This window comes from Xenopus tropicalis, chromosome 7, assembly GCF_000004195.4.
Source record: "Xenopus tropicalis strain Nigerian chromosome 7, UCB_Xtro_10.0, whole genome shotgun sequence".
Taxonomy (NCBI): Eukaryota; Metazoa; Chordata; class Amphibia; order Anura; family Pipidae; genus Xenopus; species Xenopus tropicalis.
The window spans coordinates 98,659,621-98,761,686 of record NC_030683.2 but is presented as its reverse complement, the minus strand read 5'-3'; the positions used below and the strand labels follow the sequence as shown (position 1 = coordinate 98,761,686).

The 102,066-nt window shown below is 40.4% G+C and overlaps 3 protein-coding genes across 3 annotated transcripts; 2 read left to right on the top strand and 1 right to left on the bottom strand.

Moving 5' to 3' along the window:
- The first annotated feature begins 1,964 nt into the window (after positions 1 to 1,964).
- Positions 1,965 to 11,755, top strand: icmt (isoprenylcysteine carboxyl methyltransferase). Its single transcript, XM_002933841.5, has 5 exons — positions 1,965 to 2,229; positions 3,732 to 3,820; positions 4,171 to 4,340; positions 4,991 to 5,208; positions 5,537 to 11,755. Exons 1-5 carry the CDS (start codon positions 2,017 to 2,019, stop codon positions 5,717 to 5,719), a joined length of 873 nt encoding a protein of 290 aa, XP_002933887.1. The 5' UTR covers positions 1,965 to 2,016; the 3' UTR covers positions 5,720 to 11,755.
- A 1,110-nt stretch (positions 11,756 to 12,865) lies between these two features.
- On the bottom strand, positions 12,866 to 71,457 carry rnf207 (ring finger protein 207). Its single transcript, XM_002937546.5, has 18 exons — positions 71,334 to 71,457; positions 66,115 to 66,305; positions 59,115 to 59,247; positions 57,601 to 57,745; positions 57,137 to 57,218; positions 54,494 to 54,569; positions 53,622 to 53,747; positions 51,062 to 51,108; positions 48,924 to 48,996; positions 48,761 to 48,829; positions 47,517 to 47,585; positions 31,017 to 31,138; positions 24,095 to 24,287; positions 22,542 to 22,727; positions 19,787 to 19,838; positions 19,416 to 19,533; positions 17,201 to 17,275; positions 12,866 to 14,748 (listed from the first exon to the last, which is right to left on the bottom strand). Exons 2-18 carry the CDS (start codon positions 66,303 to 66,305, stop codon positions 14,586 to 14,588), a joined length of 1,920 nt encoding a protein of 639 aa, XP_002937592.3. The 5' UTR covers positions 71,334 to 71,457; the 3' UTR covers positions 12,866 to 14,585.
- Positions 71,458 to 75,823: 4,366 nt separating this feature from the next.
- rpl22 (ribosomal protein L22) lies at positions 75,824 to 80,250 on the top strand. Its single transcript, NM_001016655.2, has 4 exons — positions 75,824 to 75,842; positions 77,615 to 77,719; positions 79,253 to 79,377; positions 80,052 to 80,250. Exons 1-4 carry the CDS (start codon positions 75,831 to 75,833, stop codon positions 80,194 to 80,196), a joined length of 387 nt encoding a protein of 128 aa, NP_001016655.1. The 5' UTR covers positions 75,824 to 75,830; the 3' UTR covers positions 80,197 to 80,250.
- Positions 80,251 to 102,066: the final 21,816 nt, after the last annotated feature.

The window sequence follows — 102,066 nt, the reverse complement described above, 5'->3', positions numbered from 1 at the left end:
ATATTTAATGGTAAGTGCTGAGAACTAATGAGCCCTGATGACGCTAAAAACTCCACAGAAGAACAAAGCCATGAGGCCATATTTAGCTTCCAACACAGCTATCCAATTACTAATATTGCTCATTTGTATAATGACAATATCTCCCACAGTATTAAGCAGAGTATAAGGTTTTTACAAAGTAACAAATGCAAACACATCAGAATAATAAAAACTAAAGGTATGGAAAAGAAGTGGGAGTGAGAACTCAGATGTGGTGAGGTAAGAAGTCTAAATCAGGGAAAATGCCCCATACGCCATCAACCATTGGAAATAATGAAATGCATATTCACAATATATCAACTTTCATAAGGCTCTGTGTTGTAATACCCACAGGAGCAATCCATAAGGTGTGACCTGGAAGAGCTATTATCATGAGAACAGAGAAGGGATGAAGGGAAGAAATTATCATGACATGAGTACCTATGGGCATGGTACAGTAAAAAGAAGAAGACTGTCAGCCTTTGTGAGATAAGAAAATACTTTGCTATGGATAAAATCTGAATATGCTTTTGTGCAGCAAACCAGAGGGGTCATTTAAACCTGTTGGGCCCACTTGTGCCCTGCATGCATGGAGGCCCCATACATTGGCATACCGCCCAGTGCCAGTTGCTCCACTATGGAGTACTCGTTACAGTCTTGCCATATGACTTTATAAATCTCACCCACAGCCAAGAAAGGCTGGGGAATGACTGATGAAAGAGACAGCGCGGGGCCTCGGGCTGTCACTGTATGTGTCGTAAAAGGCTTGTGACAGCATGTCATGAAAAGCACAGGGACCAATGGAACAAGGGAGAGGGGTGACAGGCAGCATTACTGCAGTGGTGAGGAGGAGAAAGGAAGAGGCAGGCACCATTTGCCCACCAGCTCTGAAGCCCCTTGATCTGCCAGCCAGTCCTACTATAATGGTGCAAATTGGGCCCTGCAGTTAATAAGATCAACCTTGTAACCCTTGATCTATCTGAGGCAAATGCAAACACTGCAGTCATATTCACAGCATGGTTGTGTTGTTAGGTGCACAAATACAAAGTTCAAATTAAATGTTCTTTTTTAACTTAATTGAGTTCTAGCCTTGCTCACATCCCAGGCTACAGTCTGACTGCAGCAGGACTACATGTAATGTAAATAATGGTACTTCATTGCAAAATCACACAAAAAGTTAAGCAATATGAGCAATTTTCAGTCTGAAAGATCCTGGGCATCTAAAGGCCTGGTTAGCCTATTGAGAACTGAAGGTACATAAAATTATTAAAAGCAACTCTCCAATATTTATTAAGTTATTCAATTATTCTATTGTTATTTATAAATTTACATGCCCATTCCCACACCTTGTGTCTCAACCCTTTTGGGCAGGGCTCTCTTCACCTCTTGTATCGGTTATTGATTGCTTTATATGTTACTCTGTATGTCCAATGTAGAATATGTTGGTGCTTTATAAATAAATGTTAATAATAATAATAATAATACTTACTAGACAAAGCAGTATGTCCCTCCCCTGCTATCCCCTGCACTGCTGATTCTGACTATTGAAGCCAGACTATTAATAGGGCTGTGTCTGGAGTAAAGCAGGCTTCTGCTACATTGTTTTAAAAGTTAGAACCAGAAATTAAGAAAAAAAACAAGGGACAGAAAGATGCAGGTTTCAACTGTAGTGACATACAGAAAGAAGTTTTCTGTAATAAACATGTATTGGAAAGTTGTTGGAAAGGTTTGTTTGGGGTTAACATACCATTAAGGAAATGAAAACTATATTATGCAAGCAGGGAAAAGAGACAAATACTTCACATTCAATACAAAAAATGTTTTTTATTTTGATGCTTACCTGTTCTCTTAATAGAATAGATAGAAACTTCCAGTGCAGTTCCCGCTCTCCACCAGCAGGTGTCCCACTAAGACAGCATCAAGTTGCTACATGCCAGCTGTTTGTGCTAGAAGCCGACAGGAAGCTCAAAGTTTTACTTCCTCTTTGCCTTCTCCAAGATGGCCGGTGCGCGGCTGATACTGGAGGGAAGAGTGAGCATAGTTAGCTTTATACTTGGAGCATCGGTGATATTTCTGCCGCTTCTCACTAGCAGGTTCACGGAGCCGGAACAGACTCTCCTTGCAGCCGCACCGGGACGAATAGCGCTTGTTATCTTCATAGCGGTGTTAAATGGGCTCCTGCTTGTGCTGTATAGGGCTCAGCTCTACCAGGTACAGCGCTTGTGAGAGGGGTACAGGCTTGCTATGGAGCCGGGCTTTTCTACCTGTAGCTTCGCAGGTGTCACTGAACTAGTCTCACTTTCCCTGACAGCCAGAGGGAGGGGGTGGTTGGACGTTGTAGTTCAGCAGCTTCAGTGTGAGTGGCTTGCCTGCATGGGAACCACATATGTTCTGAGAAACCTCAGCATCTCTATTATGTCTATTGTATATGGGTGGGAATGGGAATTCTGCCTCTATTCCAGCTCTGTATTGTATAGAATTCTTAGTTGTACTGCTAGCTTCTTATTCTATACTCTCCGCTTATATGTGTGTGTGTGTGTGTGTGTGTGTGTGTGTGTGTGTGTGCCTGATTTGTACATTAAAGGGGAGGTAAACCCAATTATGCTATAATCCTCAACTTATCAATATGCTTTTCTAAATTGAATTGCTATTGAAAGCAATGTCTGCCTTTCAATTTGTGTTCTCTGAACAGACGGATACTGCTTTCACTTGCAGTTACATTTACAAACACACATTTTACTGGCTTAACATATATTTAGTTAGGGCTGCATTTTCCTTCATGAGGCAAAATTTTATTTTGGGTTCTACATCACTTTTAGTTGGGTCCTGATAGTGTGTGGGTTAATGTGATATGGGCCTTAGACTGTAAGCGCCACAGAGGCAGGGTATGATGTGAATTATGTATACTGTAAAGTGCTATGTAATATGTCACTATATCAATATATATGATACATAAGCATATATCATTCCTTTTTATTATGTTGCATCCCTTTGCAGTGAGCAGTAGTGCTGACACAAAATGTTTCAGTATAACTGCCAATTATATATTTATTGTCTTCATATAAGTCATAATTAAAAGGCCCAATAGCTTTTTACCAGCAACAACAAAAAAAAATCATACATTTTCGACCACAACAACTACCCAGCATCAAGCAATATCCACTAATCTACTAAGCTAAGTGACAACCGTCTTATGGCTGTTTGTCTATCTAATTAGCATTCATTTAATATAATTATGTTTATAACAATGTGTACATAACAACCTTATTTATGTGTGTGTGTATGTGTATATATATATAATATATATATATATACACACACACATATATATATTTATTTTTCCAGTTACTGCTCTGTAATTCAGCTTTGCTGACCTTTTTTAAAGCCTCTTAAAAGGAAGCTTAAATCCTTTAGCCTTCTCCTCTGTGCTAGCTTAACTGGCAATCATATTTAAATCTTAGATTAGATCTTTACGTAGAATATGGTCTGCATCACAGTGATTAACCGTGACCTAAGTTGCCTCCAATAGTAAAACAAGCACTGGGCACCATATTACGATGCCCACTTACAGAATTTAATGTTACAAACACAGGGCCATTGGTGGCATTAAAATTGAAGCAGACTTTGAAAAACTATACTTAGATTTAAGTAGTATTATAGTAAATGTTATTACATTAATGACAAATTGACTCATAAATATTATTTGTTTGCAGGTAGCCATCAGGGCCAGCTTTCTAGGTTTTGCTTTCGGGTGTGGTTTGCTGTTGGGCATCACACAGTCACCATGGAAACCCTTTGGTTGGTGAGTAAGGGATGGTCATTAGATTAATCCAAGCTTAAAAATGCACCTTAAAGTAGTTTATGTATGTATGTGTATATATATATATATATGTTTTAATTCGTAATGTCAGTGGAATTGCAATGCTACCTCTAAATGTCTTTATATATTAAAATGGTGGAGTAAATATGTTTATAGTTCAAGTTATAGTTAAGTATGTAGCAGGTGAGACATCACCACCATTTATAACTGCTAACATTACATCAGCACTCTTTATAATGTTCTGTTGTACAGGTTATTCATGACTTTTCTTTATTATAAACTAGTAGTTTGACATTGGCCTCTTGTTAAGTGAACTCTTGTTTCATTTCTAGGTATGTTTGCTCCCTGTCATTTTTCCATTACTCCGAGTATTTGATAACAGCAGTGAACAATCCAAAAAGCTTGTCCCTTGATTCATTCCTCCTGAATCACAGCTTAGAATACACACTGGCTGCAGTGTCATCTTGGGTGGAATTTACTGTTGAGAAGACAATTTACCCAGGTAGGTAGTAGTAAAAAGGTACTACCGTGTGTATACTGTGTGTGGGTATCTTATATCAGTATACAAAATATCCAGATATACTCATATATTTGCAATCCATCTGCTGTTTTGGAACAGAGTAGGATTTAGCAGCATTTATAATTTTGTGATCTGTGTAGTCTGTGCTTTCTTGATATGTGTGATTCGTATTGTACAGAAAGATAAGGCATTAATTCTTAAATAACAAAAGTTTACATTGCTATTTTGCATCCCAGAATGACTTGTCTTTTATTGCTGCTTTGTATTTAGGACATGTTTGCTTGTATATCTTAAAAAACTACATTATTAAATTGAACAGCAGCCTTATTCTGCAAACATTCTAGACATCCATTACCTTCATTTTTTTTTTGTTTGCACCATAGTTATATGCTGCCTATGACCTTTTTACTCATGGCCAGTAGCACTGATGTGCCACTGCTGTATAGGCACAAAACTATATATGCAAGTAAAATAGGCAGAACAATAGACCCTGGCTATTTGAATTAGGAAGAGATTTTTATTCATTATTTATGTTATAAACGGTGCTAGTTTATTATATAAGGTTCTCTGTATCGATGCCTCGCTCTCTACTCATATTATCTCTTTGTCTCTTCTCTGATGGCAAATAACAGATCTGAAGCAGATAACATGGCTGAGTGTTATTGGCCTGATTATGGTTCTCTTTGGGGAGCTTCTTAGGAAATGTGCAATGCTCACAGCTGGCTCAAATTTCAACCACATTGTACAGAACGAGAAATCTGATTCCCACACATTAGTCACGTCTGGGGTATATTCCTGGTTCAGGCATCCGTCATATGTTGGTTGGTTTTACTGGAGCATTGGAACTCAGGTATGGTATTCATCTGGCATTCTTCCCTCATCATAGCAGAATGCACCTACTTTAGCTGTTGGTCCTATAAGTGGGCAGCCAGCCATCAGGGTAATTCTGTTGCATAGTTTCGTGAAATCCCAACCATAATAAAATAAAAAAAAATAAAAGCCCTACATATATAAAGGATAAATTTTACTGAGAGCAGAATTTTGTTATTTTTTTCTATATGTGCCAGAATGCTTTTACAACCATCCTTCCCATATCTGGATTTAAAAAGACTACTTGTTTTTTTACTTGTTAAAGTCTCATTTTACTGAACTAATATTTGTTTTTTCTTGCGGCCTAGGTTCTGCTTTGTAACCCATTGTGTTTATTTGGTTACACTTTTGCATCCTGGAGGTTTTTCCGTGAGCGGATCGAGGAGGAAGAGTTCTCACTAATCCACTTTTTTGGAGAAAACTATATGGAATATAAGAAGAAAGTTCCCACAGGCCTGCCCTTTATAAGGGGAGTAAAAGTGGAGCCCTAGCTGAATGGCAGAGAACATGATGAGAATACAGAACACATATCTAGTCCGGCTTGACTAAGCACATGGCATCGCTACTTTATGCTGTGAGGTAATAGCAGTAGAAGCCATTGTGCAGTCTTCTGTTGTGGTGCAAGGGGCTAGGAAGGTGCAGGAAAAAAATCAGGATTTTGAATGGATTGTGCATCTACACACCAGCCCTTATTGGCTTTGAAAATTTACAATCCTATTATGACTTATGAGGGTAGGATATGATGTAGACACTGACTTTAGGGTTACCGTTAATCCCTTTTCTATGGAACTTTTTATATTTATCACTCAAACAATCTTCTTCTTTATATGCATGAATGGTCAAAATAATTGAAAATGCAAGTCTGTAAATGACATTGGACAATGTGGGCTTGAATGGTACGCACTTTTGGAGCATAGCACTCGTTTTTGTCCTTAGCCTGGCTGTACAGGACATAGGGAGAGGCTGAAAAAAGCACTGTTCCCAGTGATATCTGTAGTACAAGAACACAGTGTTTAGGTCCCAGTATGGTAAAGGTCAGCAATGCTCTGGTTTAGGCAAACATGGTCACTTGTCAGGGTAATCACAAGGTCAGGTTAACTGCAAGGTATTTCCTATTCATGAAAGCATTTAGCATTAGAATAATTGTAATATGAATCAAGGATCAATATATATACATATAAACCTATATTTTGTGTGTTAGAACTATGTGTGTTCTCTGCGGCACTCAGTATCAGTATTGTTATGATACAGTTCTCTATTTGGAAATCTTTTTATTAGGGAATTAGAGGGAAAAGACTGCAGGTTTTCACAATATCAATTCATGGTCTCACACTGCTTTTCAGCATTACAGGTCTTATCATGCCCTGACAGCCACTTGGGTGACTACAAAAGGTGTAGTAGGTTGAGGGATATTAGCTGGCAGCCCTGTAATAATGCATGATCCCAGTGTAAGGCCATAGAGCAGTAATGGGCAACATTGGCATCTAGATGTTCCAAAACTACAATTTCTTGTATTCCTTGAGTTGCAGGGGCAGTGCAGGGAATTACAGTAAAGCAGCAAGTGTAGTGCTGAAGGTTCCCTAAACTTGTAATGGTTAATCAGAGTATTTATAATTGATACCTCATTTATTATTTTGTCTTTACTGTTATGCTGTAGTTTTTGGCTCTCTTCTTTAATATGGCAGATTGCTTATATACTAGCTCTGGTGTTAGCAGGCATATCAGTGGGTGGGTGTTTACATCATGCTTGCTTAGAGAATTTCGCTTTTTACAGAGAACTGTATGTATGTGTTAATAGAAAGATATTATGGGGTGCTGTGATTAAAAGGGGAAAAATATGGTATTTATTAGTTATTTTTGTATACATGGTCAGTAGAATATAAAGGCATATTTTGTTCAGAGAGCCTTATTTATCAGCATAATTTCTAAATTGCTTGGCCTGCCAAGGTCAATGTGATATTATCCATAGACTCCAAAACAGAGCACCCTCAGGGACCAAGAGTAGGATCATGTGTAGCGGTGGAATTGAGGCTTGGCTAACCTAGCAATAACTTTTCATTTGAGGATCTTCCAGCAATGGATGTACCTGTGTTAGCAAGAATAGCCAGAAAATATCCACATAAATCAGCAATGAGGAACTTGAGCAACAGGAAACATTATTCCAGTTAAAGAATAAGTAAATCTTTAAAATAAGTGAATGTAAAATTGATGAGAGTGCTATTCTAAGCACTTTTGCAATTTACATTCATTATTTTTACGATATTAAAGGATAGACATACTGATAATAGGAATAATGTGGTTACAACAGCACCACCTGCTGAGTTTGGTAGAAGAAAGCTAATCAGATATTCTTCTGGTTAGGAAAGAGGTCAGAAAAGTAATCTAAGGTTTTTAATATTTTCTATTGTTTTTCCTGACTCCTAGAACATCAGATCAGCGCCCCCCCCCCCCCCTTTTTTTTATTCTGACAACTTCTTCTACCACATCAAGGTCAGAAACTGACCAGCAGGTGGCGCTGTTGTAACCCAATTCATTCATATTAACTACAAATATCCCTTAAAATCTTCAAATCTTGGTTTACTTAACCTTTAAAGTTAGCGGTGACTCAAATATGTCTGTTTATCAGATGTTTCTGATGTATCTGAGACAAAACTAAAAATATTTTCTTTTACTAAATGTTCCCTTACCATAAGTATTAAGCCTCTATTTACTGGAACTTTTAAATTTGTGGATTAAAAGGCAGGGTATCAGGGTACAGAGACCAAAGACTTAATATATTGGGTTTCTCTCTGGGGAAATTCTAGATGTGACTCAGTGTACCTAGGTTCTTTGTATGCATCCTTAAATGTTCTTAAAAATATACACAATTGTTTCCTTAGAAAACTGTATGCTTGGTTGGATGGGTCTGTGGGGGTGCATCTGAGAAGCGGCTATGCATTCAGCCTTTATTGTACATAGTATGTATAAACACTTGCGAAGAATCACCTACGCTCAGCGCACCCACAACTAATGTGTCTGCCTGGGGGCTGGCACACATAGTGGATTTAGGTACAGAATTGCACAAGTATGCGTTTTGGTGCCAAAATCCATTCAGTGTGGCTGCACTTGGGCCAATGCAGAGGCTTTAGGTTCAGGCACATGTAAGGGCCCCATATGGCCATTGCTCCCTGGTAACTATACAGTCATACAGTACCAAGGCAAAATCCCCTTTTTAATAGACATCGAGTGGATCCGTTTCTGTATTCCTTCAACCAATCGAGGCAGAATCACCCTTTTGAAGCAATAATAGCCACAGGTCATTTAGGTTAAGTGCCTTACAAGTTTGCACAGTGAGAGCTTGTTCAGATCCAGTGGCGCAGATCTGCACAGAAAGATTCTCGTTCTTTGACTTCTAGTGATGGAGGCAAGGTCATGTTGGTGTGATTCAGTTTGGGCTTTCTTACCAAGCCCAGTACCACAGTGTGACCTTGCACTGAACGTACACTGAAGTCAATAAACGCAACATCTACTATACCAACCAAGTGTGATCAGAAAACTAATTGGAATGAGCCCTCAGATGGTGCAGTTTGTACCCATTCCTGGCAGAAGCCCAAGTTATATGGTTTTGGTACAGCCTTTGTCCCCAGATTTTCTGAATTTACCATACTAGCTCAGTTCAGCAGCCTTTATCCAGTTAATAAAGAATGTACTGATTTCTGCCATGTAATTAAAATCTAATTACTAATCCACTTCATACATTTTTTATTTTATAAATAGTTGGCCCCTAAGCTCCAGGTAACTGATATCCACTCAGAGCATGAGCTCTGCATAAAAGATGGGGAGTTAGTGAGGGGCAACTTTGGAGTTGCATATTTTTACTTCTAAAGGGCTGTGGGGCTTTGGCCTAGTATAGAAGCCCAAAACTTATTAGGGTCATTTACTTTACAGAACACAGTAGGGAAAGTGTAAAAAAAATAAGCTGGAATTGGGCTTTTTTGCACTTTGCATGCTGCATTCTGCTCTCCTTGCATTGCAACAGGGCTTTACACTGAGTTTTAGAGCACACTGCGGGAGAGGGGACACTTAGGTGCTACCCCCCCCAGACCCCTAACTTGCATGTCATTCAGATGTGTAGGTTATGAAGCACCAGAGGAAGCAATGGGGCCCTGTAGGTAGGACAAGGCTGGCCTGTGCCCCCTGACACTGCTCTCTGCAATGAGTACTCCATTTTGAAACCTCTCGCTCCTTTAATCACTGTAGCACTTCCCCTGTGTAGTCTTTCTAACCTGATTCTTTCTTTGCTAAGTCACAATCCCTACTAGCTCTACTGATTAAAATTAACACAAAACATAATGCGGCCCCTGCCATGGTTTGCAGTAATGATGGCATTGAAACATACGTTTGGCGTTCAGCCCCATGTCTATCAGCAGTTTGACTGGAAAGTTTCATTTAAGTTTCATACGGCGGCAAAGCTGTCTCTTGTTCATGAACCATCATTGACTTTTTGTGCTCTGAAGCTACTTTTCCAAAAATACACTGTTTCTTTAGTAGCAACTTCTGTTATTGTACTTATAATGCATAGCCCAGTGGCTCTGACATGGTTCCTGGATTTAAGAAACTCATGCCAGTAAGGTGTGTGCTTTATACTAGCATGTGTCTTTTGCATTGAAGGAACCGCCAGTCACTTTTGGATTGCAGTAGAATAGGGTGAATGAGTATTTGTTTAGTGGGTCGTCTGGACTTGGATAGGAATTGAGCTTAAGTGGCTACTTCCTTCTATAAACTGCCTTGGTATTTGGGGGAAAGAGTGGAGTGTGACACTGGTGTATGTGTTTCTTTCTGGGATCTGCATTTTCCATCAATATACATGACCCCACTTGGAACATGGCAGATTTGCTCTTTTGCACTCTAATTAAACAATTAAGTCCATTTTTGTAACATGGAAAGTTATTGACCACAGTTCATGTTGTTGCAGACAATCAAATCCTTAAATAAAATTTTTGGTTTAAACTTATTTCACATTGAAAAACACATAATGGATTATTTATGAAAGATCCTAGCAAAGCACTAAATATAGGCCGGGACCATGCGTTTTACAATTTAGTATTTTTTTCACGCCCAAAGTATCATGTGTATGATTTACTAGTGTGAACAAGTTGCAGCACCAGTAATTATTAGTTAATTTGCGTGTGATTGTATCGCAGCATGGCATCACCAAGCTACAAGTCAGTTGCTTGTGTAGGTACAACACTATAGGAAGCGCTTGAAGTAGAGCGACCATAAGAAAGGTGCTAATTCCCAGGCTCTCTTGCGTCCGGATGATATTTTTATTTGTTATTGGTAAAATTTGCCCTTTGGTTCTGTGTTTGCACTTTCCTTTTGGGCATCCTTTACCAGTCATGGCTGTTTTACAGTAAAGGATACAAGGGGAAAATAGAGATGGAATGAATATCTATGTATTACTCAAACAGCCATGCTTAAAGCCCCTGATTGGTTTATAGGAAATCATTTCCCCTTCTTATGGAACCCAAGGTGGCTTCTAATATCCTTACATTTTATAGTTATACATGATTCATGTTTCATAATACACAAGATTCAGTGAGGTATGTGACCCAAGTGACATGAAAAGCCACTGATAAGTGATAACATGACTATTCAACATACATATATATTTTACACGATTGCCGCTTATATGTAAGTAATGTTACAGACCTGCCATACCGCATAAAGGGCATTGAAGTAAATCCACTTTAAATTGTTTTTTGTGTCCAAACCTTGATGACTCATTTGCAGCCCCTTGCTTATTTATGTTTGGGTTTGTATAGCTCAGAACATATAATTGATGGCCTTCTCTTGAGCAATGCCGACAATTTCCCAGTCTGTACTATGGCCACCATAAGACCACCTCAACCACAGGATGAGTCACATAGAAAAAAGAACTGGAGAGAAACTGAAGGACTTGAAATATAAAGAGACAGAAGAGCAGAAGTTGTATTGCATAGGGCTTCTATATGACATGGTTGTGTTGAGACGTGTGTAAAAGGACAAAAAATATCACAACACAACTACTCCACATTCTATCTGAAAGTAGAACATGTGATACTTTTTCTTTCCATAGAATATCCAAAATGTATTTGTTTAATGTGAATATATTTGTTTTGTCCCTCAAAGCAAAGTGTTTATAATAAGATATAACTTATATGTAATAAAACATGCTAAGTTTGCCCAGAAGCAATAACCCATAGCAACCAATAAGAGGTTTGCTTTTAAACAGCTGCCTAGTAAATTCTACCTGATAATTGGCTGCTATTGGTTACTGCTCCTGGGCAAACTTAGTGCCTTTTATTATATAACCCCATGACATGACAACAGCCATGAGCAGGCACTTAGAGTATCCCATGCATCTCAATGCAGTTACAACCTTTATCATTTTGTACATTCAGCATATGAATACGATTTAAGGTTAATCAAGTATTGGCTTGTCTGTCATTGGCAAAAATACTGAATTATGTGTAAAATAAATCATTTTAATTTATTTTTTTAACCAAGCAAAGAGTTTCTTGTCCTTTGTTTTGGGTTGTGGCTAAGCGAGCTCAGTTCATCATTTTGGCAAAGCTTGTTGTGAAGAAGTGGCGACGGCCTCCTTACATAAAGTCTTACTTTATCCGGAAGCTTTTAACAGAGTGACTAATGAACAAAGTGCTTACTTGGGACATCAGTTTGGTTCTTGAAGCTCTAACCAAAGGGCACTTGGAAAAAGACACTTATTGGCCAGAAGAGTCAGGAAATTCAAGCCCCGAAAGCCTTAAAGGAACGGTTCAGTGTAAAAATGAAATTGGGTCAAATGCATAGACTGCACAAAATAGCAAATATTTGCAATATAGTTAGTTAGGCAAAAATGTAATCTATAAAGGCTGGAGTGGGCAGATGTCTAACATAATAGCCAGAACATTACTTCCCGCTTTTAGCTCTCTAACCTCTTAGTCAGTGACTTTAGGGGGGCACATGGGACAGAACTGTTCAGTTAGTTTGTGAGCATGCAGGTCAGATTCAAATGCAGAATAACTGAGCAGTTATGTCCCTTATGCTCAAGTCACTGATTGGTTGATTGATTGGCTACTGACTGCTAACAGCTTAGAGAGCTGAAAGCAGGAAGTAGTGTTCTGGCTATTATGTTAGACATCTGCCCACTACAACCTTTATAGATTGCATTTTTGCCTAACTAACTATATTGAAAACATTTTTATTTTGTGCAGTCTATTTTATGGTGTTTGAATTACTCAAGGGAACATCTACATTTTATGCCATCATCTCTGAAAAAAAATGGAGAGTATTGGGAAAGAAGATGCCATCCTCCTAATACCAGGAAAAGTGAATAGAGCTGTGGAATTTCCCTCTGTCCATCTATCTTTTCACCATATGATATAACCATGATGGAAGGTTACTAACAGTGGGTGCTGATATTTCTCCTGTTCATATACGGCATGCTAGATTTATGCACTCCTACCCCAGCACGAGGAGGTACCAGATTCTTCCCCAGCCCCAACTCACATAAACATTTTCAGCAGTTACATTTTACATTATATTGTTATTGGGGGTCTCATGCAGGCTGATTTACCCTTGACCCAAGATGGAACCTATGCATAACTCCACCAGACGGGCAAGACACATAGCATTGTTTTATTGTGACTTAATAATAAATTCAACACTTAAATATACAATTAGTAACTGCCCAAGCTACATGTACTGTTCCCAAATGAGGGCACATTGTTATGTTTATATACGTGATAGAGAGACAGACAAACATATCATGTACAATACTTACTATTCATGCATTAGTGAACCAACCGGTGCTTTTTACAGTACTGTCAGGCTTCAGTACTGTTGTGACGTCACTTCCAGTTTTACTGTGGCCAGCCCTTAGTGCAGTGATCCCCCAACCAGTGGCTCTGGGGCAACATGTTGCTCCCCAAACCCTTGGATGTTGCTCTCAGTGCCCACAAACCAGGTAGTTCTTTTTGAATTCCTGACTTGGGGGCACGTTTTGGTTGAATAAAAACAAGATTTCATACCAAATAAAGCCCCCTGTAAGCTGATAGTGTGCATAGAGGCCCCTAATAGCCAATCTTAGCCCTTATTTGGCACCTCCATGAACTTGATGCTTGTGTTGTTCCCTAATCTTTCTACATTTGACTGTGGCTCATGAGAAAGAAAGGTTGAAGACCCATGCCTGAGTGGGTCAGATAAGGTAGTAATCCAAGCTGGCAAAAAAATGCAGGTTGTGGGTCTGGCCCAGGTTGAAGAAATTGCACTTAAGGGTTATGAATTTCCGAACAGTACATAAAAAGCGTACTTCTATCAACACAGCTAGGCATGATTCTACTGATATTATCTATTGTAATATTATGTAAGCTCTGGTAAGTAAGGCTGTATACATGCCAGCCATGTACTGTACTTTAAATATATACACAAGCCAACTAGATACCTAAACTACATCTCAAAGGTTTGTCTGTAGGGGCTAAAGTTTAATGGAGGTGTTCATGTCAGTGGTAAAATGCTGGACTTCATACATAAAGATAAAATTTAATCCTTGTTGTAACTAGAACTCTCTGCACCTTTGGCTGTACAGTGGAACTTGGTTGTTGCAAAAATACACGTGAAGATCCCAGATATCCATCAGCTGTTACACAATATAATTAATAATAGTGTTTGTTGCTGGAAGCTGCATTTGAGCTGGTGGCCATAGGCCAACATTCCTGCTCCATGCTAATAGCATATAACACTGATGTAAGATTTATGGTTCTGTATGCATGTGTCAAGGGCCCACTAAGCCTTATCTATCAGTTGAATAAAAGGTTATTCTTATATTCCCTAAGGGCAGTGGCACACAGGGAGATTAGTTGCCCGCGAATAATTCTTTACTATTGCGGGCTAGTTTCCACAACATTCCATCCCACCGGCAAGAATGTAAATCGCCAGTAGGATGGCAGATGCGTCACTTCGGTTTTCCAAAGTCGCCCGAGGCAACTTCGGGCGACCGAAGCAATGAAAGTCACAGCAGACAGGTAGCCCTTCAGCTGTTAAGGGGTGCTGGGCACTGTAGGTCAGTATCTGGAGAGCTGCTTCGTGTATGATATATATATATATATATATATATATATATATATAAGCTGTTTTTTCATTTGGATTTGGAAAGTACTTTAATATTTTCTGCATCATTTTTGCTCTTTTCCAAATCCCCGTCCACTGCATTGTATTTGTCAGGGTTCAGCATTTGTATCCACTGTCAAATCCAGATGTTTATCTTTTATATAAGAACAAGTTTGTTGGTTCTAGATTATCCAATATCCAATGTTAAAATATTCTTTTCTCTCCTTTTTAAGTGCTTAGACCTTTTCGGTTTGTGGCATTTTGTTTCAGTCTGTAGTATTCTTTGCTCTTAACCAAAAGGTCTTCGTTTAGAAGGTTTAGACTTCGAATATCGACTTTTAGTTCCAGGGATTTGTCATAATTTTCCTCAGAGCAGGCTGTAGAGTCATTCCTGTGCCAAGAGGCAAAAACATCAGCATTTTTTAGCACCTAGAAAATTTTACAAAGCTTATTGGCACAAAAAGTAAGACTAGAACAATAATAATTTAACAATCCCATATCACTAATTAGTAATATACCCTCAATTAAATGTATAAGCATGTTAGAAGTCTGAGACCTCTATGATGAATTAAAACTACAAGCAGGTTCCTGTTTAGATCCCAGAACCCTCTGCACAGGGTGCTAGAACATTTTACGTCTACAAATATCTGGATGTTCCCTCTGGATATTTTGGGGGTCCTACAATGAATTTGCTGTGGGGCCCAGTAACATCTAGTTACGCTTCTAAATGTAAAACCTTCTAAATGCAAAATGAAGGGTATTAATGTGAAGCTGGACCTCCCTTTGCAGCTATAACAGTTTCTGCTCTTCTAGGGGAGGCATTATGAGGTTAGCCACTGATGTGCTTGCAGCTGGTGTTCTCCAGTTCCCCCCCACATACAGTAGCTTGCAAAAGTATTCGGCCCCCTTGAACTTTTCCACATTTTGTCACATTACAGCCACAAACATGAATTAATTTTATTGGAATTCCACGTGAAAGACCAATACAAAGTGGTGTACACGTGAGAAGTGGAAGGAAAATCATACATGATTCCAAACATTTTTTACAAATAAATAACTGCAAAGTGGGGTGTGCGTAATTATTCAGCCCCCTGAGTTAATACTTTGTAGAACCACCTTTTGCTGCAATTACAGCTGCCAGGCTTTTAGGGTATGTCTCTACCAGCTTTGCACATCTAGAGACTGAAAGCCTTGCCCATTCTTCTTTGCAAAACAGCTCCAGCTCAGTCAGATTAGATGGACAGCGTTTGTGAACAGCAGTTTTCAGATCTTGCCACAGATTCTCGATTGGATTTAGATTGGGACTGTGACTGGGCCATTCTAACACATGGATATGTTTTGTTTTAAACCATTCCATTGTTGCCCTGGCTTTATGTTTAGGGTCGTTGTCCTGCTGGAAGATGAACCTCCGCCCCAGTCTCAAGTCTTTTGCAGACTCCAAGAGGTTTTCTTCCAAGATTGCCCTGTATTTGGCTCCATCCATCTTCCCATCAACTCTGACCAGCTTCCCTGTCCCTGCTGAAGAGAAGCACCCCCAGAGCATGATGCTGCCACCACCATATTTGACAGTGGGGATGGTGTGTTCAGAGTGATGTGCAGTGTTAGTTTTCCGCCACACATAGCGTTTTGCATTTTGGTCTCATCTGACCAGAGCACCTTCTTCCACATGTTTGCTGTGTCCCCCACATGGCTTGTGGCAAACTGCAAACGGGACTTCTTATGGTTTTCTGTTAACAATGGCTTTCTTCTTGACACTCTTCCATAAAGGCCAACTTTGTGCAGTGCACGACTGATAGTTGTCCTATGGACAGATTCCCCCACCTGAGCTGTAGATCTCTGCAGCTCCCCCAGAGTCACCATGGGCCTCTTGGCTGCATTTCTGATCAGCGCTCTCCTTGTTCGGCCTGTGAGTTTAGGTGGACGGCCTTGTCTTGGTAGGTTTACAGTTGTGCCATACTCCTTCCATTTCTGAATGATCGCTTGAACAGTGCTCCGTGGGATGTTCAAGGCTTTGAAATCTTTTTGTAGCCTAAGCCTGGTTTTAAATTTCTCAGTAACTTTATCCCTGAACTGTCTGGTGTGTTCTTTGGACTTCATGGTGTTGTTGCTCCCAATATTCTCTTAGACAACCTCTGAGGCCATCACAGAGCAGCTGTATTTGTACTGACATTAGATTACACACAGGTGCACTCTATTTAGTCATTAGCACTCATCAGGCAATGTCTATGGGCAACTGACTGCACTCAGACCAAAGGGGGCTGAATAATTACGCACACCCCACTTTGCAGTTATTTATTTGTAAAAAAATGTTTGGAATCATGTATGATTTTCCTTCCACTTCTCATGTGTACACCACTTTGTATTGGTCTTTCACGTGGAATTCCAATAAAATTGATTCATGTTTGTGGCTGTAATGTGACAAAATGTGGAAAAGTTTAAGGGGGCCGAATACTTTTGCAAGCCACTGTATGTTTAACTTGGTTGAATTTGGGATCTGAGGCTGGTAAAGTTCCCATCTTTTACTAAATATTCTGTATGGACCTCTGTTGCCAGCATTTACATGTAATATCCATTATTGTACTAAACTGTTGCCTTAAATAGGAAGCATTTAATTGTCAAGAATGCCATAGTATGTATCTTAAGTTTTGCTTTCATTGAAACCAGGGCCCTTAGCCCAAACCATTGAAAGCAGCCCTAGATTTAACTGTACAACACTCCTGCTGGAAACATGCTCCGTACATTTTCCTCTTTCATTTCCCTCTTCAAGAGAGTTTTAGTGCAGTCTCTGATAATAAATAATGCAATGTGTGCATAGGGATATGAGTGTATAAATACAGATGTACCTGTTGTGCAAGTCACTGGCCAATGGGAAATCATCATACAGCTTCTCTGAAACATCTTCCTTTGGTTCTTTAAATCTAATTGAATTAAATGAAGAGGATTAGGTCACTGAGCATGGATACCATCACGTAGCACGTATGTACAGGGGCAACACTAGGGAACAGACCCAGTGACTTCTGAGGGCACAAGAGTCTAGTAGGGGCCTGACTAATAGGCAAACAGATATATTTTTGTGAATCATATCATATTTTGCTGCGAGCCTCAGTAAGTGGTAGTTAAGCTGTTTCACAGATATTTAAATGTGTGGGGTTTTTTAGGTTTTTCCATTTTTTTTTACCTCTAGTTTAATAGCATCTCTGTTTATGGGCAACTACAAAATCTAGGGAACTTGCCTAGCTATTGAGCACTCCATTTTGAGCCTATTCAGTTATAACATTAACATCTATGGAATTTACCCAGCTATTAAAGGAGAAGGTAAGGTAAAAACTAAGTAAGCTTTATCAGAAAGGTCTATGTAAATACAGCCATAAGCACTTACAGAAACACTGCACTCTCTATCAAAAGAAACAGGATTTCTTGTCTCATTTTTGTAAACATGTTCTTTGGTGTCTGACTTCCTCTCTCAGAAAAATCCTTCATTCCTGGGGTCAGAGTCTACATAGTTCTCTCCCCTCTCCTGCTCCCCCCTCCCACAAGAATGCTAAGAACTCACTCCCTGCACCCTAAAGGTGGCCATACACGGGCCGACTATAGCTGCCGATATCGGTCCCTTGGACCGATTCGGCAGCTAATCGGCCCGTGTATGGGGAGAGCAGAGCGGCCTGGCCGACCGATATCTGGCCTGAAATTGGCCAGATCTCGATCGGCCAGGTTAGAAAATCTGGTCGGATCGGGGACCGCATCGGCTCGTTGATGCGGTCCCCGATCCGACTGCCCCATTGCCGCCCACATAATCCGATCGTCTGGCCCCAGGGCCAAACGATCGGATTATTATTTTTTTTACCTAAATGGTCCCCGATATCGCCCACCCGTAGGTGGGGATATCGGGGGAAGATCCGCTCGCTTGGCGACATCGCCAAGCGAGCGGATCTGCTCGTGTATGGCCACCTTTAGGAATGGCTAGAGCTGCAGCAAGAAGCTACTTAAAACAGCAGCTGCTGTGTTAAACAAATGGAGAAAGCTTCTAGGTCTCTTTACTCAGGTATGGTAATGCTTTCTGCAGAATATATATGTGGCAAATCTATTGGCAGTAAAAAAGCCAAAATGACTTTCTACCACTCTATTTTGACCCTATTCAGTTAGCCATGCCGTACTTATTGTTCTGCCTCCTGCACCTTTATGCTGTGCCTCTTCTGGCTGCTTGCCTTGGGATAATAACACAATAGGTGGTGATAAGGAAGTTTGTGGTATTCTAGCCTAAGATGCTATGGCTCCTTAATAAAACTGCAAACTCAGCCACAATAAGTGCATAGGAGCTAAGGGGAAAGCATTAAAGGAGAAAGAAAGGTAAAAACTAAGTAAGCTGTATCAGAAAGGTCTATGTAAATACAACCATAAGCACTCACAGAAACGCTACAACGCGCTCTCTGTCAAACGATTTCTTGTGTCTGTTTTCCTGTACCAGAGACACACAGCTCTCTCTCCCCTCCCCTGCTCCCCACTCCGTCAAGAATGCTAAGAACTCACTCCCCCTCTTAGGAATGTGGATCTGAGCCAATCAGCAGGAAGCTTCCTCATAGCCTTACAAACTGCCCATGTACACCGTTCTGGGTCTCGGTGCAGGAGCGAGGCATTATGGGAACTTTCTTTACACAGCTCAGCGTTTTTTCTTCCTGTTTGGATTCTGATCATCTGAACAGGAGAAATATGGGGAGACTTAAGGGCACTATTGAGAGAACTGAAGGTGTGCCTGCAGCTTGAGATTAACTCTTTATTAGCCTTTCCTTCTCCTTTAAAGGAAAATAAAGATACACTCAGCTCTTTCTGTTGGATTTGTGGTTCCCAGACTGGTTGGCAAATAATGGGTTAAACTATTACTACATGGTGGTGAAGCAATGTTTTAATTTGTCTGTAACCCTCCTAAGAGACAAAGGGGACCTCTAATTAAAAATTCCAAAATGCACTGCTCTACAGGACTGCATGCAGACAGAGCAGTGGGTTTGATGTGTGGCAGATATTAAACACATGCTTCTTTTCAAAACTTAAAAACCTTTGTACCTGGGTTCTAAGCGCTCCTTAACCTTTGCGATGGAACGTACATAAGGTGCAATCTGTTTCGCAATGGTGGTTAGAAAGCTGTTCTCCTGCTTTAGTTGCTGTAAGTCATGCAGCTGAGCTGGAAGAGAGCAATTCAGGATCAGAGAAATAGCTTGTGTTTAGCTGGTGTATGGGTCTTGAGGCAAAAACAAACTTTATTGTATCCCATATAGTCCAGCATTTAGCTCATCAGCTGAACGGAAACTCTCAGAAACTCTTGCCAGCGACAATTAAAGGGCCACAAGTTGGACAATAGTGATATGTTACTGCTGGTGCATAAGCTCTACATATGAAATACATTAATCATTCTACAAAACACTTTAAACACTTACCTTCATAAATTTCCTGTTCATTTGCTACCCTCTGATAGGTTTCTTCCCAAATCTGAAAATGAAGGTAAATATTAATGGCTATTCAGAAGAAAAGGGAACTGCAAGACATACAAATACTGTACATGTTATTAGGTGTATGGTTAGTTTCGAACTGTGCCTCATAGGGCCCACCACACCACCTGACATTCAGGGCCCTCTCTCACAACAGTTAGATGGACACAGTGCCAAATGATACAAAGGTTAAATAGGCTTATGATGGAAATACGAATGGGCTGATTTAAACGGCCCCAAACTGGCGCCCCCCTGGGAGAACCTGTACTCTGGCAGTCCAACCCTGTGTATGGAATGTATGTGCCTTCTGATTTGGAAAAGTATCGCCATTGTTAAAAGTAAACAATTTCTGGGTTCTGTTTTGTGCCAAAAGTTTTTTTCATGTTCACAAATAGAAAAAGAAACAGGGAAGAGAAATAACACTGGAGATAAACTGCACAATGCTATGTTTTATCCCACATTAGTTGCCATTAAAAACCAACATACTTCCATTAGATTTTACTAAAAATATGAGATGTTTAAAGTCTATGCGTACCAAACCAATGGCATATGTATTTTCACTTCACATTCAGTGGACTACCCTTTATAGCAAGACAAGTGTTAATGTTTAACCTCTGCCTAAGCTGTTTGTACTTGTGGCAGCAGCAAAGAGTAATTATCCCACGGCACAGTTTCAAACATATTGTAGTGCAAGTTTGCACACAAAAATCCAATCAGTAGCACATTTGCTATGTTAGCCTATGCCCCCAAAAACTGTAGGCCTTCCAGGGTACCAGAGAATCTCCTGGAGGGCCAGGGTTTAAGTGGGCCACTGATTAGGACAATTACAGTACAATCTGTCCATTTGTACTGTACACCTATGTAACATGTCTAAAGCTGCCAACGACTGGTTTAGGAGATATAAGAAGGCAAATAATTAAAAAATGATAATTGTCATGTTGGAGCAGTAAGGCTCCCCATAGAAAAGTCTGGTTGAAATCCACAGTAGGGGGTAATTCACAAATATCCCCTAACGACACAACCAGGACTGTGGAAAGGTGACAACATAAACAACTTCATCAGACAATGCGGGACCAGCCCGTTGGGGCAGGAAGCTGGGGTCTTTGATCTGTTGATCAAAGAGGGGCAAAGTGTGGGCCTAGGAACAGCAGGGGGGGGCAGCTATCAGAAAATATGGATTATAGAAATGGATCCATATCTCTGCTGCTTTAGGGTCCACATCCTCATAAATCACATAGGATTTATGAGGAGGCCCCAGGCTTCCCAATGATACCAAACAGGGGCAGCCTATACCCCTCTCTGAGCAGGAATGGGTTCTGGGGGACTGGGACATGAGACCCCCCTCATGTTTGGTATCATGTTTGATCGCCCATATATAGGTTAAAACAATTCCCTACTTTCATAATAATATTGAATACTGGCAAGTACCAATATTATATGAAAAGAAACTGGCATGAGAAGTACAGCTCTCTAAAGAGGGTGGGTGGGGACCACCTAAAGGGGTCATGTGACCAGTTCCTGGCCACTCCCTCCTCATGCATACGGTAATGAGGGAGGGGCTCAGCGGGGGATAAAAGCACACATGCCCAGGTATTCTTTAGCTCATTCTGGAGGCCTCAACTTATGCAACTTATGTTGGGGGATGGGCTCAGGATTTCAACCTCTTGCCTCAGAGGGCACAAGATATTCGGTAACGTATTTCTCTGTGTTTTAATCCCCTTTTATTTTTATAACTGTTCTGCAACATGTATGTCTGTTTGTAACATTCACTGTTTTTATATAACATATGCACTGTCCACTTTTGAATTAAATACAAAATTTAATAAGTTTAGTCCTTCGGCTCTATATCAATTCCCACGTACCTCGTATGACTGCTCAGGCCTAGGTGTATTAACTGTTTGGTGTGTGTATGTGCATTGGGTAGAGGGCAGATTCTGTGTAGATGCTAATTAACTAGTGGGCTGCTAGCAGGGGGGTGGGTTTGACTGTAATTTTAACCCTGTGGCTGCTAGTGTGCTGTTAAATTAGTGAGAACTAACCCTAACTGCAGTAAGAAAGTTTGTGTGCGATATATTTCAGTAACTACAGTAGGTTTCTATTGCCTGTTAATGATAGATGGTGGCAGCGAATAGTTGTATTTGGGGCGGTGGTTTGTTTGGGGGTGCTTGATGTTAGTCTAACCTGGGTGAAAGGTGACTGTGTGTAACCCCCTTGTACCCCGTCCCGGTGTCAGGCGCGTCTCGTCCGTGAGCGTTTTTCCATGACAATAATGAAGACCAATTACAAAGGTGGTTAGAATCGGCCATTCTGTAACATACTAAAAGTTAACCACCCCTTTAATGTAAAGCACATAATCTAGCAGATGTGAAGATAGAAACAGAAGTATTGGTCTAGACAGCTCAGTCCAGCACAGTTTAGCGACAAAGGCTGGTAGAGTGAATTGTTGATAATGTTGGTGGGCATTATTAAGCACTAAGCACATGGTTATACTCCTTGGGTTTTACTGGCTTAATGCATTGTTACTGAATGCTGTACAACACAATACTCAAAAAAATAATGAAATATATTTATTTAAATGCATATTTGCTCATCATTTGGTCATTTTATGTTAAGAGCCCAGTATAAATTGCAGTGTTGCAGTCTGATCTATGTTAAGGCCATACAGTGAGCACCTAACAGAAGTCACTGTGCTTGTGAAACTCACCTCCTCAAAGGCTGTTCTCATCATTTCTACAGATGAATACTCCGATGCTATCTGCACATCGACTTGGAGAGATTTTTGGATAATCTCACTCATTGTGTCAGTCTTGATGAGGGAATGGTGTTTTGTAAGGTCTCTGTGCAGCTCTTGGACCTGGTCCTTCAAGTTCTGGATTTCCAATTGTATTGCCTGCAGGTAAAGCAACTGATTTTTTTAGTAAAGAGGATCAAAACACATAAAACTAAATGATGTAAAATGACTTAGGGGCTGATTTACTAATCCACGAACGGTCCAAAGGCGTCCGAATGTGTTTTTTTCGTAATGATTGGTATTTTGCGATTTTTTCGTAAATTGTCGCGACTTTTTCGTAGTCGTTACGACTGTTTCGCAAATTGTCACGACTTTTTCGTAGTGTTATGACTTGCGTGAATTGTCGCGACTTTTTCGTAGCCTTCGCGCCGAGTACGAAAGTTTCGGATTCATTCAAGCTTCAGTATCGTGACTTTTCTTGGGCCAGGTTGGAGCTGCAGAGTGCCATTGAGCCCTATGGGAGACTTTCCTTGGGCCAGGTTGGAGCTCCAGAGTGCCATTGAGCCCTATGGGAGACTTTCCTTGGGCCAGGTTGGAGCTGCAGAGTGCCATTGAGCCCTATGGGAGACTTTCCTTGGGCCAGGTTGGAGCTGCAGAGTGCCATTGAGTCCTATGGGAGGCTTCCAAAATCATGCTAAGTCTGAAAGTTTTGCCCGCCGTTTACAAGCGCTCAATACGAAAAAGTTGCGACAATATACGAGCAAATCGTAACGGCTACGAAAAAGTCACGATTTTTCGCGCAAGTCGTAACGGCTACGAAAAAGTCGGGACAATTTACGATAAAGTCGTAACGGCGACGAAAAAGATGCAAAATGTTCGTTTCCAATCCGAATTTTTCCCATTTGGATTCGAATTCGTGGATTAGTAAATCAGCCCCCTAGAGTGCTTTACTAAACACTTTTGCAGTTTATATTAATTTTCTGCTTACGGTGGTTTCTGAGATTTTAGCAATGTTAGACTGCTAATACCAGGCTTTTGGCTCAACATCTCTCAATAAGCCAGTGGTCCCCAACCTTTCTTACTCATGAGCCACAGTCAAATGTAAAAAGATTTGGAGAGCAACACAAGCATCATAAAAGTTCATGGAGGTGCCAAATAAGGGCTATTAGGCAGCCTCTATGCACACTATCAGCCTACAGGAGGCTTTATTTGGTAGTGAATCTTGTTTTTATTCAACCAAAACTTGCCACCAAGTCAGGAATTAAAAAATAACTATCTGGTTTGGGGGCACTGAGAGCAACATCCAAGGGGTTGGTGAGCAACATATTGCCCCGAGCCACTGGTTGGGGATCACTGCTATAAGTCATTGAGTCTGCAACTCTAAAGATAACTGACACAGGAAGTACACAGAAAGTTAGAGTCGCTGATGCTTTGCCCATAACACAGCAATTATAAGGGGTTTGCAGTCCTATGTATTTATACAGCAACATCAGATAAATCAAACAGTATATTTTTCAGCTACTTACTCTATACATATCTTCATAGCTGCGGCAATGCTTGGTGAATGGGTTCTCCTCTCCTTCTGCCAGCAAAACTTTAGTGCTTATATATCGGTGCATTGTAGGCTTGCGCACTATGGATCCCGTGATAGACATTTTGTCAACAGAGGAGGAACACCCAGGCATGATTAATGTCTTTGAGGATTGGCCACTTGAAATCCTAAAGAGGAATAATTATGTCCAATAATAAATTTGCAGGACCTATAAAATGGGTAAATAACAGTAACAAACATTCCTCTTGGAGCATTGAATCTCAGCCTCAGAGAAGCAGAACACCTACCAATAGGCCTACCAATAACTTGCACTATTTAATTATAAAATGTCATAACTGACAACCCAGAAGGTGGTAGGGAGCCAAGCAGCCTTACAGTTGTATGTATAGCCCCCAGCCTGCTCAAGGACTCTTTATAATTCTGTGTCTTACATCATATAATGTGGCCCATTAATTTAGGTAATTAGCTCACTAAATAGAAAATGTTGGGCAGAGTTGTATCAGTGTATGAAGTAATAAAGCAGAGGCACTTGGAATAAAAGAAGAGATGGAGTGCAGTCATTGCAGGCAGCCAACTGTACAAAGTGGCCAAGCGGTTCAGCACAACAGCATGCTATCTGTGCTGCTTATCACTTGGCCAACTACTTGTCTCTTCTCACCCTTACTATCAGAAGTAGGACTGCATGTGGGGGGAAGGTTGGGTGGTTGCCACCCTTCTTCTTGGGTGCCAAAGCTTCTTGGCTTTGGTCACTGATTTTAAATCTGTGAATATAAATTTAAGAGTAGCAAGAAACAAAACAATGGTAGCTTCATAATAACAGGTACAAAGTTTGCACAAATTCTAGTAACACATAGCACCCATCAACCAGGTACAATTACTGGTCTGCTTTTGGACAGCACACTAAATGGTTGTTTTGGGTTACATGATGTGTCATTTCTGGAATACACTGGTGCTACTAAAATACAAAAATAATAATGTTTCACCAAGGGGTGCCCAGTCTACATAACATGTTCCAGGTACGGACAGTTTTTATTTCAATAGTTTCCCACCCATGACACTTATGAAACTACATGCTATCTGCAGCCCATCTTGCCCAAGAGCCACGGGTGTATCTTGGTATGATTAAATGGGCCAATAAATTAAAATTTTAAAGGAAGAAATGCCCCCACAGAACCCAAAGTTTCTATATTGTAGGACTGGTCCACCAGGGGAGACCCAAAAAAGCGGATGGGACACAGATTAATTGCTTATTTTAATGATATTTTGGCTGAATAAATATGTACTTGCTACCCTAGAAGTTCTTGAAACTTTACCAGTAGTACTTATAGAACCATGTTTTATATATCTGTAGCCCACGTAATAAGGTAAGGGGGCAACTGTAGAACAAAAATTAAAGACTTAACCCAAAAAGGGTGACAATGTATATCTCTTAGTTCAAATATGTCACCAAGTCAGGAAAATAACAGACAAAAACATGCATGCTGAAAACTCTAGCAACCAAAGAACACCTCAAATTTCAAGTTGGAAATATTTAAAAATGACCAAAATTAGAATCAAATGCAAGTTTTACTTAGATTTCTATAGCTTACACTACTAAAATAGATATCTCCATATCAAATTAAGTGACAAGCTCAGACACACATAAGTAGGTATTTACATTCATTTTCTGTTCTAGATTATATTTGTGAAACAGACTATTGATTTATGTTGTGATATAAACTGTGCCAATTTATTTGAGCAAGTGTATATGAGAAATATTTGCTAAACTACAATTCCCAGAGTTCTTTAGAAGCCAGTAGCAGGGAGTATTAATGAAACAATTGGTTACTAATATGTAAAGGATGAATCTAGCCAAGATCTTACAGAATGCCATACATAAAGTGACATTACACAATAAACAGACACAGCCTCACATTATTTCCCAGATATAAAAGAATAACAAGTATATTTAGTGCAAAATATGTTAATGTCAGTATTCATTCTTATTAAAACCATAAGTATTTTAATATTCAGATTTTGAATCCATCACTACTACTTAAAACACGTTCTTAATAAGGCATATATTAAATAATGCTGATGGATATTCATACAGTATTAATTCATATTACAATCGTACATTTTAAATAATTCTGTAACAATAAAAACTATACTAAATAACCTGCTGTAGTATATATATATAAGAATAAGCATGTTCCTGCCTGACCTCTATTGAATCTAAAGCAGTTCAGTTATTTTCGCTGTGCCGCTAAATTTTGAAACTTTTGTTGCAAAAAATCCAAAACCAATGGGTTAGTATCTCTAGAGAAAGCACTGATATTAAATTAGAGGCACAAGTCAAGGCAGAAATATTCCGCACATTATGAGCACATTCCTATGCAGTTTTGGTGCCGCTTACCGGGTTTTCTCTGCAGATTTATAATGCATTTAGTTGCTGAATTATAAAAATCATCCTTGGAAAATCCCGGTGTTGAATAGGGAAAGAAAATATCCGTCCTTTTTAGCCCATGAAGCAGCGGCACTAAATTTTAGATACTAATGCTGCTTATGACATCAGTTGCCTAAATATATATATAGCTAGTGCAAGAGAATTGTGCTGCTCTGAGAGTTCCTTGAAATTCTGATATAAATAGTGGCAGGCAGACCATGTGCCTTAGAGGCCGTCTCTACCCTCATTGTGCCACTAATCATCCAGGTGCAAACATAAAGGGCCATATGACTTACGCTATGTGGAAAATAGCTTCAGCACTATGGAGATAAAAGGCAACAAAGTGTTTGCCCTTTTTTAGACACCAAATTACAGTTATGTGTACACTTTTTTCTTTATATGAGACAATTAATAATACACATAAAAATATTAACGTAACCGAGTGATTTGGGAATCTTTCACCGATGTGTGCAAATTTGGGGTGGCAGGACTACATGGAGATTGTGTTCCCTGGCATTTTTAGACAATTCACAAAGGAAGCAACGAGAGTGAGCTTTGGAGGCAATCACGGCCAGACTAGACCTCCTAAGCCCTACCAAAGAACATGCTATCCAGTGCTAAATGTTATAGGTGTTACATACACCTGTAGTGGAAGAAAACACTGACTAGAACAGACCTAGACTGGGGCCTACTAGGGTCTGGGCCCACCAGGAGATCCTCTGGAGTTCTAATAGGTCAGTCCAACCCTGAAGATAATATGGGCACCAACCCAGGCAAAAAGCAACCCCAAACTACCATGTTTCCTACTTTTCCCAGGCACACCTAATTTCTACTCTACCAAACATGCATGAGTCTATAAGGCCCTTTTACTATCATTTGTATTTTTACCCATGATTCATGTTTTTTTGCACTAAAAACAATTGTTTGGAGCAAAAACCACAACAAAATGCAAATGTAAAAATATGTTATCTAAAAGCTGTCCAGGAGTTGTCCTAGGCAAATTGTAACAATTTTTATTTCAATTGTGGTTTTAGAGGTTTTTTGTTTGTAAGCACACAAAAATTCTTACGAAAATGATGAATGAAGAATTTTCTTATTCTTTTTTGTTTTCATTCCATATTTTAATGTGTTCACACTTTTTCTATATGGATCTTTTAATAAATGACTAGATATTCTTGGTTTTATTGGAAATGAGTACATTCATGGTTTCAAAAATCTCTTAAACCACTAAAATCATTAGGTAGATATATGGGCCTCCCGTCCACCACTAGGCACCTTCAAAAGCACTTTGCTACTTTTTTCCCTGGGCTTGTGCATATTCTTCCCATAAGGAAGAAACAAACATATTGGCACTCACCATTCATTTCCTTGTTTATCAATGAGTAACTGATGAAGGCAGAGGGGAGACATTTTAAACTGTAAGGTTGACCTAGCAGATAGCATGTTGGGGGTTTGTTTGCCTTTCTCTCAATGAAACTATAGAGTGTTGCTCACACAGGACAAATCTGAGGATGTGCATGTTTATTGGAAAACTGTTGTTAGCATGCCAGCTATGAACTTGCCTTTGACATTACACTGTTGTACAAGTTAATGTAAGTGGCTGACAAGTGCAGAGTGGCAATGATTGGTATGTAAAGATGCATACTGCAAAAACAACATGTCATAATGATAGGAGCAGTGTAGTCCTTTAGTCTTCTGAATGAATTAGGCGCAACCTGGCTGCACCCCCAGACATATTAGAGGTCATTTTTGATCAAGGGGGCACAAGTCCGGGAACACTAAGGGATACAAGGGTACGTCTGGGAAACACTTGCTCCTGCTGGTCTGCTGCTTTCTGCTCTGATTTTTCTTTTTTCTTTTTTTTCACAAATTCATTGTAGATATTGTCTTGGCTGGAGTCAAACCTAGGGTCCTAGTGCCACAAGACAGTAATGCTAACCACTGCACCAGTGTAGTAACTGATCCATGGAGCACTGTGACTAAGGCATTTTTCTATCAACAAGTATTTTAAGCCCTGTGAGAGTGATTGGGCAGCCAGCCTACTGGTGGTTTGTTTGCCTTACTCTGGATCAAACTGTAGAATGTTTTGATATTGATGTTTTGAACTTGATGGACTATCTGTTTTTTTTCCCATAAGTTCCTGTGTGAACTCGGTGGAAAAATCTAAAAAATGCAGGAATGTTTTATAGATATTTGTAAAATCACAACAATGTTTTGCTGAGCCTTTGTAGCTGTTATTAACCTGGCACAAAGCAAATGATGTCCTGGCTATGTTATCCATACAAGACAATGATATGTACTCCCCCGCGCAGTTAATCCTTTGTTCCCGGCTCAGCGTTCCAGGAACTGTCAGTTCATGCAGTGCCCGACCTTTCTGTACAGGGAGCCTGGCTAGCATTAAGCACTACAGCTGTTTTCATTCTTTTGACAGGAACAACCAGCTAAAGCCCCAGAGTCAAGGGCAATTAGAAACAAGCCCAAAACTCACAGCGGCTACAGTTACTAAAGCACAAAATGTCATGTATGATCAAAGGAAATATAATGCCCGGACAATTAGACAATTATTAGTTTTGTTTTGACTTTTGTACAATGTGGATCATTTAATTACAATAGTGATCATGCTGCAGATATTTAGAAACCTGGCTTGCTATTACTATATTCATGCAATTCAGTTTCTATTCTGTGTCTCCTACACATCTTTTCTCTTCCCCCTTTCTGTTTTTCCCCTCAGTCACTCCTTCCCTCCCTCATCTACACTTATATTACAAAGATCCCTATGGAGCTGATTGTAGGGAATGCATTGCATAAAATAGTGAGTTTATAGAACACAAAAGTAAGAATTTGAAAACAGACCCAATTGAAGGTGCCAGCAGGCCCAGGGTAAATATATCATTGCTGGACCCCCCCAAAAAAGTTTGTGATAGTACTACCCTCAATAGATAAGTGAATATAATCAGGCAAATGATAAAGAAATGGTCTGTAGAGGTAGGGTGCAGATGCACTTTACTGGACCAACAGTCATGGTAGTGGATGAACCATTATTACAAAAACAAAAAAGTGAAATATGTACAATTTCTTTTAAATGTTCTTGAGCTCCCCCAGTGGATTAAAATAAGGGGTCTGCAATTTCCCGTTGATGCTTTAGTTGAACGTTATCTCAGGTGAAAGGTCTGGTGATGAGCCCATTGTTCTGGTGGGCCCTGGGTAAAGGCCCCTTTTGCCCATTTATTAAAATGGCCCTGTATATAAGCAAGATGGGTGAGATTTTGAGTATACTGGGTGTGTGGGAGAGTGTTTAGGATAGAATGGCAAGAGTTTAAGAAAAAGGAGGGTGATAGCATGAGAAACGAAGAGTGACAGTGAGAGGGAATGAAGGGTAATAGTGCATGGGATAAAATGGAGTATGGGAGACAGCTGACAGACTGAGCAACAGAAGGGTGATCGGGATAGAAATGTAAGAAAAAGAAAGGGTAAGAGTGTGTAAAGCTAGAAAAGTTACGAATGTGCAGGACAGAATGGAAAGTGTGGAATAGTGAAACTATAGGATAGAATGGTGTCAATATGCGAGATACAACTGTAAAATGGACTGACATACAATGGTGTAAAAGCACAGGATATAACGTAGGAGTGTGCATGATAGATTGGTAAATGTTTGTGATGTGGCACAGAACCTTAAAATGCAGTAGGGTGAGATGATAAGAATGTCTACAAAAAAACAAACAAAAAAAAATCACAACGGGCCTGTAAACGGTCAACATTTCTTATGATAGGAAACAAATAGTAACAAAATAGTCAATTACATACATAGTAACAGTATGTATTTAAACTATTCATGTATGGTGTGGACAATACAAATAAAATATTTTTGTAGTAGACAAGGCCCATCCCATAGGGTACACTTGATGATGGATTCAAAGAGTGAACTGGTCAATGTGCACCAAGCAAAAAAAAGTCCTGTAAATGCCTGTAACTTCATATGAGTCTATGGACTATCAAGTGGCAAACACGGTTTTTGAATTTGGAAACAATGAGCTCTGTTTAGTGTACTGAAGACAAACAGGACAAACAAATTGATGCACAATGGAGAGCCTGCAGCAGTCACAACCTAACATATATTGAAAACAATTGCATGAGAGGTACATTTCCCAGCATTCCCTGTCAGTTCAGCTACCAAGCAATGGGGTTGTAGTTTTAAAACAAACAGCCTGGAAATGCTGAGAGTTCTATGCCTGTAAAATCTGGAGAGGCAAACATTTCCCAGATCCCTGTGCAAACTGGTGGTGTATGTGAACTCAGCTCATTGCTTTTCTGATAAATTATACTATCCCATCCTCCCCCTAAATGGTAACTCAGATGTCTACATTAATGTCTGGTTTTCTGCCAAGCAGGGATGGAATGTAATATTATCACATAATGCACATTTCAGGCTTACATATCAGATAATGGGGAAAAGACAAGTGTTTGCACTTACATGCTTCCATTGCTCAGTCCCGGCCCACCACAGCTGCCACTCACGCTGCCTCCTCGCCGCAGGTTTAGCATCAGCAGTGGCTCTAGGCAGCGAGCAAATTCAGCTCCAAAATCTGTATTGATCTAAAATTCACACAACAAAGTCCCTGTAAAGTTTTACACATAGTTTAAGTGTTGGCAAATAAATTGCAAATTTATCTGCACTTATGGGGAAATTACATTTATACATTTGACTCTATCCAGGCACTGTCCTGGCATGTAGAATAGCGAGCTCCAAATGTGTCTGTCAGTGTAAAAAACCAGTGGACCACAAGGCCTGCATCTATATTACCATATTTAAGCAAAAATGAACTTGGTGGTAGGCTGCTACTGTGCAGGGTTCCTGGTGCAATATTAGGTACACATTAGGGGTGGTATTCACAAAAGTGGAGTATAATGGTCTGTTATGCCAGTAAATAATCTAACAACAGACACACAAACATCTTAAATGGATTGTTTACCTTTAAGTTAACTTTTAGTATGAAGTAGAGGGTGATATTCTAAGACAATTTCAATTGGTCTTCATTTTCTGCTATGTGTGGTTTTAGAATTATTTAGCTTTTTGTTAAACAGCTCTCCAGATTGGATTTTTAGCAGCTATATGGTTGCTAGATTCCAAATTGCCCTAGTAACCAAGCAGTGGTGTGAGAGAGAAATTGGAATATGGATAGGAACTGAATAGAAAGATAAGTTACAATATAACAATGTACAACAATATTATATATATATATATATATATACTGTGTATATATATATATATACTGTATATATATATATATTGTATATATATATATATATATAGTATATATATATTTGGAATTTTTTAAATAAAAACACTTTTTCTTTTGTATCAAGTCCCTGTGTGTGTGCGGCACTCTTTCTATTATATATATATATAATATATATATTATATATACTGTATATATATATATATATATATATATATATATCCAAAAATGAAAGGTACCGCACTCACAGGACTTAAGAACAACAAAATTTATTTTACTTACAAAATTATATCTAACGTTTCGGCTGCTGCTGCAGCCTTTCTCAAAGACAGAGAACACAAGTGAAGGTGCACCTCATAAACAAAAAATGGCGGGAACTAGTGACGTCATACAGTGGAAAAGAACAAGTATAAAGTATCAATAACAAACATGAACTATACGGAGTACTATTCAAGTCCAAAAGTAAAAAACACAAAGGGACAGTGTGAACACTTAAGGTTAAAAAACAGTAAAGAAAACTGGGCTGAACCAGAGGCAATGACCTATTACACACACTAGCTCAACTACAACTCTCAGTCTGATAGATTAGCGCTACATCTTCTAGTCAAAAAAGCTGAACAACTACTACTTGTACTACATAAGGGAAAAGATCATTGAATAGTTAGGGCAGAGTAAGCCCCCCAAGAGAGAGAAAAAGAGACAGACCATACGGTTGGCGCTACCTCCGCTAGTCCCGTAGGTGGGGTGTAGCAGCAACAATCACCGATCGCCGAGTGCTATCATTCATCCAGCACTGCTACGGTGTGCGGTGTCAGGGTCAACGGGGAGATCAAAGAGTGCTGCCTACGGCGGGGTCCAGTCACTCATCCGACTACCGGAAAATCACATATTATACTCCCGGAGTAAGACCTAGTGATCACCTGTGACTGCGGTGGGGGGGCGGGGCCCACCGGTCGAGCTGTCACTCCGTTGCCCAATCAGATTGATAGTTTGACGATATAGCCCTATCGAAGGGGCATGGGCGGAGTTATTAGTGTACAGTTATTGATAGGGGCGGGCCCCCGGTATTCCAAATAAATTAGCGAATAAGCCCTCGGCTGGTTCACGGATACGCACGGTTGAACCTGACATATAGTCGGTCAACTTGGCAGTATCGTGTTCACAATTATGCCGGGTGCCGTGGAGGAGCCATTTTAGTTATATGGGGCCCTCATTCAACAAGAGCCCGGGACCGCCCGCTCATCTTGCCCTGTAGGGGACATAGTATTAGAGGGTTGGCATATTAATGACAAATCGGAGGTAATTCTGTTGCCAGTTTGCCTAGGGTCTTGTCACGAAAAGGACATAGTAGATAGCATAGAGGAGGAGCTGAGGAAAGAATGAATGAAACCGAAAAGAAATATCAGAGTGAAGAACAAAAAATAAATTAGAGTGCTATTCTGGAAATATCAAAATATAAAATAAAAAATAAAAAATAAGAAATAGGAGTTGAAAAAGTAGAAGAGCTAATTGCGTGCAACGATCAAACTGCCAAACAAAGTCAGGGAGATAGATACAAGAAAAATAGACATATTGATGTGAGACATATAAAGACTGTAGTACATCGACATATCGTAAGTGTACTGTCTACTGAGTCATATATATGGATACAAATATTAAACATCGATAGCTATTTGAAACAGTGTGAGCTAGTCTATACGTAACAACATATCAACCGCAATGATACATCATTTCCATGAAACTTAGGGATCATTTTCGCAATACCCAATCCTCAAATACTTTATTCAGAGCACCTAGTCAATTTGAGCCTCCCAACACCCCAAAATCCATTGAAGCATTCACCAGGCTTCTGGTGGATGAGACCCGTAAGCAAGCCAATACATACACTCCCCACCAGAATCTGTCCAAAAGAGACTAGCAATTAAGGGCCTGGCACGGAACCCAAACATCATTATCCGACCAGCTGATAAGGGAGGAGCGGTAGTAATACAGGACTATGTCGACTACCGGCAAGAAATTATTAATCAACTATCGGACACCAACACTTACCGCAGACTTGAGGGCGACCCTATACGTACTTTTAAAAGGATAGTGGACGCTTCCTTACTACTGGGTCTGAATTGTGGCTTTATCAATACAGAGACTTTCAAGTTTTTGACCAATGAACACCCGAAATGCCCTATTTTTTACACTCTTCCCAAGATACACAAACATCCTTCTAGACCACCAGGACGCCCGATCGTCAGCGCAAGGGACTCCCTACTCCAGCCTCTGTCGACGTTTGTGGACCACTTTCTGCAACCTCTTGTCAAAACAACATCATCCTACATTAAAGACACCGGCGACCTACTATTGAAACTACGTGAGCTATTACCTTTACCCATGGGCATTAAACTTGGGACTATGGACGTGTCTTCTCTATACACGGTGATACCGATTGAGGAGGGCATCACCAATGTCCAGACTTTTCCGGCGAACCATCCCAACCCGAACAGACCACCAACTGAGTTTCTGGTATCACTACTACACCACTGTTTAACCCTGAATTATTTCAAATTTGAACTGTCGTATTACCTGCAAACTAGTGGCACCAGTATGGGCTCGAATGTAGCTCCCTCGTTCGCGAATCTATACATGGCACATTATGAGCAGACATACATTCTACCGTTATATGGAAAACACATCTTCCGTTTATTTCGGTTCATTGATGATCTACTGTTGTTGTGGTCAGGCACGACTGAACAATTCTGGGAAATGGTACACACTTTGAATAAACTTCCTACAACCATACGTTTCACAGCACATATGGAAGAAGCGACCATAGCCTTCCTAGATTTGAACCTTACGATCAATAACACAGAACTCATCACTTCGACCCACAGGAAGATCACTGATCGCAATACGCTATTGCACCGTTCTTCGTGCCACCCCCCACACACATTGGCAAGCATTCCGTATTCTCAAATGGTCAGGATGGTGAGAAATAATTCAGATCTACTTACATTGCACCAACAGGTGGACGACCTCAAAGACCGCTTTTTGTAACGTGGGTATCACCCTGGTGACCTGGATGATAGCATCACTAGGGCATTATCTAGATCCCAGGAGCAGACCCTGCAACAGGCATACGTGACTACAACCAACACGCAGGAGGAACGGCTTACATTTATTACCACCTACACGCCAGACAAGAAGTCTCTTATTGATTCCGTCTTCTACCATTGGACAGTACTTGAAAAAGACAGGACTCTTCCACCAGTGTTTAGAACCCCTCCAAGGATTGCTTACAAGAGAGCCAATAGCCTCAGAGACATGCTGGTAAAGACCGACCCTATACACTGTTATCAGACACCTGCTCGTGATTCATGGCTACCCTCGACCCGCCTGGGATGCTATAGATGCCCGAATTGCACTACGTGCAGTTCATTAATAACTGGTGCCACGTTCAATCATCCCCACTCTGGGCGTAGCATTCCAATTCACCATAGACTCAGTTGTTTGTCCAAATATGTCATTTATTTCTTAAAATGTCCGTGTGGCCTCTTTTACGTAGGTAAGACTGTTACCACTTTTCGCGACCGGATGGCTAATCACCGGTCTGCTATACGTGCTGCATTGACTACGGGCAAAGCGGACACACCAGTGGCTGCCCACTTTATGACACATAAACATTCTCTAGCGAGTATGCGCAGTATGGTCATAGACTTTGTGCCTCCCCCTGCACGTGGTGGAGATCGCGACAGACTACTACTTCAGAGAGAATTGAAGTGGATACACAGACTAAACACTGTAAACCCACAGGGTTTAAACGAAATGGTTTCTTATGCCTCCTTTTATTTGAAATGATGTATCATTGCGGTTGATATGTTGTTACGTATAGACTAGCTCACACTGTTTCAAATAGCTATCGATGTTTGATATTTGTATCCATATATATGACTCAGTAGACAGTACACTTACGATATGTCGATGCACTACAGTCTTTATATGTCTCACATCAATATGTCTATTTTTCTTGTATCTATCTCCCTGACTTTGTTTGGCAGTTTGATCGTTGCACGCAATTAGCTCTTCTACTTTTTCAACTCCTATTTCTTATTTTTTATTTTATATTTTGATATTTCCAGAATAGCACTCTAATTTATTTTTTGTTCTTCACTCTGATATTTCTTTTCGGTTTCATTCATTCTTTCCTAAGCTTCTCCTCTATGCTATCTACTATGTCCTTTTCATGACAAGACCCTAGGCAAACTGGCAACAGAATTACCTCCGATTTGTCATTAATATGCCAACCCTCTAATACTATGTCCCCTACAGGGCAAGATGAGCGGGCGGTCCCGGGCTCTTGTTGAATGAGGGCCCCATATAACTAAAATGGCTCCTCCACGGCACCCGGCATAATTGTGAACACGATACTGCCAAGTTGACCGACTATATGTCAGGTTCAACCGTGCGTATCCGTGAACCAGCCGAGGGCTTATTCGCTAATTTATTTGGAATACCGGGGGCCCGCCCCTATCAATAACTGTACACTAATAACTCCGCCCATGCCCCTTCGATAGGGCTATATCGTCAAACTATCAATCTGATTGGGCAACGGAGTGACAGCTCGACCGGTGGGCCCCGCCCCCCCACCGCAGTCACAGGTGATCACTAGGTCTTACTCCGGGAGTATAATATGTGATTTTCCGGTAGTCGGATGAGTGACTGGACCCCGCCGTAGGCAGCACTCTTTGATCTCCCCGTTGACCCTGACACCGCACACCGTAGCAGTGCTGGATGAATGATAGCACTCGACGATCGGTGATTGTTGCTGCTACACCCCACCTACGGGACTAGCGGAGGTAGCGCCAACCGTATGGTCTGTCTCTTTTTCTCTCTCTTGGGGGGCTTACTCTGCCCTAACTATTCAATGATCTTTTCCCTTATGTAGTACAAGTAGTAGTTGTTCAGCTTTTTTGACTAGAAGATGTAGCGCTAATCTATCAGACTGAGAGTTGTAGTTGAGCTAGTGTGTGTAATAGGTCATTGCCTCTGGTTCAGCCCAGTTTTCTTTACTGTTTTTTAACCTTAAGTGTTCACACTGTCCCTTTGTGTTTTTTACTTTTGGACTTGAATAGTACTCCGTATAGTTCATGTTTGTTATTGATACTTTATACTTGTTCTTTTCCACTGTATGACGTCACTAGTTCCCGCCATTTTTTGTTTATGAGGTGCACCTTCACTTGTGTTCTCTGTCTTTGAGAAAGGCTGCAGCAGCAGCCGAAACGTTAGATATAATTTTGTAAGTAAAATAAATTTTGTTGTTCTTAAGTCCTGTGAGTGCGGTACCTTTCATTTTTGGATATATCTTGCTTATTTCGGACTGCACCCAGGCAATTATGATTGCTTTTTCGTGAGTGCCTGTTACATCACTGAAGATATATATATATATATATATATTGTATAACAATATACAATGGGGAATCGTCTTCTCCCTTGCCTCTTTCTGTCGGGGTTCCTCAAGGCTCTGTCCTGGGCCCCTTACTATTTTCTCTCCATACCTCCTCACTTGGCAAATTAATCAATTCTTTTGGCTTTCAGTACCACCTCTATGCTGACGATACTCAGATCTATCTTTCCTCTCCTAATCTCAGCCCAGAGCTTCTAACTTGTGTCTCTTCCTGCCTGTCCGCTATCTCCACTTGGATGTCCCAACGTTACCTTAAACTAAACCTCTCTAAGACTGAATTGGTTCTCTTTCCCCCATCCAATGCCCACATTGTTCCCGAGGTATCTATAAAGGCTATGTCATGGTCGGCACCCAATACCAGAACAAGTGCCAAGCACCCTGGTCTCAGCTCGTGCTTCACCAGTAGCGTGACCGCCTTTGGCTTTGGGAGGAGCCCTCAGCTACTCGGATGCCACCTGGAGCAATGGGGCACGACTGTAGAAAGTCTTAAGGCCAATGGTCACGGTACAGATAGGAGTAGGCAAATACGTGGTCAGACAGGCTGGGTCGAGGCGGGCAGATAACTAGGATCATCAGGCAGGCAATGGGTCAAACCGGATAATCAATCAGAAGGATGAGGCAAAAACGGTAGTCAAGGACAGGCACGGATCAGGATATGGATAATCAGAATCGTCAGGCAGGGTCAAAAACAGGAACAAACAAAAGCTTTAAGCACAAATTCAGGCACCAGGAATAAACCTATCACGGGCAATGAGAAACAAAGGAAAGGCCCTTTAAATATTTCAAATTTGGCGCCATTGCGCGCTGACGTCATGCGTCATGACGTCATGCGTCAGCGCCTTTAAATAGAATGAAGGCGCGCGGCGCGCGCACTAGTAGGAAGCCGGCAAGACGAGCGGCGCGGCAGGCGTCCCCGCCGATGGCAGTGCGGCGGGCGTCCCCGCCGCACCGGTAATTTTATTACATTACCCCCCTCTCTAGGGGGGGCCACAGGACCCCCAGGTTTCTCAGGAAACTTGGCATGAAATTGCCTCCGAAGGCGGTCGGCCTTGATGTCATCTACTGAGACCCAAGAGTTCTCTTCAGAGCCATAACCCTTCCACCTGACTAGATACTGGAGCCGACCACGCACCACACGAGAGTCCAGAATCTCCTGGACCTCAAACTCGGACTGCCCGTCAACCAATACTGGGGGAGGAACAGGTAATACACAGACCTGAGGAGCTGGCTTTAAAAGAGAAACATGGAAAGAATCAGAAATCTTAAAGGTTTCCGGAAGTTTAAGACGAACAGAAGAGGGGTTTATAACCTCAGTAATAGCATAAGGACCAATGAATCTAGGCCCCAACTTAAGAGAAGGGATTCTCAACTTAATATTCTTTGTGGATAGCCAGACAGAATCACCAACTTGATAGTGGGGAGCCTCCCTGCGAGATCTGTCAGCAGATTTCTTTTGGATCGCAGTGGCTTTAGAAAGAGAATCATGAACATCAGACCAAATCTTAGCAAATAAACTAATCGAGGAATTAACAGAGGGCACAGACGACAATAAACCGGAAAACGAAAATGCTTTTGGGTGAAGACCATTAACAATGAAAAATGGAGACTGACCAGTAGAGAAGTGAGTCGCGTTATTATACGCAAATTCTGCCCAGGGTAATAGCTCCGCCCAAGAGGACTGGTTGTTAGCCACATAACACCTCAGGAATTGTTCAAGTGACTGGTTAACTCTTTCAGTTTGGCCATTAGTCTGAGGGTGATATGCGGTGGAAAATGATAATTCAATCCCCACCAGAGAACAGAATGCTCGCCAAAACTTAGAAACAAATTGCACTCCTCTATCAGAAACAATGTTAATCGGAAATCCATGCAACTTGAAAATATTAGACACAAATAAATCAGCCAAGGATTTAGCGGAAGGGAGGTGTGGGAGGGGAATGAAGTGGCTCATCTTACTAAACCTATCCACTACCACCCAAATTACAGTTTTCCCTTGGGACGGAGGAAGATCTACAATAAAATCCATCGAAAGATGGGACCAGGGTCTGTCAGGGATTGGCAGTGACCTTAACAATCCCTGTGAAAGGTTTCTGGACGACTTAGATCTATGACAGACAGAACATGAATTAACAAAGGCTTTGACATCTCGAGTGAGAGAGGGCCACCAAACACTACGAGACAGGAGAGACACGGTCTTGGCAATGCCAGGGTGCCCCGCCATTTTGGAATCGTGAGCTTCTTTTAACACCTGTTCTCTGAGATTCTCAGGAACAAATAGCCTCCCGGAGGGAGTCCCAACTGGGGCAGAAGACTGAACTGTGGATAAAAGGTTGGTGAGATCAACCCCCAGAGCTGCCACAGTCAACTCACCCGGGATAATGGGTATGCACTCCCTAGGGTCAGGAGGATTAGCTTCAAAACTCCTAGAGAGTGCATCAGCTTTAGTGTTTTTGGAGCCAGGCCTATAAGTAATAGAAAAATTAAACCTGGAGAAGAATAGAGCCCACCTAGCCTGTCTAGGGTTCAACCGTTTGACCGATTCAATATATAATAAATCTTTATGATCCATAAACACAGAAACAGCATGTTTAGCCCCCTCCAGTAAGTGCCGCCATTCTTTAAAGGCCCACTTAATTGCTAACAGTTCTCTATTACCAATATCGTAGTTGGCTTCAGAAGAGGAAAATTTTTTAGAGAAAAATGCACAAGGATGCAGTTTGTTAGTCAGAGGGTGCCTTTGAGAGAGAACCGCCCCTGCCCCAACCTCAGAGGCATCAACCTCAACAATGAAGGGGAGGGCAGTATCTGGATGACGGAGAATGGGGGCAGACACAAATTCTTTCTTAAGAAAATTAAATGCTTGCACAGCTTCTGAGGACCACAAGCTAGGATCTGCTCCCTTCTTAGTAAGGTCAGTGATAGGGGCCACAATCAGGGAGAAATTTTTAATGAACTGACGATAATAGTTGGCGAAACCTAAAAACCGTTGGGTAGCACGTAGGGAAAGAGGTTGCGTCCAGTCAAGAACAGCTCTTACTTTCTCTGGATCCATTTCTAGACCCTTACTGGAAATATGGAACCCCAAAAACTGAACGGAATTAACCTCAAAGGTGCATTTTTCAAGTTTCGCGTACAAATTATTCTCCCATAATCTTCGTAACACCTCTTTAACATGACTACGATGGTCACTCAGGTTAGAGGAGAAAATCAGAATGTCGTCCAGATAGACCACTACGAACACCCCCAGCAGGTCCCGGAAAATATAATTGACAAATTCCTGGAACACTGCAGGAGCGTTGCAAAGACCAAAAGGCATAACTAAATATTTGTAGTGGCCATCCCTTGTGTTAAAAGCGGTTTTTCACTCATCCCCTTCCTTGATACGAATGAGATTGTAAGCACCTCTAAGATCAAGTTTAGTATAGATGTTAGCACCCTTAACGCGATCAAAGAGCTCAGAGATTAGTGGAAGGGGATAGTGGTTCTTAATAGTAATCTTGTTAAGCCCCCTATAGTCAATACATGGGCGAAGACCTCCGTCCTTCTTGCCCACAAAAAAGAATCCAGCACCGGCAGGGGAATTTGAGGGCCTAGATTCTCAGAAATATACTCTCTCATTGCCTGGGCCTCGGGCAATGAAAGGGGATAAGTTCTCCCTCTGGGGGGAGTAGAGCCAGGAATGAGGTCAATTGGGCAGTCATAATGCCTATGAGGTGGTAGTGTCTCGGCAGATTTCTTTGAGAATACATCAATATAGTCATTATAAGCTGCAGGTAACCCCTCCAAGGACGTGACTGCCATTATAGGGGAAATACACGAACCCCTACAGTTAGGTCCCCACTGAATAATTTTCCCAGATGCCCAGTCAATTGTGGGGTTATGGGCCTGGAGCCATGGCAATCCTAAAATGAGCGGAGAGGTGGCACCCTTTATGATGAATAGTGCTAGCTTTTCACAATGAGAATTTATACTCAGAGAAAGAGACATAGTTTTCTCAGAAACCAATCCTGATCCTAAAGGTCTTTGATCTACTGCCATGATTTTCATGGGGGCACTTAAAGGAAGTAAAGGTACACCAAATTTGGCTGCAAAAGCAGCATCCAAAAAATTCCCCTCTGCCCCCGAGTCCACAAAAGCAGATACTTTGACCGAGCCCGTGGGCCATGTTAATTTGACCAGAATCAAAATCCTAGAGGCGGATAGGGGAGAGGAAACACCTGCACCAAAATAGAGCTCCCCTTCTCCATTTAGGCTTGGGAGTTTCCCGGCCTCTTAGGACATTTATTTAGGAAATGACCCTTTTCCCCACAGTATATACACAACCCTTGAGTACGCCTGCGAGCCTTTTCCTCAGGAGATAAGCGAGAAATGCCCAATTGCATGGGTTCTTCCTGAGGCAAAGGTACGGAGGGCCCAACACATTCAAAATTAGACACAGCTTTGGAAGAGCTGAAGAAATTAGAACGAAGAGAGGAATTCCTCTCACCCCTTCTTTCCCTCTGTCTCCTATCTACCTGGATGGCTAAAGACATGAGCTCGTCCAGGTTAGAAGATAGGGGGTAGTTGACCAGACTATCCTTGATAGACTCAGAAAGGCCTATACGAAACTGGCTGCGCAAGGCCATGTCATTCCAGCCAGTTTCTACTGCCCACCGACGGAATTCAGTACAATACACCTCTACATCCCGTTTCCCCTGACGAAGCCTACGAATCGCGGCATCGGCAGTGGATGCACGATCCGGGTCATCGTAGAGAATCGCCATGGAGTCAAAGAAACTATCTAAGGAAGAACGGGCTGGGTCTGAGGTGGACAATCTGAGGGCCCAAATCTGAGGGTCACCTTGAAGGAGGGTCATTACAAATCTTACTCTCTCCTCATCAGTAGAGAATGAATGAGGAAAGAAACTGAGATATAGTTTACAAGCCTCTTTAAATGTGAAAAATTGGATCGATCCCCACAGAATTTTTTAGGGAAGGCTATCTTAGGTTCTTGGGGCCTAATGGTGTTACCCCACAAGTTAGCAGAACCTCCCGGAGGAGAAGAACCAGGACTGGACCGCTGCTGTGGAGTTTCCAGTTTACGGGTCAGATTATGGAAACCCTGCAGGAGATAGTTTTGTTTCTGCTCCTGTTCCTCTAGGCGTTGAAGCAAGGTGGTCAGCAACGCTTCAGTGGTGGAGGAGGCAGATGGAGCAGCAGCAGCTTCGTGACCATAGTCTTCCATGGCCCATGATAATGTCACGGTCGGCACCCAATACCAGAACAAGTGCCAAGCACCCTGGTCTCGGCTCGTGCTTCACCAGTAGCGCGACCGCCTTTGGCTTTGGGAGGAGCCCTCAGCTACTCGGATGTCACCTGGACTTATACGAGAGGTGCAGAGCAAGAGTTCTGGCTAGCAATGGGGCACGACTGTAGAAAGTCTTAAGGCCAATGGTCACGGTACAGATAGGAGTAGGCAAATACGTGGTCAGACAGGCTGGGTCGAGGCGGGCAGATAACTAGGATCGTCAGGCAGGCAATGGGTCAAACTGGATAATCAATCAGAAGGATGAGGCAAAAACGGTAGTCAAGGACAGGCACGGATCAGGATATGGATAATCAGAATCGTCAAAGCCAGGCAGGATCAAAAACAGGAACAAACAAAAGCTTTAAGCACAAATTCAGGCACCAGGAATAAACCTATCACGGGCAATGAGAAACAAAGGAAAGGCCCTTTAAATATTTCAAATTTGGCGCCATTGCGCGCTGACGGCGCGTGCACTTGTAGGAAGCCGGCAAGACGAGCGGCGCAGCGGGCGTCCCCGCCGCACCGGTAATTTTATTACAGGTTAAGAATTCTACCATCACCCCATCTTCCCAGGCCCGGTGCCTTGGGGTTATCCTTGACTCTTCCCTGTCCTTCACTCCTCATTTCCAGTCACTTATCAAATCATGTCACTTTCACCTAAGAAATATCTCCAAATATCTCCAAAATCATTTATCACCCAAGATGCTGCCAAAATTCTTATTCACTCTCTTATAATATCTTGCCTGGACTACTGTAACTCCCTATTAATTGGCCTTCCCCTCAAAAGACTGTCCCCTCTCCAGTCCATAATGAATACTGCTGCCAGGTTCATACACCTCTCCAACCGCTCCTCCTCTGCCATGCCAATCTGCCATGCCCTGCACTGGCTTCCCCTACCATCCAGGATAAAATTCAAACTAATGACTCTCACATACAAAGCAGTTCATAACTCTGCCCCACCCTACATCTCTAGGTACCATCCTTGTTACGCTCCTCTACTGACCTGCTCCTCAACTCCTCTCTCATTCCCTCCTCACACACTCGCATTCAAGATTTTGCAAGGGCTGCCCCCCTTCTCTGGAATTCGCTCCCACAAACTATCAGATTTTCTGCCAATCTTTCTGCCTTCAAGAGATCTCTAAAAACACATTTATTTAGAGAAGCTTACCCTAATCTTGTTTAAAATAACCTCTGATTGATTGCTTTATATGTTACTCTGTATGTCCAATGTATGAAACCCGCTTATTGTACAGCGCTGCGGAATATGTTGGCGCTTTATAAATACATGTTAATAATAATAACAATAACAATACAATTGTAGCTTCAAAGAGCAATAGTTTTTTGGCTGCTGGGGTCAGTGACCCTCATTTAAAAGCTGCAAGAATAAGGCAAAGAAGTTTGTCTCCATCTTTCAGAATCTGATATTACTGCCAAGAAATTGTATTCAGGGGTGTTTCAGCCCCTAGCGCCGTCCTGAGGCAACCTATTTGTAGATTGTAAGCTCTTTTGGTCAGGGCTCTTTTCACCTCTTGTATCGGTTATTGATTGCTTTATATGTTACTCTGTATGTCCAATGTATGTAACCCACTTACTGTACAGCGCTGCAGAATATGTTGGCGCTTTATAAATAAATGTTAATAATAATAATAATAACCTAGAAAATTCTGCGCCTCCTCACCCCCCTGCACTTAGGTTTTTTACATTGGAGGGAGCCGCGGGGGGAGGAGGGGGGGTTGCATTGCTAGTGCAGAGAGCACAATAGCACTCTCTGCACTAGAAGAGCCAAAATTCAGATTTAAAATCAGAATTTCAGCTCCTGAAGCTTTTTGCCACCCCTGGCAACTTCAGGAGCAATGCTATCTGATGTGAGTTTATCATCTCGCCTGATGGCAGCAGTGCCCCTGGTTGTACTCCACTCCAATTTGGCACAAAATGTTTGTGATTCTGACACGCATTTCACAACAATTTCACTCAGTTTTTGTCACTTCTGTGAATTCTCCACCCTAGATCTAGTAACCAATAGGAAGCACTCTGTTGTTTGCTTTCAAACAGATGGCTAGTAAATGCTAGCTGCTAATTAGTTGCTGTTGTTTACTTGAATGGCAAACTTTGCAAAATTTATAACATTAGCCATTTTGTGTTTTAAAAATCTGTTAACCTATATCAAAACAGTAAATTTGGATTTGGAGATTTGCATCTTCATACCTTAAGTCTACTAAAAGATTATTTAAACATGAATTAAACCCAAAAGGATTGTTTTGCCTTCAATAAGGATTAATAATATCTCAGGTTGGATTAAGTACAAGGTACTGTTTTATTATTACAGAGAAAAAGAAAATCATTTTTAAAAATTTGAATTATTTGCTTATAATGGAGTCTATGGGAGATTGCCTTCCTGTAATTTGGAACTTTCTGGAAAACGGGTTTCCAGATCCCATACCTAATATTATAGACTTTATGGAGTTTTACAATCACCTCCCACCTCCACCCAACAAACATGCAAATGTCACATCCTTTATGGTGATGTCACTACTGCCCACCTAATTATTATTACTGACCACCAATCAAAAGACAGGTTAAAGAAGAATGCAAGTCAAAATTTAAAAAGCATACTGCCCAATAGTCCTCCTATTGTTTAGTAAAAACGCCACACTTTTGGCTCACCTAATCAAATATTACTCAGTCACACTTACTTCACATTTTCAAGAACAGGCAGCCATCTCTAAAAAGGTATTCTCCCTTCCTTTCCCTCCTTGCTTCATACTGCACATGTGTTTCATTCCCTCCCCCCCTCCCATCTCCCAGATCCGCTTCTGATTGGCTGGTGGGTATGTGTAGCTCAGAACAGGAAACAGGATCAAGTTACACACATGCTCAGAGAATAGGAAGCCTGCCGCTGGCAGCCAACAGGAAGGGGAGAGAGATTTCAGTGATGTCACTGTAGTCTTCACACTGCTGTAGGCTGCCAGCACCATATCTCAGAGAAGCAAGCAGGGATTTGGGAATTTAGATATGCAGTAAGTACTTAAAAAGAATGCCTTTAGACTTACTTTTAATTTATATTAACCTTTCATTGTCTTTTAATTAGCTTTCACTGACCATTAGTATTAGCCTTTTCTAAACCACACGTTGGGGTCAGTGAAATGAACCCTCCTCACCACTCTTTGCATTACAAAGGTCATTAAAAAATGACCCTAATATTACAAGACAGGAAGGCCAGAACAGAGTCCCATGCCGGACTTGGATTTCTTACTAGTAAGTGCTATTCTGATATCTACTGGGAGCTGCTATCTTGCTACCTTCCCATTGTTCTGCTGATCGGCTGCTGGGAGGAGGATGATATCACTCCAACTTGCAGCTCAGCAGTAAAGTGTGACTGAAGTTTATCAGAGCACAGGTCACATGGCTGTGGCACCCTGGGAAATGAAGAATAGGGCTAGCCCCATGTGAAATTTCAAAATTAAATATAAAAAAATCTGTTTGTGTTTTTGAAAAACAGATTTCAATGCAGGATTCTGCTGGAGAAGCTCTATTAACTGATGCATTTTGAAAAAACATGTTTTCCTATGACAGTATTCCTTTAAAGTTAAAGTCAAAGGTGACCAACCCCTTTAACAAGGAATTCATAGAAAAGAGCTTTTCCAGAGACTCCCATACTTTGACCTACAATACACATTGTTATATATCCACTTTATACCATATGTGAAAAATTAAAAAAGTATTTTTTTACAGCCCAGTTCACATTCAGCTCAGACCATTGTGGAATATTGGTTTAGCCCACTAAAGTAGCCAGCTATAACTTGCGACTTTTTCGAGATTTACCATGCAACGGCTAAAAAATTAAAATCCAACAATTAATCAGCTAAAACTCGTCTAGATCATTTACAAGTCAATGACAGATGCCCCTTCCCTTTACTAAAAGATCCTTCTTTTGCCTCGAAACTTCAGAGGTTTCAAATTTTAAGGCGCTGGTTTTGTGTGACAATTTGAGTTTTTCGTGGCACAGCCCTGTGTGCCAAGTGCTGCACTACCACTTGCCTGAAAAAGTTACAGCATTTCTAGGATAATTTATAGTTAGTGATATAAGGTTTACAATAAGGGCCCTACCCATAGCCAGAAATTCTAGACCTGTTATGCTGTTGCAACATGAAAGGTAAAATCTTCCATAACAGAACAATAACATAAAGGAGAAGTTACACCTAAACATGAATATGGGTACAAATACTGTATTTTATATAGAAAACTTAATTCCCCAGCCTAAAGATTCAGAATCTCTATATTAGGCCTACAAAATTGTCACAGGAGCTCACTATATGGATTTTGTCAGAAGTTACAGTGACTGCACATGCTCAGTGTGCCCTGACAGCAGCACAGAGCATGTATAGGGCATCAGCAGAAAAGAAGATGGGGGCTACTGGGGACATATTCAGAGGCACAGATCTTACCTTCTGAAGGGGTCATGGTTGCCTTAGGCAGGTATAGAACCCCAAAACATAATGTGCAGCATTTCTAGCCTATGTCTTTGTTAAGCTTTAGTTCTCCTTTAAGCATCAAAAGTGTAAAGGGTATCAGTTTTTCCACAAACTAAATGAAACAGTTCCACTGGTGGGGTTGCACCTATAGCTGGTATTGGCCTGGCTCTAGGGTTACCACCTTTTTTGGAAAAAATATTGGGCATTTATTTTACTTCCCTATTAATAATAATAGTATTAGGCATCATAAAAATGAAATACCAGCTCAGTGGCAACCCTATTTGGTTGGCACAAAAACCAGTATTTATGCAGAAATTTCCTTGGTACAGGCTTGTGGGAGCACCGCTTGTCAAATAGCTGTTATAATAGCCAAGTGGTATCTCCCAGTGCCATTCATTAAATCTTATGGGTATGGTTATTATCCTCACACCATTTATCCTGTACTTTGGGCCGTGTGATCCCCTTATTGGTGAGAGTAGATAGTATACATAGTATAAAAAAATCTAAAAGTTACTCAAGTTACCTTGCTGCTCTGGTAGGGTCGCAAGCGATGAGGAAGTTTAACTATTTTTTGAAGGCGTTCCATCAGTTGCTGAAAAACAAAATATTGCTTACTTAGTTCTCCAATAGATTTCTATTTCTTATATACATCCTGCATTTCTATATGTGCAGAGCTAAATCACTGCATGCATTCCAGGCCTTCTCAACAGCAATAAAGTTAAAGGCACAAAGATGCTGCCTGCACCCACAGTTCCTTTCTTTATCATTAGAATGTGCTTTTCCAATACCTTTGTTCTATTTTTACAGATTGTAGACATTAGGGCCATACAATAGGGTAAAAAATTAACCTGTGTTTAAGTGGGGGATGAAAAAATTGGGTAAGTTTACATTTTCTGGGTAGATAAGAGCTACCATGGATACACAGAATAACTAATTGCCAGGGGTAACTGTGACAGTATAATTACCACTAGGTTTTGTAGGGAATTACAAGGCCTATTTGCAATCTTCACGAGCAGGTGTCCTAATGTATTCTATAATAAAAGTGTATAAGTGTGTCCCCTCCATGTGCAACACAAACCCACAAGCTTTTACACCAAAATTAGCTCTACACCCCATAGAAAATTAAGCTTTAGTATGAAATAAATGCATGATTGATTAAACAATTAATTTTAATCAAGTTCATGAGAAACATAGTAGACAAATTAAACAATAAAAAGTCAAAAAATAGCAGTAAATAAAAAAATTATGAGAAACTAAACTTGATGGACGCTGCCTTTTTAGCCTCCATGTTAATTCATTTAAGTCCATGGAAAAAATGTATAATTCAGTATATATGCTGACTTTATAAGTATAAGCTTTAAATGATAAACAGTGCCCCCTCTGGTGGGGAAGGGGGTCAGGCCAATGAATGGATGGGCACACTGATCTCCAAAAACTCCTAAATTCATAACTTTCACTGTATCATGGAGACAGGAGCTTATGCAAAACAATTTAATTTGGTATCAGGAATCCTCTTATTCCACTTTGTTGCTATGTGGATGGGGTGAAAGTGTAAAAGGGGGTAACAATCCCTATTTTCAGCATGTGTTGTTACTGACTAGCATATATGTTTTGTTATTCCATGCAAGAAATGATGTATCTTGTGTAATGTAAACCCCACCCCCTGCAACTCTCTTACACAGTATAGGTTAAAACTACATTTAATAATGGTAGTTGCGTGTAACTTTAAATATATGAACATTAATTCAAATTTCTTGAAATACTTACATATCCCAAATCAAGGAACTCTGCCTTGTTGGCTGTGCTTAGGAAGGCTGAGCAAGTGACAAGATGGACCTTATGAAGAAAGTGAAAATGGTAAGTTGGGGGAGGTAACCAATATGCTACTGGACTTCCACAATGAGATATAGCTTATACCTGCTTTTCCTACCTGTAATGTAGGCAGTAGGGATGCCAAGTGTGATAGTTGCTCCTTAAAAGTCTTCTCCTTCTCTTCATGTTGGCTTAAAATTGAAGGAGACAACAATTACCATAATAAAATGACTACCATATAATTGCTGATGAGCCTGTATATTAATGTAGAGACCTCATTTACCAAAATGGGGCAAGATGGAAATTGCAAAAATGCGTGCAAATCCTGCCCCAATGGAGTTGCCCCTCTCTCTGCGGCATTTCCAATGCCTCCTTGCACACCTTTAACTTGTGTTCCATTCAGAAGGCCCAAGCCAGGAGTTCTGTGGGACAGAAGCCCCTAAGGAGCCTGCTTATGGCGGATGTACGGCTTACTGTTGGGACGGTCTTTAGTATATATGAGACTGTAGGTCAGTTACTAACCAACAGTAGGTGCTAAATTTCACCAGCAATGAGTTTTGATAAGCAAACATAAGATTGGTTGCTATGCATAACTGCACTGGTGTCTATGTTAGTAAGTCATCCTCTCTTCAAAGATATTGGCAAGATATATACGTGTATATATATATGTAGCCCACTTTATAAACGGTTGTGGCACTACCTGCTGATCTTTCACTGGTTGGCGCTTCCAGGAGTCCTGAGCCCCGCTTACTATGGGGGAAGCAGGGATTTCTTGGATATATGGCGTGCCTCCACCCAGGGCTCGGTTATGGGAGAACTACAACTCCCTCCCTGGGACTTGATACGTGGGTGTAGTGCTGCCTGAGACCTCACACAAGCCCCCAAAGGGAATCCCCTCCCTGGGGCATTCACTTACTGGTAGGTAGGTGCTCCTTGAGGCAGACACGATGAACACACAGTTGTGATGAAACAGTTGGTTGTTTATTAGGCAGGACCTCTCCAGGAGTGGCAATACAAACACAGTGCAGGGGACACTCTCCTTCCTTAAACCTTTAGAGTACCTACCCCTGTTGGGTATTTTATCGGTACTCCCGCCAGGATGATCCCTTTTAGATGTCCTCCCCGGTACTACACGCCAAGAGACCCTCTCTAAGGGCTCTCCCCGGTACTCACGCCAAGACGGACCACCTCCAGGACTCATCTCAGGTACTCACGACTAAGTACCCTCAGAGTAGTACCCCTTCTAGCGGCAGCCTAACCACCTACCTAGACTCTTGGGTCCCTACACTCCAGCTGATGTACTGCTGGGGGATTCTAATCCCTCTACCACTCCTGGAGGGGCTATTTCTGCCCATTCTAACTGTGCCCTAACTACATAGCACTCCTAGAGTGACCTGACACATAGAATCTACTAACTACCTATGGGGAGAATACCTCTGCTCTCAGAGGCTCTCCCTTAACTCTGGCCTGCAGCACATGGCTGCATTCCCCTTATATGGGCCTATGCACCACCCTGTGGCCATAACCCAAACTGCTGGGATACTCCCCATTAACTATAGATATACCAGGCTATACCCATTGTACCTTAACCATTACCCTCCCGGGGCCTATCCTAGGGGTATCCATCCTGTGGGGCCTATTTTAGCAAACCCCTACATATATATATGTATACACATATATTTATCCAAAAGCAGACATAAAATGCATTTGTCTAACTGGAGAGATCCCCTGCTGAACTGTGACTTGGTCACACCATCTCTCCAAACAGTTAAGATTTTTAACTAGTTGGGGAGATATAACATTGCAGAGATGAAGCTCTAACGCACAGGTCAAGGACTGTGTCATTATCTAAATGTAATGCATACATGTATCAGGGAATAAGTGAATAATAAAAGGTGAAAAGGGCCCACATTGCACAGCTGAATATGTCTTTTGTATATTTTTTTACTACATGAATCTATTTTTTCACCAAATGGGGCCCTCATATGCTGAGTCGAGGCAAAAAGTCCTGGCATACATTTCCTTGGGGAGTTGCTGAATAGAAATTACTGTGCAGTGTTCACTAAGGCTGTAAATGTAGTCATTTCCCTTTGCCATCAAATCATTTCCCAGGGGCAAGCAATCAGATCAGCCTGATTTGGTCCACCAATCAAGTAGTCAAATTGAAAAATGCTTCATACATACTGTATGAAAATAAATGTAATATAATGAAATAATTTATTTCTGTATTCTTTACTGTTAAGGTAATCGTCTTACCACTGCACAGCTTTCAGAAGAATCTTTCGACGATCGGCTAGTTTTTCCTGTGGAAAGTGATAAAAACATTCACATAAACACTTAATTTCTGCAAAAATCAGTACAGACTGCTTTTGTAGTTGGTCCAAAGTAAACCTGACAGACAGTTGCACACTGTATCTGAACCACAGAAGTGTCAACACTTGTGTGTGTGTATGTGGTATGGGGGTCTAGGAACGATGCTAACAAGGACTGATTATGCCTTTGCCACTCTAACCCCACCCAAATACACAGTGCTACCCACAGAGCCACTGTGTTGCCCGACATACACCCCTCCTTGAGGAAGGGTTGGATTGCTAGTAGAAAAATCAACTCATATGAATCTTCCAGCACTTTGACTTGTGGTCAATTCAACATTTTTGGGAGACAACCCCTTCTTTTGTCAAAAGAAGGTTTGTCCCCTAGAAGCAATTTATTTTTAATATATATAGCCATAATAATTGATGCTCCCTTATCCAGAAAACCACAGGTCCCAAGTATTTTAGCTAGCACATCTCATACCAGTACATCAGCTTTAAATCTGATGTACTGGTATGAGATGTGCTAGCTAAAATACTTGGAACCTGTGGTTTTCTGGGGCCTGTGGTTATTTAGTATTAGTTATCTTTTGATACAGGACACATGCTGCAGTTCAGCACTGCCACCTAGTGGGTACATAAAACATATGTTCTGCACAAATGGTAAATATTTAATTGTGGCTTCTTGTATGTTACGCTTAAGTTCCATCATCATAGACAGGCACTGTTTCATGGCCATTGTCTGTAGTTATTAACGTTTGATAGTTTGTGCCTGCCCCTTCACTCCGTGGTTGTGAATCTGACACCTTCTCGATGCATGCTAGTTCCTGTCTACCTGCAAGAGAAAGCTGCATGAGGATTGGATATTTGAGTGGCTGGTTATGAGTCAAATTTTCCACCATACTGCACAGTTTGCTTCTGCGTGCACACAAATGCTTAGGAATTAAAGAAAAAGAGAGCTCATCTGAGTTAGACTGCAGGCTTTAATCATTTATATAGTTTACTAAATTCAGATGTTATTTCCAGCATAATTTATAATACACAAATTTGTTTTAACAGCAAAGTTAATAATCACATTTAAAATCAATATCTGGTCATGCTACTTGTATCAATACACATTGCCCATAACTTTAACTGACACTGCAGGTAGAATCAGAAGACCCACAGGCAGCCTGCAGGCATTCTCTGCACACACAGCCTGGGATCCTCTCTAGCTGCAGGAGCGGGAGAAGAGAGATAGCACAGGGAAGCATTGTATTTCCTTTTATGATATAAACATTTATATATATACATTGTACATACTGTATATATTTACTACTATAAAGTATTGTATCAAATTATTAGGATGATAGAAGGAAAACAGAAGCACAGGGGAATTCTCTTACAATATAAAGTCACCCTTCAGAATAAAAATTAAATAACTGTCATGTTTGCAGTAGCTTTCCACACATCTTTTGGGAAGACTGGTCTTCCCAAAAGATGCCCAAAAAATGATTTCCTTCTTTCAGTATTGAAAAAAAGCAGCAAAATCATAATAAAAGCTGCAAAGCTTTTGCCAAGTCTTGTAGCTAACTTAATACCTAAAAATAGACTTTAAGGGGCAGATTTATCAAAATGTGAGTTTGGAGCTTAATACATAAAAACTCACCCACATTTTATTCCTATTGCTATAGGATTTTTAGAAGTATATGCTTCTAAGAAATATGCTTTTAAAAATTCCATAGGAATTAAAGGGATACTGTCATGATTTTTATGGTGTACTTTTTATTTCTAAATTACACTGTTTAAATGGCATATACTTCACTCTACCATTTCAAATTGTATTCTTGAACCAACAAATGTATTTTTTTAGCTGTAATATTGGTGTGTAGGCAGCCATCTCAGTGCATTGTGCCTGTGTCTGAGCTTTCAGAAAGAGCCAGTGCTACACATTAGAACTGCTTTCAGATAACTTATTGTTTCTCCTACTCCCATGTAACTGGAGGAGTCCCAAGCCGGAATTGGATTTCTTACTATTCAGTGCTATTTTGATATATACTGGGAGTTGCTATCTTGCTACCTTCTCATTGTTCTGCTGATCAGCTGCTAGGAGGGGGGGATATCACTCCAACTTGCAGCGCAGCAGTAAAGTGTGACTGAAGTTTATCAGAGCACAGGTCACATGGTTGTGCCACCCTGGGAAATGAAGAATGGGGCTAGCCCCATGTGAAATTTCAAAATTAAATATAAAAAAATCTGTTTGTGTTTTTGAAAAACCTCACATTTTGATCAATTTGCCCAAGTGTCAAATGTAAAATTCAAATGGATAGATCAAACAGCGAGAGAGAGAATCTGATACTGGTGCAGAGGTTACACTATTGTTTGCTTAGAACCAGTCAAATTGTGCTACACTGTCATTTGCTTAATGACTTCACAGTTATTTGTAGTTTGTTTTGCTTTACACAGTCCTTATAAATGTTTTCCTATATTGTTATAGTACATGAAGCTGCTTAATCCCAGAGTACCTGCATATTGGAGAATAGGGTGTTGATTGAGGTTTCCTCCTCATCTGCGCTATTACGAACCTCTTCAATCATAGCTTTGAGCAGGACAATAGCTTCTCTGGTTGAGGTCTGCAGCTCCTTTACTGCCTGCATAAAGAAAATATATACGACTAAATGAATTAGGATCCTCTGCTTTGACCTTGCCAGTAGAATTTGTGAATAGATCTAGACTTAAGGACAATGGTGAGGAAATAGACATTATGATATTAATTCCCTAATAAATAAAGGCCCATATTATTAATATTACATGATCACTAATTTCTTATAATAATAGAATCATTTGGTATAGAAAGTATATATTCATAATGGTAATAATAATTGGCTTCTAATGGAAAACAGATGGCTGCTCTGCCTTATGTTGTTGGTGATTTCTTATGATGTTTACAGTACTGTTTCTGGAATTAAACTTTTTAGTATGTAGTTTCCTTTATATTAATATAAATGTGTGTTTGTGTTATAGTAATAACGTGTTAATAGAAGCATATATGTAGATTTGTAGTATTCTGAATTTGATGCTAGTGTGTGTGTTTTATTATTTTTAAAATAATACTGTCCATGTTACTGTCCATGTGTGTGTGATAATGAATATGGTTAATTGAGTCTGTCCAAATGTGAGAAATAAGAGAAGCTACAGCTCACTCACGTGTAGGCTTGTTAGTATCATTAGTCTAGATAAATGGTTCAGTGCTGTTTAGCAATTAATATTGATGGTGAAATCATACTATATGCAACTTCAACCTTGGTTACAAATGCACTAACACGTCTATGATACTAGCCCCCAAGTGTTTACTGATTATTGTCCCTGCTTTGTTTACATGCAACATTTAGCCTACCATGACTGCTTGGTCCAGCTTCTCACAGCCCTGCATGTAAGCAGTTTCAATATCAATGCAGTGAGCACGGCTTTCTCTAGGATATTAAAAGAAAGGGTTTTTAATAGTAAGTATATAATACAGGTAATGGGTCGATTATCCAATATGCAGTTTTTTAGATACAATCTTTTTGGAAAGTGCACTATACATTAATACTACTTAATAAATTCACATTTAAAACTCAAGAGGTTGTTTTGCTATTGACATGGATTTATTTTAGGTCAGTTAATCTTATCATTACAGAGAAAACAACAAATCAGTCAAAAATAAAAACAGGGCTTACTTTATATCTGAGCTTTCTGGATAAAAGGTTTCCTGATAATAGATCCAATTATTATTTCTATCCTAGATTACAATTGGGCCATAGAGTGGTACAGTGCAAGAATTAATGGAAAAGTCAAACCCGAGTGAACTTGTATAGAGACTGGTAAAGTCAGTTAAGCTAAACAAAGCAGAGCTAAGCATATTCTCGGTGCTAAAGGCAGACGCAGTTTTTAATTGGGACCCCTTTAGGTGTTGGCCTTGACGTTAACTTAACCTTTGAACCTTGCTTGGAATTTAACATTACCTATATAAGAACTTGCACAAATCATTTTATCACCTTGTGCCCCACACAGTACATTTGACTATAAAGGCCTTTAAAGGAGATACACAGCATAAGTGAACCCCCCCCCCCCCTAATCTTGTAGGCAATAATGTGATGCTGGTTTCACCAAAATTACTATTATATTTAAAAGGCCCATTTATTGGAACCTCTCTGGTCTTTGTTTGTGTTTCAAATAAGGGGTGGGCCTGTCCTAACAGTCCCTGCCAAGTAAAGACAGGCTTCAGTTCCCTATCAGGTCAGCCTAGCTGTTTATTGGTTCCTATCCTACAGTGCAGTGTGCTGAGGGCCACTGGCTCCCCTGTACAGCCTGGGAAAGGAGGCAGCAGGAAGTGGAACAGATGAACCGGATTGTAGGGTTTTTGCAGAAATGTTCAATAAAACAGCACATTCCTTCTATATGGCACAGTCTTGATTTTTACACAGTATGTCTCCTTTAAGACCCTTGGGGCTTGCAGGAAAACTAGAATTCATCTTACCCATTTTAAAATGTGCAAGAACACTATACATAATGCTTATGCAGAAATTCAGTAGAACAAAAGAACATTGTCCTTAAATATTCTTACTGTATGCATAGATTTGTTGCTTTTTATAGTTTGTCATTTCTATTTTCACTCCAGTGATGCCAATTACAGTGTAATATTTACACTCTTAACAATGCAGAACAGCTTGTCCTACATACGGTTCTCTCCAGAGGCTGCATCAGGGCTAGAAGAACACAGAGATGCTGTTTCCCACAGCTTGTCTCATGAAATATAAAAAAGTAGTTATACCCTACTGCTAATACAGGAAAAGCTCTAACCAGGAGAGAATTCTATCCAGTTCCGGTACCCTTGGTGAAGGTACAGTATATGGCAGTGGTATAAAGGTAGAGTGACTGGGTGGTTAACCTTTTAAAGGAGAACTTAAGCTTAACAAAGTAGTCTAGAAATAAATGCTGCACATTATTTTTTGAAACTCTGTCCCAGAAAAAGCAACCACAGCACTTTTTTCATTGAAGATTGGTGCCTCCAAAGATGCCCCCAGTAGCCCCACATCTTCTTTTCTGCTGATTCACTTCACATGCTCTGTGCTGCTGTCAGTTATTGAGCTTAGGGACCGACACACAATATACTGTATATATATAGTAGATTATAAAATCACAATACAAGACTAATTAGTAATTAATTCAGATTTTTATACATGGCAGTATAGAAATCAGTGAATTTAATAATCAGCCCTGTAGCATCAGCTGTTATGACAGGTGATTCTCATTTTCTGCTTGAAGGTTTGCAATGTCCCCTAAGCTTTTTGATCTGCAGCTTTCAGACTTTAAGGCTGATGCCACACGTGGCATAGGGCTGATATTTTCGGCAAGTGGAAAAACGCTTGGCGAAAATTCAACCCTACGCCTGCTACTTGTGCCTGCACCTTAATGAATGGAATACGCTCGGGTGCAGGCACATGTAGCCAATATACGCATGAAAACGCGTGAGAATGCAAAGTCTCACGTTTTCATGCATATATTGGCTACATGTGCCTGCACCCGAGCGTATTCCATGCATTCGGGTACAGGCACAAGTAGCAGGCGTAGGGCTGAATTTTCGCCAAGCGTTTTTCCGCTTGCCGAAAATATCAGCCCTACGCAATGTGTGGGATCAGCCTAAACTGTAATCAGAACTTAAACTGTAATTAAGCTGGTAATGGCTAATTAACCTATAAACACGGGAATGGTTTTAATCTCAATATGGAAGATGAACAGTACTGGGTCTAATAATATTTTTGTATTAAAAATAGCAATAATAGGAAAACGGAAACTTCAAAGTCAGCTAGTCTTTTTGACATTTGGGCTCCCAAGATTCACAGAAGAGGATACTCTGCACTAAGATGTCTTGGAAATGCTGGAATATAGTCTGCTTAAAAATTTCATTGTATGTATTTAGCTGAAACGTTGCGTACATAAGTAGAGCTATATAAATATAATATACATTCATTCATTCGGCCTTATGATATTTACTTACACTTGCATGTCACGGAAGCAGTTGATGCAAAGCATAGATTTCTTCTCTGTGGAGAACATGATGTAGGGTTCCTCATGCAGAGCTGCAAGCAAGTCCATAATAGATTAATTGTTATTAAAATAGTGCAGAAAAATATCTGTCCTAATAATTTGGACTTGCACAACCTTAAAATGTCCATAGGTGCAGTAGCGGCTTTAATGATACTGTATCTCCTCACGGCTGGTATTAACTCCAGAATTTGCATCTATGTACCCTACACTGTGCACCCTATTCAGAAAAGTGGAAGCAACCAGCAAGGGCACACATATATTTACAGATTAAAGCCATTGTGGATAATGTTTAAAATTAGTGCATTTTGCACTGTTCTTGTGTTTAATAATAATAATGCTTCTTGTGTTATTGAAGGATACTTGGGGCAAGGGACTACAGGATGAAGTGCAAGGGATGGATAAAGTCATACTTACAGCACTTTTTATATATATCCTTGGCACGCTTAGCCAGGGAAACAATCTCATGGCGAGAGAACATCTTAGCTTTATGAGTTTCATCTCTGCATTTAACACACAGAGGCTGATTGCAGGTATTACAATAGTACATGATTTCTCCATCCTAGAAAAGAAACATGGAATTCAGATGTCCTACAATCCATTAGGCAACATCAAGCTTACTGGCACCTATGCTTCCATATACACAAAGAACAATAAGAATGAAAAAAGTATTTAAATGGAACCATAAATGTATATGAAATACATCTGAAGCCTAGTTAACTATGAACATTGGTAAAGCTATTTAGTTCAATTTGAAATATATTCTCAGCATTGTCTTTAGATGAAACAAAACACAATATTGGGAAACAAGTGTCTTTACAAGTCTCTACTTTTGCTTACAGATATGTGCAATATTGGGAAATTTATATAAAAAGTTATTGCAATATTTCTGTGCTATTTGGCATTATATTTGCTTGGTACTCATGTGGTATGGCAAGGATTCTAGATACTCTCAGAATCAGAACTACTGTTCCACAAAACATATCAGAATCAAATACCCTTTATCAGAATGGCTTATTAACATTAACTACACTGCTGTATGGACATGCCTTTGAGTGCAATGAGAATGAAAAAGTTAAGCAGGCCAAGACAAAGTATACAGATACAATGAATATATATATATATTATAGTATAATAACTACTATATGTATATAGTAGTTATTATTTACTATGAAGCTAGCACTGAGCTATCTTTGCAGCACTATCTGGGCACTATCTGCAAGTATCTTTTCCTTGTATCTGCATAGTTAATCTAAGTATTGATATAATTTAAAGCTTACACAAAGGTAAGTAGTCACAGCAGCCAGACAGGTGGAGGAGAGGGGGCGCCAGTTGGACAGCCCTGATATAAGTGTTAAACAATCTCTGTAGATTGTAGAGATTGTTTAACACTTACATCAGGGCTGTCCAACTGGCGCCCCCTCTCCTCCACCTGTCTGGCTGCTGTGACTACTTACTTTTGTGTAAGCTTTAAATTATATCAATACTTAGATTAACTATTCAGATACAAGGAAAAGATACTTGCAGATAGTGCCCAGGCCAGCATTGAATTTAGGACCACAGCCTGCAAGGCCGTAATGCTACCCACTAATCCACCATATAAAATCCCGAACCTCTAATATGACAGGAATCAAGAGATCATGTAAAAAATTTACTATATTTTAAATGTATGTAATAAAGTGATGAAACTATTCTTTTAAAAACCTACATCCTTCCCATAAAGATAGCTGTCGACCTGACCATAAACAGCAAACTCACAGATTACAGCCAGATAAGAAATGTGGGTTTTGAAGATCGTAGTAGCTAGAGGGTGACAACCAATCGGAAGTAAGCTTCTTTTAAAAGCTAATGTTATTTGCTACGGCAGTGGCAATTCAGCCGCAGCATATCTTAGATTTGCCTTTGGCTTTGGGAGGCAAATGCTTCTTTACCTGTTTCTTGCACTCAAGGTCGCAATTAGCACACTGAACTACTTCATCAAAGTCAGAAGAACTGTCCACTAGAAACTGAAGGAGTCTGTCTACTGGAGGAAGTCCATTATTTCCTTTTACTATTGACTGGTGCCTATAAAAGAGAGAGTAAGCACTATAATATCAGTTTCAGAATGTACCATTTTTATAAAGATTAGCACTTTGGAAACAAAAAAACAAAACACCCTGCTTTTCATTACTTATAGTTCCAAAGACGGCAACATGCTCCTCTCTGGTAGACGCTGGCAGTGACAGATGGGCATAGGTCAGAAACACTGAGCCAGCATTCCCAAGCATGGCAGAATGCTGTCCCCACCATGACTGTACCTAAGATCACTCCTGTGGCCAAAACTCCAGTGCTATAGTCCCTAGACTACTGTGACAATATCTAAGTGGGACAAGTATCCAATACACAATATGCAGGAAAGATTAGACATGATTATGTTAGAAGTCTGGTGAGCCCAGGTAATCCTGTAAGGCTTCATATGGAATCCAATCTCCCAGACTTATAACTGAGCCTTCTGGCTGAGTGCTATTACAAAATCAAATCTACTTGCAGAACTCTCTGCCACATCTACAGGAGATAATTATTAGCTGCAGTGCAATCATTACTATATCATCGGGAAACACAGCTATATAGCCAGATTGTTGCCAGCAACATGTCTATTCCAGCAGATGGACCATTAGGCTCAGTTGCCAACAGGCCGTGTATATTCATGATGAACAGAATCTGAGGGTCTGTTGCCCATATTAGATAGAATGTTGGTCTTCCTCACAGTCTATATCTTATCAATCTAAGTTTGTTTGGTTTCCCACACCAATACACAAGTGCTGTGGAACCCTGAACTATACATAACTTAGTTTAGTACAATAGCATAATGGCACCACGCATTGTGGTATAATTTAGCTGAATCATTGCAAGGTAAGAGTGCTAAAGAATCTATTGCCACTAAATGATTACACTCCTCAGTGAATATTAAAATGACCACTACTACATATCATATAATATGCATCATACACCTGACCATGACAGTCATAGGATCTGAGGAAGTTTCTCAGTTTCCAGGATTTTAAAAGCTTTTTATTCAATGCTTATATGAATCTCTGTTTGTGAGAATCCCATTTGGGTTTCTAATTATTTCTTATTAAAATGTTATTACACTATTTTGGCAAACTTTGTTATCAGTAGGTATCCACACAGGATACACAGAAGGTCCCTGATGAAAGATTGATGTTTGGCCTGGCTATATATGCATCTGGTGAGTAGGTAATTCAGCCAGTGTGATATTTAGATCACCTGCACAGGTTTGCATGGAAAATATTTGAGCACTTACATTTTTAAGTGAATGAAGCAATAATATTGGCACATTTGCACTTTAATCTACTTTACTGAAGGTACTGCACCAGTGGTTTGTTTTCTGCACTTCCCTAGAGAAATTATGAATTTACTTGGAGGATCTGGCAGAGTGGATCAATTTGGGGAGCTGCAATCAGGTTATTACACCACAGTATATCACTGAATGGACTTTCTTTTACAGTCATATACTGTACCGGTTAAATAAATACACTGTACTTCTTTAATGTAGATGGATATGGGAGCACAACTGCATGTAATATAGAAATAAATATGCTCAGATACCCCGACAAAGTCAGACATAAGCTATATTATGATCAATGGTTTGATTTAGTGCTCTAAAACACTGTTTAATAAGGAATACACTGTATATTTATTAAATTTCCCTATTTAAATAGTAGACAGAAAAGTCATAGACTTACTGAGAGAGTTACATCCCAAAAGGAAAATTACAAGAAAAAAAACTTTAAAAAAAAAAAAAGCATTTTTTGTTAAACAATGATGTACATGATAGCAAGGTTCCACTGTCTGTGGTTCTAATCACCAGAAGGTTTTGGAGGTAGAAGGGAACTGTAGTTTAGCACCTGCTTATTTTGCAGCTCACCTGGGATAAAACACTGTATACATTGTGCACTTATTATTATATATACTAAAATACCTAAAATATTAATTCATACTACAAAATCACTGCACTAAGAAACCCATGCACTAAAGAGGTGAGTCTAGCCTTTTCAGTGGAGCTAATGCACACCCTCTGTCCCTCCTGTTTACAGCACTGTCAGGCACTGCATACACAGAGGGGGCACAAGGAGAAATTTGAGCTGGCACAAGGTGCAAAGTGGAAAATACCTGGTGGTGCTCTGTAACTGTTTTTGGTACTTTGCATATTGCCCCAGTTTTGTAAACAAGTCCTTACATAGTTATTTTTTTTCTAAATATATCAACATTCACTATACAAGCCACAACATATAGACCCTGAACTGCGTGCAAGCGATGCCTGGGAGGGTGAACTGGGTACTCTCTTTGATGTACAGTGGGAATGGATACTTACTACCCCAAAGCTGGTCTCATTTTCCTATAGGTATAGCTTGTTACAATTGTACTTAATTCATAGAGCCTACTATACTATACAAAGACTGTATGTTATGAAAGAAGTGACCTCACCTCTGTGTCCAAGATGCGGCTCAGAGACCGCTACATTAGTGCACACCCTATGGAGCTGCCCATGCCTAAAACAGTACTGGGGTGAAATAACCGGGTGGCTTACCATTGCAATCCCGGGCTGGGCCGCGGGTACAGCTAGAAATTGCTTATTAACTGTGGACTTGAACGACACTCTTGATAGCCATACAAAAATGTTTATTTTGAAAGCCGTGTTCCAGGAGAATTCTCACCCTACACTGGAAAGACCCGACACCCCCAAAATCGCAGGAGTGGAAAAAGGCCATGGACGAAACTACTGCTCTAGAGCGGATTATACTGGACAAAAGAGGGAAATTGCTCACTTATATGCAAATTTGGAGATACTGGACAGACTGCCTCGACACCCCAGTCCCCTTTCCCCCAGGAGATCCCCCATAGATGCCAATCCTTACCCCGTAAACCCCCCACTGCTCCCACCCGCTACAAAACTCCCAAGTTTTGGACCTTCATTAGTACCAGGGCATAATTTATGCCAATGTTGTATTTAATCAATGCGGTGTTCAATAAAAACATTGTTGACAAAAAAAAAAAATATATCAACATTCCTTTGGGTTAGGGTTCACTATAGAAAATATAAATTTATAAGAACAAGTGACATCTTATATAAAAGATAAGCATGTGGATTAGTAACTGCATTAGTGTATGTGGGCACAACCTCAAGCAATTTAATGAAAGTCTTTGACTCAATCTATGAGAACATAGTGTGCAATTATATAAAACACAAATATGTGTACAAACTAGTTTTCTCCACTGTTTTGTGTTTTTTGAGGGCTGCAAAGAATTATATTAGCAAGTTAGGTATTTCAATATAATGTATCATGTGTGGGTAACTAAAGATAGATAGGGTGAATGTGCTATCTGTGCCAGCTGTACAAATACTGCTTGAAATATTTTCCGTGTCTGGTCCAAATACCAGTTAATCTGCTTATCTTCCCTTTTCTACCTGACCTCTATTATACACTCAATACACCCAGAATGAGACATACATAAAAGGACTCATAACACCTTTGTATAATACCCAGCCCCATTTTCTAAAAACTAGGTGAATAAGGGTTTAGCTTGGTGTGTTAGCACAGTGCAGTTATATAAGCACATTACCAGGTTTAGGTAGAACTTTCAGCAAGGAGGCCAAAATGTTATTTTGAGACCATCTGTATCTACCAACGTGACCTGTATATGATACTGTAAATCAGTACAATGCTTGCTGCTTATCCCCCTTATCGCTCTCCTGGCTAGTGGCTGTTGGGCTCTCATTCCTTCCCTGCATTCTGTCTGAGCTAAAAGTAGAACTGCTCCCACAGCTGTCCAAGCTGGAGGCACTCTCATTAGCGCTATTATATTTCACTCTTAATACAGTTTAATATAGCAGAACATACATTGTTTATCTTCAGCTTTATATTGGCTCTAATTAAGCAGTTGAATGAAACAACTTTTCTGGTTGGAGTCTACTCTGTATCTGCTTTAAATGATAAGGAAATGCAGTGGTGTGAAAAACTATTTGCCCCCTTCCTGATTTCTTATTCTTTTGCGTGTTTGTCACACTTAAATGTTTCTGCTCATCAAAAACCGTTAACTATTAGTCAAAGATAACATAATTGAACACAAAATGCAGTTTTTAAATGATGGTTTACGTTATTAAGGGAGAAAAAAAACTCCAAATGTACATGGCCCTGTGTGAAAAAGTGATTGCCCCCCTTGTTAAAAAATAACTTAACTGTGGTTTATCAATTTCAATTTTCAATTTCAATATCAATCAAGAAATCACTTAAATAGGAGCTACCTGACACAGAGAAGTAGACCAAAAGCACCTCAAAAGCTAGACATCATGCCAGAATCCAAAGAAATTCAGGAACAAATGAGAACAAAAGTAATTGAGATCTATCAGTCTGGTAAAGGTTATAAAGCCATTTCTAAAGCTTTGGGACTCCAGCGAACCACAGTGAGAGCCATTATCCACAAATTGCAAAAACATGGAACAGTGGTGAACCTTCCCAGGAGTGGCCGGCTGACCAAAATTACCCCAAGAGCGCAGAGACAACTCATCCGAGAGGCCACAAAAGACCCTGAGTTCACGACTCCACCATAAGAAAGAGACTGGGCAAAACGGCCTGCATGGCAGATTTCCAAGGCGCAAACCACTTTTAAGCAAGAAGAACATTAAGGCTCGTCTCAATTTTGCTAAAAAACATCTCAATGATTGCCAAGACTTTTGGGAAAATACCTTGTGGACCGACGAGACAAAAGTTGAACTTTTTGGAAGGTGCGTGTCCCGTTACATCTGGCGTAAAAGTAACACAGCATTTCAGAAAAAGAACATCATACCAACAGTAAAATATGGTGGTGGTAGTGTGATGGTCTGGGGTTGTTTTGCTGCTTCAGGACCTGGAAGGCTTGCTGTGATAGATGGAACCATGAATTCTACTGTCTACCAAAAAATCCTGAAGGAGAATGTCCGGCCATCTGTTCGTCAACTCAAGCTGAAGCAATCTTGGGTGCTGCAGCAGGACAATGACCCAAATCACACCAGCAAATCCACCTCTGAATGGCTGAAGAAAAACAAAATGAAGACTTTGGAGTGGCCTAGTCAAAGTCCTGACCTGAATCCTATTGAGATGTTGTGGCATGACCTTAAAAAGGCGGTTCATGCTAGAAAACCCTCAAATAAAGCTGAATTACAACAATTCTGCAAAGATGAGTGGGCCAAAATTCCTCCAGAGCGCTGTAAAAGACTCATTGCAAGTTATCGCAAACGCTTGATTGCAGTTATTGCTGCCAAGGGTGGCCCAACCAGTTATTAGGTTCAGGGGGCAATTACTTTTTCACACAGGGCCATGTAGGTTTGGATTTTTTTTCTCCCTAAATAATAAAAACCCTCATTTAAAAACTGCATTTTGTGTTTACTTGTGTTATCTTTGACTAATAGTTAAATGTGTTTGATGATCAGAAACATTTTGTGTGACAAACATGCAAAAGAATAAGAAATCAGGAAGGGGGCAAATAGTTTTTCACACCACTGTATATACAAAACTGTTTATCACCATTATACATTTACCTTATACATAATTATATACAAGTTTTGCTAAAACCAAACTGTGAACTGTGTATCCCAGTGCAAAGACAAAACCTATTTTTATACTGTTTTTACTCTATAGCAGAACTGCCACTTTATCTTGCTAAACAGAATTACGCAATCAATCCCAGGTTTACTGAATATAACCCAATTTTCTGATCTGATATATGGTTGCTCTTGTTTTGCTCTGATTAGTTGTCAGTTGCTTAAGGCTAATGTCAGACCAGGCGTATGGTGTATATTTTCCATATGCCTATTACCTGTGCCTGCACCTGAATGAATAGAATATGCTTGGGTGCAGGCACGAAATACGCATAAAAACGCAAGACATTGCATTCTTTAGCGTTTTTATGCAGATATTGGCTACATGTGCCTGCACCCTAGCGTATTGCCTTCATTCGTGTGTAGGCACAGGAAGGAGGCGTATGGCGGTATTTTCGGCAAGCGTTTTTCAGCTTGCCAAAAATATACGCCATACGCCTGGTCTGAAATTAGCCTTAAAGAGTTGTTCACCCTGGTTGCTAGGGTAATTTAATAATGGTTAATACCTTTATTAAATTACCCTAGCAACCAGGGAGTCATTGAATGATAGGCTGGAAGATGAATAGGAGAGGAAAGATAAAGAAAATAAGTAAGCATAACAATAAAATTGTAGCCTCGCTGGGCAAAAAAAATTTTGGCTTCTGAGGTCAATGACTCTTATTTGAAAGCTGGAAAGAGTCAGAAGACGAAGCCAAATAATGAAAAAAGACTATAAAAAATTATAACGGAAAACCATTGAAAAAGTTGCTTAGAATTGGATATTGTGCAACATACAGAAAGCTAATTTAAAAGTGAAGTAACCCTTTAAGCAGCATTTACATTTTTGGGGGTTATTTCTAGATTCTGCAGTTATTTATCTAAATTCTAGAGAATTGGGGTCACAGTATTTGAAAACCTGTGCATGTTCTCTGCAAGATTTCATGATATTGACTCTCACAGGATACATTCCACTGTATATTGCATATCTTTGTCTCTGTCACAATGAACTGAAGCACATTCATACTAGAAAACATTTGAACACACAATGGACAGTACATTTCATTAAATCTGTACAGTGTTGTGTTACAAAAAGTTTATAGTCTAATTGTCAAGTACTCAGTCAGAACAAATACTTTGATAAATCACAATATTTTTGATAAATCCCAATAAATAAAAAAATATTTCCGGCGCAGACCTACTCTATTGTATAATAAAGAGGATGAAGCTCTGAGAAGTTCAAGATGCTTTCAGAATGCTTGTAGATATCACTAGTAACATCATCTAGAATAATTACTCTTTCTATAGTCTCTTACCCACACAGAGGGCAGGTGAGGCGGTTATCGATTGCGCGACCCCGCAGGCAGCTGGCACAGAAGTTATGGTAGCAATCAAGAAGGCATGGGTGTTCGTATTGCTCATGGCACAAGAAGCAAGCAAGTGGATGGCAGGTAGCTTTATCCAAGTCATGTAGATTTTCAAGGGGAGAGAAAATCCCTCCAGACATCTGTAGGCAGGAACAGTGAAACAATGTTGAGAAGCTAATAGTTTAAAAATTAATGAGTGCATCAGAAAGATTGGATTTAGTCACTGCTTTCTATCTGGTTCTATCAGGGGACTGAAGTTCCAATGTAACAATGTTAACATAAATAGCACCATATACACAAACTGTTCAGTAGGGCAATAAACATACAACATGTACAGAGAAATGCAGAGATTGCTTCTAGAGCACACACACATATATATGGTATATATTTTATTTTTTTTTTGACAAATGGAAACTTAAGTGCTGACAAAGCTTTATTTTTATCTTGCCTCTGTAAAGATGTTTGGCTTAGTTTGTATTTTGGCTCAGTCTTGAGTAACCTTTACTTATTCTTGGGCTGTCTGGCTGCAGCCTTTTCTTATTATTTCCTATAGTTCTAATGTAGTGCTGGAATCACAGTACAGGAACATGGCCTAGTGGATGAGGGGAGTGGTTGAATACAAGCTAGGGCATAGCCAGCTGATGGGATAGTGATAGGAATACATCAGCTCAATTCATATCAAGCTGGGATTTTACACATTGTAACTACAAATAACCAAGTCCCAAAATGCAGCTCATTTGTTAGATAGTGGCATCCTACACACCCACACCAATAACAATTATACACTATTATGGTGCATAATTTTCCCACCATAGCATCCATGGCATAAATTTTTCAATGCAATTCAAGATTCAAAGAAGACACTGAAAAGTAGTTTCTGGCCAAAATTTCATTCATATACTTCAATGCAGTTGGTCCAGGGACAAAAAATTAGTGACATTAGTGACTGCTGGAAATTAGTGACATATATGGGCAAGTGTAGAAGGATGTTCAGCCACATGCTAATGACAAATGGGCATCTTCACTGGTTGACTACATCCATGCTTCTGCCACAGTCAACTGGTAGAAACTACATGTGAGGGCTTGGTCAGCCTGTAAGGGAAAACTCAGATGACCATAACTTGTTATGCAAAAAACTGTTATACACTCGGAACCTACACCAACTTCAAGAAAATATCAATAAAATGATCAAGACTTATGGAGTAATGTACATTGTATATAATAAAGATGTCTTTCCCATAATAAAGATGTCTTTTATTACATAGGCTTCACAGCTTAACATGGTATATAAACATGGAATTATTTCTCTTTATATTTTGATTTGTGCTTTTAAAACACAATGAGCTTCCCAGATGCTCCAGAACACAAGATAATCCTATCGGTTAAACATGAACATTATTCCACTGACTCTTGCAGCTAACATTCCTAAAATCACATGGGGTCTATAAAACTCATTGTAGTAATCATGTGACTACTGAGTAATGGAGTCTCGTTGCTTACTGGATTCGATTAACTATTAGGAGTCTGATGAAGTCCAAAGAAGATGATTCAATATATTGGTTACTTTGAGTCACCATGGAAATGCATTTTGCCTTTGATTGCTCACTTCAGCTGAGCAGTAGAAAACATATCAACCAGACAAGGCTTAATGTATTAATATATTGAAAAGGCTTTAGTAGAAGAATGGACTATGACAGTGCCAACTCAGAGCACATATGCAGAAAAGAAATAGGCTATGAAAGCTGCCATAGTTTATTCTTCTTCTGAGGCCTGAGTAAGTCATCACAATTATACATTTATTTATATAAAAATAAGGTAATCGGATTGCTTATTTTCACCCAAATTGATAAATTATATTTTAAATATAAATCAGGCAGACTGGAAAATCCAGTGTGCCAATAAACACCCAAACCTGCATATTATACCATCATGATAAGAAGAGCTTGCCCTGATCTGGCCACTGATTTTAGGGCCGACAGATCAAATGTTCCCATTTTGGTCCACCACAAATGCAGCCAAATCCACTGCATGTTTTCTGGTTTGGAGAACAAGTAGATGTTAAACATAGTTAGATCTATTTGTTTGTTCAGATCTCCACAGCAGAGAATCTGAAGAATATGTTGCTACTTATTTCATGGTATATATCTTAAAGACTGTTGAGTGGCAGCTATGGTTCTTCCTCGAGTGGACTGGCCAACTGGTATCCAGGAATATCGTAAGAAAAAAACCTAAAAAGCTCCTAAAATTTAAAAACTAACTTAAAGGAGAATATCCAAGTCAATAAATTTGTATGCCTGGTCTCCCTTATTATGACACAGTTACATAATGGACAGGCAAAGATGGCAGTGAAACAATACAAATAGACCCTTAAAAGCCATGCACATATAGGTATTCCCCTGTGCTAAACAATTCAAAAAGGTAACCTGACACATCTTCCTGCAGATGATAATTAACCATATGTGCAGGATGGTTTTAGTTGCACATAAATTTAATTCTGTTGTTGTTAATAAACACTATAACCATGGCAGTTTTATCAATAGTGAGTAAGGATGGCAATTCTCTTGCTTAAAGAAAGTTCAATTAAAATAATCTTGAAAATAATGAAATTATAATGAAATTGTCCATTATGATGTACAAGCCGTTATAGAAGGCTGAAGGAATTCTAAACACTCAAGAGTACTCCTTAGTACTCTAAATTATTTTTTATTCTATTTATTAGTAGACATTACTAATTACACTAATAATATAATGAATCTGAAACAACAGTGTTACCTGCTGATCATTTGCGGCCAAATGGCTTCAGTGAGAAAAGCAACATCTTGGGATGTTGCTGTGTTTTGAACAGACCAGAAAAACGTCAGATGACTCTTCTCTGCTCAGTAATGTCATTTTCTAAGCAGAGCAACATCACAAGATATGAGTGCTCATCAGGCCTGGACTAGGATTCAAATTAGACCCTGGCATTTCAAGCACACAGAGACCCATGCAGCCACCTACAGGTCCAATACATAATGACTGTCTCTGGCATCTTACAGCAGCCCCTCTCAACTGCACTTGCTTGTGTCCGCAAGTACAGTTGTGGTCTCTACACTTTCCATGCAGTCAGTTGCATATAAAGCCACTTTCATTAAAGGTACTTGCAGCCCCCTCCCCTGAATTGCATGCATGTGCATCCTTTTTGCTCATATAAGGACAGGAAGTTTTTTGTGCATCCCCTCCCCAGTGCTCTATATGTGAGCAAATTTTACATGCGGCTGTGCGGCATGCCTTCACCCAAAGAACCTTGCCCCCTATTAACAATTCCCCTCCCCATCCCTTGGGTATTGTATGTCGCGATACTGAGATGTACGTAATCACTGAGATGTAAGTAATCACTGTAATCACTGTTACCTGTTATGGAGAAATCAATAAACATCTATTGCAATAATATCTTGAAAACTAGGAAAAAAGAATATAAATAGCAAAAATGCTTAGTTGAACAATTATTTGAACTTTTATCTTTTAATTTTACAGTTTTGTTAACTAGCATAAGACTTAATTATGAAGTCTTTTTATTATAGAAGCAAGTCACGAAAACTGTAGCCAGTAATAATTTACCAAATGATCATTATGGCTACTCTTTCAATATGGTCTACATTTTATTTTCATCTTTCTCCAAATAAACCTTTTAAGTATCTACATGGTTGCTAATATCACTGACCCTGGCATCTGAAAAACTAGTTTTAATACTGTTATATTTTATGTATTTTTCTTTTTTTTATCCACTTTTTACCAAAACATGATTTAACTGTTTCCCAGTTAGTTTGTTCAATCTTTCCAGATAACACACAGCATGGTCAAAGATCAAAGAAGACTGGAAGTCAGGTACAGGTATAGGGTCTATTATCCAGAATGCTTGGAAGCTGTTTTTTTTTAAATAAGGGATCTTTGTGTAATTTCGTTCACCATACCTTAAGGCAGGGATCCCCAACCTTTATTACTCGTGAGCCACAGTCAAATGTAAAAACACTTGGGGAGCAACATAACTACCATAAAAGTTAATGGAGGAGATTGGCTATTAGGGAGCCTCTATGCACACTATCAGCTTACAGGAGGCTTTATTTGGTAGTAAATCTTGTTTTTATTTAACCCAAACTTGCCCCCAAGTCAGGAATTAAAAAATACTACCTGGTTTGGGGGCACTGAGAGCAACATCCAAGGGGTTGGAGAGCAACTTGTTGCCCCCGAGCCACTGGTTGGGGATCACTGCCTTAAGAGCTCTGGCACACGAGTGAGATTAGTTGCGGGCGACTAATCTCCCCGATATGACATCCCACCAGCGAAAATGTAAAATGTAAATCACCGGTGGGATGGCATACGCGTTGGAGCAATTTGCGGGCGACTAATCTCCCTGTATACCAGAGCCCTAAGTCTGCTTAAAAAACATAAGATAAAGTCAATAGAATTGTTTTGTCATCAATATGGATTCATGTAGCCTACTTACCATCAAATACAAGGTACTGTTTTATTATTACAGAGAAAAGGGAGATCATATTTATAAATAACAATTATTTACTTAAAATGGACTCTGGATGACAGCCTTCCCATAATTTGGAACTTTCTCAATAAAGTGCACTGGATTTCCAGATTTCTTTTAATCTGTGGCAGGTGAGCAATTCAGTTGGTCAGCAAAACACTAAATATTAATACAACGTACAGAGCAGTTGCAGTGTTACCTAGGCTGTTACAAATAACATAGAGAGAAAATAGCTTAATCAATAAACTCTTTATAAATATAACCTCACAATAATTCATCTTACACTGAGCTTTTTATTTTAATAACATTCAAAACTGAACGCGCAGACCAACATAGAATGATCTGATCATTCCCCCTCTGTGACACAAGGTTATTATGGAAGTCTCAAGGACATAATATCGATCTAGCTCTTTATAATGTAAAATTAGCAACAGAAACACATATAAAGGCAGCAGTTCATTATTTTATATTCTTAGCTGCTTTAGACGCCTGCCAACTGTTTGATTATGCCCCCATGTAACAATGGTCTTAAATTACTGACAAAACCTCTTCTTCCCAGACTGAAACAAAGATTTATGTGCTGTGCCTACCAATGATAGAAAAAAAAACCAAACTGTGTTATTAGGAAAGTCAGAGCAGAAAGTGAACTTACTGTAAGTTCTTTGTGAGTTTAGAGGGTTCCTCTCTGTACTTTTCTCTACTGCTGGATATTTCCAATTGCACTTTGTTAAAGTGGTCCCAGCACTCACTTGTTTGAGACAATGGAATGACAGAAATGCAAAGCCCTTTTCTGGGGCCAGAATAATGCCAGTGACGTGCAGGCAGGGTACAGAGTGACAAGAATATATCTTACGCTGCCCATTAGACAGCTTATTGTGTAAAGTTGTGCAGTATATAAAAAAGAAGTTGTGCTTTTTTTTAAACTATAATCTTGATAACTCAGAATTTGAAAAGGAAAACAGTCAGCACTCACCAAACTTACCAAGTTCAAGTAAGAGGTGTAAGTCACATGGTGTCTGCTGCAAGCAGCTATGTATGTCATGATGCAAGATACAGCACCATCAAAGAAATACATTTAAAAAGCCTTTATTAGTATCACATGGTATAGATCTGGGAGAAAAGGAGTATGAGCATAAAAGTCAGAAAAAGTATGTTCAGGATATGGCGCAAAAGAAAGCAACAGAAAATCAAGGTAAATTAAGTTGCAAAGCAAAACAGGAAGATTAAAGGGGATTAGTAAGGGGCACTGGGAAAGTTAATTATAGGAAGGTTACACCTTTACTCTCCAGAGTATCCAATAACCATGCAGCTGACCACTGGTCTGTAAGAGAAGATAGTATAAAAGAGCAAAACAACCAGTGCCTGCAGCATTCTGGCAAATATAGCAGAAAACGCTTGCAGTGAGCTCTGAAAGAAACAGCTTCCATGGCAAATTAAAAAAAGTGGGCGAAGAGAATGGGAAAGGAAAGAAGGTAAAAGCAAATATTAAACTAAGCAAAAACAGAAGGTTCCTCTCACTGAGTATAATATAGAGGTGCCTGATATGCCAGTACCCATTCTGTATATAATGTACTTTAGGCACTAGTAATTACTGACTCTCTACTATATATGGGGTACATAGGGGAAGCATGCACACTGCTACTTACTGTATCCATTTGGACTATCGGTACCCAATGCTTCTCACTGAACATAATGTGCTTTGGCAATCAGTAACCACTGCCTCACACTGTTTGCTTGGTGTGCCAGTACCTACTGCCTCTTATTGTATATAATGTTCCTGAGGTCTGTCTCTCACAGTGTATAGTATGTTTGTTTACACTGCCTTTCGCTGCATCTAATGAACTTGAAGTGCTAGTAACTACTGCCTTTCACAGATTATAGCATGTCTAGGCTGTCTGGTTACACTTTCTCTCACTGTACTTAATGTCCTTCAGCTGTATATAATTTGTGTGGGGTATCATTACACACTGCCTTGAGACCAGTTAAAGTGAAAAAAAGAAAAAAAACAAACTGACCGGCACACAACATGGGGACCTCTGCATTTATTCCTTCACATATTTGAGAAGAGTGGACATTTGCTCTCCTAGATACACCTGAAAGCCCAACTTAAAGGTCAGTTAAGGTAATATTTGCCTATATTTGTACTCGTTTTATGAGATAAAGGGTCCCTGACCAAAGATTGGACCTTCAATTGGGGTTTAAAGCAAAAAAAAACTGAATACCAATGCTTCAGGTCAATGACAGTTGTGACACATTTTTGCCTGTGTTTTGTTGAGTAAAAGGGAACCTCCACACAGTTACAGTACACAATTTAAATGTTTTACATGCAGCAATTCTCACTACTGGCAATGAAGAGGACTTTTTCAGCATTTTGTCCTCACAACAAAAAGCCTGGTGTGACATTGCCTTAACATCAGAGTAACATGTGGGAGTACATGTGCCTTGCTGTTTATGTAATTTATAATTTTCCATTCTGTCCCCTCATGTTCAAAAACATCTGCTGCCTATGTGAGAGCTAACTTTAATTATATTAACTACAGTTGTCTGCTCTAAGATTATTGCTAGTTTGTTGTGAAACCCTTTTTTTACCCCAAACAGCATTTAAACATCTCAGAAAGAAGAGCACAGTAAGGGCTAAACTCCACAGGAGATTTAGTAGGATGGTGTTGGCTCCTACAAGCTGGATGGAGTTGCATGAGTTAAAATATAATGTAACTGATACAAAAATCTGATGTTTCAATTACATGAAAGAATTGGCATCTGACACAACACGCCTGTTGGAAGGGAACGCTGCATGCTGCATCTTTATCCAATGTGATAAAATCTGATGGTGACTTTTTTCTCTCATTGAAATACATTGTCTGTCTGATGGGGATGCAGGAACAAAACACTTCATACAACTTTATCTGATCCAACATCATATTACAGCCATGGAGCTCAGATTTTGTAAGATCCTAATAAATCTCATGTTGTGTGGAGTTACATGGTTTTGCAGGACAATATGAGATAAAATCTGACCCACAAAATCTAATTAAAACAGATTCGGGCTGGGCCGGCATTTTTTCCCCAGTAGGGCCAGCCCTTGTAGGCCCCAGTTCTGCTTCTAGTCCTTCCTCCTCCTCTGATCACATCAGTAAAGAAGCTTGGGGGGCAGAGTTACACTGTGATCTTGACTTGTGGCCAAGTGGGAAATGGGGTGGAGGCCCACAAGGTGGCGGGCCCAGTGGGCCCCACATACCCCAGTCTGACACTGGACCAAAATCTCCCATCGAGTTTAGCCTTTACATTATGACACTCAGCTGGGCCCTCGCATTAGTGTGTGGAGGAAGGGAGAGGTGTTGTTGCAATACACGTCTCAAGCTGCAAATTGGGATATTAGGACACCTAATACGTTTTTTTACAATAAACACTGATTTATAAAATACACGGAGGTAGTACTCACGCAGTACAACATTGGCGTAGACGTGTATGAGTTGCAACAAAAATCATGCACAGAGCAGAACACACTAACACTATTATGGAGACATATTTGCAGTTCACCCTTTCTAAGATACCCTTTGGTGGGCTGAAAACCCTCCAGTGAAAACCTCAAGAGGCTTCTAGTCCCTTTCCAAACTGTGACCCTCTTCACTTTCGGTGAGAGCCTAATCTAAGACAGCGTTGTCTAACTGGCGGCCCACAGGCCCCCCCTTGTATGGCCCCATCCGTCTGGCTGCTGTGAGTGCTTACCTTTGTGTAAGCTTTAAATGGTACAGTATCTGTACTGAGATTTACTGCCCCTCCTGTGTTGTTCACACCTGTATACCCATGTATTGTCTTTTAAGACATGGCATTGTTCACACTTGTAAGGTACTGTATTGTTCACACCCATAAGCCCCTGTACCGCTCACACCTGTAAAGCCTGCCCTACCCTGCCTGTGTGTGCAGTACATACTCTGCCTGCTCTGTGGTGTCTGTCTGTGCCATAGTCTGCCTGCCCTATGCTGCCTGTGGGAGTTTAACTTAGTAGGGGTTTGTTCTGGGAGTTTATTAGCATTCGGAAAAGGTTATTAGGGGGTCCCTAAGGTGTGTAATTATGTGCTAGGGGTTATGGATTTAAGGGTGTGGCTTAATATGACTTAATGAACGTCTTCCACATTAATGTGGTTATGGTCGTAAAAATTCTTGTGCTAAAATAGGTGTGGATTTAAAAAAGGAGTGGTCAAAACTGGCTTCCATTATTGTCTCTCCACCACAAAGGCCAGAAAAATTCCAGCCCCCGGTACCATAGAATTTGAACAGCACTGACCTAACAAATACTTCCAATCTAGCAATCCTATGTTGAATATCAGTCCTATCTTGACTGTCTGCCTTACAATACTAGTGTGTACTATTCTAAATGCTATACCTATCACTGTATAAACCCCTTGTTCACATGGGTCCCCAAGTTTCATGAGGGATGCCTCGTTCAGGGCACTCTTGGTTACTGGGACCTTGCTCTGCAGGCTTTTCCCAGAGTCACCCAGCCGTCGGAGGCTAAGGTGGAAGAGCCATTTGCTCCCTCTCACTCACCACCTCACTGCGCCAGTAGGGCACGCTATCCCACACAGGGGCATAGGTTATAAGGACTAGGAGCCTATGTGCCGCTAAGGGGTTCCCCAAACTATTAGGGATTACCAGAGAAACTGATCCCCTCAGGGAGATTTTGAAACATTATTTCATGTTGCCATTTTGCATTAACAGTAATTAGCAACAATTAAGAATTAGTATTACCTAAACCGCCTAGTTTTAATTGGCATCTCTGGGTTTTACACAGCTGTTACAAGATCCTCTCTGCAGTAACTAGGATAAAATGAAAAAACAGCAGCACTCCAGAAATGTTGTAGAAAAAAGTGACTTTACTCAAGTGCACACAGCAGTAACTCTCTGCAGTAACTGTGACTGCCGCATTTACTATCAACGCTACAAATTAACTCCCAACCTACAGCAAAAATCAGGATCCTCCCATCTACAGACTAAGTAAAGAATCAACTTGCAACTACAGGAAATGTGCACACTCGGCGGTCGATGCGCTATGGCTTAGTGTCAGTGCTCGATTGCTTCTGCCTTAGGCGATTACTTAGCGCATGCGCAGCCCCTTCTTCTTCCTTTTCATCCGCCTCGAGTCGCCATGGCTCCTGTGGTTAGTACCGAGCTCCTCTCTTGTTGGGGCACAAAGGGTCTCTGGCATGGTTACTGACGCTTCTTGACTGTACGCATGGTTAATGGGAGTCCATCAACCGGGCCGTGGTGCAATGAGTGCTTAGATCGGCAGTTTGGGGCCAGAGAGGGAGCAACACGTTAAGCATGGGCAGTGCGGCCTGGTCTCTTCAGTGCGATCGGCCGGTTTCCCTACAGTCAGCGGGCTAGTCTATGTTGGAGGGGGGTTTCTGCCGGCAGCTGGGGGGTACTGTTGTATAAAGGGGAGCGAGTCAAGGCACACATTTAGAAGACTGGCTGCTGAAATGCTCTATGGGCGCAGTGACTGGGGCACAGGCTGGGTGCGGGAGCAGCACATTGGCTTTCACTGTCTCGGCTCTCTCTGCCGATCTCCCCTACAGAATCATTTGGCTCTGGCTGCCCGGGTTTCAGAATGGGACAGTTCGCCTTTAGATTAGCTTTGAAACTATATGCAATTGGCCTTCATTTTGTAATTTGATAGTTTCCCCGAGCAGTATTTTTTTAGTTCTGGGGCCTGTGACTGCCCCTTCAAAAAAAAAAAAAAAAAAAGACCTGGAATAATACAAAAGCTTTTGCAATTGAAGGTCATTTGAAAGTTTCTCACATTATGACATTCTGGAATATACTAAAACTTAAGGTGAACTACGCATGCAGAATGTTCATATGAGGTACAGCTGATGAGCAAGTAAATGCATTCTGCGCTGGCATGTATGCAACACACCTACGTGCTAACTGCTGTCAGTATATGGAATCTCTTATGGTATCAAAAGTACCATTCAACTGGCAAATTGGTGTAATTAAAGCAATATAACAGTCCTGCCATCTAAAAATAAGTAAATTAGGTGGCACACCTATCCAGTTTGGTCCTACCACCAAACATCCAGAGTTTCTCTTTAAAACGAAATATAAATAAAATACAAATTCCATGTGGCTGATTAGCACTCATTCCTGATGCATGCTTTAGTCTGTAGTGGTACAAACTGGGTATCCCAATGATCTAGTAGTACAGCATGTGCATTTTATATGCAGGCTACCATGTGGTTATGGGAATAATGGAAAAGCCAGTCTTGGGCTAGATAATGGGCAGCATGGATGCTATTGTGGTAGCAAAACTATGAACCACAAGCAGTCTGTCTGGGGTCTCATGGTCTGGTCACAGCCCTTCGTTGTATGTAAGAAAAAATGTTTAAAGGAGAGTAGTTTTTTGGGGTTTTTTTTAAGTTTAACATTAAGTTGCGTAGATTGCAGTCTATGTAGCAGTGATCCAACAGAAAGCTATATTGTAGGACTGAGGACTATAAATATATCTTCCTTTCATGACTGTATATAAAATGTAAGAATGGTACTGCACTGAAAAAAAAGCATTTTGCTGCTGCATACCATGACGTTCCTTAATTATTTACATACATGCATGGCATTGGTCACTTATGCCAATTATCCCTTAAACCCTGCTGCACTTTTTTCATATGAATTCATATTTGTGCCCCAGGGTCTCTTGTGCTGTAGTTTTAAGAGCACAGGAAAAAAAAATATAGAAGGAATGACATTATGGGACATAAAAATGCATTTGATGTGGCCATGTCTAATCCACTGTTTTGGGACGGCTTTAAGGAGTTGAAACCTTTTGAACTAGACTAAATATGAAGATACTAGCAAGCTTGCATATTCCTTTGACAAAATTCCAGGCATTACTTAAGTTATGTCCTTATGGCTTTTTTTATTTTGGTTTTGCAGAAGAAGACCGTAACCAAGGGTAGCAAGAAAAAGAAGCAACTGCTTAAATTCACCTTGGATTGTACTCATCCAGTGGAAGATGGCATCATGGATGCTGCTAATTTCGTAAGTTAAGCTTCCTCCATTGCACCCACAGCCTTCTCCTTTTGATGGCAGATGCATAGCCTAAAGCCCACCCAAAACTCCTCCCAAGCTACAATAAACTCCTCTGGTGCAGGAGAGGTAGAGCTGCACCGCGGCACTTTAGGTGCCATTTCTAAAGACTCTCTAAACTAAACAGGCTAAGGTGGCACTCAAATGAAAAGTTAAGCTAAAAATGTAATTCATAGTATGTTGCTGAAAGTAGTATTTTAGCAACATTCTATAGGCTTTGATGTATTTATTTTCTCCTAGTCTCATAACCCCAGCAGGTTGATAGCAGTTCTAAAGCTTACTATTCTAAAGCAGAGAGCTGCAGAACAAAGTCCAGAAAATATACAGAGCAAGCAAACTGCATGTTGTTGAAAAGTCTCCACAGATTTCAAGAGTTTGCATGCTAATTTGGATGTTTTTGTGAAGCATGTTCCCTTTAATAATTCTTGCTCTTCAAGAAATTCACTTTAAAGTGATACCGACACGAAAAAACTTTTTAAAATATGAATGTACATATAAAGTTACCTATAGGTCATGTTAATCATTTTTAACCGATAGGCTTACTTTTGTAAGTAATTGTTACTGGAAGTTCCTAAACATGACAGTTTTGCCAACCTGACTGTCCCTTTTCAGCCTGTCAGTTATAGCTTCTAATGCTAACGGACTCCTGCTGCACAAATATGGCAGCCCCCTCATAGAGGAACATAGGGGATCTGATAGGTAATATAGTATCAGGCAAATACTTTTATTTATTATAAATAGCATGCAAAGACTCTGTTGTGATATATTTAAAAAAGTTACATTTCAGGTGTCAGTATCTCTTTAAAGTTAAAGGTAAAGTTTAACCTTAGTATGGCCTATTTATAAGCTGTGTTTCGGGTTGTTCCTATTTTTTTTTCTTTTTGAATTAACTTTCCTATTTGTATCTCTTCTGTCTCAAGTGGAAAATTGTGATTTTTAATTGTTAGGGTCACTGACAGGCAGGCAACAAACAGAACATATGCAAGGCTTAAATTTTATTATTATCAAATGTTATGGTCAATCTTATTCACACCCATTCCTATTATTCTATCCTTCCAAACTGCTGCCAATGAGAGCAGAACAAAAAAAAATGAAATCCCTTAGCACAGTTAGAGAAATTGGTCTCTCTTGCTCTGTCTTAAGGTGGCCATACACATTACAATAAAAATCTTTCCTCGACCATTGCTTGCAGGAAAGATTGTTCGTCCACTCCACTAACGTTAATAGCTGAATCGTCTGATATGTGGGTAGAAACAATAGAATTCTATCCCTATCTGACTATTTCCACCTTTGGCGATCAACTAGATGACTGATATCAAAGGAGCTTGCTGATATCGGTTGCCTCGTCAACCCACCGTATACGCACCAAATATTGTGCAAAACCTCGTTTCACCTTTAAAACACAATTTTCTACACCAATTTAGTGTGTTTTTTTTCTCTGAGATGTTTGCCATTTTCATTACTAACATAACAGTGTGGTTACAGGAGCAGTTTTTGCACGACCGTATCAAAGTGAATGGCAAGGTCGGCAACTTGGGAGGAGGAGTAGTCTCTATTGAGCGAAGCAAGAGTAAAATCACTGTGTCTTCAGAGGTTCCATTTTCAAAGAGGTGAGTATTTGTTTTACCAGAAAAATACATCACTGGACTCCAGGCTTCTGAGATTAAATTGCCCCTTTAGATAGGTGATCTGATAAAAATAATTAGAAGCCAGTGTTCTTTTTCTATGAGGCTTGATTGTATTCCATACTGTAATGCACTGAATGGGGAAAAATGCAATTGTAGTGAAGCACATGTTGGCCCAAAACCCATGGGTTTACCAGTAAATAATCAGCATTGTCTATTTCTGTAGCCGTGACAAGTAGCTGTTACTAATAGCTCTGTGTATATTCACCCTTAGGGGGCTCAGGTGGATTCTGGCTGAGCTTTTCCTTCCGACCAAGTGTCCTTTTATATGCTAATTTTTAATCGAAACAGTACTCCAACCTATGGAAGGATCACACTGCCCCCAGCCCAACGTGACTGAAACAACTACAGAAGAGCCTTTATTCATGTCGGAATATTCATGTGTTGGGCTTAGTAATTATCGCTGGGCTGGGGGCAAGTGTGGGTCCCAAACATTTTGTGTGTTGCAACTTAATACTGACACTTTGCTATGGATTATTTTCCTGTTCATAATGACTACCAGTCTTTGCAGCATATCCATTTTGGTTCCGATTTGGTGCCAATGGGGAACTGGGAGAAGGGATTTATTATATTAATACATTTTCTGGGCTCCTTTTTAGGTATCTTAAGTACCTTACTAAGAAATATCTGAAGAAAAACAACCTTCGTGATTGGCTTCGTGTGGTTGCAAACAGCAAGGAAAGCTACGAGCTCAGATACTTCCAGATCAACCAGGATGAAGAGGAGGAAGAAGATGAAGATTAAACTGGGATCTGGATGGCTGTTTTTGTAAAGAAAATAAAATATTCACATACTTTAGTTTAGTGTCATTGTGTATATTTTAGCATAATATATATTTAATAAGAATCTAATGGTGTATATCCATGAGCATTTTAACTAGCAGTTGCTCCTTCCACCACAGGCAGCATTGGACATATCCTTCTATGCCGGTCTATATACCTACAGGCAAGGAGACCAAAGCTGAACTTGTGCAGAAGCTGCAAGTCACAATGGGTATATTTAATAGCTAGGTGAAATATATTCCTGATTTAATAGTACATGTATAGGACCCGTTATCCAGAATGCTCGGGACCAAGGGTATTCCGGATAAGGGGTATTTCCTTAATTTGGATCTCCATACCTTAAGTCTGCTAAAAAAAAATCAATAAAACATTACTTAAACCCAATAGGATTGTTTTGCATCCAATAAGGATTGATTATATCTTAGTTGGAATCAATTACAATGTACTGTTTTATTATTACAGAGAAAAAGGAAATCCGTTTTAAAATTCTGAATTATTTGATTGAAATGGAGTCTATGGGAGACAGGCTTTCCGTAATTCGGAGCTTTCTGGATAACGGGTTTCCGGATAAGGGGTCCGATACCTGTATTTTGTTTCCTGGGAATAATTAGATGATAAACTCTGTATTTTCCAGGATGTTGATAGCTTTATCTTCTTTTTGCTTATCTCGAGGGCAATTCCAATGAGAACTGTATTCTGTTAGGCTTGTCCCATGGTTTTCTCTGTCTCCAAGTATCTGGCTCCAGGTATTTATAAAATTAATGATGGCTGGAATTCACAATTTGAATCTGTCTGGGGGAGAACCCATGTCCAGCCCTTGCTAACATCTCTAATATCTCCTTGTGATAGACCACATCGGACACTGAGAAAACATGTTGGATAAATGCTTGCAGGTGCATCCATAAATGTAATAGAAATGTTAGAAGCTGACTCTTAAATTTTGGTGTGGGATGGTTTTGATTTAGTACCAAATGGGGGGGCTGCCCTTGTGTGGTAAATTCTGGTCAGTGCAATGTCAGTTTACTTGATGGCTCTGATTTCAGCATTGCTTGTAGCTAGAAGCAATTGTTGTAAACAGGGCTGGGTTGTAAGGGTCGGAAAGTGATAAAGGCTGTACCTTGTTTTGGCAGCAATGTAACATCTTGGTCTGTTGTGTTAAGTCTAATAGTAACAAGGCCCCAGTAATTTAGAGTGTAGCTTGTTAATTACTGGGTGATTTTGAAAAATGCACTAAGCCACAAATTTTTGATATGTACATATCTTAAACATAGTAGAGCAGTGTATTGTATGCACAGCGGATAACATATGTACATTTGTTATATAGAAAGACTAAAAATACCAGTTCCCATCTCCCCAAAGAGTTATTTTTACACAAATAGTGCTATTAAATAACCAAGTAAAAATGGGCATGTTTGATATGAGTGGTAAAACTAGCACTAAAATTAAAACAATTTAATGGCGCCACACAAAAAAAAATGAAAAAAAAATACAGCCATAGAAAATACAAATCACCAGTGGGAACACAATACTGATCCTGATGTTTGGCTTCTGTTTGGTGAGCAAAAGTGTGCGTATAAGCTCAGGGCAAGGTTATTAGATCCTTTACCAATCTGTGTTACAAGTTAGATCAAATAGAAAAACCTCTACCTGCAACTGCCTCATGATGCATTTCAATTAATGATTCCAATTATTGAGAAGCTTATGCTAACTAGTTCATTGGAACGGTCATGATTACTGAACAAAGTTTGTGTGTAGAGTGAAGGAAATGCAATTTCATCTGGCAGCAATTTTATTTTAAAGTTATTTGTAAATGTAAATTGCAAGTGAAATCAGTAACTGCCTGTCCTTTGTAATTCACTGCATTGTGAATCTTGACTACACATACCATTGAAACAGGGCAGCAGAAATCATTTCTCCTCCACATAAAGGTGGCCATGCGCTGTAAAATCCGCTTTTTAGGTGAGGTCGACAAACCAGCGGATCTTCTGATATGCCCATGCAGGCTCCATCGGACCGACGACTGCATTGACGATCCGATGTGGCCCCCAATCTATGGAAAATCAAACCTGCCTGATCGAGATCTGCCCAATTTTAGGCCTGTCGGGGGTGTCCATACATGGACAAATAAGCTGCAGAATCAGTCTAAAGGACCTCAATATCTGCCCGTGTATGGCCACCTTAAGACTCCAGTTCCTTAAAATGTATGTTCCATTATTAACAGATGTGTAAAAGAACATAAGTGTGCGAGGAGTCTTTGCTGGAGTGAAGTTGTCTCGTGCATCATTTTCAGTGGAGCAGTGCAGACAATAGCAAAAGTCAGGCATATACTGCTTTCAGTAGCAATCCCAGCTAAAATAACTACAATCGTAATGTATATTGCTGTTGTAGAATCTTTTAGTTATGCAAAATTGTACTAGGGTTTATTTCTCCTTTAACATATGAAAGGCGTACTATTTCTGTAAAGATTTGTGGGGCTATAAATATAGGAAGTAATAATAATGTGATATTTTCTGTCCTAGTGGAGGTTTACGATCGGTAATCACGTCGGAGCTTTGATATGCTGCTTTAGTGAGCTGATGTATGTGTTCCAATTATTGGTAACTGTGATCACTATGCTTGTTGTATATTTATACCTCTTGTACATGTGTGGCAGAAGTTCTCAACTCAAACATGTTTTAAAAACCTCAGAGTACCACAGATAGCTGAAGGGGTTGAATTAAGGACTGATCTGCACATACTTTAGTGTGTGACACTGGGAAGCAGAGTGACATGAACTATTAGGCCCCTTGTTGTGCACTGTGGCATGTACAGAATGCAGAATATCATAAGAGACCAGTGTCCAAGCTGGTACCTCAGAGTTCTTCTGCCAAACTCCTACACCTTAGCAATCGCTCTTCTCTGACATACCGTCTCTACATTGGCACACATTCATTGCACTACATGCATTCAAGACCTTGCCACAGTTGTACCCCATCTCTGGAATTTACTTTCGTGTTCCCTTTTTTTTTTTTTTTTTTTTAATAAAACCTACCATATCTATAGTAAAACCTCAACAAATTCATATCTTGTGATGTCACTGACCAGTAAATGTCGGATAATGCTTTTCACTGACTTAACTTTCCTTACTTCAGTTTCTGGTGGTGGTACCAGATTTGTTATATTAGCTCTGTAAAAATGGATAATACAGGGTATCTTGAAAACTTGGGAAAAAATTATGTAAATTGTGGTCAGACCAGCAATTTTTCTTGATTTTATTTTGTGCGTTTACACTTCCTTTAAGCTCGCCATACATTAACTATAAACACTTGCTCAACAAATGTGTCTGTGTGTGCGAGAGAGGTTATTACCAACAGGAAAGGGCAAGTACACTTCTTTGCAATCACATTTGGATTGATACCAGTTGTATGTGACCAGATCCCAAGCTAGGCCTGCTGGTTAAGTAATTGGATGATATGAAAAAATGGCCCTTAAGGCCATACATGCTAAGAGCATGGTCGCCAAACGAGGTGATCTTCACACGATATGTCCACTTAAGGTGGGCAATAGGCTAATTAAAATAGCGGGTATATAGGCTGTCTTATTGAGGGCTACATCAATGAGCCAATGTGGTCCCTGATCCGATGGGAAAATCAAACCTGCCTGATCAAGATCTGTACAATTTTAGGGTATGCCCATAAACGGGCAGATAAGCTGCTGAATCAGCAGCTGAAATCTGCCTGTCCATGGCCACCTTAAAACACTAGCGTTACAGGATGCTTTCCACTGCACAGGAATGCAGGAGTTAAGTAGGAACTTCTGCTTCCGAACCAAAATGTGTTAGAGCCCCACACACACACAAACCCCTAATATACCATTCACTGTAATCTGTTCCTTCAAAATGTATGAATAAATACTATATTTATATGCTGCAATCCAGCTGCAAAACAGTTCTTTTCTTTCTGCGTCATTTGAAATCCTGGCAGGGAGGAGGGACTAAAACATGGATGTTACAAATTGTAACAACTTCTCCACAGCTTACAGACAGCATGCAGGGACTTCATAACCCACAATGCATAGCACTGATGTTACTTTTCTTTTTGACATCACGTGCAGGGAATTGTGGGATTTTGTTACATTTTTTTTTTGTCTCAGCCAGAACAGCAGGAGAACCGGGGGCCAGGCTTAGGTAACTGTTCCAAACCATATTATTACATCAAAAATCATAAAAAGGCTGTGTATATTTTAACTTTTCAAAAAGCTTAAGTTGTGTTTGGGTGAAGTCCCCCTTTAGCAGAGCCCATTCATTTCTATGTAGGTTGTACTTGTGCGGTTTCTCTGAACCTTCAAACACAGGTGAGATGCAACTTGCAGCATTTAGTGTTTGCCACTTAGTGTGACCCCGAGTACAACCTACATGAAATATAATGGGCTCCGTTAACTACAAGTGTTCCCATGCTGTGGAACATATCAAAATATCTGTATGTAAGGGCCCTACACTTTCTTACCTCAGAAAATCTGCAAGCTGATTTATATCAGTGGAGTAAGTAATGACTTTGCCAAGACTACCAGACACTACAAATTGTCCTCTGCTAAAAATACTTTATTTTGATGCCTGTGTCACATTAAGTGTTACGCTGTGCATTTAATCTAGGAATATTTGTTCCATTATTCTTTAAAACGCACTTTCTTTAGAAAAACTGACATTTTGGTCTCTAATTTCGAGTATTTTCTAACTAGGTTCCCTCAGTTTGCCTTAGGCAACAGAAAAACTGGCAAAAGACAGGATCTGTCTCCAGACATTTCAGTCTCTTTCAGTCCAATTTTTTTTATCAAAGCTGCAGATAAAATGTCACTTACTTGAGAACAATATGATAGTAAAATTATTCTTGGATAACTATACACACACAAACAGTTGTGATTGGGTGTATACAATATTTTCTGCTCAGCACTAGGGACTATATGGTAAATTTGGAATTAGAAGGAACATATTGATCTGTGTTTTCTCTTGTGCTATGTGATCATCATGAAGACTGGCATGACCCTTTGTGGTACAAGGCACCAGGATATTATAGAAAAACCAGCTAGTTTTACTCTTTCAAGAGCTGCCTACTATGGGAATAAGAGCTACTATATCACAATACAGAACCACCTTGCCCTGTGAAGCAATATCTTAATTTAATATACAGGTCTAACTTGGGCAATGGAGCACCAACTTACCTTGGGTAAACAGGTCAGTATGGTGACCCACCATACATCTAAAAAAAAAATGAATCAGTCCAAGGAGCACGGTTTCACTGGTTAGCACTTGTTATAAACCATGCATTTGATCTAGCCCCTATGCCACCTATGTCCCACCCCTGATTGTGCTCCCTGCCTCACTGCCTTTGAGGAGTTTGTGTGATGGATAAGTGCAGTTAATGTTGATTTAGGGGCAAATTACTGACAGCAGGTGATTGGCTACTTTACTGCAGGTGGCCGAGTGAGTTGTCATGTTTCCTCTTGTATATTCCATTAAATATCAATATCATTTATGCAGAGGTATATTATATTTGACATCCTTTCCAATGCAGCTAAAATAAAATGTGTGTTCTTAATTTTGTAGTGTTGTATTGAAAGCGGTGCTTTAGCGTGTAGCAGAAGCCTGAACATCAAGGACTCCATTACTGCATATGCACTATATTATAGGGAATGGCTCCAGGCTTTTCACAGAACATTGCTAAGGTTAAAACATGTCACTGCATTTACAAACACAATAAAAAATGTTAGGGAACTGTTCCGGCAGCAAGCTCTGGGTTGGAAGAAAATGCTTAAATTTCTCCTATGAACGCTTGGTATCCCTTTGATTTAGAATTATTCAGTACCTCATATCCATTGCAGAGCTAATAAGATTTAGGCTTGGAAGTAGTTGAATCCAAAGTTATTTCTTGCAGTGAAACCACAGCAATCTGATACTAGGAGCAAGTTTTGGCTCAATATATTTTCTGCAATACTTTGTTTTCAGAAAAATATCAAATGAAGTAAATATACTTTAATTTATACACTGATAGCTGTATAACGAGACTAGACTCCTGCTAACACTTACAGGTAGCTGTTATACAAATGACAAGGCAGGAACATTTAAACACATGTAATATTTAGTGAATAATGTACCATCTATTGAAAAACATAAGGATATCATACTGTAAGTCACCAGCACTATTTAGGTCAGTTGTCGTCCATTGGAATCATCTAACAGAAGCCTGCAATCTTTCTTTTACCTATGAGCATTATTCATATTTAGAAAAAAGTTAGCAAGTTGCTGGCCAATTACACATTTCATGGGCTATTTGTTTGCCCCATGTGGGCCTCTAGGAGGCAGCTTGTCTGACCATGTATGCTGCACTCCAATGGGCCAGATATTGATTAAACAGGGTTAAAAATGTCGGAGTGATGACCACATCAGCTCGTTGATTTGGTAGTCGCCCTGACGGCCCTGTCTTTGTGTTCTGATCATTTATCCCTATGGCTAAACGATCAGATCAGTCTCATAGTGCCCACCTCAAGGTGGACAAGTCAGGGAAATCATTTGTTTTGCTGCATGAATCCATATCAGAGGCAAAACAATCCTATTTGCCTTATTTAATGTTTAAAACATAAGTGCGCGTGAGTACAGTTGTGCATGCCCCCCTCTTGTGCTTTCACTGCACTGCTATTGCACCTTTAATAACACGCAAGGTCACCAGTTAATTTAAATGTCATGTCAGAAAAAAGAAACTGGTACCCATGGGAAAAACATTTGCATTTGATAATAAAGGTATAATATTTGTGCTTGTGAAACACAATACTGGCAGTGGAGCTTAAATTTACCAGCAGGCATGTCTATTTTAGGCATCTCTGACAGAAGGATTAGGATATTAGCCAAGGACCAAGACAATTGGCATGTCGTGCTTTATTCTTTACTTTCATTCTGCTGATCTCCAAATTGAATATGGATTTTGTTAGCTGTAAATTGGAGCCTATAGAGAAAAACAAATTTTTAAATGCTCTTTTTTCATTCAATAAAAGGAATAATTACTCTCCATTAATTTTGCTGTGGTTTCTTAGATCAGTTGTGGTGTTAATAGTAGTAATGAGAATTTATAGACAGTTGCTGTGATGTGGTAACTGGTAATTTTATATATGCAGAGAATCTATCCATTTGGCACATTTTTACATTGGTGCAAGTTACCCCTCCTCCCCGGTGCCCAATATTTTATGTTATAGTCAGTGTGTCCTGACTAAGGGGACCTGCCTGTTGCACTATTTTCTTGTACAGTATAAGGTTGCTCTAGCACATAGGGTTGCCACCCAGCCGGTATGTGAAGGTATTAAATTATACAGGCAATATATTTACGGTAAATATATAAAGGCGGCAACCCTACCTATAGATCCCTACCTTCCCTGACCCTCTCTATGGCAATCAACACCTTTTAAGTCCCACCTCTGCCCTGTCCATTCCTCCCCCGCCCATTTCCTCTACAACTCCAACAGTGTAGTTGAGAGGGGGAACCATGCTCCTCTGCGATAAGCACATTCTCAAAGTATTTTCTGTGTATGTGCCAGTCAAGCAGGGGTGGGGGCAGTGGGCCTGGGCAGCTATAAATAGAGTGCTGCTTGTTATCATGAAATATGGTTGTATACATACATTCATTCATGTATACATACATTCTGATTTTTTTAAAACTAGAACACTATGGCTGATTTCAGACAAGATAGAAAAAGCCCCAGCAGAGAAAACCCAAATCCACCCCTTATTTGCCTTTTGTTCTGTCAGCATTTATAGAAGCTGCATCTGATATCATTTTCCACAGAGGGATATATTTGTCCTGAAAATGATCAAATGTGCATTTTTAGGACAAAATCCACCCAGGGCAGGTGGAAGTTTTTCAAAACATTTAAAATGTATATCTTCATAGACTTACTTCACTCTGACTCTGCCAGTATACTCACAATCTGACATGCAGGGCCGCTGCTGGCCAAATGGGTGCCCTAAGCAGAAATTTACTTTTGTGCCCCCTCCCCCAAATATTAAGGAAGTGCCCCCATACACAGTGCCCCCATACACAGTGCCCCAATTTCCCCCATAAACAGTGCCCCCAATTGCCCCATAGACAGAACCCCCCATAGACAGTAGCCCCCACACACAGTGCCCCCAATAAAAAGTTCCCCCATACACAGTGCCCCAATTGCCCACACACAGTGCCCCCAATAGAAAATGCCCCCATACACAGTGCCCCAATTGCCCCCATAAACACTGCCCCCAAGTGCCCCCAATAGAAAGTTCCCCCATACACAGTGCCCCATTTTCCCCCATAAACAGTGCCCCAATAGAAAGTGCCCCCAATAGAAGTGCCCCCATACACAGTGCCCCAATTGCCCCCATAAACAGTGCCCCCAATAGAAAGTGCCCCTATTGCCCCCATAAACAGTGCCCCAAATAGAAAGTGCACCAATACACGGTGCCCCAATTCCCCCCATAAACAGTGCCCCCAATAGAAAGTGCACCAATACACGGTGCCCCAATTGCCCCCATAAACAGTGCCCCCAATAGAAAGTCCCCCCATACACAGTTCCCTCAATTGCCCCCATAAACAGTTCCCCCATACACAGTGCCCCAATTGCCCCCATAAACAGTACCCCCCATAGACAGTAGCCCCCACACACAGTGCCCCCAATTGCCCCCATAGAAAGTACCCCAACAGACCAAGTCTTCGTCAGCAGCTCCTTCTCCCTTATGCCGCGGCAACAGGCACTTCTATAAGGTTGCGCCTCGTCGCTGATGTGTGATGTCATACCTTATAAAAGGGCCTGTCGCTGCCACATAAGAGAGAAGGAGCTGCTGACGAAGACTTGGTATGTTGGTGTGCAGAGTGCGCACTCTGCGTAGGGAGCGGCGGTACTGGGTGCCCCCCTGGGAGTTGGTGCCCTACGCAGAGTGCGTACTCTGCGTAGGGAGCGGCGGTACTGGGTCTGTGTGTGTGTGTATGCTGTTTGCAGATTTAAATGTGATTATGTATCAGAGGGAAAATGGCCACCGGGTGAAAGCTGCTATTTGCTTTAGGAAAATGTGATGGTGCTGGCAAGCGACGGGATATATGCAGTACAAATAATGCCATTTGGGCGGGGGAGACATGCCCAACTGATATACTTTGTAGGCAAATGTAGGCTTTACATGTCCTTTAAGCATTAAAAATATAAATGAATGAAAATGAACATGGACTAAACCCAGGTCTGGATTGGGATTCAAAATAGGCCCTGCCATATCAAGTACACAGAGGTCCAAACAGCACAATAAATAGTGGCAGACTGTGTAGCAGCCCCTCTGGCATTTGCCAGAATCCACAGATTGCCAGTCCGGGCCTGACTGAACCAACTGTACTGGGAAATCTTTGTACATGGTTAGAAAGTGTTTCAGGTTAAAACAAGTGAATTAAGAAAATCCAAACTAACTTCTCGATGAAGATAAAACAGAAATAAAAGCTGAAGCCATCTCTAATGGAAAGAAATGTCTTTCCTATCTCAAAAAAAATGTATTGGTACTTGGACTAGTACCTTTGTGTGCTGTACTAAAGATATTAAAGGGAATCTAAAAACTGTTGCTCAACCACAACTTACTCACCACCACTCCTCAGCCATTAAAATGCTAAATATTATTCCAGTAAGAATTCCCCTGATCTGTGTGACCCTGGCTCCATGGCGTTTGTACCTGCAATTGATTTTAAAAGCTTTTCTGCCACCGAACAAATCAGTCCTTTATCCCCCATGTCAGATTCCAGTGTAATATAATGAAGCCACAATAATCTTTGTATGTAAGATAACAGCAAGGTGCCCAACACGGTGCTGGGAATCAGCAATCTCATTGGTGAATTCTCTTGCACTCCCTTTTTGGTCAGTAAAATGCTCACTGGTGAGTTTTGTTTTATCTGTAATTATGTTTTTGGAGAACTAGAGGGTACAGTGGGACAGTTTTCTGGATGGTTACTAAGACCTAAAAAAGATTTAAGATTTTTTTAAACGTAACGTAATGTAAAGTGCCTTCAGTCAATTTTTAAATAAGTTCCCCACTAAGTAAGTTTGATACTGAATAACAGCATCCAAAGTATATTTTTTAAACTTTTGAAAGCATCTGCCGATACAACCACTAGAGGTAAAGAAATCTACAACTTCACTCTTTCAGCTTTCTAAATCTATTGTAGGAGATGTAAATCTATTATAGAGTTTGTAAAATATTTACATTTTCCTGCGTGTTATTTAATAGTGACATAATAATAGGAGCAAACTTTTACCAAAACAAGCCAATCAGCATTCAGTGTCTGTTCTTTAAACAGTTTCATTGGTTGTAATTGGTTACTGAACCTTGAGCAAAGATGGGGCCGGTTATTACTTTACCCCAGTATCAAATCTCAGCTATCAATTACCAGCTTTGCAAATCTATTGGAGGATATGTAAATCTGTTGTAGAGGATATAAAATATTTACCTTCTCCTGCATTCCAGGAAGTCACATGGAGGTAACCTATTCTGTATGGGAGGTAGGTATTCCCATTGGCCCATGGGTATCATGGCTATTCCCTAGTTCTCTATCCTTTAAAAGGGGAGGAAATCCATAATTTTTTTTCATCTGAGCAACTCCTCATTAGCAGGTATGTGGATTTAATGGAGGGCCTGAGGCAAGAAGAGGTCTCAGTAGCTGAGAAGATGCTTTCAACCCTTAATGAACATTAATGAAATTCAGTAAACAAGGATCCCCTGAATGAGGATAAACAAGTGATTGGCAAACTTCTTTATGTAACACTCTAGGAGTGTGAGTAAGGAGTAACTAGAAAGAAGATTTTCTGATCCGCCAATGAGGAGCAATGTGGGGTTATTAATCCCCAGGTGACACCTGCCAAGTGTGGGGACCAGAGTGGAAAGGGACCAAGGCTAATGTTATTATCCATGAAAGACACATGCTGATGGGATCCAGTACATTAAGGAGAACATTTATAATTGCACAAGCCTTTCGGCTGGAGAAATCATAAAGGAAACCCCACATGAGTTAAGGAACTAAAGGTTTCAAACAATAGAAAGTCTGGTGCTTAAAAGCTGCTGAAGATTTCCTTATTTAAGAAAGTTGCTCGGCGAAAAAAAACAAAAAACGAATGAGGTGTTTTTGCCCAAAACCCTGTGTTAGCCGAAAGGCTTGAGCAATCCTAAATGTGCACTTTAGTTGATTTTTTCTTCTACCCCAACAGAATATTGGTGTGTATTGAATTTTATTGGTTTGATGCCAGGGTCCCAGTCACTGGGTGACTATGTTACAAGTTTAGAAAAGTGGGTGGGGCCAACAACAGCCAATGAGATTTCACCTAAAGATTTCATATGTTTATGAAAGAGCATAAAATGGCCCTGCGAGGCAGGGAATGTCTGGACGACAGAATCATTGATGCAGCTCAGTCCTTGCTGAAAATCCAGTTTGGGGCAGAGGGGCTTCAAAGCTGCCTCCTTTCCCAAATTGGATTTCATGCAGTTAAAGGACCATCAGTACAGATTCATTATGACAGTGTAGAGAGACATTGGTTGACAAGCTGCTTTAAAATGGATCATGTGTAGATTGCAGACAGAGCTGTGACTAAACGCCATTGCACCTTACTGAGGAAGCAAATAAATGAATGCTATAGTGAACTAGTGAATGATCCTGAAGGAACTATGGAAATACTTGATGTTGATGAACAAGAAAACACTCATGACTGTGGGGTTTATGCTATTGCTAATGCATTTGAGTTCCTGTCTGGCGGAACCCCCATCTGCAAGTACGAGAGCAAGAAAATGAGAAGACATCTCATTGGTTGCTTTGAGAGAAGGAAGTTTACTGAATTTCCTAAAAAAGTAGACACCTGTGTGGTTGAATTGGAACCCAAAGTAAACATTACATGGCTGGATAGAAAATGAGCTGAAACCTAATGAATCAGCTTCTGAATCTAATCTGCCAAAAGATACGTTACTTCTACTAATTCAAAAAAGGAAGGCAATATCATAGGAAAGGCCAGCCAAACGATATATTCTCCCAGTTACCCTCTAATATTCCAGTTGAAGGAAGAAGAGGAAGAAGTCTGGGAGATAAACTGTTGGGAGGGAGAGGAAGCGGACATATAAAGGCTGGTGAACAGACTGACTTTCCTAAACATTTAGCAAATGCTACAATAAAAATGAGAATATATGGATTACTAGTAAATGTGTAACTTTTGTCTTTACTAAGGAAGTGTAATGTGCCTCCTTTTAGTAGTAGTAGTAGTACCACTTTGCTTTATGGCTGAGATTAACTATTTTCTACCATTTTGAGGTTCTACTTGTGTTTTTAATAATTCCCAGCAGTAAGAAAGATAGGAAAGGGTTATTTTATCACTCTACTCTAAGAATGCTAGCAATAATGCAACAAACAGAAAGCACAAATGCCCACACAGAATTAGTCCTGAATGTGTGTTTGTAGAAGTTGCCACACTGGTTGCTGTGATGTAGAAAATGATTCCCATAGACTTGACTAAATTGGAATCTAGCGGGCAATTTTGAAAAACATTGCAGATATTAGTCAGTTACATTTGAACATCGAATCTCTCGTGTGGGTTACCAGTGTTTAATCATCTAAAAGAAAAGCTCAAGGGCTTTGGCTGCTGGGGCCTTGATATTAGGTTATCTGGGGGCCCTTGGTGAACCAGTCAAAATTAATGTACAACTGAAAATTGCTTAGAATTATATTTTCTTCATGCAATTTATGAAAATGTTTGTGCTATTTCAATATTGCAACCTATTGAGATTACTGTGCAGTTTGCTTGTCAATATTATTTGGTAATAAAGCTTAATATAGTGCTGTTTAGATGTCCAGTCAAATGCATGAAGGATTCTTGTTGGAGCACTGCAGTTTTGCCCTAGTACACAGTGACAGTTAAAACACCCCCGTATGCCATAGGCACATAGATTTTAATTATATCATATAATCTCCATTTGTTACTGTATTTACATAGCTGCCGATAATAATCTTAGCATATGATATTATTGGTTTGGGTGGCAAGCTATGCTCTGTGCTGCCTGGGCAGGTGTATGGGGTCTCAACAGGCTGGAAGAGTTAGGAGAGAATGTTGAATTATATTGGAACTGGCTAATACAGCAGGAATTCAGCAAATGAACGAAGCTGTCAGACTTCCGTAGGCATGACTTGCGCCTCTGCCCTTTAAGGGCTCTGGCACACGGGGAGATTAGTCGCCCGCGGCAAAACTCCCTGTTCGCGGCCGACTAATCTCCCCGAGTTGCCTTCCCCCTGCCATCCCACCGGCGAACATGTAAGTCGCCGGTGGGATGGCAGACGCGGCGGGCGATTTCGGGAAATCGCCGAAAAAGCCTCGCGAGTCTTTTTCATCGATTTGCACGAAATCGCGCCGCGGCGTCTGCCATCCCACCGCCGACTTACATGTTCGCCGGTGGGATGGCAGGGGGAAGGCAACTCGGGGAGATTAGTCGCCCGCGAACAGGGAGTTTTGCCGCGGGCGACTAATCTCCCCGTGTGCCAGAGCCCTTACAAAGGTTACCTTGGTGGCAATAGCCTTCCATTACTTCCCCAAACACAACAGTATATACAGAAAAAGTGCATCCAGTCAAGGAGACCCATGTCTGCACTTTATTTTCAATGCTACTAGCAAAACTATATCTAGAATCTGCTGATATTCACCAATTTCCAAGGATTCAGGCAGGGTAGCATAAATGGTCGGGTATAATTGCTTTCAGAGATGGATGTGTCCACTTTGTTGTATTATCCAATATCTTAGAGATAAAATAGTATTAATATAGGCCACCCAATGGTGTAACTGCCTGGTGTACAGAGGGTGTGAATGCACCAGGGCTCCCTACCAAGAGGTTTCAAGGCCCTCTGGGACTTCTAGGAGCACACAATGTGAAGATCTCAACTTGGGAAGGTGATGCAAAGGGGAGAAAGTCGTGAAGAATTGGCACTGGGGTCCTTTGGTCTATAGTCACCCATAGAGCAATGGAATTATTATGGTGAATAAGTGTATCAAATGTAATTTAATAGCAAGGTACATGTGCTGTGTAGGGATACTTCTAAAAGCAGCACTAGGCTAGATTTGTATGTAGGTTCTTATTGTATACATGTATCTATTCTAATTGCTATGGCACAGGGGCTGTTTGATTGCTGCAATTGAGCAGCAGTATTCAAAAGTAATAGAGGTAGAAAACTGCACTCAGATAATAGAGCTCATATAAACAGGGTTCAATAATAATTAATATGCAAGGAATAAACAATTACATATGAAAAGATACAAGGCCCATTAACTCCTTGTGGTAACAGAAACAGTTTGGCACATATCAGAGTATAACTACATAAAAATAGTGCAGCTTTAACAGATCTGTCTCCTCCTGTGGGTTACAAGGTATATTGGCACGTGAAATATCCATCGCGTCTAAATTATCGCGTCTTATCGCACGATTCACTATAAGCACACTTGCGCTATTTTATGCGCGATATTGCATGCGTTATTTAACTCGCGAAGACTATTTCCATGCGGTATTTGATGGTACATGGGCTAAATAACGCACGCGAATAGTCACCGCATATAAATAGTAGCTTAGAAATAGTGTATATAAATTGTCGCCACATATAAATGGTAGCATATAAATTGTTGCCCGCGACTAATATTTTTTGACGCCTGTGTCAATTTTTGGACGTGCAGTGAATTTTTGCGTGTCAAATTTTTTCATGCGTTTTGCCATTGGCAGATTGTTTTGCGAAACGCATGAAAAAATTTGCTGCGGAAAAATTTGCTGCACGTCCAAAAATTTGCTGCGAATCCATGCCTGGCGAAACATTTCATCACTTGTAGCCGCATATAAATAGTCGTGCGAATAAACGCATGCCATGTTAGCCATACACGCCAATACTTGCGGAAAATTACTGTATTAAAAATGACCATTTCGCTGCAAACTGGCGGCTGCATCACTCTAGGGGAAACACATACTTGAACAAATAACACTGCAAAGTCCATATTTTATTGCCAAAAGCTCATTAACTGTACTTTTCTATAATTATCGCCTGCCTGAAGTAGGTGTTAATTTTCGCATAGCCTAATGCGATATTTAGCGCGCCTTACTGTTTGTGAATCATGCGATCGTATTCTTTTCTGTGTGCTATTTAACGCATGCGTTAAAACTAACGCATGCGGTCGCGCGAAAAATAACGCATGCAATATGGCGACTTAACGCATGCGATAATACTATAGTGAATCGCGCACTAATTATCACGTCTAATTTAACGCAAAAAAGAGTGCGATAAAATTTATCGCACTTTAGTGAATCAGCCCTACAATCTCTGACATTCTGTGGTTACATGGCAAATTAGACCAACAAGTTGATTTTACTATTGGTCTCTGGTATATAATTATTGCATCTAAACCAAAACACAGAACATCATGTTACTGAGAAAGCCACAAAACTGACATAACAACCCAATTTGAAAGTTGCTGAAACTAAAAATAATATTTATTGCTATAAAGAAGAAGAAAATACTTTATTCCAACTATACATGGCAGTATTAAAGGACATGTAAACCCCACACCCAAAAATTTAATTAGTGAACAGCCTCTTTGAAATCTTTCAATACCTGCCACACTGGTTGTCCAGGGGTTAATAGTAAGGCAGCAACATCTCCTTAATCACTTAGATTTCCTTCTCCTGTAACCCACTTAGCCCCCTCCCTCAGGGATTTGCTTTGGCTGTTGGCTTGTGGGCATGCTCAGTTGTTCTAAGCTCAGATTACTAAACACGCCCTCCAGTCTAGCAGACAGTGAAGAGATGGCATTGCTGGTTCCCATAGAAACTCAGCTCTAGCTGTCTGCTTCAATTTTTTTCTCCCAACCAACTCTACTGCGCTCAGCTCAAACAAAGCAGAACTTTTATCAAACAGTTCTGCCTGTGTGAGTCTGTATTCTTTATGAAATGTATGCTGAATAGGGGTCTGTGCAGGGCCGCTGCTGGCCAAATGGGTGCCCTAAGCAGAAATTTACTTTTGTGCCCCCTCCCCCAAATATTACGGAAGTGCCCCCAATAGAAAGTGCCCCCATATACAGTGCCCCAATTGCCCCCATACACAGTGCCCCAATTGCCCCATAGACAGAACCCCCCATAGACAGTAGCCCCCACACGCAGTGCCCCCAATAGAAAGTTCCCCCATACACAGTGCCCCAATTGCCCCCACAAGTGCCCCCCAATTGCCCCATAGACAGTACCCCCCCATAGACAGTAGCCCCCACACACTGTGCCCCCAATAGAAAGTGCTGCCATACACAGTGCCCCAATTGCCCCCATAAACACTGCCCCCAAGTGCCCCCAATAGAAAGTGCCCCCATACACAGTGCCCCAATTTCCCCCATAAACAGTGCCCCCAATAGAAAGTGCCCCCAATAGAAGTGCCCCCATACACAGTGCCCCAATTGCCCCTATAAACAGTGCCCCAATAGAAAGTGCCCCCAATAGAAAGTGCCCAAATTGCCCCCATAAACAGTGCCCCCAATAGAAAGTGCCCCCATACACAGTGCCCCAATTGCCCCATAAACAGTGCCCCAATTGCCCCCATAAACAGTGCCCCCAATTGCCCCCATAAACAGTACCCCCCATAGACAGTAGCCCCCACGCACAGTGCCCCCAATTGCCCCCATAGAAAGTACCCCCAACAGACCAAGTCTTCGTCAGCAGCTCCTTCTCCCTTATGCCGCGGCAGCAGGCACTTCTATAAGGTTGCGCCTCGTCGCTGATGTGTGACGTCATACGCACGGGCGCAACCTTATAAAAGGGCCTGTCGCTGCCGCATAAGAGAGAAGGAGTTGCTGACGAAGACTTGGTATGTTGGTGCACAGAGTGCGCACTCTGCGTAGGGAGCGGCGGTACTGGGAGCCCCCCTGGGAGTTGGTGCCCTACGCAGAGTGCGTATTCTGTGTATAGGGAGCGGCGGTACTGCTGACATGTATAAACACAAGCACCAACATTTAGGCTGCACCCCTCATATGTGCAATATAAACACTTGATGTATAATAAGCAGTTCATAGAAAGAGTTCCATTGGTTGATGTGCTAAGTAATGGCCAGTTCATTGGCAGTCAGTGGAGTTTAATTAAGTTTAAATCCTACACTCCTTTGTGCCCCTGCATTTATGTAAATTTTTGCATAAGCTATGTAAATTTTGATGTAACATTATACTTAGGCAATTTGTGTAACTTTTGCGATGCAGCTGGGCCCCTTATACAATAAGATTTCATAGGACCCAGCACAGCTGTACCCCCTCTCCCCCCTCTGATAGCAGCCCTGCCTGTAAGCCTACAAAGAGACAATTTTGAAAGAAATTTTACCTGCTCACCAAGCTGAAAACTGCACTCACTTCCATCGCATTCATTAAGAATTTTAGTACAGGTATGGGATCACTTATCTGGAAACCCATTATCCAGAAAGCTCTGAATTATGGGAAGGCCATGTTCCATACAGCCCATTTTAAATAATTCTAATTTTTTAAAAATGATTTCCTTTTTCTCTGTAATAATAAAACAGTACTTATCTTTGATGGTAACTAAGCCACATGAATCCATACTGGTGGCGAAACAATCCTTTTGGGTTTATTTAATGTTTAAATTATTTTTAGTAGAATTAAGATATGGTGATCCAAATTTCATAAGAATCCCTTATCCGGAAAATCCCAGGTCCCAAGCATTCTGGATAATAGATCCTATACCTGTATTTCATTATACAGTTTAATAGGGCATGCAATATGAGTCAGTGGAATTATGTGTACGTTTACTTAATGAGCTGGCCATTCCCCCCAGACACATGTGCAAACTGCTCTGTGGTGTATAATTGTGCAGAGGTGCATTATTCGTTGCATAGGCGCATGTCTGCGCCATCATCACACTCAATAGTGCGCCTGACACCAGTGCATCAAACTTGATGTATGCACTCTGGCATATTAAAGGATACCAGTAACAGCCTGTCATTGCTCGGTTTCCCTTGGTTTCCTGGTGTTGTTTCCCATTGTTTTGATTCTTGATCTTGAGCCCGGTCTGAATATTGACCTTGATACTCCACTGCCTGTCCTGATTCAGACCTGTTGATCTCACCTTCAGCTAAACCCCTTGGTACTTCATTTTTGGCTTTCCAGCTACTCTCCACTGCTGTGATTCCTTTATCCATCCTCAGGCAAGCCTTCAGTTAGTGTGAGGTTCTTGTGGACCTTCTCTCTTCACGTCTGCTGCTCCAGCTTGACATTATGTATTAATTTAGCAACAATCATTAGCCTAACACATCCCTTTGCACTGTATGTTTAACAACTCATACAAGATTCTAACTCAGTAGAGCTTGCAATCTAATTTCTCAAATTTACACAAAGACACACACACACTCAACATGGCCTCTTTACTGGACTAGTGGATTTAGAAAACTGTTTAGTGATTTTAGGCAATCTCAAAGCCCAGTTTAAAACTAGACTAGGGAAGTTTGAGAACAAACTTCATGTTGGTTTGAAAAACGTTAAGTCACTGAATGAAATCAGATCTGTTATTGGCTCGGCCCACAGTTATATAGTAAAAACCACTATGCAAAGTTTGGGGACCCTGGTTTTAATAGTGACTGAATGGTAGTGTCTTAATTTTCACCACTGAAAGTCAACAAGTGACATTTGATTGGCGGTTGGGGGCTCCGCCCACTTTTTCTAACCTGATACTGCAGTTACCCAGTGACTAACTCTGTAAAGTTTAGGGACCCTGGGATTAATAATTAAAGAATGACAGCAGTTTAAATTTAAACCAATAAAAGTCAATAGGTAAATTATGATTAGTGGTTGGTGGGTGTGTCCACTTTTTCTAACCTTGAGTCAAAGTCACCCAGTGACAAACAGTGGGCACCCTGGCATAAATAGTGTGAGAATGGCAGCATTTTAAATTTAAACCAATAAAATTCAATGGATGAAATCTGATTGGCTGTTAGTGGCCCAACCCACTTTTCCCATTTTTGAACTGCAGTCCCCCAGTGACAAACTTTGTAAAAAATTGTGGGACTGACAGTGCTGGGTGAACTTTCTTTGTTGTATAGCATTTTACACTTCACCATTGAAAGTAAATTGGTGAAATGTGATTGGTTGTTGGTGGCTCCACCCACTTCTTCTAACTTTGAACGGCAAATACCCAGTGACTAACTTTGGAAAGTTTAACAACCCTGGAATTAATACTTAAATAATGGCATCAGTTTAAATATAAACCAATGAAATTTAATGGGTGGAAATGGCTTTTGCTGCCTCCGCCCACTTTTTCTTACCCTGAATATGTAGTCAGCCAGTGACTGACTGTGCAAAGTTTGGGAACTCTGACATAAATAGTGTGAGAAAGGCAGCATTTTAAATTTAAACCAAAAAAAAATCAATAGATGAAGTCTGATTGGCTGTTGGTGCTCCACCCACTTTTTAAAACCTAAAAATGCAGTCCCCTAGTGACCCTGGTGTTAATACTGTGAGAATGGCAGCAGGTTGAATTTCCCCATTGAAAATCAATAGGTAAAATCTGATTGGCTGTTGGTGGCTCCACCCACTTTTTCTAACTCTCAACCGCAGTTACCTGGTGACTAGCTCTGCAAAGTTTGGGGACCTTAGTACTAATGTTTAAAGAATGGCAGCAGTTTAAAGTTAAATGTATGAAGTCTATAGGTGAAATCTGATTGGCTGTTGTTGGCCCCGCCCACTCTTCTAAACTTGGAATGTAGTTGTCACCCAGTGCCAAAGAGTGCAAAGTTTGGGGACCCTGACATTAAACATGTGAGAATGGCAGCAGTTAAAATATACCTACTGAAAACAATGAAAGAAATGTGATTGGCTTTTGGCAGCCCCGCCCACTTTTTCTAACCTTGAGTACGGGAACCCTGGCATCAAACCAATAAACTTCAGTAGGTGAAATCTGATTGGCTGTTGTTGGCTCCTCCCACTTTTCAAAACTAAAACTGCTGTCCCCTAGTGACCCACTGTGAAAAGTTTTGGGACCCTGGCATTAATTCTGTGAGAATGGCAGTAGGTTGATATTCCGCCAAGTCAATAGCTAAAATCAGATTGGCTGTTCACAGCTCCGCCCACTTTTGGGCATCCAACAATCTGTAAAACTGTAGGAGGAGTACCGTTTAGAAACTGGGGGGGCACTAAGAATAAGAAAAAGCGGAAGAATAAGTCAAAGAACTGTATGTTGGGTTTTTCAACCCAACATAAATGCTAGAATAGTGATGAGTGAAATAATTTGACAATCACGTGACAATTTATTTTTGACGCGTGACATTTTCGCCTAGCAAATCTTTTGAAAGATTCGCTAATTTTTTTGTCGATGAGAAACGGGACAGATTGTATGATTAGCCTATTACTATTTTAGAGCTTAGTCTGTACAAAAAGTGCAAATATATTCTTCACTTTGCCTTTCCAAACTTTTCTGTGTGATATATCGATGATTATATTGCACTATTTGTTATGCGTTGTAGCAAATGATATAATACTTTGGTACATTCAGCTGTAAATGAGTGTCACCTTGATTGCAAAATTAGTCTCTCAGGGAGCATTGATGTTTTTTTGCTTTGCTCCTAGCAGGCATATACTACCAGTGTAGTAGGAAAGAGCTATATTAATTTTCTCTGTCTACTATTATTACTAATAGTAGTAGTAGTATTAACTAGAAAGGGAAGTTTGAGAAAAAACTTCCATGTTGGGTTGAAAAACGTGAAGTCACTGAATGAAATCTGATCTGTTGTTGGCTCCACCCAGTTTTTCTAACCTTGGACCCACAGTTATATAGTAAAAAGCACTGACCCTGGTTTTAATAGTGTCTGAATGGCAGCAATTTAAATTTCCCCACTCTGCAGTTACCCAGTGACTTAGAGGCGTATTTATTATGCTGTGTAAAACTAATTCGCCGAAAAAACGGAGTAAAAAGCTGTGTAAAATAAATGGAAAAGATCACAATATGAATGCCGGATATTACGCCGTTATTTTCCATAAGTTCCAGTGGAAGAAAAAACGCGTAAAACAATTACGCCGTTTTTACACCATTTTTACGTCATTTTTACACGGTGAAGCCTGGCGATGTGTGGCAAATTTTCTCGCCGTTTTTTACACAGCATAATAAATATGCCCCTAACTCTGCAAAGTTTAGGGACCCTAGGATTAATAGTTAAAGAATGGCAGCAGTTTAAATTTAAACCAATAAAAGTCAATAGGTAAATTGTGATTGGTGGTTGGTGGGTGTGCCCACTTTTTCTAACCTTGAGGGGAAGTCACCCAGTGACAAACAGTGGGCACCCTGGCATAAATAGTGTGAGAATGGCAGCATTCTAAATTTAAACCAATAAAATTCAAAGTATGAAATCTGATTGGCTGTTAGTGGCCCAACCCACTTTTCCTATTTTTGAACTGCAGTCCCTCAGTGACCAACTTTGCAAAGTTTGGGGACTCATGGGGCATAAAGATTGTGAGACTGACAGCATTTTACACTTCACCATTGAAAGTAAATAGGTGAAATGTTATTGGCTGTTGGTGTCTCCACCCACTTTTTTAAACTTTGAACTGCAAATACCCAGTGACTAACTTTGCAAAGTGTAACAACCCTGGAATTAATACTTAAATAATGGCATTAGTTTAAATATAAACCAATGAAATTTAAAGGAGAAGGAAAGGCTAAGTCACTTGGGGGTGCCAAAATGTAAGGCACCCCCAAGTGACTTAGATCGCTTACCTTGTACCCCGGGCTGGTGCCCCTGTTAGGAGAAAAAAGCACCAGCCCAGGGTACCT

Bases quoted from the DNA above. Each gene is read 5' to 3' on its own strand.
- icmt (XM_002933841.5), top strand. From the start codon at position 2,017: ATGGCCGGTGCGCGGCTGATACTGGAGGGAAGAGTGAGCATAGTTAGC. The intron at 2,230-3,731 runs GTACAGCGCTTG...ATTTGTTTGCAG, and splicing joins ATAGGGCTCAGCTCTACCAG to GTAGCCATCAGGGCCAGCTT. The intron at 5,209-5,536 runs GTATGGTATTCA...CTTGCGGCCTAG, and splicing joins ACTGGAGCATTGGAACTCAG to GTTCTGCTTTGTAACCCATT.
- rnf207 (XM_002937546.5), bottom strand. From the start codon at position 66,305: ATGTCTGGAGGGATTTTCTCTCCCCTTGAAAATCTACATGACTTGGAT. The intron at 57,746-59,114 runs GTAAAGAAGCAT...TTTCTTTTCTAG, and splicing joins ACCTTGAGTGCAAGAAACAG to GATGGAGAAATCATGTACTA. The intron at 48,997-51,061 runs GTAAGACGATTA...TTCAATTTTAAG, and splicing joins CTTCTGAAAGCTGTGCAGTG to CCAACATGAAGAGAAGGAGA.
- rpl22 (NM_001016655.2), top strand. The intron at 77,720-79,252 runs GTAAGTTAAGCT...GTGTGGTTACAG, and splicing joins TCATGGATGCTGCTAATTTC to GAGCAGTTTTTGCACGACCG. The intron at 79,378-80,051 runs GTGAGTATTTGT...GCTCCTTTTTAG, and splicing joins GAGGTTCCATTTTCAAAGAG to GTATCTTAAGTACCTTACTA.